This window comes from Thamnophis elegans, chromosome 13 (genome assembly GCF_009769535.1).
Source record: "Thamnophis elegans isolate rThaEle1 chromosome 13, rThaEle1.pri, whole genome shotgun sequence".
NCBI classification, from domain to species: Eukaryota; Metazoa; Chordata; class Lepidosauria; order Squamata; family Colubridae; genus Thamnophis; species Thamnophis elegans.
In genome coordinates, this window is record NC_045553.1 from 41,026,343 (window position 1) to 41,170,521 (window position 144,179).

Below are 144,179 nucleotides of genomic sequence, written 5' to 3' on the forward strand. Positions count from 1 at the left end.
CAGGACAGGAAGGCCTGGAGGGCAGGAAGGCCTGGAGGAACATTGTCCATAGGGTCGTGATGGGTCAGACACAACTTCGCAACTAACAACAAAGAAGTGGTGACCTAGCCAGTATTTCAGCACGTCAGAGAATGGCAGAAATGTTGACCAACAAAGTTAGAGAATGTGAGTCAAGAAAATGGACTTTTCTTGCTCAACATGAACACTGGGTGCTTGAACAAGTGGGGAAGACTTTTTTTCTGCACTAGGAGTGTTACAAAACACCTCTTCGAAAGGATCTTTATTGAGATTAGAACCAGTCAGATCTCGCCAAAATATGATACGCTGTCTCTTTCTGCCACTTGGAGGGCATTGTGGACATATGTTGAGAGATTTCAAGGGATTGTAACCCATTGAAATGGCCTTCCCATGCACGTTGCGGAAGAGAGAAAAGGGTGGATCTCTTCGGTGCTGGGCATCCAGGAACAACTCCCTTGGCTCTTCCCCACTGCTCCAATGCATGACATCCAGATCACACTCCCTTGTCTCCTCCCCACTGGTCCAAGGCTCAGGCGCCTCCTGGTGGCCAACCAGCCTCTCTGTGTCCTGCTTGGAGTTGGAACCCTATCCAGGGTCCTCCACATTCTCCAGAGCCGACTCATAGGGCCCCTCGCTGTCGGAGTCTGGTGGCAGCTCCAACGGCTCCTGCTGGGCCACAACAGAGATCTGTAGGCAGGACTTCTGTTCGTGTAAGAAGTGATGTAATGGTGGAAGCAGCCATACTTACAAGTTTATCTTCATAGTCAAAAGTCTATCTCCTCCCTGCTGAGCAAGCCATTATCTTTAAACCTGAACTTTGGAACGTCATGTGGGAAGTACATTATGTCTTCCTGTTTTTGACAGCCCTTCAGATATTATGAAATGTGCATCTTTTGTTTCCCCTTCTCACATTACCCTTCTCATATTCCTTTGGCCTTCCCACATGGGGCTTGGGTTTTGTACCACAGCTTTTCTTTGTTGCTCTCTTCTAAAGCATTCCTGATTTATTTGTGTCTCTCTTAAAGTGTGTCGTTCAAAGCTCGAGAGATTACTACAGGCTCTCCAAGAGCAGGAAACCTGAAAAGCATCACATTAAGACATTAGGCAACCTGTGGTGAGAGAAAAGTTTTATTCCAAATGGCATCTCCGAATCTAAGTTTTCCATGGAAATTGCATTATCTACAGTTAGGATTGAAGACTAAAACCGTCTGCCTAAATGAATATAATGGAATGGAATGGAATAGTAGATGGAATAGAATAGAATAGAACAAGGAATGGAATAGAATAGAAAAGGGCAAGGAATGGAATGGAATAAAATAGGATGGAATAGAATAGGATGGAATGGAATAGAAAAGGACAAGGAATGGAATAGAATAGGATGGAATAGAACAGAATAGTATAGAACAAAATAGAATAGGATGGAATAGAATAGGATGGAATAGAATGGAATGGAATGGAATGGAGTGGAGTGGAGTGGAGTGGAGTGGAGTGGAGTGGAGTGGAGTAGAGTAGAGTAGAGTAGAACAGAACAGAACAGAACAGAACAGAACAGTGATGGCTTTTCTGGACTGAGTGCCCAAAGCATGTGCACAAATGCATGCACACGTGCCCCAGCCCCCAAAATGCAACAGGCCCACACATGGACCCCACCCCTTGCACATGTGCGCGTCCCCCATGGTTCCCTCATATATGTGCATGCGGGGGTCCATGCCCCCCCACACATATGCACACACACACCCTTCATGTGCAGCAGAGACCCAAAGCTGGCTGGCGAGAGGTGCACACACATGCATGGTGGAGATGAACTGAGGCAACGGCTCGTGTGCCCACAGAGAGGGCACTGCATGCCACCTCTGGCATACGTGCCATAGGTTCGCCATCATGGGAATAGACTAGACTAGACTAGAGTAGAATAAGCAGAGCAGAGCAGAATAGAATAGAGTAGAGCAGAATAGAGCAGAATAGAGCAGAGCAGAGCAGAGCAGAGCAGAGCAGAGCAGAACAGAACAGAACAGAACAGAATAGAATTCTTTATTGGCCAAGTGTAATTGGACACACAAAGAATTTGTCTTTGGTGCAGATGCTCTCAGTGTACGTAAGGAGAATAATACATTCCTCAAGAATAAAAAGATACAACACTTAATGATAGTCAAGGTTACTAAATAAGCTATCAAATCATACTGGGAAACAAACAAAAACAATATGAATTGAAAGATACAAGTAACATGGTTATACTTATAAGTGGGGAGAGATAGAAAGTAGGAGGGAAGAGAAGAATAATAGCAATACATTCTTAGTAAATTATTTGACAGTGTTGTGGGAATTAGTTGTTTAGCAGAGTGATGGCATTTGTGGAAAAACTGTCCTTGTGTCTAGTTGTTCTGGTGTGCAGTGCCCTATAGCATCGTTTTGAGCTTAGAAGTTGAAACAAATTATGTCCAGGATGTGAGGGGTCTGTAGATATTCTCACTGTATATATTAAATGATAATAATATGTCTTATTATTTACTTATCTACATTTGAGCTCTTGGTAGTTTTTAAAAACCCTCTTTATCTCACAAGGAGACCCATCTAAATGCCAGAGAAAATGCTCCAGAGTTGTTGTTTTTTAGAAATATCTGTGGCCAACAGCACATCCCTTATTTCGAACCCTTGTTTATTTCTATTTCTGTCTTTTTGCTAATGTTTGCACTCCGTCCAGCTCACATCATTAAAACCTGATGAGGATTCTAAAGTGATTACGCTGACAATGGAAAGACATTTAACGTTTTCCGAGGACAATTGAAGATGGCTTACTAAGATACATTTGCTGAGTGCTTTGCAACACAATATTTGAAGAGATGCGTTTCACTGTGGTATGGAATTTCCCCTCTCTATCCACCGTGATTCCAAAAACTTTGTCAGCTAACCACACAGTTCAAATGAATCAGAGCTACCGATTTCAACAACATCCTCATGTTATAAAAGAATAAATATTTGTGAAATAAATCAACCAGGACTGTGCTATATATTTTTAATTCACCCTTTTTAGGGTGGATGGTGTACCAATCAATGGAATTATAGTCATCACTTTTCTTCAACTGTTTTTCTATTCCCGGAGTTTTTGCTTTTTCTTTGATTACTTTCTCTTTCTTCTTCCATACTTTATATTGGTTTGAGTTCATTTATGTATTCTTGTTTAAATGTTTTAATAAAAGTTATATACAAAAAAAAAAAAAAAGAGTTGCTTATGGACAAAAATTAGACGGGACTCAGTGGTTCAGCAGCTAAGATGCTGAGATCGTCGATCAGAAAGGTCAGCAGTTCAGTGGTTCGAATCCCTAGTGCTGCATAATGGAGTGAGCTCCCATTACTTGTCCCAGCTTCTGCCAACCTAGCAGTTCGAAAGCACGTAAAAATGCAAGTAGAAAAATAGGGACCACCTTTGGTGGGAAGGTAACAGTGCTCCATGTGCCTTTGAAATGGAGATGAGCAGTGCTCCCTAGAATCGGGAACGACTAGCACATACAGTATATGTGAGGGGAACTTTTACTATTACCTCACTAAGTGAGACCATGGTAGCAGGAGATGATACAGCCTGTAACTGAAGTCATAATGATTAAGCTCATCAATGTAAGTAATGTACTTACAGGCAATAAAACAATCCCCTCGTTAAACTAAAAACTTCAACCATCGTGGCCCATCCACCACCACGAGGAGGCAGCCAGCCAGGCAGAAATCCTGAAACCACCTTTTTCAATCATTTTGGATAGCTGAGATTTGAGCCTGCATTACTTCACTTCTGGTGTGTGGATGGGCGAGGACATATTTATGTTTCCGAAGAAAGAATAACAGAGAAATGTCCAAGCTTGGTGGGTTGCTGGGTTTTTTTTTTTTATAAACTCCCTTACCATGGCTTGGGTTGGTATTTCTGAAACTCCAGCACAGCGGTGTGGGTGATGGCATTGATATTTAATCAGCCATGTATGCAAACTACAGCCAAGCTATGCTTTTGTAAAATGGCCAGGTGTGTATGTGTGTGTGTGATCCCTCTAATTCATCCCTCTGAATTAGATGCAGACTATCTTCTTTATTTATTATTATTATATTATTATTATTATATACTTTATTCATTAAACATGAAACTCGGCCAACTGAACATTCAAAAAGGCATTGCAAATACCAGTGACTGGTGCTAATGGTTGATACGGTTTGCTGCCAGCGTCCTAGGTATCAACCAAGTACCTTCTTAAAATATAAGATGTTCCGAGTAGCGCAGTTTTTTTTTGCAGTTCTACTAGTGTTATTGCAGGAAGCTGCAATTTGTTGATGTATCTTGTAAAATTCTTGGACCAGGTGTCAAGTTCCCTGATGACAATGGGTATCACTGTTACATGCTTCATCCATAGCCGTGTAGTTTCGATGGCCAGGTCGTGATATTTCATTATTTTTTCTAGTTCTTTTTCTTCGACTCTGGAACAATGATATCAATAAACTGTACACTTCATCCCTCTACAACTGTGATATCTGGCATATTGTGCTCCAAATGACGATCTGTTTGTATTCGAAAATCCCACAGGATCTTCACCTTCTCATTTTTGATAACTTTTTCCACTTTATGTTCCCATGACTTTCTGGATACAGGTAAATCATATTTTTTACACAATGACCAGTGGATTAATTTAATTGATCATGTCTAGCTTTGTAATCAGTTTGTGCAATTTTGCTGCATTCACATATTAAATGTGAAACAGTTTCGACTATTGTTATTGCAAAGTCGGCAGTTTGGGTTGTCAGTGGATTTTTGTCTCTTCACTTTCATGGCAGTGTGTGTATGTTGTATGCTTGTATGTTTATTATACTTGTATGCCGCCCTATTCCCGAGGGACTCTGGGCGGCTAACAAACAAGTGGGGAAGGGGGAGATAGAACAAAAAAACAAGACAGAAACAAGATACAAGATACAAAAAACAGATTAAAAGCTACACAACTATCGCAACAATTCAAGTGGGGCTGGGAACTCATCAGCCCCAGGCCTGCCGGATCAGCCAGGTCTTGACGGCTTTGTGGAAAGCCTGAAGGGTGGTGAGGGTCCGAATCTCCACGGGGAGATTGTTCCAGAGGGCCGGAGCAGCCACAGAGAAGGCCCTCCCCCGAGGGGTTGACAGTCGACATTGGCTAGCTGATGGTATTCGGAGGAGGCCTAATCTGTGGGATCTAATTGGTCGTAGGGAGGTAATTGGCAGGAGGTGGTCTCTCAAGTACCCATACCCTTACTGGGATAGGAACCTGTGCTGTATTGCATCTTAGGCAGATGTGTTAACCATTAAGCCACAGAGTTCCTCTCTGTGTGTGTGAGTGCGTGTGTGTGTGTGTGTTTTCCAGCATGACTCTGGAATGCCTGGGCTATTAAGGAGAGTGAGTGTGGCGTCCTAGAGCAACAATTGTTTGTGATGTCATGGGAGGGGGAAGGGAGAGCCTGGGCCATTAAGGAGAGTGAGTGTGGTGTCCTAGAGCGGCAATTGTTTATGATGTCATTTCCTTCGCAGCATCCTCTGGAAAGCCAGCCATGACGTTCACCCTCCAGTGGACCAATGGGGAAAAGCCTGATGGATTTGGGGCAAAGTGCCAGGATTGTAGACAGGGTGAGAAAGAGGAGCGCATGGGAGGGGGAAGGTAGAAGGCAGGGATGATGGGCATGGCAGTAGGGGGAAGAAAGGCCCCTCTCAATGGCTCCCTGTCAGACAAATGCTTTGATGTCTTTAAATACCTGGGCACCGCTGGGTTATCAGCTAGTGGGGGAATAAAAGAACATCTTCTGAATCAGAAACTGGCCACATCCTATGCTGATGACTCCAATTTGTTGCCTAATAAAATATGACTCAGCTCTTTCCCTAATTCAACAAGTTGCTCTTTAGATATTATGTAGGCTTGTGAAATTGTACTTTGATGAGGAACCATAAGCAGAGGACAATCTGTGCTTTGCATGGAGAATTCCAGGAGGAACTTTTGGGTGCTAAGAACAGCTTGATAACTGCATCAGTCAGGAGATGAAAGGTAGGCATGTTTGGCAAAGGCCGGAGAACGAATTTTTAGGAACACTGCGATTTGGAACTTCCTGTGTTGGACAATACAAGGACAATTCTGATGATTTGGGGAATGTGGAGTATTTATTTTATTCATCTATCTTCTTCTTCTATATATATATAAAAATGGCTGTGTGTGTGTGTGTGTGTGTGTGCGCGCGCGCGTGCGTGTCTAGCATAACTCTGGAACACCTTGAGCAATTTCAACCAAACTTGGTACACAAATGACTTACTCTGGAAAAAAAAATACTGTGGGGATAAGAATCGGTATATATGTTCTGTTAAGATACAGCCTGTTGTGCCTTAAAATGACTTCTACCGTACTGCCTTAAAATGGATTCTACTGTACAGTGCAGTGGAATTGCCACAGTAACAGCTTCACAGTACTTCACAAGGGTGCTCATTCTGATAAGGAGGAAAATCCAACATTAGTAATTACATTTGGTCCGGACATTTCCCCCCTATAAATAAATACCTGGGCAACACCGGGTTATCGGCTAATTTATTTATAAAATTTATCTGCTGCCCATCTCATATTTAATGACTTTGGGTGACTTACAGCACAAAAAGCATTCAGAAACATGAAAACCATCCATTATTAAAACCACAGCCAATAAATAGTATTATTGCTGTGAAATACACCATCGGTAGTTCTTCACTTATCACTGTAATTGAGCCCGAAATTAGGAACATAAGTTACGTTGGTTGTTAAGTGGGTCATCATGTCTATGCCCCAAATTTTCCAACCTTTTTTTGTGTGGGCCAGTTGTTAAACGAACACAGCGGTTGTAAAATAAATGCACTGATTGTAAAGCAAACACTGCAGTAATTAAACAAATCCATATAAATCCAACACTGCAGTAATTAAACAAATCCTATAAATACTAATAAAATCAGTAAAAATCAGTAAAATCAGTTTGCAATGGAGGTTTTTTTGTCAGAAACTAGAAGCAAACCCTGGTTTCTCACCCCCCAAAAAAGCATAAATTGCAATTGTGTGACTATGGAATGCTGCAAACATTCATTAATGCAGGCCAGTTGCTGAGTACCCCAGATGCAGTGGTGGGATTCAAATAATTTAACAACTGGTTCTCTGCCCTAATGACCAGCTGGGTAGGCAGGGCTTGGTGGTCATGTGACTGGGTGGGCATGGCCAACTCACATTGATAGGCGCTTCGCCTTAGCTGTTACAATGTCATAAGGGTTAACTGGAGAGGCAGTTTCTGTAAGCAGGGCAATAAAATTTAGGCTAGAAACAACACCAGAATGTTTCCTTCCTTCCTGCCTTCCTTACAGGATTAGCCCTGTAAAGTGGGGAAAAAAAACAAAAGGAGATTTCTTCCAACAACCGGTTCTCCAAGCTGCATAGAAAGTTAACAACCGGTTCTCCTGACTAGGTGCGAACTGGCTGAATCCCACCACTGCCCAGATATGATATGTGACTGAAGGTGGAGCAGCCATGAAAACTCTGAATTGGGGTTGCAAGTAACTTTAGAGAAATCCCTTACAACCTCAAACCGTTGCTAAGCAACCAATTGTAAGTTAAGGATTCCCTGTTCTTGATAACCAAAATACAAGACAAAGGTTTGATGGCGAGGATACAATTCCTCAAAAAATGAAATATAAACGAAAAGAAAGAAGCCAATTTAAGATTGTATCAGAGGAAAACTGAGGGACAGCATGACCTAAACTATGAGGAATATATTTATATATTCAATGCATGCTATCTCTCGTTTCCAATTTGCCTTCCCTAGGGTCCCCTATCAAATAACAGGTAGTATTAAATCACTGTTCCCCAGCAGGAACCATAACTCCCATTTCTACTAATGTGTTGGCTTTCCTAACATCAAGGCCACATCAAACTCACTAGGACTCAGGCTGTCAAATTACAGACTAAAAACAAAATGCAAGGGAAAAAAAAATAAAACAAGGAAGGGAACCATATTTTTTAAAAAATTAAAATCCATAATAAAGCATGTTCTGTAATGTCTTATACTCTGAAAAATACGGTAAGTCCTACTCCCTTGAGTGCCATTGTCTCTTATGTAACTCTAAATAGGTGCTGACCATTAGCTGATAAGAAGTGGTGGGATTCAAATTTTTTTACTACTGATTCTGTGGGAATGGCTTGGTGGGCATGGAGTGGTTTTGTGGGCATGGCAGGGGAAGGATACTGCAAAATCCCCATTCTCTCTTGTAGGAAGTTATCACCCCGCCCTCTCCCAGAAAAATGAAATATCCTAGGAAATATTGAAAAGGCAGAATATTTCTCTGGATGTGAAAAGAAAGAAACATGTTTTAAGAGACAGAATAGCTGCCTGTAGCTTCCTGCCCATCCCCACTTTGTCAATGGGCCATTAAGAAGGCCAAGCTAGTCCACTTTACATAATAAAGACTTCTCCACTGCAGCTCCAGAGGGATGGGATTAAAGCATGATAATATTGGCCCTTTACTCAACTGACCACATGGCATCTGAGAATTCAACCAAACCTGGATTCAAAACGCAGCCTAGAGAGTTGCCCCTGCATGGCCATATGGGAGTCTGACAACCAATCAGAATACATTTCTTACACAGGAACAGGAAAAAGAGAGATGGGACTGAACAGGTTATAAAAAGCCTAGCAAGCCCCTCCCTCAGCCCTTCTCTTCTTCTCCACCAACATTGAAGCATGTGACCACCTTTTCTGTTCAGGACTCAAGCCATGTGGTCCTGTCCACCATTAAAACCATCTTTCCAAGCCGCCTCCATGTCTCCAGTGTCTTTTTCCCCACTTGGAGCCGAACCCAGAAGGACATTTCTTTCATCACTCCCCACCTCAGTAACCTGTTTTCCAGCTCCGTTCTCCTATGCAGAGTAACAAAAGAAGATCAGCTGGGAGGCAGCCGGGACAGGGCCAGTCTATTTGCCGGTTCTAGGAACTACTCAAAATTTCTGCTACCAATTCTCCAGAACCTGTCAGAACTGGCTGAATCTGCTGATAAGATTCCTGTGCGTTTTAGTAATAAAGACTTACTTGAACTTCATTCTTGTGGTATGGCACCTACATCATCTCCATACTGGGGTGTCGCTTGGCTTCAGAAAAGGCCCATCAGCATGCAAACCAAAGGCCATATATTTTTGCAAAAGATGTTTTGTCAAGCAGGGCCAAAATTAGCTCTCATCACTCTAGGAGAAACCATCTATTTCTAAGGCAGGGTGGATGGGAAAACATTTTTTGGAAATGAGAACAGCCACCGGACAAGAACGGACTGTACATAAACAGTTCTTTAAGCTGGTTAGATGGGTAGCAAGGAGGGGGTGGGTGGGTTGGCGAAGGCAATGTTATTGAAGAGATTCAGCGAGCATTAGCAGAGGTGATGTTTATTCTGTGCCAGCTCATGAAAAGTTTGGTCCACAAAGCTGTCCTCAGTCTGCCACATCTGGCGGCTGATGTCACCTTGTGTTTACCCATGCGACCTGAGTTCCTTTGGTGAGTCTCATGATGTCACCTGGGTCCCTCAGCTCCCCTAAACCTCCAGGAGGAATGGACTTCACACCTACACAAACAAGTAGCAGCAGATGCGTAAGTTTTCCTCTGTTTCTTCACATCACAAGTTACAAGAAAGTCAGTGCAGGGCGCAAGTAGCCCATGGGAGGGGAGAGAGACCCCCCCCCACAGTAAAAAAAAGCCTGAAAAGTGTCCAGAAGGTTCACTATTTATAGACTTTCCTGTTCTATTAACGGTTGCTGCATTTTTGTAGAGTTTTAATTTTTTTTTAATCCTGTCCTTATTATTTTTATTTAAAATCTCAAGGCTACGAACATACCTAATAGCTCTTCCTCCTCATTTTTTCCCCACAACAATAAGTCTATGAGGTAGGTTGGGCTTAGAGTGGTGTCTGGGCCAAAGACACCCAGTTAGCTTTCATGCTTAAGGTGGAACTAGAACTCACAGTCTCCTGGTGATTGGCCCAAACTCACCCAAATGGCTTTAATACCTAACAGGGGATTAGGCATTAACATCTAATAGGAAACTAGAACTCACAGTGTCTCCTGATGACTGACACAAAAAAATCACTCATTCAGCTTTCATGCCTAAAGTGGAACTATAATCCACTGTCTCCTGGTGATTGGCCCAATGTCATCCAGCTGGCTTCCATTCATTAACATTTAACTTTGGATAAAGCAATGACAAAATGGTTTGGTTGCCCAGCCAGCATGCCATTCAGAAATCCTCTGTCTGATAGTAGGTATAGGTATAGGTATAGGTATAGGTATAGGTATAGGGATAGGGATAGGGATAGGGATAGGGATAGGGATAGGGATAGGGATAGGGATAGGGATAGGGATAGGGAGATAGATAGATAGATAGATAGATAGATAGATAGATAGATAGATAGATAGATAGATGATAGACAGACAGACAGACAGACAGACAGACAGACAGACGATAGATAGATAGATATCAGAGGTGGTATAAATTTTGAGTAGTTTGGAGAACTGGTAAATACCACCAAATTATAGGTATAGGTACGTAGGTAGGTAGGTAGGTAGGTAGATACATAGATTATAGATAGATAAATGATAGATAGATAGATAGATAGATAGATAGATAGATAGATAGATAGATAGATAGATAGATAGATAGATAGATATCAGAAGTGGTATAAATTTTGAGTAGTTTGGAGAACCGCTAAATACCACCTCTGAGCCACCATCTATTCTCTGACTCCTGAATCCCAGCTGATCGGGAGGAAATGGGGATTTTGCACTAGCCTTCCCCTGGAGTGGGGAGAGAATGGAAATTTTACAGTATCCTTCTCCAGTCATGCCCACCAAGCCATGCCCACCAAGCCATGCCCACAGAACTGGTAGTAAAAAAAATTGAATCCCACCACTGATATATATACATACGTGGTGGCTCAGTGGCTAAGACGCTGAGCTTGTTGATCAGAAAAGCTGACAGTTCAGTAGTTCGAATCCCTAGCGCCGCATAACGGAGTGAGCTCCTGTTACCTGTCCTGGCTTCTGTCAACCTAGCAGTTTGAAAGCATGTAGAAATGCAAGTAGAAAAATAGGAACCACCTTTGGTGGGAAGGTAACAGCATTCCGTGCACCTTCGGCATTTAGTCATGCTGGCTACATGACCACCGAGACATCTTTGGACAGCGCTGGCTCTTCGGCTTTGAAACTGAAATGAGCACCGCCCCCTAGTGTCGGGAATAACTAGCACATATGTGTGAGGGGAACCTTTACCTTATGGTGCTTCAGTTGTATAACTGTGCTAAAACAGTGTCATCCACAGTTTGTTTTCTTTTTCCAAGACATTGCATAGTATAGCATGTACAGGAAAACCTCAACATCACGTGGCATCCAGAATGACTACGTTGCAAATGAAAGGACACAGATAATGCAAACAGATGCCCGTTTTTCGGAACGGTTGACCCACAGAAATGTCACCAACCTATTGTGTATTACAGGAAAACACGCAGGGGACAGAAAATCATCCCAGTCTCGCATTCAGGTTTGGCCTGAATCCACAATTCTTCCAACCAAAGTTGTCAGATGTGGGTTGGTTGAGCACGATCTGGTTTCAATGCTTTGGAGCATTAGAAGAACAAACTTAAGTGGCTTTTCTGAAAACCCATCTGTTGTCAATGGCCTGGAATGTTTTTATTTTGGAAGAATAAGAAGAAGAGGAAGAAGAGGAAGAAGAAAGGATCCTTGACACAACAGTGACTCAGGACTGTCTTCTCTGCCAAGAACAATGAGTCCCAGGACAGAGCTATATTTTATCCCCACCCCCCACAGTCTTGCCGTGATGATGCCGACAATTCTCTTTTTCCTTGAAAGAAAAGAAGGACTAGGAATGACATGGCTGCAATGTCCCAATATCTCAGGGGCTGCCACAAAGAAGAGGGAGCCAAGCTATTCTCCAAAGCACCCGAGAGTAGAACAAGAAGCAGTGACTCAAAACTAATCAAAGAGAGAAGCAACCTAGAACTAAGGAGAAATTTCCTGACAGTTAGAACAATTAATCAGTGGAACAACTTGCCTCCAGAAGTTGTGAATGCTCCATCATTGGAAGTTTTTAAGAAGAGATTGGACAACCATTGGTCTGAAATGCTAGAGGGCTGCCTGCCTAAGCAGGGGGTTGGACTAGAAGACCTCCAAGGTTCCTTCCAACTCTGCTGTTCTGTTCTGTTCTGTTCTGTTCTACTCTACTCTACTCTACTCTACTCTACTCTACTCTACTCTACTCTACTCTACTCTACTCTATTCTATTCTATTCTATTCTATTCCTGTCAGCACCTCTCCATTAAATAGTTAGGAAAGAAATACCACGAGACTCCATGTGTGGAAATCAAGTGTACTTTTACTAATTATAAATGATTAAAGGCATAGCGAAGCGAAATCTGAATATTTAGGCGCGAAAGCGATTGATATATAGAATACCCCATTCCCCACCCCTTGGCATCCCAGTTACAGTCCAATCATAATTCTCCCAAGTGTCAGGTGCAAGATAACTTCAAAAGGCATCACGAAGATGGAATGTCGGTGCCGTTAGTCCTGGCGGGAAACTCCCACGCATGCGTAGTCCGATCAACCGGTGAACGCCAGAACCTTCCTCCAGCACAATGAGTAACCCCTCCCAAATACCATGCCCTCCCTCCCCGTTTCATGGCAGCCGAAGCAACAGCAAAGCAGAGGCTGACAATTCTATTCTATTCTATTCTTCTTAGTTTCTTGATTTCCCGTCTTCCTCTTGGTTTAACTATTTACTATCCCTCTAATAATTATACAAAGTGATTGAATTAAGCAAGCAGAGTTCATACTCTCCTGTGCCACGTCATTCCCCTTTCATCACATACAAAACATCAATGAGCTAAGAACTTTGATGGTTTTGGTGAGCTGCTCCCAAAGCTTCTGGAAGCCAAATGCATCCCTGGGGCTTCAGTTGTGCATCTTTGCCATAGATGCATAAATGGGGGACCAAATGCATTAAGATGTGGTTTAGTGTGAGATTTTAGATTTTTTTTTTTAGATTTTATTTATTATTTATAGTTCATCTCTGAGACCTGAATTTGTCCCATGACTGGATCTAATCAATGATTCTGTGTATGTCTAAGTTGCGGGAGAGAGAGAAAGAGGATGAGTTCCCTCCAAGTTTATTTCCTCCCCTTCCACCTCGTTCTCCCCCCACCCCCACCCCATCTGAGCTCATTTATGGTTTGGAGTCCAAAACAACGTTTCGGTTGCCAAATCCATCCTTCCCACACCTCCCAATCAGTTCACTGTGAGCTGAAGCTCAGAGCGATACAATCAGGATGATAGTTGGTGCAGCTGTTAGGAATCATCACAAGAGCTAACTCTATTAAAATCGGATGGAAGAGGAATGAGGGAAGGCGGTGTGCTCCATTCTTTTGCTTGGTCTACTGTGAATCCATTCCCAGCAATGAGCATGAACTCATTGCAGTCCAAGGCACATTTGGAATTGCAGATCACGCGCCCAGAGACACGTATGTGCATGTAACTTTCAAAGAATCTGGTGGAATGTAGGAAAAGAACTGGCATTCAGACCGATGAAACTCAGCTCCATGGGACATAGAATAGAGTTGGAAGGGGACCTTAGAGGTCTTCTAGTCCAACCCCCTGCTAGAGTGGAAGACCCTATACCATTTCAAAACAGTGCAGTCTCTTTTTAAAAGCCTCCAGTGATGGAGCACCCACCCCTTCTGAAGGCAAGCTGTCCCGTTGGTTGATTGCTCTCCCCTTTAGGAAATCTGTCCTTAGTTCCAGGTTGCTCCTCTCCTTGGTTAGTTTCCAACCATTATTTCTTGTTTTGCCTTTTGGTGGTTTGGAAAATAATGAATATAGGAAAATAGGAAAACAGGGTGAAATGGTACCGGTTCGGTCCTGGTCGGTACCAGTATCAAAGATGCCAGCTGTTGGCCCGAACCAGTAGTAAAAAAAAAATTCTACTGGTTTGAGCGAACCAGCTTTTCCTACGATCAGCTGTGCCGCGTGATTTATATTAGTTAGAAAGCCGGATATTTGTGTGAAACATCTCTGGAAAAAGTAAACTGGTTTACAGAAGTAGCATAGGGAATTAAGGAACACCCGAGAGAGAATTCTTTTTTTCTGTCTTAAATATGTTTTATTTCCATTTCATTTCGTACAGTCACATATATACTGTGCATAACCGGGGCATATAACATTGAACAATAAACACAGCCCTCCCTCTTGTCAACAATACCCCCCAAAATACAAACCCAATGTACCTCTTCGACCCTCCATACACCCTTTCTTTCGCCTCCCTCCAACTTTCGTTCTTCCCTCCAACATTCCCCTCTACCCTACTTCCCCTCCCCCTCTATCACTCCTCTCTCCCAATCCTCTCCCTCCCTCCCTTCCTTCTCACCCTCCCTCCCATCCTCTCTCCCACCCTCTCTACCCCTCTTTCTTCTATCCCTCTACTCCTCCCTTCGGTGTATTTCTACTATCTATCAATATATTCAGCTTGTCCTATTTTTACACTAAAATTAAAGAGCAACAGTATACCAGTGCAAAGAGAGAGAGAATTCTTGAAGGTTTTGCAGAAAACAATTAGGGCAGTGATGGAAAACGTTTTAGACATCGAGTGGCCAAACTGCGTGTGTGCATGCCCAAACTGAAGGTGCATGTATGCATGTAAATGTGCACCTGTGCAAACAGACACATGTGCAGACATGCACATGCATATGCACACATGTGCAGCAGAGATTCAAATACCAACTGGCCGGCAGGAAGCAGGGCATCCCAACACCAGCAGCGCAACGAGAGGTAAGATCTTATTCTTTCGCGAGCTTCTGTTTCATCCTTTGCAAGAAATGCTACGGAAATCGGCACCCGTGCCAGCAGAGAGGACTCTGCATGCCACCCCTGGCACGCATGCCATAGCTTCGCCATCACAGAGTTAGGGTAACCTTAATCTGGATGTGGTGGCTCAGTGGCTAAGACACTGAGCTTGTCGATCAGAAAGCTTGTCGGCACTTCGGCGGTTTGAATCAGAGGTGAATTCCTACCTATTCGGTCCGGTTCGGCCGAATAGGTAGCAACTCCGGCGAACACCTGACCCTACCGGTGCTATGATCGGCGGTGGCATCTTGATTTTCTGTTCTGCACATGCGCGGAACAATCTTCATTTTCAAAATGTACATTTTTTTAATGTTCTGCGCATGCACAGATCGTTTTAAATGAAAATGCACATGCGCGCCGAGCACTTGTCCAGCATGCACAAATTTTTTTTACTACCGAACCGGTAATAATGGCAGCCGGAACCCACCCCTGGTTTGAATCCCTAGTGCCGCGTAATGGAGTGAGATTCCATTACTTGTCCCAGCTTCGGCTAACTGAGCAGTTCGAAAGCACGTAAAAATGCAAGTAGAAAAATAGGAACCACCTTTGGTGGGAAGGTAACAGCATTCCATGAGCCTTCGGTGTTTAGTCATTGCGGCCACATGACCACGGAGACATCTTCGGACAGCGCTGGCTCTTCGGCTTTGAAACGGAGATGAGCACCTCCCCCTAGAGTCGGGAATGACTAGCACATATGTGCGAGGGGAACCTTTATCTAATCTATACTAAGACTGATTTAAGGACCTCATAATGATCTCTGTGGCGTCCTCAGAAATTTTCTCTTGATGGGCCCCCAGAAAAACTAGAAAAAAAATAACTTTTCTTTTTAAAATGCCATGCAACCCATTCCTCTTCTTATGCGGTGCCTGAAAAATCTCCCATTTGGGGCTAGCTGGAACAGGCTCATATTTTTCTTATAAGCACTGATAGGATTGTAATATGTTTGGCATTTTTTTCACCCTGGAAACCAAGTATTTCTGAGCCAGGGATATCCATCTGTTACTAGGAGGATGTGTATAAGTAAGGTGTGGAAAAGGGGGGGGGGTTGATTACTGGAATAATCTAACAGTTATTACAGCTGGAAAGGAAAAAAAAGATTCTTAATTTGTTCCTGAAGCCTGCCCCAACATTAGAAAATGGGACCAAAAAACATGAATTTGCTTAATCCCCCCCCCCATCTTTTTTAGCTGATGATTTAGAATTAAATCAGGACCAGGACAAGTCTGGGATTGATTCTTAATATTTTGATAGAATGTACACACACAATTAGTCTTTTCAATGCCCTAGAAAAGCAAATGAGAAAATTGATTCTAAACTATTCACAGGAAGGGTGATTTATTGGAAGAGTTTATTTCCAAATGGGGATCAAGTGTGTAACTGTTAATAATCAACATCAGCATTGGGTTAGGGGAAAAATTGTAAGGGTACGATAAAGAAAGAGAAGAAAAGGGAGGGAATGAGGATCTTAATCTTGACATTTATGGGGAAGTTGGGAGAATGGAATGGAATGGAATGGAAGGGAAGGGAAGAGAAGAGAATCTTGGAATGAAGAACAGAACAGAATGAAATTAGGAAAGAATAGAATAGAATACAACAGAATAGAATAGAATAGAATGAAGTGGAATAATGGAATGGAATGGAATGGAATGGAAGGGAAGGGAAGGGAAGGGAAGGGAGGGGAAGAGAAGGGAAGGGAAGGGAAGAGAAGAGAATATTGGAATGAAGAACAGAACAAAATGAAATTAGGAAAGAATAGAATAGAATAGAATAGAATAGAATAGAATAGAATAGAATAGAATAGAATGAAGTGGAATAATGGAATGGAATGGAATGGAATGGAAGAGAAGAGAATCTTAGAATGAAGAACAGAACAGAATGAAATTAGGAAATAATAGAATAGAATAGAATAGAATAGAATAGAATAGAATGAAGTGGAATAATGGAACGGAATGGAATGGAATGGAAGGGAAGGGAAGAGAAGAGAGAATGGAGCTGAAAGGGACCTTGGAGGACCCTCATCTTAACCTTATACTATTCCAGATAGGTGATTGTCTACTCTCTTCTTTAACAAATTCTTCTTAATTCTTCTCAGCATGTAGGTAGTCCTCAAATAATAATCATTCATTTATCCACTGTTCAAACTTATAACAGGGCTGAAAAAAGGGAATACTGACCTGTCCCTGCAGTTATGACCATTGCAGCATCCCATGATCATCTGATCAAAATCCAGGCACTTGTTGATGGGTATGTACTGTATTTATGATATTTGCAGTGACCCACACAGGCTGTGTGATAGTCATTTGTGACTTTCCCACCTTGGCTTCCGACAATCAAAGTCCACAGGACGAATCCAGATTCACTTAACGACACACAATTTTACTTTAAAAAAACTGCAGTGATTCGCTTAAGAACCTTGGCAAAAAAAAAGGTAAAAAAAAAAGCAGCAGGGGTGTGGCCTCACTTTGCAACCGCCCCGCTTAACAACCAAAATGCTGATGCCAGTTGTGAGTTGTAAGCCGAAAGACTTTCGGTGTCACCCTTTGGGATCTCTACAGCACTCACGCCCCCCCTCCACTTTCCAAGCTCCATTGTCCATCCAGAAATGCAAAGGCAAACACACACACACACACACACACACACACACACACACACAAACCTGGAGTTGATTTTAATTTCATTGCATCCTTCGGGAATTCTTATTGTGCTCTAAGACTTTCTCTCTCATTTCCTCCTTTTCTTCTCTCTTCTTTTTTTTTTAAAAGAAAAATATTTTGTTTTGTTGTGCTGCTGTCCTGGAGCATAGGAGCTCTGGTACCATAGCAACTCCACATCCCCGCCTCTCGTTTCCTTCTGCTCAGCACCTGATGAAAACCCACTTAAATGTGAATTAAGGAAAAAAGGATTTATCCTCGTACAACAATGATTGCCAGCAATAGCGTTTATCTATTCTAAATAGATTTGTGCAAAAGCCAAATTAAAAAAAAAAAAATCAGAAACATACCCTTAAATGTTCCTGATTAAGCAGCGACTCCCCCCGTCCCATGTGTTGGTGGTGGTGGTGCTGCTGTTGCTAATTAAGTGTCTCTCCAGGAACCTCCAAGTTTTACTTCTGAGTGGAAGTTGCTGGAGACATTTCTTTGTCGGTGATTGTGAATGATTATGATAGAGTGCAGCCTCCTACTTCACTATCGAACTGCAGTGGCCTGTCATCTTGGCTTATCAATTTCTGAGTGTTGATAAGTCAGGCAGTTCATAGAGAATTTAGAGATAGACGAGAATATGTGCAGCATGAGCTCCTTGGTGCTCTATGAGTTTGGTGGTGTTCTTGCAGACAGTTCATTACTCAACTAGATATCATCAGGGGGAGGGGGATTTAAGGAGGAGGAGGAGGAGGAGAAGGAGAAGGAGGAGGAGGAAGAGGAGGAGGAGGAGGAGGAGGAGGAGGAGGAGGAGAAGAAGAAGAATAGCAATAGCAGTTAGACTTATATACCGCTTCATAGGGCTTTCAGCCCTCTCTAAGCGGTTTACAGAGTCAGCATATCGTCCCCAATAATCTGGGTCCTCATTTTACCCACCTCGGACGGATGGAAGGCTGAGTCAACCTTGAGCTGGTGAGATTTGAACAGCCGATCTGCAGAACTGCAGTCAGCTGAAGTAGTCTGCAGTGCTGCATTTAATCACAGCGCCACCTCGGCTCAGAAGAAGGAGAAGGAGGAGGAGGAGGAGGAGGAGGAGGAGGAGGGAGGAGGAAGAGGAGGAGGAGGAAGAAGAAGAAGAAGAAGAAGAAGAAGAAGAAAAAGAAAAAGAAGAGGAGATGGAAACTGAACAAGGAGATTTTTTTGCACACCGAACTGGCAGTAATGCCAGTAGCAACCCACCCCTTGTTGGTGGGCATGGTTTGGTAGGCATGGCAGGGGAAGGTTACTGCCAAATCTCATTCCCTCCCAATCAGCTGGGACTCGGGAGGCAGAGGATAGATGGGGGCAAGGCCAGTCAGAAGTGATATTTACAGGTTCTCAAAATTTCCGCTACCGGTTCTCCAGAACTGGTCCAAACCTGCTGAATCCTACCTCTGCAGTGGTTGGGAAAAAAAGGGGGTGGAGATTAAGAAGATAATCAGCCTTGTTAAGCAAATTAAATACCCAGACAACACAATGTTTACCAAGCACTAAGAAATGTAATTAATAAAAAAATGAATAAAATTTGTGGGAGGGGGGGAGACGTTTCTCCTACTTGTTACAGCTACGGAAATTTAAAGGTAAAGCGTTAAATCCGAGACGCGCATTCATTTCTGGGCTGAGGGTTTTATTCTGTCTGACTCTAACATGCTGTAAAGCTGTAATGGTGGGACTCGGACCAGAACTAAAATAGATTCCATTTTATTTGCTCATAATTCAATAAAGTTAGTTAACATGATTATTCCCCAGTTGTGGGTTTCGTAATTTTCCTCTTTTGTCACATGAAATGTGACAATTCAGGAATAAATTTCTGAGGCTTGGTGGGGTGTCTGCATGCAATCAAAAAAGACTCAAAGGAATCGTGTAATTCAACTCTTGTGCAACATTGGAAAACATTCCTGCTTGTCCCAGAACCATCATCAATCAAATGCTGCTTTTAAACAAGCCATGTTCTTGTTTGGGTTGTGTTCTAAATCCTGCAGTTTAGCGTTTTATAATTTTTGTGTGTGTAAGCCGCTAGAATAGATGTTCGTTTTCAACGGTAAAGATGTAAAACTATTCTGAGTCAGATCTTCATATTTATCCCCCCAGCCCACTCCCCAAATTTGCCCCAACAACTTTTTAGATATTTTCCCTTTTCCTTGTCACGGGAAGTAAGCAAAAGATTTATTTTTATGATAATCCGCCTGCCCTTGGCAGATCAAGCTATGGACCCTGCAATGTTGATCAGCAACCTTTTTATTTTCACTTTTTCCATATACAGTGACATAGAGCTGATTATGTACTGGAGGACTATATTCCCATTGCTTGTCTTTTTTCTTCTCCTCCTTTCTCCTCCTTTCCTCCTCCTCCTCCTCCTCATCTTCTTCTTCCCCCTTCCCTTCCTCTTCTTTTTTCTCTTCCTTCTCTTCTTCTTCCTCCTCCCCCTCCTCTTCCCCTTCTTCTATTTCCTCCTCTTCTTTTCTTCCCCTTCTTTCTCTTCTTCCTGTCCCTCTTCCTCCTTTTCTTCCTGCCGCTCCTCCTCCTCCTCTTTTTCCTCTTCCTCCTCCTCCTCCTCCTCCTCCTCTTTCTCCTCCTCCTCCTCCTCCTCCTCCTCCTCTTCTTCTTCTTCTTCCTCCTCCTCCTCCTCTTTCTCCTCCTCCATCTCCTCCTCCTCCTCCTGTAGTTAATCTTGTTCTAATTGCTAGTTTTTGTTCTTTGGCCCCCTAGATTTCCACAGCCTCCAGGCTCAGAGATTTGGCTTAGCAAGGAGACAATTTCTTCCGCTTCGTTCCTTTATTGTTTCTGGGTGAAATCCAGTGTCAAGTGAGTGGAAGACTGCTTACATGATGGAATGTTTCTCCCTCCTTCTTCTCTATCAGCTAGCTCTACAGGGCCTCCAAATCTCTAGGGTAGTTTGTTGCTGGTGAAAATATTAGCAATGTACACACATTTATTGGTAAAGCACAGCAGAAAGAAAGAAAGAAAGAAAGAAAGAAGAAAGAAAGAGAAAGAAAGAGAGGAAGAAAGGAAGGAAGGAAGAGAAGAAAGAAAGAAAGAAAGAAAGAAAGAAAGAAAGAAAGAAAGAAAGAAAGAAAGAAAGAAAGAAAGAAATCAAAGTACGATTTTATGATTGCTAACTTGGGTTCTTCCTGGACAAACTGGTAAAATATCACAAACATTGTCTCTGTGTGTGTTTGTATGTGTGTGTTTGCTAAATATGTGCGCTTGGCTTTGAGGAGATCCGAATCACCAGATGAAAGTAATTTTATAATGTCTTCTGGCTGGACGAAGATGCGAGGGATTCAAAACCAATGACGGTGCGAAGCTGGAAAGGTAATTATGTAAATCTGGATCCTTGCACAGCCTGGTAAATCCTTCAATTTATCCATGCGTTTGCAAGCGTGCGCTTAATGGATCACAGGGCTGACTGATCCCCTGCCAAAGAGATCTCTTGAGTGATCACGTCCTGATGTGCGCACAAATGGACACAAACATGCTCGTAAACAAGAAAAATACCTCCCCCCCCCATCTTCAAGCATGTTTAAGCATAAATTATCTTTTTCTTCCTCTTCTATTTGTTTTGGCTGTCTACTTTGTCCAAAAGATATCAGGACTGTGCTAACTGGAAGACAGCTGTTGAAAGCCGGCATCTTTTATTGTGAGGAACAGCTGTTCGGATCCGAGGAATAGGGGTACCATGCAGGGGTGAGCTGCTGGGGGTTCGCACGGGTTCGGGCGATCCTCTAGCTAAGGATCTGCCCGGTTTGGCGAACTCACAAATCCCATCCCTGGCTGGCCCCTCCCACCCTTCCCCTCCCAGGAGTCTCCACAAGGCCCGTTTGGGATACCAAGTAAGAACAGGCCTACGCAGAGGCTCGGGAAGGGCAAAAAATGGCCTCCCGGAAGTTCCAGAAGACCAGAAAAAGCTTCTTTCTGGCCTCCCGAGGGCCTCAGGAGCCCAGGGGAGGCTGTTTTTGCCCTCCCGGGGCTCCGGAGGCTTTCCTCCCCCCTCCACGTGGTACAGGAGGCCGACTAGGCCACGCCCACCACAGCCACGCCCATTCAGCAACTGGGCAGAGAACCCATTGCTGAATTTTTTGAAGCCCACCCCTGGTACCGTGTCCATTTCATTCCCTTTCCAAACTCAATGCAAAAGGAGATTTTACTTGGAGAGTTTATTTCTTGGGTGACCCTGGATAGTTATTTGCCAGAAACAAAACAAAAAAAAACCCCTCTTATTCTTCCTTCTTTCCCCCTGAATAAGATAAAGGCAAGAGGTTTCCATTGATTGGGCTTGTAATAGGAGAAATAGGGGATAACTGTCTTGTTTTACTCATCTGCAAATGCTTTAATGTCACTGCAGACATGTCCAAATGCAATCAAAAATGGCCTTGATTCAATCACAGCTGAATAATCCTTTACCTATGGATGTTTCAGCATCAGATCTAATTTTCCCTGCCTTCTAACAACCATTTATTTATTTATTTATTTTCCTTTCTGGAAGTTCATAGTTTTTTTTTTCCTTTTTCTATTATTGTGATTGCACTGCACTCTTCTCTGCATTGGGAGTTTATGCGGCTGTTCTCCTTTGGAAAAAAAAAAACAATAATTGATTGCAGCCACATTCAAGGAGCAGAGGTTCTTAAGAGACAAGACCATCAATGAAAACCCTTCTTCAGCTTGGGTGGGTTCCAGATGTTAGGAGTCAGCTCCTCCGATTCTCAGCGGTGGCTCTGTTGGATGGGGAATCCTTTAATTTGACACTTCACAGTTCACACATTTTGAGCCCATCCAGGTAGGTAAGGCTGATTTTGAAATGCAATCCATTCAGTAAATGTGAAGCTAATAAAGTTGAGTTGCCATCAGAAGTGGGCTTTTCTTCAAAATATCCACCTTTCTGCCTTTAATGCCTTGTGTCAGGGTTCCAAATAACACTCAAAATTAAATCAGAGTCCAAGGCAAAGTATTGCTCAAAGTTCCAATTTATTAAGAGAGCCATGTTGGCACATTTGGGAAAACCCGAATCTGAAAGCTTCTAGGTTTTCCCCACCCAGTTGAAAGTTCAAGATCTTGCCCCCACACCCACAAGCCCATCACATGGTCCAATCTCTCACTGCCCTGCTGGCAGTTCCACCCATCCAGTTCCGGTCAGGTGCAGAGGTGTCGAGACAAAGGATGACCTTGGATTCTAGAAAGGAATTTTATTTTGGCTACATAGCATTTTACTCCGTACAATCCCCCTTCCTATTTCCCCCCATTAGAAACAGCATAGTAAAATAATAGAAAGTGTGGCAGGCCAAAGATCCAGAAAGGAATATGGCTGCAGGCCTGACACCTTGCATGGCAAGGGTTCGGTGCCTGTGATTGGTCAAGTATATACTGGACCGTGAGTTCTAGTCCTGCCTTCGACATGAAAGCCGGCTGGGTGACTTTGGGCCAATCACCAGGTGACTGTGAGTTCTAGTCCCACCTTAAGCATGGAAACTAGCTGGGTGACTTTGGGCCAGTCCCTTTCTCTCAGTCCAATTTGCCTCACAAGGTTGTAGCTGTGAGCAAAATAGGAGGAGGAAGGTGTGTTGAATATCCTCACCATCTTGAGGTATTTGTAAAAATAATACAGGCAGGATATAAATAAATAAAATACAATAAATAGATAGTATGAGGGAAGGAAGGTTCTTCTCGTAGGGTTTCTGTCTTCTATCCTTTTGTAGGCAAGAATTCTGACATGGGACATCCACCCAGAATCTCTAAGGCTGTATTTTGTATTGATGTAATGTAATTAAATGTTACAAAATGTTAAAAAAAAAAAAACCACAACCCTCTTCCTGGAATCCAGATCTTTGTTATTCGTGGATCAGAAGACAATGTGATTTTTTAAGGCGCAACCTGGAGTTTACTTGTAGCTCCAGAAGTACAATGGTTGAGGTTTTGCTTTGTTTTTGTTTTAAATAATTAACTAACTAGAATAGTAGACTAATCCTATTTTTCATGGTTTGGGACCCACCTGATCCTATTATGCCCTATCAGGTCAGATGAAAAACCCAATAAAAATCCAGATGGCATTGAGGTCGGCATTATGTCAATTCATGGCTTCCATTTATCCATTTTATCCTCTATTGTCTTGTTATTAGTTGACTTGATCACGCTGACTAAAGATTTCTGTTGTTGTTGTTAGTTGCAAAGTCATGTCCGACCCCATGGACAACGTTCCTCCAGGCCTTCCTGTCCTCTGCCATCCCCTGGAGTTCACTTAAGCTCACGCCGACTGCTTCAGTTACTCCATCCAGCCACCTCATTCTCTGTCGTCCCCGTCTTCTTTTGCCCTCAATCTTTCCCAGCATGAGGCTCTTCTCCAGGGAGTCCTTCCTTCTCATTAGGTGGCCAAAGTCTTTGAGTTTCCTCTTCAGGATCTGGCCTTCTAAAGAGCAGGCAGGGTTGATCTCCTCTAGGACTGACTGTTGGATTATCTTGCAGTCCAAGACACTCGCAGGAGTCTTCTCCAGCACCAGAGTTCAAAGGCCTCCATTCTTTGGCACTCATCCTTCCTTATGGTCCAACTTTCACAGCCATACATTGCAATTGGGAAAACCATCGCCTTGACTATATGCCCTTTTGTTGGCAGGGTGATGTCTCTGTTTTTTGGTATGCTGTCTAGATTAGCCATAGCCTTCCTCCCCAGGAGCAAGCGTCTTTTAATTCCTTGGCTGCAGTCCCCATCTGCGGTGATCTTGGAGCCCATGAAAATGAAATCTGTCACTACCTCCATTTCTTCCCCATCTATTTGCCAGGAATTGAGAGGGCTTAAAGATTAGCCAGTAACCTATTCCCTGAAAAGAACTGATGCAACAAAAGTGACTCCACAAAATATGTAAACTGGGTTGTGTTGCTCCATTTTACCAGCTGTGTGTCTGTTTTCCATGAAGCTCATCGTGAAACCACAAAAGGGTTCACTAACCCAAAGAAAATTTTTTTCCAGTTTCACAGTTGTGGCAAAATATGGGTGTGTTTATCATACCGATGGGAGCTGTGAGTTGGAATTTTTGTGCATCACGAGCGCTTGCAAATATATTCATGCGCTGTTCGTTTTTACAACCTTTGGCAAGGCTGTTTCTATGGGGTGCCCCCCCAGACAAGCCATGCCCTTGAGATATGGGAATCATTCCTGCTGGGCCGGCTGAATCTGGTCTTTTGATTCCCCCTTTCTCCCTCCCCCACCCCCACGTCTTAGCAGCCCACTCATCCTTCCTGGCAGTGTGCGAGATAAATCGCCCGGGCATGTCACGGTGGGCAGTCTCTGGCATTGCATGGAAGCCCTGGAGAGCATTGGAGGTTGGAATGTAGCCTGTTCACATCAGCCTCCCTACTCAAGGCACACCTTCGAAGCAAATTCTGGACCACCAAGGATTGCAACCTGCTAAGGAGAGGACTGAAGTTGAGCCTTGCCCAGTTCACCTTGCCGCTAGCTGGATGGGTGCCTGCCATCTTCCATCCCCCCGCCCCCGCTACTCCGTGTGAAAGCATATTGGTACTGCGTAATAAAAAAAGGTAAAGGGTTCTCCTTGCACCTATGTGCTAGTCATTTCCGACTTTAGGGGGCTGTGCTCATCTCAAAGCCAAAGAGTCAGCGCTGTCCAAAGATAGCAATAGCAGTTAGCAATAGCAGTTAGACTTATATACCGCTTCATAGGGCTTTCAGCCCTCTCTAAGCGGTTTACAGAGTCAGCATATTGCCCCCAACAACAATCCGGGTCCTTGCCCCCAACAACAATCCGGGTCCTCATTTTACCCACCTCGGAAGGATGGAAGGCTGAGTCAACCTTGAGCCGGTGAGATTTGAACATCCGAACTGCAGAACTGCAGTCAGCTGAAGTAGCCTGCAGTGCTGCATTTAACCACTGCACCATCTCAGCTCCATGGATGTCTCCGTGGTCATGTGGCCAGCATAACTAAATACCAAAAGTGCACAGAACATTGTTACCTTCCCGCTAAAGGTGGTTCCTATTTTTCTACTTGCTTTCGAACCGCTAGGTTGGCAGAAGCTGGAACAAGTAACAGGAACTCACTCCATTGTGCGGCGCTAGGGAGTTTCAAACCACTGAACTGCCGACCTTTCTGATCAACAAGCTCAGTGTCTTAGCCACTGAGCCACCGCATCCCTTGCATAATAGGAGAGGCTAAAGCCATGTTTATTATTTATAAGTTAGTGTCCTGCCTTTATAAGTCACTGAAGGTGGCAAACTTACACAATGCTCCTTCCTCCTCCTATTTTTTTCCACAAGAACAACAACCCCATAAAATGAGTTGGACTGAGAGAAGTGATTGGTCCAAATCACCCAGCTGGCTTTCATTGCTAAGGTGGTACTAGAACTCACAGTTGCCTGGTGACTGACCCAAAGTCATCCAGCCAGATTTCATGCTAAGTCAGTACTAGGACTCAATCTAGTGGGGATCAGGCCAAAGACACCCAAATGACTTTCATGCCTAAGGTGGGACTAGAACTCACAGTCTCCTGGTTTCTAGGACTGCACCTGGACCTCTAGACCAAACTGCTCGGAGCTGAATTAATGGAAAGGAATGAATGGAAACAGTGGTATTATCATAGGTTATATTCCCAGTCCTGAATTTATGACCATTTGTTTAGTGACCATTCCAAGTCATAACAGCACTGAAAAATGGGACTTTTCTCATACTTATGACCGACATAGCAGCCCCATGGTCATATGATCAAAACGCTTGTCAACTGGCATGTGTTTATGGCAGTTGGTCATAGCCATGGCCAACTTGCTACAGCCAACTCACCACAGCCAACTTGCCATAACCTAACTCCCTGTGGGCCAACTCACTGTAGGGCAAGAGTTACACTAACATTAAAGAAATGGTGGAATAGAATCATTTAAAAAAGGATGCAAGAGGAGGGACAGAATGAAATATGAATGATAAAAATTAAAATATTTTTATTTATTTTAAATAATTAAATAGAATTAAATTGTCCCATGGTGAGTTATCCTGTGGCAAGTTGGCTATGGCAAGTTGTCCTACAATGAGTTGGCCGTGGTGAGTTGGTCACAGTGAGTTAGCCATGGCGAATTGTACCACAGTGAGTTGGCCATGGTGAGTTGTCCCACAATGAGTTGGCCATTGTGAGTTGGCCATGACGACTTGGTCAGAGTGAGATGGCCATGGCGAGTTGTCCCGCAGTGAGTTGGCCATTGTGAGTTGGCCATGGTGACTTGGTCACAGTGAGTGGGCCATGGTGAGTTTTCCCACAGTGAGTTGGCCATTGTGAATTGGCCATGAGGACTTGGTCAGAGTGAGATGGCCATAGCGAGTTGTCCCACAGTGAGTTGGCCATTGTGAGTTGGCCATGAGGACTTGGTCAAAGTGAGTGAGCCATGGTGAGTTGTCCCACAGTGAGTTGGCCATTGTGAGTTGGCTATGATGACTTGGTCAGAGTGAGTGGGCCATGGTGAGTTGTCCCACAGTGAGTTGGCCATTGTGAGTTGGCCATGAAAACTTGGTCAAAGTGAGATGGCCATGGCGAGTTGTCCCACAGTGAGTTGGCCATTGTGAGTTGGCCATGAGGACTTGGTCATGGTGAGTTGTCCCACAGTAAGTTGGCCATTGTGAGTTGGCCATGGTGACTTGGTCAGAGTGAGTGGGCCATGGTGAGTTGTCCCACAGTGAGTTGGCCATTGTGAGTTGGCCATGAGGACTTGGTCAAAGTGAGTGGGCCATGGTGAGTTGTCCCACAGTGAGTTGGCCATGGTGAGTTGTCCCACAGTGAGTTGGCCATTGTGAGTTGGCCATGGTGACTTGGTCACAGTGAGTTGGCCATGATGAGTTGTCCCACAGTGAGTTGGCCATGGTGAGTTGTCCCACAGTGAGTTGGCCATGGTGACTTGGTCACAGTGAGTTGGCCATGATGAGTTGTCCCACAGTGAGTTGGCCGTGGTGTGTTGGCCATGATGAGTTGGCCCCAGTGAGTTGGTTGTAGCAAGACGTCCCATTCCTGTGTTTACCATAGTTACAGTGTCCAGCAATCACCATTTGTGACCTTCCCAGCTGGCTTCTGACAAGCAAAGTCAATGGAGGGAAGCTGGATTCTCTTTAACGGCCCTGTGACTCACTTAACAACTGCCATGATTCATAAATTGAATGCTACCCGCATGCATCTTGATTTCAGAAAGAGGCCTGCTCTTTCCCATCCTGACTTCAATAAGAGCAGCCCAATGAAATAAATCAAGTAACACCACTGGAAACAGAGAAACGTGAAGCAGAACAAGGTGAGTGCCAGTGTGCTTGAGATCCCAATCTCAAAAGAGAAACTGGATACTCCGAGTTAAAAGAACGTTTTGGCTGCCCTTAAAGCATCACTGAAAAGAGGAGCCTGGGAAGTGTTTATTAGCGGCCATAATCTTAATCAAGTAACACTCAGAGAAATATAAAGAAACCCTTTTCTCCGCGAGCAGAGCCTTCAAAGCCAAATAAAGAAGGAAATGGAACTTCTTTCAAGATTCTTGAAGGCCAGTGTTTGGGGTTCTAAAAATAATCTTTATCCTTGAGAAGCTGCCAAACATTTCAAGTATGAAGTGGAAAGATTCATCAGATGTTTTCTCTCTGACAACGAACACAACCTGTTGCTGGAGAAGAGAAATTCCCATCATGCACATGGACACTTGCCCAAGGCTATGTGATTTGGAAGCTTTCAGAGACCCTGTTTGAACCTTCCAGAACTGTGCAGAAGGATGAAAAAGTCTTCCCTAATTTTAAGATGGTGGTTCCAGAGGAATCAAAGCTGAATGTAGGATCTTGAGCCTGAAGTACATTCATGCAGGTCTTTTAGCTAAGTCTAAGATGATTGAAGCCCCTTTGGGGTATTTTGAGTAGGTTTCTTTGTCACTTGTCAATTCAACACTTATCGTTGAATTGTTTTATTGATGCTTTTCCTGCGGTTTTACTTTTTGAACTGCCCAGAATCCCTGGGAATTGATTGGTATCTGAATTAAATAACTAAATCTGTTTCATTCCCTTCTCTGTCTCTTACCATCCCTCCTCTGTTTTTTTTATTTATTTATTTTATCAATTTCATATATACATTCACAATTATATGATCTCATAACTGTTATTAATAATATGTATTTATAACAATTTTTCCCTACAGTTGACAATATACTTGAAGATTGCTTTCTTAACATCCCATAGATCCATCTTATCTTACAACGGTCCTACTTCTTCTTCCCTCCCTCCCTCTTTCCTTCCCTCGTTTCTTCTCTCCTACTCCCCTTCCTTCCCTCCTTCCTTCCCTCACTCCTTCCCCTTCCCTCTTTCTCTCCTTCCCTTCTTCCTTCCCACCTTTCTTTTCTCCTTCTCTCCTTCCTTTCCCCCTTCCTTTCCTCCTTCCTTCCCCCCTTCCTTCTCTCCTACATTCCCTCCTTCCTTCCCTCCTTCTCTCCTTCTCTCCTTCCTTCCCTCCTTTCTTCTCTCCTTCTCTCCTTCCTTCCCTCCTTGCTAATACCACTTTACCAAGGCCTTGGTAAAGGCACAGTTGGAATACTGCATTCAGTTTTGGTTGCCATGATGTAAAAAAAGATGTGGAGACTCTGGAAAGAGTGCAGAGAAGAACAACAAAGATGATTAGGGGGATGGAGGCTGAAACATAGGATGAATGGTTGCAGGAACTGGGCATGTCTCGTTTAATGAAAAGAAGGACTAGGGGAGACATGATAGTAGTGTTCCGATATCTCAGGGGCTGCCACAAAGAAGAGGGAGTCAAGCTATTCTCCAAAGCACCTGAGGGCAGGACAAGAAGCAATGGGTGGAAACTAATCAAGGAGAGAAGCAACTTTGAACTGAGGAGAAATTTCCTGAGAGTGAGAACAATTAATCAGTGGAACAATTTGCCTCCAGAGGTTGTGAATGCTCCAATACTGTTAGTTTCCTATCTATCTGCAGGATGTGAGCCCATCCTGATAAAGTGCGACCTCAACAAGCTATTTTGCAAAAGTATTAAGTTTCATATTTAACCTCTGTGGAAATGATTTGTGCTTCCTAGTGAGAAAATTAATACCGGCAATCCATCTGTTTTTACCCAACATTGCCAAGCTAAAACAAAACAAGCCATATGAGGAAGTTCTTTTATTTTCCATCTCCCTCCTCCCCTCCCCATCGATCTTCTAATATAGCAGCCCGTTTTTTGTGTGTGTGTGTATTCTACAAAAGCACAACTGAAAACAGAGAAAAGGAACAGAACTTGATCCGAGGTGTGTGTGCAACTAATCGCCAAGCTAATCTTCTCTGGCATGGAAAGATGGTGAGCCAAAGTACTTTAAAAAAAAAATCAGGCTTGCAATTCTATGAGTAATTTAAGCTTTGAGGAAATGGTCAAAAGAGGAATCAAATTCCTACAGAGATTTTCCGTTTTCAAAACATGGAGTTCCTTCAAGCCAAAATCTCCCAACAGCCTTCCGGACATAACAGCCCAAATTCACCTAGCCCGCAGTGGGAGTAGCTCAACTTAATTTTACCCACCAAACATCCCAGAGAGAAACACGTGAGCCACCGAATGAACAAGTATCCAGAGCCATTTTTAAAAATTAAATACCAGTTGTTCTTGGTTGCAAAGTCATGCCTGACCCATCGTGACCCCATGGACAACGTTCCTCCAGGCCTTCCTGTCCTCTACCATCCTCTGGAGTTCATTTAAGCTAACGCCAACTGCTTCGGTGACTCCATCCAGCCACCTCATTCTCTGTCGTCCCCTTCTTCTCTTGCCCTCCATCGTTCCCAGCATGAGGCTCTTCTCCAGTGAGTCCTTCCTTCTCATTAGGTGGCCAAAGAATTTGAGTTTCCTCTTCAGGATCTGGCCTTCTAAAGAGCAGCCAGGGTTGATCTTCTCTAGGACTGACTAGTTGGATCGCCTTGCAATCCAAGGGACTTGCAGGAATCTTCTCCAGCACCAGAGTTCAAAGGCCTCCATTCTTTGGCACTCAGCTTTTCTTATGGTCCAACTTTCACAGCCATATATTGCAACTGGGAAAACCATAGCTTTGAATAGACACACTTTTTTTTGTTAGCAGGGTGATGTCTCTGCTTTTTAGGATGCTGCCTAGATTTGCCATAGCTTTCCTCCCCAGGACCAAGTACCAGGGAAGTAAATACCAGGGAAGTGCCTATTGCCTCCTTGCTTTCCAAGGAGAAGATCTCAGTGTCCATCTCCATCAGTAGCAAGCGATAGATCACCTCTGCCGAACAGTTGTTACCAATCGGATAAATATGTCTAGTAAAGGAGAATATTTGTAGCTCAGGGTTGAAATGAGGGGCACAGTGGTTAGGGTGCAGTACTGCAGGCCACTTCAGCTGACTGTTATCTGCAGTTCAGCAGTTCAAATCTCACCGGCTCAGGGTTGACTCAGCCTTCCATCCTTCTGAGGTGGTAAAATGAGGACCCAGATTGTAGGGGTGATATGCTGACTCTGTAAACTGCTTAGAGAGGGCTGAAAGCCCTATGAAGTGGTATATAAGTCTAACTGCTATTGCTATTGCTATTGGTTGTTTTCTTGCAGACATTTCATTACCTAAACTAGATAACAACTTCAGTTCATTGATGATGTTACCTAGTTTGGGTAATGAAACATCTGCAGGAAAACAACCAAGCTCAGAGATCACCCAGGGCCCTTCAAACATCACTATTTCGTTCTATTTATGTACAATGACAATAAAGATTATACTTACTTACTAGATTAGTCCTATAGATAGGTTTTTCCATATTTTTTTCCTTTTAAATCTGCAAGGTTCTCTGGGAGTCATAGAGTATTTCTCTGGCACTGCTTTTGGGTCATCAAATGTCAAGGTTGAAGGGAGCAGATTTTAACCATCATGGGGGTACAATGGCTCAGTGGGGAGCTTGTCAGCTGCAAAGCTGACAGCCCGGGTTCGAGACCTTTCGACAGGGTGAGCACCTCTTCCTGCCCCAGCTCCTGCCCACCAAGCAGTTCAAAATCATGCAAATCCAAGTAGATCAGTGGCGGGTTCCTACCAGTTCGGACCGGTTCGGCTGAGTGGCTTGGCGGTCTGGGTCACTGGAACAAAGGCCTGCCACACCCCCGAACTGGTTCTCTGGCCATAGGCATCGCCATCTTTTTTTGCTTCTGCACATGTACAGAACAATTTTGTTGCCCTGCGCATGCATGCATTAAGTGTGCACGTGTGCACGTATGGGCAGTGAACCAGCAGTAGTGACTTCTGGAACCCACCCCTGAAGTAGATCAATAGGTGCCACTTTGGTGGGAAGGTAACGGCCTTCCGTGCACCTTTGGCTTCGGACAATACTGGTTCCTTTGGCTAGGAAAAAGAGATGACAACCGGCCCTAGAATTGGACACGACTGGACAGGGGAAACCTGTACTTTGAATGTCCTCAAATATAGCCTCACATCCCTTGCCACACCAAACTAGGTGAGAAATCAAATGTTCAGAGATCTCACGCAGATGCAGAGATTAAATCTTAATGCATCGCCCACCTTTTCATTTAAGAACTTTGTTGAGTCCCATCCGTCTTCTTCCTTTATATATTTCTTAGATTTACCTGTCTCAGAAATGGCAAAATTAAGTCTGGGTACTGATACTTGGGTGACACGCTGAGCCGCTGAGCTTGTCGATCAGAAAGGTTGGCAGTTCAGCGGTTCAAATCCCTACTGCTGCGTAACGGAGTGAGCTCCTGTTACTTGTCCCAGCTTCTGCCAATCTAGCAGTTCGAAAGCATGTAAAAATGCAAGTAGAAAAAAATAGGAACCATCTTTGGTGGGAAGGTAACAGCGTTCCGTGCTCCTTCGGCATTTAGTCATGCCAGCCACATGTCCACAGTGACGTCTTCGGGCAGCGCTGGCCCTTCGGCTTTAAAATGGAGATGAGCACCGCCCCCTAGAGTCAGGAACAACTAGCACATATGTGCGAGGGGAAGCTTTACCTTTTTACTGATACTTGAAACTGCAAGGAAAAAGCTACTCGTAATGAATGTTCTTTGCATGCAGAATTCCTTGCCTATATAGAACGATAGTGTGCACACTAAAGCATGGACGGGAAGCATGCTTAGCCAAGAATCGATGAGACGGGTGAGATATGAAGTGCAAAAATATCAAGAGCGCTTCAGATTCCCTCTTCCAGTTTTATTACTAATCGTATTTCCTTTTCACCTTACCAGTCCTGGAAGGGAAGACAATTCAGTGTTTTGGGATGCCCCACTGTGCTATCATGTCTCAATCCAAACAACGTGGTAAGCCATAATGTGGTTTTCTTGGTTTGGACCTCATACGCTGTGTGAGCCCAGCCAATGGTGTTAAGACAACAAACAATGGTTAAACAAATAATGGCTTAGCTTGATGTGCGTAGGCTCATCCAAGCTAAAAATTGTGGAGGTCAGAACTGCCGGATCTGAGAAATAGTCATTCCAGGGTAGACAAATATGTGGATAAAATGATTTTTTTAAAAATGCTTGAACTAAAGAGCAAAACAATAATAATAATATAGCACTCTGTTTAAAGTTGGCCCGTTCTCTAACCAGAGAATGGAAAAGCCAAGCTCTTAAATCAGGGATGTTCAACCTTAAGACTTGTGGACTTCATCTCCCAGAATCCCACAGCCAGTATATTTTAAATTGGGTATGTCTAGTTTGATGAAAAAAAGGACTAGGGGTGACATGATAGCAGTGTTACAGTCCAGAGGTGGGTTCCTGCCATTTCGCACCAGTTCGGTAGAACCAGTTCGTCAAATCTACCGAACCGGTTAGAAGAGGTTCCACCAGTGGACCCGGAAAGTAGGCCACACCTACAGAAGAGGTTCCAAAAATTTTTGAAACCCACCACTGACACACATACACACACACACACACAGACTCACCCAGAGAGAGAAAGAGAAAGAGAAAGAAAGGAAGAAAGAAATAAATAAAGAAAAAGTGAGAGATGAAAGAAAAAAAGGAAAAAGGGATAGAGAGACAAAAGGAAGGAGAGAGAGAGAGAGAGAGAAAGAGAGAGAGACCACTTTAAAGCTATTCCTAAATAATTTCAACACTTTGACCATGTTGGATTTATTTGCTTAACCCCTGGAAATGTTTTGTAAATATTTTTCAACTGGAAGAACATTTTAGCAATTTCCCTGGACCAAGACGAGCAAAAAGCAACTAGGAAAAAAAAATCACGTGGAAGGATGAAAGAAAGGGAACCAGTAAATCTAAGATAAAATCCTTTACACATGGCCGGCAAGCCACTCCCACCAGGTCACATGGCCGGCAAGCCACTCCAACAAAGGAGGCCACACCCACAGAGTAGGTTCAAAAATTTTTTGAAACCCACCACTGTTACAGTCATAAGTGAAGAACTACCGACGGTATATCACAGCAACAATACTTTTTGTTGTCTGTGTTTTTAATAATGGATACTTTTCATGTTTTTGAATGCTTTTTGTGTTGCAAGCCACCTAAAGTCATTAAATATAAGATGGGCTGCAGATGAATTTTATGAATAAATAAATGAAATAAAACATATGAAGAACAGTTGCAGGAACTGGGTATGTCTAGTCTGATGAAGAGAAGGACTAGGGGAGACATGATTGCAGTGTTCCAATATCTCAGGGGTTGCCCCAAAGAAGAGGGAGTTCAAGTTATTCTCCAAAGCACTTGAAGGCAGGACAAGATGCAATGGGTGGAAATTAATCAAGGAGAGAAGCAACTTAGAACTGAAGAGAAATTTCCTGACAGTTAGAACAATTAATCAGTGGAACAACTTGCCTCCAGAAGTTGTGAATGCTCCAACACTGGAAGTTTTTAAGAGAAGATTGGATAGCCATTTGTCTGAAGTGGTGTAAGGTTTCCTGTCCAAGCAAGGAGTTGGACTAGAAGACCTCCAAGGTCCCTTCCAACTCTGTTATTCTATATTCTATTCCTCTACTCCCCATAGCTTTTTAAAAAATGAAGCGTTGAACAAACTCCCCAGCAGCATGGAAGAAAAGCAGGACATGTTGGTGGGTCCATCGGTGTCCTTCAACTCTGAAGGTGGGACAATAGCTCCTCTGATGAGTTAGTGGTCAGAAACCCTTGTTTGTTCATAACGTGGATATTTGCCTGATGAGCCAATGTGTGACACACATCTCTCTTTCATTGATAAAAACACAGCGGACGGTTGAGAGGCCCTTCCAGCTCTGTTTATTCCATCTTTTAAAGAAAGATGTCACCATAGTGTGAGTCTCTTTAATTCCTTAACTTTACTCCCGAGCAGAATTAGCCCCAGTCTAACGGAAAGAACAGCCCAAAATGTCCAGCATCAGTCAAACATCTAGATTGGGACGAGCATCTTTTAAAAACAAGGAAGAAGTGTTTGGCTGCTTTGCAAATCCCTCTTCCCATGTACAAAGGATTCAAGAGAATAGATTCTTCCTGGGCGGTCTAACATTGACATCAAAAGTGCACATCCCATCCCTGGAGGCTGGAATTGACAAGAGAAACGAGAAGGAGCAGAGATCAGCAATTACTGCCAACAGCTGAAGGCAGGTGCGACTTCTGCACTTCCAAGACTGTTTTGGAGATGAATAATAATCGGTGCATCATTTTCCAGGAAAAGAAACACAAACTACACAGGCTTGTGGTTGCTGCTAGGCTAAGGAAAAACAAACGCAACACCTCCAATAAGCTTCAAAGCTTTACAAAGCTCTCCATGCAACTACCGTATTTTTCAGAGTATAAGACGCTCCGAAGTATAAGACGCACCTAGAAGGAAAGATAGGAAGGAGAGGAGAAAGGAGAGGAATAGGAGAAAGGGAAAGGCAGAGGAAGAATGGGAGGGAATGTAATAGCAATAGCAATAGCAGTAGACTTATATACCGCTTCATAGGGCTTTCAGCCCTCTCTAAGCAGTTTACAGAGAGTCAGCATATTGCCCCCAACAATCTGGGTCCTCATTTTACCCACCTCGGAAGGATGGAAGGCTGAGTCAACCCTGAGCCAGTGAGATTTGAACCGCTGAACTGCTGATCTAGCAGTAGCCTGCAGTGCTGCATTTAACCACTGCGCCACCTCGGGGTAGGAAGAGTAGGAAAGAGGGGAGGAATGGGAAGAAGAGGGGAAGGGTAAAGGGGAGGAAGGGGAAGGAGAGAAGGGAAAGGAGAGAAGGAAGGAAGGAAGGAAGGAGAGAAGAAAGAGAAGAAAGGGGGGAGGAAGGAGGGAGGGAAGGAGGGAGGGAAGCAAGGAGAGAAGGAAGGAGGAAAGGAAGGGGGAAAGGAAGGAGAGAAGGAGAAAAGAAAGGAGGGAAGGAAGGAGGGAAGGAGAGAAGGAGGGAAGTGGAAGGAGGGAGGGAAGGAAGGGGAGTAGGAGAGAAGAAACGAGGGAAGGAAAGAGGGAGGGAGGGAAGAAGAAGTAGGACCGTTGTAAGATAGGATGGATCTATGGGATGTTAAAAAAGCAATCTTCAAGTATATTGTCAACAGTAGGGAAAAATTGTTATAAATACATATTATTAATAACAGTTATGAGATCGTATAATTGTGAATGTATATATGAAATTGATAAAATAAAATATTTTTTTTTAAAAAAAGACGTATCTAGCTTTTGGGGAGGAAAACAAGGGGAAAATATCTCCTTCTGCCTCCCAGCAATTTGCGTCCTTGCAGCAAACAGCAAACAGTACAGACAATGTACACTGATTGAAGTGTTACATTTCAGACTATACCTGTACAGAGGCTGTTAAAATTGATGTGGCTTTCTGGGAGTGTACGTTATTCTCTGCTATTTAAAAGAAGATGCAATAGCACTGGGCCTTTTCAGATCAGGCATTTATTTTAAAAGGCTTCTTCATTTTGTTAAGCTGTCTAGAACAATAGTAAAGCTGTCTTTCAAAAATAAGTAATAATTTGAACATTCTATGGGCCTTTATAGTTATTGACTTACCTCCTTGCAGCAAACAGTAAACAGCCAGATTAGCACAAGGAAAAAAAAATCTGCCTCTGTCTCCCAGTAATTTGCCTCCTGGAGCAAACAGCAAATTTCACTTTCAATTCCAGCTTGGGCCTCCTGATCGCCAGCTGTTTCAGGCTGCAGGGATTGAAGCCTTTGCAAGCCCCATTTTTCCTGCAAGCCCCATTTTCCCCCATTTAAATTGTTGGGAGGCAGAGACCAAAGGTTGGGGGGCGGTGGGTGGTTGGGGCAACAATCAGTGTTTAAGATGCACCCCCATTAATCCCTTGCGGGGCAACTGAATGCAGCTTAGTGCATTTTCCTCCCCTTTTAGGGGGGGGGGGAAGGTGCGTCTTATACACCAAAAAATATGGAACATTCTCCCATTGGGGAATATGGAACCTTCGGCAATAATATTTATGGAGATATTTGGCTCCTTTAGCTCTAAATATGCTCATCGCAGCTGGAACATGAACCCCAAGCCAAAATGTGGCATAGAACACAATGGCCAGGAAAACCAATTTGTATGACGGTTGTTAAGTCAGTCACGGGGAGTCATGGGAAGTGCAGTGGCCTAGAGGTGGAACTCCCACCTCACAATCAGGAGGCTGTGAGGACGATCCGAGGGAGAGGCAGATATTTCTCTCTCTGGGCACGATGAGAATGTATCTGCTGAACAAAACTCCACATTGGCAACAGGAAGGGCATCTGGCCAGTAAGCACTAAGCTGTATTAAGTTGCCCCGCAAGGGATTATGGGGTCGTTAAAAGAGGATGATTGCTAAGTGAGTCACGGCAGTCGTTCAGTGAATCACGAGGTCCTAAGTCCAGGTTACCTAATGAACATTTTTGGTTGGGGAAAGACAAAGTTATATATTAATGTGTAAAAGCAAAAAACTTGAGGTTGGAGTGTTTTTTATCTTGTACCGTGCTAAGAAGAGTCGGAAGTCATTGCCTTTCTTCCCTCTTTTTTCTTTCTTTTCCCCTTGTATCTCATACCTCCCTTTTCCCCGCTCCTTTTCCTTCAATTAATTTCCTATTTTTATTTTTTTTTCTTTGTATTTTATATAACAAAACAAAGAAAAATTTGAACCGCAAAAAAAAGGCAAAGGGAAAAACACACAACACCCCCCCCCCCTACAAAACACAATCCATGTGACAATGGGATACTTCAAACAATTCTAAATTGGTCGGAAGTTGCGGGAGCTTCATCCCTGGAGGCTTTCAAGAAGAGACTGGACTGCCATTTGTCGGAAATGGTGTAGGGTCTCCTATTTGGGTGGGGTGTGTGTGGACTAGATGACCTAAAAGGTCCCATCCAACTCTGTTAATCTGTTAATTCCAAGGCCTTTGGAGATTAATAAGAAAAATAGAGCCATGGGCCACACTCACTCTGGCATCCTCACCATAGCTGTGCTGGTGTCCTTGTTTAATTGTGTAGGTCCTCATATATTGTTTGATTGCAGATATTGTGGGCATTGGTGTTATATTTTAAACTTGGAGGGCCAGGGGCAGAGGTGGTATTCAGCAGGTTCTGGCCAGTTCTGGAGAACCGATAGTGGAAATTCTGAATGGTTCAGAGATAGCAGTTAGACTTATATACCGCTTCATAGGGCATTCAGCCCTCTCTAAGCGGTTTACAGAGTCAGCATATCGCCCCCACAGTCTGGGTCCTTATTTCACCCACCTCGGAAGGATGGAAGGCTGAGTCAACCTTGAGCCGGTGAGATTTGAACCGCTGAACTGCAGATAACAGTCAGCTGAAGTGGCCTGCAGTACTGCACCCTAACCACTGTGCCACCTTGGAGATCCGGTAAATACCACCTCTGACTGGTCCTGCCCCCATCGATTCTCTGCCTCCCGTGTCCCAGCTGATCGGGAGGGAACGGAGATTTTGCAGTATCCTTCCCCTGCCATGCCCACCAAGCCATGCCATGCTCACAGAACCGGTAGTAAAAGATTTTTTGAATCTTACCACTGGTGTAGGTCTCCTGCTTGGGCTGGGGGCTGGACTAGATGACCCAAAAGCTCCCTTCCAACTCTGTTAATCTGTAACCTGTAAATGAGAGCAGGTTACCAAACGTCAAAATGTGACCCCAGGAGCGGCGCGATGCTGAAACTACGAAAGTTTGTTCAAGTCCGTCATAACTTCGAATGTTGGTTAAGTGGCCAGATGTATGTCAAGGACTTCCTGTAATACGTTAACAGCCCAGTGAGCAGCTGCAAGTTTTTTCTTGGTTGTTTATGACTCTTGAAAGACCTTTAATGTACTGATGCGGAATGTGAATAACAGCAACTGAGAATTGTGTAACATTTGTGTTTGTTTTGGATAAACCAGGGTTCAGACATATTTTGAAGACTATCAACATCAACAGAGCTTGAAGGGTGTGATAGAAAAAAGGTAGACATACATAAAAGCCAGGAAAAGTTGTGGAAGATGCCATCTTGACTGACTGACAATGATGAAGATGATGATGATGACACTTTACTGATGCTAAACGCATGACTGTTCTGATAGATGAGGAAGGATCGCCCCCTTGTGGTTATATCTACTGCCTGGCGCCTTTGCATAAGAAGTCAAAGTGCGCCCTCTAGTGATTCCTATTGGGAAGAGTTGACAATGATTCCCCCCCCCCCCCCGAAATTATTTCTGTCCTACATCTATTTTCATTTAACTCCCTGCAAAGGTCTTGAGGTCCATCCCATAGGAAAGAGAAGGTGCCTTTATGAAGTTAGCTTGATTTAGTTTGGAAAGGATTCACGTTGCCACACTCAAAACACCAACTGATATAGGCCATACTATCACATGTGGCGGACATGTGTAGAAGCCAAAAAAATGGACAAAACTACAAAGATGGTTAGAAAAGATTACAAGGCGGCACATCGACTTAAAATCAGAAATATTTTTTGTTGGGGAATTGCCTGAAACCAGCGGTGGGTTGCAAGCGGCACGCCCCGGTACAGGCGTACCGGAGCCTGCCCGGAGCACCGGATACCATTCCAGTACGGTGCTCCAGAGGGCCCACCCCAGCTCCTTACCGATCTTTTAAGTCTTCGGCGCTTCCACGCACGTGCAAGGTATATACAACGCCTGCGCGACACTACACTGAGCAGCTGGAGGGTTGCGGAGGCTCGCGGAAGTCCTAAGACGCATGCATGCACTACGCATGTCTATGTAGATGCCACCAGGCTGGAATCCGCCACTGCCTGAAACCTATTATAAATGGAAATTGTATTTGCACAAAACTGGAAGAAGTGAAGAGATCCCTACTGGGAGAATGTAATTACCCTGTTTCCCGAAAAATAAGATCTCCCCGGATAATAATCCCAATGGGGCTTTTGAGCACATATGCTAAAATAAGGCCTCCTCTGAAAATAAGCCCTCCCCAAAAATATTGCAACACAGCAGCAACCATGAGGTTAGTTAGTTAGTTTATTAAACTTGTATGCCGCCCTATTCCCAGAGGGACTCAGGGCGGCTAACAAACCAATAGGGAAGGGGGGAAATACAAAGAAAACAAACGAGACAAAAAACAAAATACAAGAAACAGATTAAAAGCTCCTCAACAGTCATAACAATTCGAGTGGGGCTGGGAACTCAACAGCCCCAGGCCTGCCGGAACAGCCAGGTCTTGACGGCTTTGCGGAAAGCCTGAAGGGTGGTGAGGGTACGAATCTCCATGGGGAGATCGTTCCAGAGGGCCGGAGCAGCCACAGAGAAGGCCCTCCCCCGGGGAGGTCGACAGTCGACATTGGCTAGCTGATGGAATCCGGAGGAGGCCTAATCTGTGGGATCTAATTGGTCGTAGGGAGGTAATTGGCAGGAGGCGGTCTCTCAAGTACCCAGGTCCAATACCATATAGGGCTTTAAAAGTAACGACTAGCACGCTCACCACCTCCAACTCAAAAATAACACCTCCGCGAAAATAAGGCCAAGTACTTATTTCAGGGGGGGAGCAAAATAAAATAAGACCCTGTCTTATTTTCGGGAAAACAAGTTAGGAAAATATTAAGACTGTGCAGAAATGAATAGATTAACGTTGGGTATACAGGAGAAAGAACAAACGGAATACTATATGACAGTGATGGTTAGCCTTTTTGGTGTCGAGTGCCAAAGTCCGCAGCTGAACCCCCAAAACTCAATGTGAGCACCCCCTGTGCATGCGTCCCTGCTCCCCGGCAATGCACAGCAGAGACCCGAAGACAAAGATGTAAACAACATGATGGTTTTTACTAATATGTCCGATAAGGCTATTGTGTTTAATATTATCATTATATTCTTATTAGAAGATATGTTAAGAGGGAGAAATGAATAGGTTTATTATGCTTATTACTATTATTGTAAGTTTAGAGAATCAGTATCAATGTAATGAATACCGTGAATTGTGATTGTTATTGTGTGGAGATGTTTGTACCCAGATGACGCACTGTTTAATGGAAGATGGAATGTTTAAATTAACAAATCATATATAATTTTGTGAGCCTGCTTCATTTTTAAAGGCATGGTTCCTATTGCAAGGAATTGCGGAAACAGGAATGTCCTTTGATAACTTGTTTCCCTGAATGAAGAGAGGTTTATTTGTCATTTTAGAGATCATTTACCATAAAAGGAAGGCTTTTTCCTCTCTTTGGTCCACTTCTGGTTAGTTTATTTGGTACCAGGTATTGCTCAAGAGAATAACAGATGGAAAATCAAGTAATCTTTCTCTCTATAGCTGATTACAGCTTTATTTGTCTTGCTTCATTTGCAAGTTTGATTATTTTTCCAAAATATCCCTCCTCCTCCTCCTGCCCGCTTTCAAAATACTTTAGAACAAAATTAGCGGTGCCTTTTTCAAGGTCCAGGAAATACGCTTGACCCTGGTGGAATTATCACATTGTTGACCATAAGTACCATTAGTGGGGATTTGGGCATCATGCTAAGCCAGAAGCATGGTTTATAGCCCACAAGGATTCTGTACAGCATATTAAACCCAAATCACAACACACTCCTGGTGGATTAATATTAGGTATGACACATGATCCCGTAAACCAGGATTTTATCTTAGATTTACTGGTTCCCTTTCTTTCATCCTTCCACGTGATTTTTTTTTTCTAGTTGCTTTTTGCTCGTCTTGGTCCAGGGAAATTGCTAAAATGTTCTTCCAGTTGAAAAATATTTACAAAACATTTCCAGGGATTAAGCAAATAAATCCAACATGATCAAAGTGTTGAAATTATTTAGGAATAGCTTTAAAGTGGTCTCTCTCTCTCTCTCTCTCTCTCTCTCTCTCTCTCTTCCTCTCCCTTCCACTCTCTCTGTCCTCCTCTCACCTCCCCCTCTCTCTGTCTTTCCCTCTGTCTTTCTCTCTCTTCCTCTCCTTCCCTCTCCCTTTGTCCTCCTCTTCCCTCTCCCATTCTTTCCCTCCTTCCCTCTGTCTTTCTCTCTCTTCCACTCACTTCCTCTCCCTCTATCCTCCTCCTCCCTCTCCCCCGCTCTCTTTCCCTCCTTTCCTGTCTTTTTTCTCTCTCTCCTCCTCTCCCTTCTACACCCTCTGTCTTCCCCCTCCCTCCCACTGCTCTCTCTGTCCTCTCTTTCTTTCTTTTCCTCTCCCTCCCTCTCTCTGTCCTCCACCCTCTCCCCCTTTCCCTCCTTCCCCCTCTCTCTTTCTCTCCCACTGACTCCCTCTCTCACTGTCCTCCTCCTCCCTTCCTCTCTTTCCTTCCTTCTTTCTCTCCCTTCTCCTCCCCCTCCCCCTCTTTGTCCTTCCCTCTGTCTTTCTTTTTCTCTCCATCCCTCTCTCTCTGTCCCTCTCCCCGCTTTCCCTCCTTCTGTCTGTCTCTTTCTCTCCCTCTCCCACTGTCCTCCTTCTCCCTTCCTCTCTCTTTCTCTCCCTCCTCCCCATCTCTGTGTCCTTCCCTGTCTTTCTCTCTTTCTTTTCCTCTCCCTCCCTCTGTCCTCCTCCTCGCTCTCTCCTCTCTTTCCCTCCTTCCCTACATCTCTTTATCTCCCTCTGCCTCCTTCTTCCACTGTCCTCCTCCTCTTCCCTTCCTCTCTCTCTCTTTCCCTCTTTCTTTCTTTCTTTCTTTCTCTCTTTCTTTCTCTTTCCTGTCTTTTGGGACTGTGTGTGATTGTGTGTGTGTATCCCTTATAATTAATTGTGTATGTGGGTAAGATCTGACCAGCTGGCACTAGCATTTTGTTCATCTGATGGGTGAGCTATCAAGCATGAAAGTGTATGCCAGAATTAATCAGATCATCTTTAAGATGGCACAAAACTCTCTTGCAATTGAGCAAGATAATTAATCCTCTGGCATCTGATGAAGAAAAAAAGCCCAAATAATAGAGCACAAATTGCTCAGACAGGATTTTAAATCAAAAGGCCCATCTTTTGATATCCCTTTGAGATGAAAACAGTAATGTCATACCATCTGAACGTGTCACTTGTTCCTGTCTCCCCTGCCAGCAAAGGGGAGGGGGGGGAATAAAAGTCCTGAAGAACTCGGCATCTGCAAAAAAAGTAGATGGATAATACTGTTTCCCCGAAAATAAGACCTACTCTGAAAATAAACACTAGCATGTTTCTATGTGCGCAGCAGTGGTGGGATTCAGCCAGTTCGCACCTATCCGGGAGAACCAGTTGTTAACTTTCTAAGCAGTTTGGAGAACCGCTTGTAGGAAGAAATCTCCTTTTGTTTTTTCCCCCACTTTACAGGGATAATCCTGTAAGGAAGGCAGGAAGGAAAAATTCTGGTGTTGTTTCTAGCCTAATCTTGATTGCCCTGCTTACAGAAACTGCCTCTCCGGTTAACCCTTATTACATTGTAACAGCTAAGGCGAAGCGCCCATTGACCTGAGTAACATTGAGTTGGCCAAGGCCACCCAGTCACAAGACCACCAAGCCATGCCTACCCAGCTGGTCATTAGGGCAAAGGACCGGTTGTTAAATTATTTGAATCCCACCACTGGTGTGCACCTAATATAAACTCCCTGTAGTGGAGTGAGCTCCCGTTACTTGTCCTAGCTTCGGCTAACCAAGCAGTTCGGAAGCATGTAAAGGTGCAAGTAGAAAAATAGGCACCACCTTTGGTGGGAAGGTAACAGCATTCTGTGCGCCTTCGGCATTTAGTCCTGCCGGCCACATGACCACGGAGACGTCTTCAGACAGCGCTGGCTCTTCGGCTTTGAAACAGAGATGAGCACTGCCCCCCCTAGAGTCGGGAATGCAAGGGGAACCTTTACCTTTTAATATAAGCCCTACCCCCCAAATAAGTCCTACTTCAGAGCCTGCGCAGCCAACTGACTGCCCATTCCATCTGCTTGCTCATGGTGCCATGGCGGTGAGACGGGGTGGTGGTAGAGCTGCCCCATGTGCCAGCTTACCCGAGGACCCCCACATCCCGACACCTGCCTCATGGTGACAACACCAGCAGCCATGTGCAGCAGGAGCCCATGTGACTGCCAGACTACTTTTTCTACTTGCGCATGGCTGCAATGGAGCAATGGAGTGATGTGCTGGTGCCGTGGCCACGAGGTGAGGGCATGGATGGCCTGATGACTCGAAACTGAAAGTTTCCAGGTTTTCCCCATCCAAGTGAAAGTTCAAGTCCCTGCCCAGCACCCACATGTCCATCACATGGTCCAATCAGGCACCGTCGAAGACTGGAGATGCCTCCCAGTCACACCACTCCAGGGGCAAGGCAAGGTGGCCTTGACTTTCTGAGAAAGGAATGTTATTTTGACTATATCTCGTCCACTTCATAAAATCTCCCCTCCCAATTTCCCACAGCATTAAATGTGGCAGGTCTGAAGGCCCAAGGCAGAAGATGGCTTCTAGACCTGACATAGATCTCCGATCTAATTGGGATGCTAATTTGAGCAGTACTCAAATAACGTGAACACTCTGATTCCTTTCTTTGATTTAAAGCAAAAGTGTCCAACTTTAAGATCTCTGGACTTCAACTCCTAGAATTCCCCAGCTGGCCAAGTTGCCAAGGTTGGATACTCCTGATTCAAAGCTTCCATATTGGAAAGAGGTGATTGTTAACTAATGACGCTATTCTTCTTTTAGCAAACCTTAATTAATTCCCATTCCAGGTGCTTCCTGCCATTGTGAGTCAGCTTCACATTTTGCAGTAAGACACAACAAAGTTTTACTTCTTGAAACGCTGGAGAAGTCCTGGGGTCTTGGTGGAGAAACATCATATTTAGGCTGCTCAGAGATTTGATTCCACAGCAATTTCATCCAAGGCATGACTCAAATCGACTTTTGGAATTGGATCAATACTTGGCATTCATAATTGGAGTAATCGTGTTCACTGGGCTATCCAGAAATCTTTTGCGCCTGTACAAAATCTTTTGTGCCTGTGCCACAAAGAAGAGGGAGTCAAACTATTCTCCAAAGCACCTGAGGGCAGGACAAGAAGCAATGGGTAGAAACTAATCAAGGAGAGAAGCAACTTAGAACTAAGGAGAAATTTCCTGACAGAACAATTAATCAGTGGAAGAACTTGCCTCCAGATGTTGTGACTGCTCCAACACTTGAAGTTTTTAAGAAAACTTTGTCTGAAATGTTGTAGGGTTTCCTGCCTAAGCAGGGGGTTGGACTAGAAGACCTCCAAGGTCCCTTCCAACTCAGTTATTCTAAACTTACTTTCTAAAAGCCATCCTTTTACAGATCCATCTGGATAATCAAACCAATGTCAGGACGCTGAATCTCTTTCACAGATCATTTTGATCCAGATTGAAATCATGAGCCACCTCAAAATGATAATTGGGGTGAAGGGAGAACTCCCTCCCTGCTATGCTAATAAATGAGCACAATTAAATATTGTGGCAGCCTTGGCTGAAGATCTTGAAATTAGGCAGGATTGAGCCTGATTATTTCTTGAACAAGAGATTCCAAAGCTGTAGGCTAGACTGGAAAATTGAACGGTCCCAGAAGAAGGTAAAGAGGACAAACCACTTCCATCTTGCGGCCAAGAAAACTTCATGGACTTCGTCATGAAGTCATCAGGAATCAACCTTGACTTCAAGGAGACTTCCTTTTCTTTCTCAGAAAAGTTGACATTTCCAATCACCCTCTGCTGCTTTCTCTTTTTACACACCATTAAACTAAGGCCTTTCCCCACCAAGTGGGGGTCTCCCCCACCGATCCCTCTAGGCCCTGCTCCCCCCCTCCCGTTCAAGGATTAGAATTAAAGACATAATATTAGGTCTTTTAACCAGAAGAGGGGAACAATGGGAACGGGAACAAGAGAGAGGGGCCCTTGTCCCAAACCAAACTTCTCCCTGTGGAGAATTTGGAGGCCCCTGTACCCCAGCAACCAGAAGATACACACTGGTTATGTGTTTTCTAGGTAGGCCGTAGCGACTTATGGTGACATTTTGCATTTCAGATTAGACAGTGAGCCTCAAAACACATTAAAGACTTAAGTTCGGTGGTTGCTGCGGAGACAGGTACTCCATCCAGCCACAGGGCTGAAGGCAACCTGCTGTATCTATGAAAACAGTCCCTCAGTGGGGCCTTAATAGTTAATTCTTTTTTTTTTCCAGATTAAGGTTATTAAGCCGGACTCCCCTACTCTCTCTATAATATCCCAGTTTTCTCACACAGGACCCCTAGACCTGACAGAGTGAAGTCTACCCCTTCGATTATCTCTCCTGGAGAAAGAACACCTAGCTGGCTTTTGTGCTTGGCTGGTTTTTCATTATAAATATCCCACCCCCTCATAATGTGAACATGTGAATGAGTAGAAGAGAGGGGGGCGCGTGGATGATTGAAGCCCACACAGGGAGGGGGAAAAAAAGGCCTTGGGTATTGTCGAAATCCGTCACGGCAAAATCTTTGTTTCTACAGCCCGAGGTGCAGAAAAGGTGTCCATTCCTTTGGCTGCCTTCTGCTTTATCTTCACCTTGGCCTTCTGGAAATCGAAGGGAGCCTCATGTCATGAATCTTAGGATGGGATTCAGACAAACAGGTCAAGAATAAGTGCAACCCAAAGGCCACTTACAGGGATTGGGAAGGATTTTAAAACTTCTTTGTAGAGTTCCTTGGCAGGGTTTGAATATCACAACAAAGCATCATTCTGAATTATACCATGAACATAATCAGTCCCACTTGATCATCTACTGAATGAATCCACTAATTTTGGAAGTTCCTGTTGTGATGTTATGTTTCCCATCCTGTGGAACCCAATATTCTTTGTCTCGACCAAATAAATCAAGAATTGAAAGCCAAAGCAAGCTACTGTTGTGGCTGCCAGCAGCCAGGGGAGCTGGCAGCAGATTCGGACAGTGAGGAGGTTGGGGAGGAAGATGGGCCGGTCCTAGAGTCTGGGGAAGGCTCTGATGAGGGCTCTGTGTCGGAGGCAGAGAGGAGGACAGAGCCGTATGCCAGTTATCAGCTGCCTTCAGAGGCAGAAATCAGTGAGGCAGATGAACAGCTGGAGCCTGTTCCCAGTGTGCGCATGCACAGAGTTGTGAGACAAAGGGAACAGCTAAAGAACAGGGATCGACTTGGGAATAAGGCCAAAGGGTGGACAATGAATGGCCCCTCCCAGAGGAAATAAAAGAGGAGCAAAAGGGGAGTGGAGTTTGCAGGAGACTATTAGTTCGCTTAATTGGTTCGTGACTCTCCGAGACTCCTTGCCAAGTTTTGCAGATATCAGCTGAAGATAAGGTCTGTGACCGTAAATCCTCCCTTTAAAGACTTTGCTGGATGTGAATGAGCAGAATTCACAGTAAATTAATAAAAGGGTTTTTTTTTGTTGGGACAAGGAGTTTGTTTCATGCTCTTGGGAAACCTGGTTCAGAACAGCTACGACTTATTTCTGTAACATATATTCCTACATATAAAATAATTGCAAATATAGCTAAACTATTTTTTAAAATTCAGATTTGAATAAAGTTTTCACCAGGATGGAGAAATGATTTCTTCCCAGCACGAAGTTTGAAAATGTATTGTGATTTGAACCATTTTTCCCTAAGGACAGTCTAAGGACAAAATATGGTATTTCTTACCAAACTAGATAACTACAATGTGCAGTTCAATGTAGAATAGTCCTTTAGCTTTAACCACTATTCCTGATAGCCATCATCTGGGCACGCAGGCCACAGAGCTGATCACATGGCTCCTTCTTTCTCTTCTTTCTCTTCTGTGCTATGAGTAGCTGGCCTGTGAGTTAATTCTTTCCGTTGTGAACACTTTCAAAGTTTTCCAACTCGATCTAAAATCTGCTTTCATTCTGAGAACGTATCTGCTTTTGTGTTTTGGGAAATATGCTTCAGAGGTCCTGGCTGATGCTGGAGACTCATTTCTGGAAGTGAATATGAAATTCTGCACCATCAGTGTACCAACAAGTCACGTAGGCTTGTAAATATTAAATTTGAAGGCAAGCTCATCGGCCAGAAGTTGTGAATAAAGAAAGAACAAGAGTTGGAATCAATCAACCTTTTCTCCAAATATGATTTTGCTAAGTGATGAGATAGAGAATAGCCAAGAAAAGACACATCTTTAGCACTGACTGCTTGAAGATCCAATACTGTAGTAATAGTTGTTAGTTGCAAAGTCATGTCCGACCCATCGCAACTCCATGGGCAACGTCCCTCCAGGCCTTCCTGTCCTCTACCATCCTCTGGAGTCCATTTAAGCTCACGCCTACTGCTTCAGTGACTCCATCCAACCAACTCGTTCTCTGTCATCCCTTTCTTCTTTTGCCCTCAATCGTTCCCAGCATTAGGCTCTTCTCCAGTGAGTCCTTCCTTCCCATTAGGTGGCCAAAGGATTTGAGCTTCATCTTTAGGATCTGGCCTTCTAAAGAGCAGCCAGGGTTAATCTCCTCTAGGACTAACCAGTTTGTTCGTCTTGCAGTCCAAGGAACTCACAGGAATCTTCTCCAGCACCACAGTTCAACACACTCCGAAAACCAGAAGTTAATTTTCCGCTGCACGCATGCCCCCTGGGCTGCTCCTCTTCCGGGTTGTGTCCCAAACAAGCGTATGCACGCACACCATCACTGGTATAGTTCATTTGTGCATGATTTTTAACAGCTCAAGGCTTAAGAATTGCATAATGAGGGTTTCCAACCATTATTCCGTATTTCTTCCAAGGGGGAGCCCCCCCCCTCATATGGCTGTTAATTAACAACCACAATTAAAAGCAGAAATAGAGATATTAGATGGTTTTGGCTATGAAACTCTAACATAATGTCAGGGCTGCAACAGCTGTAGAAGACCTAAGTGTCAATACAAAAAATTAACAGATTAACAGAGTTGGAAGTGGTCATCTTGTCCAGCCCCCTGCCCAAGCGGGAGACACTATATCATTTCTGACAGATTACTCTTCTTGAAAGCTTCCAGTGATGAAGCTCCCACAACTTCCAAAGTCAACTTCTGTTCCATTGGTTGATTGTTCTCCCTGTCAGAAAGTTCCTCCTTATTTCTAGGTTGAATCTCTCTTCGTCAGTTTCCATCCATTATTCCTTGTCTGGCCTTGAGGTGTTTTGGAAAATACCCCCCCTCCTCTCTGTGGCAGCCCCTCAAATATTGGAATGCTACTATCATGTCTCCCCGGTCCTTCTCTTCACTAGAGTAGCCATGCCAAATTCCTGTAACCATTCATCGTATGTTGTAGCCTCCAGTCCCCTAATCATCTTGGTTGCTCTTCTCTGCACATTCTCCAGAGTCTCATGAAATAAGTTGGATGAAATAAGTCTTTCTCCCAGATTTAAACAAGTACATAAAAGAAGTAAACCAGGGAAAGTGTGAATAGAGAATTTTAAAACGTTCCAAAATAAAGGAATATTGAGTTGTGAGAACTACATGCTAACTTGTATTGACGGTGATGTTGCAGAGGAAAAAAAAATTCGTATTCAGAAAGCGATGTTTCTTTTTCTTTTTACCATACACAAACACACTTCTGTGGTCTTTGTTTAAGACAGATATACTTCCTGATCTCTCTAAAGGTCCAGGAGGTATTTTCAGCACTTGAAAAAAAAAAGTGTATACTTCACTAAGTCTTTTCTTTGCTTTGCAAAGAATCTTAAAGATCTTAAACTTTGAAGGACTTTGAACCCCACTGCTTCCGAATTCTTCAAAATTATTCACCGAGTACACCTCTTGACCATTTGATCCACAAAAACCTTGGGAACAGGAAGGAAAACTTTGTGTTTGGTCAACTGATATTTAACTTTAAAAAAAAATACTCGGCTTTGCAGAGGGGAGAGAAACAAAGGAACTTCTTGGAGGCCAAATTTGCTCTGTTAATTCTCAACTTCAGCAGCATGAAGGTCGAGGCTCAAGGTTGGATATTACGAGAAACCTTAATTTGTTTTTAACCATGATGGATGGGCTCATCTTTTAATGCTAAATCATTATTTGTAGTTTTAAAAATGACAATATTTAGGCTCATCCGTGAACTCAGAAATCAAAGGACCTATGTTTTAGTTTCACAAGATATGTGAACACTCAAGACAACGCAGGGAGTGACTGTTTGGACATTATCCTCTTCTCAACGTTTTAACTAGCAGATATTTTTAATTGTTATTCATTTATGTCCCACCTTTATTATTTTTTATTAACAACTCAAGGCACCAACATATCTAATCCTCCTAATACTTCCACCTCCACTGTGAAGTGGGTTGGGCTGAGAATGAGTGACTGGCCCAATCACCCAGGCAGTTTTCATATCTAAGGCAGAGATGGGTTCCTACCGATTCGAACCAGTAGTGGCCTGGGTCACAGAACCGGCAATGACCCAGGCGGACCACGCCCCCAAACTGCGCAGAATGATTTCCACTAAACTGCGCATCCAGCATGCGTGTGAGCCAGTGGTGGGTTTCAAAACTTTTTTGAACCTACTCCATGGGTGTGGCCTCCTTTGTGGGAGTGGCTTGCCGGCCATGTGACCTGGTGGGAGTGGCTTGCCGGCCATGTTTCTCTCTCTCTCTCTCTCTCTCTCTCTTTCCTTCCTTTTGTCTCTGTCTCTTTTTTCCTTTTAACTCTCACTTTTTCTTTCTTTCTTTCTTTCTCTCTCTCTCTCTCTTCCTTCCTTCCTTTCTCTTACTCTCTCTGTGCGAGTCTGTGTGTGTGTGTGTCAAGGGTGGGTTTCAAAAATTTTTGGAACCTCTTCTGTAGGTGTGGCCTGCTTTCCAGGTTCACTGGTGGAACCTCTTCTAACCGGTTCAGAAGATTTGACGAACCGGTTCTACCGAACTGTTGCGAACTGGTAAGAACCCACCTCTGGTGTGAGCGAGCCGCACGCATGAGTGAACCAGCAGTAACACCGGCTGAAACCCACCCCTGATCTAAGGTAGCACTAGAACTCACCGACTCCTAGTGACTAGCCCAGTCACCACCCAACCAGGTTTGATGGCCAAGGCGGAACTAGAACTCATTGTCTCCTGGTGATTGGCCCAAACACCCACCTGGCTTTCATGCCCGAGGTGGATCTAGAACTGTTTTCTGGTTACAACCTGGTGCCTTCACTACTAGACCCAACTTGTCTAGCTACTAAATATGTCATTCTACTCCGTCATTCCAATTCTAACTTCCACCCAGAGGAGGACAGAGGCCACCTTTGATTCCTTGAAGGCAGGACCAAGAAAATAAAATGTACCACCTCGCCAGGTAGATGGACACAATCTTGTTTACCCAATCCAACCTTTTTTTCTGGAGAGCCACATCACACGTCTCTCATTCTTGTCCACGTTGACTGCAGCTGTACCTGAAGTGTTCCAGGTATGGAGCCCAAGAGCACAAAGGATTGACAATGGGCAATAGAAGCAGGAGACCTACAGTTTATGGAACTATTTCCATCACTGGAGATAATTGAAACACGGGAGAGGAGATCCCGGGAAATCACATTAAAACCGCAGCTCCAGAATGCCCTATAACTAGAGCGATGGCGTCTACTCAACTGTTTCGTGCAAAGTTCCCCATTTGACCCCGATGCTGATTACTCTGCACAGGATTGCTACACAATCCACGGGAGTGCTTAATTGCAGAATTGTTGACTCAGGAAATGGCTCCTTCGAGCCTGTGGTGGGTAGGAGTGAAAGAATTCCCATTTTCTTCCCTTTGTGAGTAATGCAAACATTCTCTTTAAATACACAGTAGGTAATGGATTTTCAATGGCATCTGGAATCATCCCCTGGATTTATATATGACTCAAGCACTTTGTAGGGTACACGTTCCTCTCATTTTACAATAAAGTGAGTTTGGAGAGGGGGAGGGGTTCCCTAAATTGTGCCTAGGACATTTTAGTACACCGCCTAAACTCCTTCTTTGCTTATATAGTATTTGTCTGATTCTGCTTTTTCATTGACTGGAGCCTGGATTCCGTACCCTACAGTTGAGGGACAGAATGAGGTCGATTCCCGGGCAGGGAATTGTCCAAGACCAAGGATGGAAGAGCTTTGATAAGGCTCACCAGAGAAATCCAGGGTAAATTTTCTTCGGCTTTTTCATCTGGTGTCCACTATCACTCACACTCTTCTTCCTCAGCAATGGAGCTTTTAAACGCAGCAGGCACTGAAAAGTCATTTATCAAAGGTTTGCCCTTAAGGCAGGCAGGCGTTTTCCCTTTGTTGTTAGTTGCAAAGTCGTGTTCAACCCATCACGACCCATGGACAACGTCCCTCCAGGCCTTCCTGTCCTCTGTCATCCTCTGGAGCTCATTTAAGCTCACGCCGACTGCTTCGGTGACTCCATCCAGCCACCTCATTCTCTGTCGTCCCCTTCTTCTTTTGCCCTCAATCTTTCCCAGCATGAGGCTCTTCTCCAGGGAGTCTTTCTTCCTTCTCATTAGGTGGCCAAAGGATTTGAGTTTCCTCTTCAGGATCTGGCCTTCTAAAGAGCAGTCAGGGTTGATCTCTCCTCTAGGACTGACCGGTTTGATCGCTTTGCAGTTCAAGAAACTCGCAGGAGTCTTCTCCAGCACCACAGTTCAAAGTCCTCAGTGTTTTCCCTACTCTGGGTAAATCCTGAAGGCACCTTTTTCAAATGGCAACTGGACTTTTGTTTCATTTTCATTTGAAAACATTAAGCTTTTCATCCAAGAAACTTCTAAAGTTCCAATATTTGAAGGGCTGCCACAAAGAGGAGGTGGTCAATTATTTTCCAAGACACCCAAAGGCCAGACAAGGAATAATGGATGGAAACTGATCAAGGAGAGATTCAACTTGGAATTAAGGAGGAATTTTCTGACAGTGAGAACAATCAGCCGATGGAACAGAAGTTGCCTTTGGAAGTTGTGGGAGCTTCATCCCTGGAGGCTTTCAAGAAGAGACTGGACTGCCACCTGTCAGAAATGATCCTTATCCTTCCTTATCCAGTTAAGACTTATATACCGCTTCATAGGGCTTTCAGCCCTCTCTAAGCGGTTTACAGAGTCAGCATATCGCCCCCAACAACAATCCGAGTCCTCATTTTACCCACTTCGGAAGGATGGAAGGCTGAGTGAACCCTGAGCCGGTGAGATTTGAACAGCCGAACTGCAGACAGCTGAAGTAGCCTGCAGTGCTGCATTTAACCACTGCGCCACCTCGGCTCTTGATGTAGGGTCTCCTGCTTGGATTGGACTAGATCAGTGGTCCCCAACCTTTTTATCGCCGCGGACCAGTCAGATGAGCCTCCCTCGGCCTTCCGGACCGGCGGGTGGGAAGGCGGCCATCCTGGGCGCGCGTTCCGCAGGGCGGGGGGGGGCTTCCTTCACGCCAAGGCCGACAGCCCACGAGGCCGCCCCGCCTCCTCCTTGGCCGTCGGGGGAAGGGAGGGGGAACCGACCCCGCGATCCGCTCGCTCGGGCAGCCCTTTTTCCTCACTGCAGTTCGGCGGGGGAAAAAGATGGCCCTGTGTCCTACTTCGGGCGGGCGGGCGGCTGGCGCGGCGGAGGCCGGCTGCTTCCGAGGGGGTGGGCCTCCGCGCCGCGCTCCATGAAGGGAAGAGGGGGAGAAGGCGGGCTGCGGCCGAAGGGCCCCCGAGAGCCCCGCCGGCCTGACACAAAAAGCGCTGCGGCGGAGGGGAGGGGCGGGAGGCAGGTGACACTCCAGGAGGGGGGGCAGAGCTGCGCCGCGAGTCTTACGTAAAGCCCCCCCTCCCCGCCTCGGCGGAGGAAAACATCTCCCACCTGGGTGGGGCTGCGTGCGAAGCGCCTCTCGGAACGGCAAAGCTCCCCAAGTTCCCCCAAAACGGCCGCGCTGCGCCCCTCCCCCCCGCAACCTTAGTTTCTCCTTGGGAGGAAAATGCAGCGCCGCCGCCCCCTCCTGCCCCCCCCTCGTCATTCCACGGGGCAGGCGGGCCGGGTGAGTCCGCGGACAAAGTTTCGTCTCCCAGGCAGCCTCCGCCAGCAGCATCCCAAGTTCGGGCCGAGGCCGCCGCCGCCGCCCCTTCCCTCACGGGGCGAGCAGAGCAAGAGGGCGGGGGGGGGAGATCGGGCCTCCCCTCGCCCCCCCAGCCCCGCACATCTGGGGCGGCGGGGGGGGGGCAGAGAAAGGGCGCGTTCATGAGGACTAAAAAGTTGCAAATATGGCCCCCGGCCGCTGCAGCGATCATGGCCCCCGGCCGCTGCGCGGCCCGGTGCCAGGTACTCCACGGCCCGGCACCGGTCCGCGGACCGGGGGTTGGGGACCACTGGACTAGATGACCTACAAGGTCCCTTCCAACTCTGCTATTCTGTTATCCAATACAACCATGACTTGGATCAGTGGTACCAACCTTTGTGGCTTGATGGGCCCAACTTGGGTGGGTAGGTAGGTGGGAGAGGGGAACTGGGCTGCCCGAGTGGGTGCGGCCGTAACTCAACTTGTGCAAGCGGCGGGGTTCTCAGGCACGTGGCATGGGTGCACAGCTCCACTTGTGCAAGTTGAGCTGCTCATAACACTGTCTTGCCACTCACACAAGTTGAGCTACATGCGCCTACCGGCCCACCATTCATATGGCCCAGTTGCGAAGAGGCCAGTAGTGGGTGTGACCAGGGATTGGGCACCTCTGACCTGGATGACTGAGAATCTCCATAGATATTAATGCTGGGTGGTTTTTGTATCTTTCCGAACACGTCAACAGAAAATTCGCTCAAGATTTAGCCAAACGACAACTTTAATTCTGACACGTATTCAACTCAAGGACTCGAGCTCCCATGCAAACACACTTAAATGTAGGCTGACAAACAAAGGAAGCTCTCCTCCATTCTCCACACTTAAGAATCCGTGAACACCTCCCTTGGTTGGGCGCATCGATATATGGCTGATCTAGACTCATCCAATTTGGTTTGGCCTTGGCAGCAAGTCCATCGTAAAAGGTACGCAAGCCATCCCAATGAGCTAAAGGAGTAACAGCTTCCTAGATGGGGGAACAAATAGCAATAAACTTCTTCAAAGCCGGCTGAGGAGCAGCAAAAGGGTTGAGCTGGGTTCTGTCATCTCTTCAGACACAAGTGACTTGAGCCAATTACATCAATTTTGGAACGCCATCAAACCTTCTAACACTTGGTAGTTCCGAGATTCCAGGAATACTGCTAAGTTTCAAGGACAAAGACATGATGTGCAGAATAAAAAGCAAAAACGGGAATTAATTGCCGCTTGTTTTGCTCATTGGAATGGTTTGGTTGGGAAGGAAAAACCCAGAGAGAGGTCATGTCATGGAATGCTCATATAAGTACTTTTGAGAGCACCAAAACTTCCTGTAAATTAAAACAAGACATGCAGGAAGCAAAATTACATCCATCCGGGGAATGTATCTAAAGTCTCATCCTGTTCTCCAGATTGTTCACATTTAAGAGGTTATTTCGTCTCATTCCTGAAATACTTTGCAATTCCTTCCAGGTTCTGGAACTGATACTATTTTATTGTGCAGAAACAGCTCTGGAACATCCTCTGCAGGAATCGCTGGTCTCTACCAGAATTCTATCTATTGGTCCTTGGTCAACAGATTCTGGATCAGACCAACAGCAAAGTATCATATGAGATCATGTCTAGGGGGTGTGTATGGGTTTCTCTTCGCCTCGCAGTAGGAACTAGCGGGTTGAAGTGTTAGCTCTCTCAGCGGCTCCATAGCCTGAAGTCGTTATCGGCGTTGTTTGGGGCGCCTCCAACGGGGAATCGGGGATCAAAAACTCCATCAGGATATCCACGAGAGAGTAAATTATGTGCCTGAAAAGAAAGACGGAGTTTGAATCAATGGGACAGCAGATTCCAATATCCGAGGAGATGAGCATTCTAGTACAGGGGTCGGCAACCTGGTGCTCTGGAGCCGCATGTGGCTCTTTTATCCCTCTGCTGTGGCCCCCTGTTGCCAGTCGGCACTACAATTTTGAGAGGAGCTTCTGGTTGGGGGGGGGCAGTTGGCTCCACAATTGATAGGGCTTTCGGTTAGGACAGTTAGTAGAAAAAGGACGCCACGCTAGGAGGAGACTCTATGGTGGGGGAACCGGACTTCCGGTTGGCAGAGGAAAAAGGATGCCACACTACGAGGAGACTCTATGGGTGGGAACTGGACTTCCGGTTGGCAGAGGAAAAAGGACGCCGCGCTAGGAGGAGACTCTATGGCGTGGGAACTGAACTTCGGGTTGGCAGAGGAAAAAGGACGCCATGCTAGGAGGAGACTCTATTGTTGGGGGGAACTGGATTTCCAGTTGACTCCAGAATTGAAGGGGGGGGGGGGCTATCAGTTAGGACCTTTGAGGCTTTTTGAGTATTTAAGGTTGCCGACTCCTGCTCTAGTATTAGAAATAGCTTCACGGTGAGATTCATTGAGTAGTAAGGTCAATACACCATGAGAAAAAAACCCATGTAGTTGTCTTAGCAACCATATGGAGGTTGCCTCTGTCTTCTTCCACATTAGTTTCAGTTTCCTATCCGAGGACTAAATCCAAGGAATAAATAGACCTCAACCCGCTTTGCTTTTTTTCAAGATCAGCCAAAACCTGCTAGATACTGCCAACTGTTTATATGAGCCCCCCGCTAGTCTCATGCGCAACGAGATGTTAGGATTTTAACACATTATATTAACAGCCAGCGTCAAACTGGGGAGTGTTATTTTATAGTGTCGCTTTATTTAGACCGAGCAGAATCATTACGGGAAAAGAACTTACTGACGGGAGAAAAAAAATATGGAATGGCCTCAACAGGAAGCCCTCCCTCTGTCAATCTTGCTTACCCTACTAAATCTTGCGTCCCACTTTATCTCTCAAGATCCTGTGCTACAGGTAGTCCTCCCCTTCTGACAATTTCTTTAGCAACTGTTCGAAATTAGGATGACACTGAAAAAAGTGATGGGCCCTTGTAACCATCAAAGCTTCCCAGGGGTAACATGATAAAAAAAAAAATCAGATTCTTGACAGCTGGCATGGATGTACACAGGGCTGGGCTGCTGGGGGTTCGGGAGAACCTCTAGCTAAGATTCTGTGCAGTTCGGAGAACCCCCGAAATAGAATTGTAGAATTCTATTCTATTCTATTCTACTCTGTGTTCTATTCTATTCTACCCTATCATATTCTATATTCTATTCTATCATATTCTCTATTCTACTCTGAGTTCTATTCTATTCTATCATATTCTATTTTCTATTCTTTTCTATTCTATCCTACTCTGCATTCTATTCTATTATCATATTCTATATTCTATTATATTCTATATTCTATTCTATTCTATTTTCTATTCTGTTCTATTCTATTCTACTCTGCATTCTATTCTATCACATTCTAATTTCTATTATTTTCTATTCTATCATATTCTATTTTCTATTCTATTCTACCCTATCATATTCTATATTCTATTCTATTCTATCATATTCTCTATTCTATTCTACTCTATTCTACTCTGCATTCTATTTTATTCTATCATATTCTATTTTCTATTCTTTTCTATTCTATTTTCTATTCTATTCTATTCTATCCTACTCTGCTATTCTATTCTATTATCATACTCTATATTCTATTCTATCATACTCTATTTTCTATTCTGTTTTATTCTTCTCTGCATTCTATTCTATTATCATATTCTATATTCTATTCTATTTTATTCTAGTCTGCGTTCTATTCTATCATATTCTATATTCTATTCTATTCTATTCTATTCTATTCTATTCTACTCTATTCTATGACAGAAGCCAAATTCGTTTAATGACTCTAGTAAACAGGTGGAAAATCACACACTTAGCACTGCCTGGTTTACTGATTAAAATTCTAGTCCTCAATTGTGGTCTTAAGTTGAAGACTACTTGTATTTCATTCAGTGCCTCTGCCCAGGGTAAATACTGGTTCATTTCCCTAACTTGGTATCGTACGGCGAAAGTTACCTGTTGATGCTTGGATGCTGCATGGATTCTAAGACGAGGCTCCAGCTTTGTTGACATTTGGTGACACCTAGGAATTCTTGCAGTGAGTCTGTGGGAATCAGAGACTAGTGTGAACTCACAAGAAAAACACGGTAGTAGTATAGTACAACACAGGGCATCCCAAAGATGCATTTAAAAGACAAAGGCCCCTCTTTTGAAGAAGAGCAAACTCCTGGACAGAGGGGACCGCTGGTTTTGGAAGAAGGGTCAAAGTATTGGACTTGGGTACTTGAGAGACCGCCTGCTGCCAATTACCTCCAATAGACCGATTAGATCCCACAGATTAGGCCTCCTCCGAATTCCATCCGCCGCCCAATGCCGACTGGCGACTACCCGGAGGAGGGCCTTCTCTGTGGCTGCTCCGACCCTCTGGAACGAGCTCCCCGTGGAGATTCGAACCCTCACCACCCTCCAGGCCTTCCGCAAAGCCCTTAAAACCTGGCTGTTCCGACAGGCCTGGGGCTAAAGAGCTGTTGCCCCCCTTCTCGAATGGTATGGTTGTTGTGTGTTTTTTTTAATTTTGCATTGTTATGTTCGTCTTTTTATCCCCCTGTCTGTACCCCCTTCCCTGACTGAATTGTGAGCCGCCCTGAGTCCCCTTCGGGGAAAAGGGCGGCATATAAATGTAATAAATCCAATCCAATCCAAAGAGGCCAGCTATGTCAAAATGAAACAGCCTTCTCTCAATCCCCTTCATGATCACTGCCTTGTCGTGGTGAAGGGGCTGGCGTAACTCAATGAAGCTATGAGGTACGCCATCCAGGGCCACCCAAGACGGGCAGGTCATAGCAGAGAGCTCTGAACAAAACGTGATCCGCTGGAGAAGGAAATGGCAACCCACGCCAGTATCTTTGCCGTGAAAACCCCATGGACAAGTACCAAAAAGGCCAAAAGATATGACGCCGGAAGTTTCATTTCATTTATTAAATTTATAGGCCGCCCAATCCCGGAGGGCTCCGGGTGGCTTACAACAAAAGAAGAAAAAAAGAGAAGCAAAATAAGTAAAAAAATAAAATTCACAACACACATACGTTCTAATCGGGGCTGGACTTTAACATTAAGGTCAACAGCTCCAGGCCTGCCGGAACCGCCAGATTTTAACGGCTTTCCTGAAGGCCATAAGAGTGGGTAAGGTCCGGACCTCTGGGGGTAGCTGATTCCACAGGGTCGGAGCAGCCACCGAGAAGGCTCTCCTCCGGGGGCCCGCCAGCCGACACTGTCCGGCTGACGGTATCTGAAGGAGGCCCACCCTGTGGGATCTTAAGTTGAGCCCCTCAGATCGGAAGGGGTCCAATATGCTCCTGGGGAAGAGCAGAGGATTAGTACTGGTAGCGCCAGAAAGAGTGTAGAAGCTGGGCCAAAGCCGAAAGGACGCTCAGCTGTGGATGTATATGGTGGTGAAAGGAACATCCGATGCTATAAAGATCTATACTATAATGCCTTGCTAAGGCCACACTTGGAATACTGCATTCAATTGTGGTCACCAACGATGTAGAAAAGATGTGGATACTCTAGAAAGAGTGCAGAGAAGAGCAACAAAGAGGATTAGGGGAATGGAGACTAAAACATATGAAGAATGGTTGCCAGAGCTGGGTATGTCTACTTTAATGAAAAGAAGGACTAGGGGTGACATGATAGCAGTGTTCCAATATCTCAGGGGTTGCCACAAAGAAGAGAGTTGAACTATTCTCCAGGGCACCTGAGTGTAGAACAAGAAGCAATGGGTGGAAACTAATCAAGGAGAGAAGCAACTTAGAACTCAGGAGAAATTTCCTGACAGTTAGAACAATTAATCAGTGGAACAGAAGTTGCCTCCAGAAGTTGTGAATGCCCCAACACTGAAAGTCTTTAAGAAGATGTTGGATAGCCATTTGTCTGAAATGGTATAGGGTTTCCTGCCTAGGCAGGGGGTTGGACTAGAAGACCTCCAAGGTCCCTTCCAACTCTGCTATTGTACTCCTTGGGAACCTGGAATGTAAGATCCCGGTAGGTGTGAGCTTAAATGGACTCCAGAGGATGGTAGAGGACAGGAAGGCCTGGAGGAACGTTATCGATTGGGTTGCGATGGGTCAGACACGACTTCGCCACTAACAACAACAACTCTCAACAGAAGTGGAGGGATATGACATCATGTATCTCCAGTCCTTTCAGTGGCTCCAAGAAGGCTTCACACCCATTTGCACCACTGAGAACACAGATAAACCTCCAAGTGGCCTCAACAACTCTCTAAAAAGAATGCAAATGATCAGCTTTCTGCAAGGAGTGCAAATCCTTCCATTCCCACACCATCCAGTCAGAGCTGAAGAAGCTTCTTGGATGAGAAGCAAAACGTCTTCAAAGAAAAACCAGGAAGTCCAGGTGCCTCTTGAAAAAATGCACCTTTGGGACCGTGACCCGACAAATGCGTGCATGACAAAAGCGCGCTGACAAAACCGCGGCGCTAAAACCGCAATGTCATCAACGCACCAACAACAGCGTGCCGACAGAAGCTTGATTTAAGCTAAGGTAAGGGTTAGGTTTAGGTTTAGGTTTGGTTTAGGGTTAGGTTTAGGGTTACAGCGCGCTTTTGTCGGCGCGCTTCAGTGCTCTTTCGCTGGAGCACTTTAGAACTCGCGGTTTTGTCACCGCGGTTTAGTCAGGCGCGCTTTTGTCGTTCGCCCTTTTGTGGTAGAACCCTTTGAGACAACCATGACCTGGATGGCTGAGAATCTCCATAGACAACACAAATTTAGGGAAAATATCCCTGTTTTGACATCGATGATTAATTCTGCTTTCTCCAGAACAGAGTCCGTGTTATGGAACAAGCCGTTCTTTGCTTATTTAGGGTTTTAGGAAGAGATTCAAAACATAATTTTTCACCAGGCCTTTTAATGTTTTGGAACTTTGATGTTTTATGTTTGTTTCTTGTGATTTTTCTTGTGATGTTTTTTTTTTTTAAAGGTGTGCCGTGAACAGTATGTCTTTTCAACATACAAGTAAATAAAATGTGTTTTTTTAAAATAAAAAATGTTTGGAGATGCAGAAATTGACAGGACACCTTCTGTATCAGAGTGTACAGTTTTCAAACCAAGAGCTTCATTTGATGGGCATGATTATGGTTCATTATTATCATTAGCATGCTAATTTTTTTTTTAAAAAAGATAGGGATGAAACAGCCAAGAAAGAGGCCCATTTGGGAGCAAATTTTGCATATGAATGCATGAGTGGTTTTCTATCATTTTGTTCAGCTCCACTTCCCTTCTAAGTTAAGGTGTGTTAGCCCTTGGAGATTGCCTGGATCAGGAACAAGACTCTAGAAGACTAGAATTAAGCTGTATTAAGATACTCTCTGACGGAAGAGAATAGCTGGAGCTCAGGGCTGAAAAGTGGGGTCCTTGGTGCTCTCTGAGCTTGGTGGTTTTCTGCTTCATGACCCAACTAGGTGACATCATCAGTGCTAGCTCTATTATGGTGCCTTTTCAAAAGGCAATTGGACTTTCTAGTTTTTCTTTGAATACATTTTGCTTCTCGTCCAAGAATAATAATAACAGCAACAATAACAATCTTCCTCTTTTAATCAATACTTTTAAAATACATCCAATAGAACTCATCAGAACAAAAGCAGCTTCTTCTTCTCCTCTTCCTCCTCCTCTTTCTCTTCCTCCCCCTCTTCTTCTCATCTTCCTCTTCTCCTCCTCCTCCTCCTCCTCTTCTTCCTTCTGCTTCTCCCACTTCTCCACATCTCAAATCCCACTACTTTCTAGCATTGATGATGTTACCTAGTTGAGTAATGAACTGTCTCCAAGAAAACCACCAAACTCAGACAGCACCAAGGACCCCAAGCTCCACATATTCCTTCCCCCTTCCTCCTCTTCATCTCCTCTCCTCCTCCTCCTCCCTGGATGACTGAGAATCTCCACTGACACATGCAGTAGCTCTATTATCTTTTATTTTATCTTGCAAGCCCGATTATATTTTCCTTCCCTTCCCCAATGACTGAGGGAAAAGCCAGGTTGTGTCCCTTCCTAAAGTTATCACCTTTCCCAGGGACCAGGGAATGGCTTTACGACTGTCCCTCCAGGCCATTCCCATGGCTCTCTACGAGGAGGAAAACATTGAAGAGGTTTTGGGTTAGGATTAGGGTCTGGGCTTCACCCACCAGGCAGTATTGCCACGAGGATCTGCAGGGCCTGTTCCTTGGTCTGAGCCTTCTGCTCTTCTGTCCTGAGTGGTTTGGGCACCCCGGGCAAGACTCCGCCAGGCCAAATGGATTCCTGGAGCAGCCGAAGATATTGCACCCAGTACTGGGTGCAGGTCAAGTTGTCTACTTGGACTTCAAGCCACCTGTAGGGGGGAAAAAAAATATAGCAATATAGCAATAGCAGTAGACTTATATACCGCTTCATAGGCCTTCAGGCCTCTCTAAGCGGTTTACAGAGAGTCAGCATATTGCCCCCAACAATCTGGGTCCTCATTTTACCCACCTCGGAAGGATGGAAGGCTGAGTCAACCCTGAGCCGGTGAGATTTGAACCGCTGACGTGCTGATCTAGCAGTAGCCTGCAGTGCTGCATTTAACCACTGCGCCACCTTGGCTCTTAAGATAAGGGAAGGGAATTGATGTTTCTTTCAGGTACATCAGCCCACACTTATAGAACCGTGATGTTGAACCTATCGCACGCATGGCAGAGGTGGCACACAGAGCCTTCTATGTGGGCACGCATGCCATCGCCAGCTGGTCTTTGGGTTCCCAGAACGCACATGTGCGACAGCCAGCTGGTCTTCATGCACGCATGCTCACCAACCAGCTGGTCTTTGGGTTTCCGGCGCGCGCATGCACACATTCCAGTTTGAGCACTCGGTGCCGAAAACGTTCACCATTCCTGCTATAGAACAATTGCTTTGGTACTACTGCTGCTTGGAACACACAGGGACATAGGGACAGGGACATACACACAGACACACTCACACACACACGAGAGGTGGTATTCAGCCAGTTTGGGTGATCCGGTAGCTCCGCCCACCTGCCCTAATTTTCCTCTTCAGACCCTTGCTGCGTCTTATACTCCGGTGCGTCATACTCCGAAAAATATGGGGAACTTTTATTTTTTTAACTGGGTGAAAACCGCGGGAACTTTCAGAGTTGGTTTTCACCAGTTGTGCCAATATGAAGTATCCAATGAATTGTTCGTTGAGGAATGTAGCTGCCTCGGAGTTCTGCTTTTTTCACTGAGGTATGGTGGCGCAGTGGTTTGAGTGCTGTATTGCAGGCTACTTCTGCTGAGGGCTGTCTGCCTGCAATTTGGCAGTTCAAATCTCACCAGGTTCAAGGTGGACTCAGCCTTCCATCCTTCCGAGGTGGATAAAATGAGGACCTAGATTGTTGGGGGCAAGAGGCTGACTCTGTAAACTGCTTAGAGGGGACTGCAAGCAGTACATAAGTCTAAGTGCTATTTCTATTTCTATGTGTGCATTATTTGGAACGCTGACACAAAATTAATGGGGGGGGGGGAGACAGATTCAATTAAAGACCATATGATTCACTTATTAACCATAAGAAGATCCGGGCCCAATTGTGGTCATAAGTCAAGGACTACCCATATACAAAGCAGCTGTTCTTCCACAGGAAATCCCAAGGACTCTCATTTCTATAAAATCTATTAACTTTATTTCTTTTGTGTTTATTTTATTAAGCAAGATCATCAAAATACGGCATCCCTCTGTGCTAATTTCCTGATATTAATTCCTGCCTTTTTGACTCTGGCTGGAAAAATTGGGAGCTACAGTAGGCCTTGCCCAGAGTAATAAAAACGCAGCCCGAGTTGCTAAGTGTTTTTCAAGGAAGACAAATGCAAGCACTCCCCAAATTAAGTAGCCTATAAATCAGTTTATATGAAGTTGAACTTTTTCAAGAGAGCCAGCCAAGAGGCGCAGAGAACTGCCCAATATTTTTACGTGAATTGTTCCCATCTTTTGCCCTGCAGAAGTTTACAATGGTATATAAACCATGAACATTGTGTCCTCGTACCCTGGCTGGGAGACAGGGCACTGGAGGGTTTGATTAGCAGGTATTCAACCTTTTGCGATCCCAAAAGTGGAGGGAGAAATGCAGAATGATGGCTTTGCCAGCTTAGATCTGGGAGAAAGGACACAAGACTTAACCCTGAATCTACTTTCCCCTTCGGTTAAAGGGAATCCAGAGCCAAAGGCAACTCGTAACGTGATATAAAGTCATTGTCCCAAAGGTGCTTTTTCAAGAGGCAACTGGACTTTCTGGTTTTTCTTTGAAGAAAGACGTTTCACTTCTCATCCAAGAAGCTTCTTCAGCTCTTGAAGAATTGAGCGGAAGAATATTGAGTTGAAGCAGCTGATTGGAATTGATTGGGGTAGATTGCAGGGATGACCCAGAGATATATTATATTTTATCTTTATCCTAAGGGCTCAGTGGCTAAGACCTTGAGCTTATCAATCAGAAGGTTGGCAGTTTAGCGGTTCGAATCCCTAGCACTGCGTAACAGAGTGAGCTCCCGTTACTTGTCCCAGCTTCTGCCAACCTGGCGGTTCAAAAGCATGTAAAAATGCAAGTAGAGAAATAGGGACTATCTTTGGTGGGAAGGTAACAGCGTTCCGTGTACCTTCTGCATTTAGTCATGCCGGCTACATGACCACGGAGACATCTTCAGACAATGCTGGTTCTTCAGCTTTGAAACAGAGATGAGCACCGCCCCCTAGAGCCGGGAACACCTAGCACATATGTGCAAGGGGAACCTTTACCTTCTCGATAGCTTAAATTATTGCATTTTATTTCAAATTCATTTTAGACTGCATTTTATTCCAATCTCACTTTAAATTGTGTTTTATCCAATTGCATTTTAAATTGTTTTTTTTTTAAATCAAATTTTAGTAGTAATTTGTTTCTGGAACTCTGCACTTTGATATGTCCCAAGGGCTAATCAATAAATGAAGAAGAAGAAAAGCAAAAAGTCTTCAAAGAAAAACCAGAAAGTCCAGTTGCCTCTTGAAAAAAAGCACCTTTGGGACAAACCTGACCTGGATGACTGAAAATCTCCCTAGACATCTAGAGTCATTCTTGGAAAGCAGGATGAATGGACAAGTATGAAGTTGTGGAATCCAACTTCAGGCTTTCCATAAAGTTCACGTTTTGTGGGCCACAGAAATGGCAATAAGCTGGTGTGATGGTGTTCTGACCCCCTCCTCCATCCAGTAACAAATGCCGAGACAAACTTAACTGGAATTTCACAGCATTTTAATTAACAGGAAACATAAATTTCGGTGGTTGAAAGCCCAAGCATAAACAAACAGATAAAAATCTTGGCAGCAACTCAGACTTCGACATAGGCAGATAACAGCTTCTCCAGCGTTATGAATGAAGTTGAATCCTGCAAATCAGACTCCTCCCCGAGTCCCTTCTTAAATACAATCTTGAGAGGAGCCTAATTACAACCAGTTGAGTCCAATTATCTTTTGTAACTGCGTAGCTGTTTTCTCCGTCGATCTGCCCAGCGTTGCCTGGCATCCAGGACCACCTCCCTGATCTCCTCGCCACTACTCCAAGGCCTGACGTCATGAGCACACTCCCTGCGGCTCACAGCTGCTCCATGCCTCAGGCGCCTCCTGGTGGCCAACCAGCCTCTATGCACCCTGCTTGGAGTCGGAACCCTGTCCAGGGTCCTCCACCCCTTCCAGAGCCGACTCATAAGGCCCCTCGCTGTCGGAGTCTGTGTGCAGCTCCAACGGCTCCTGCTGGGCCACAACAGATAGGTATTCAATGATAGGAGGATGTTCCTTATCTTAGATCTCCTTTGATTGGATTCATAAGAGGCTCTAATGGAGCAAACCCACCATATCAGAATGGCCACAAAACTCCTGGGACCTAACTTGTCCTCTGCATTAAGAAATATTGATCTCTTGGCTTCCATGGCAACTCTTCCTTTTCTGCACAGCTCCTTCTGATAACCCTGCCCAATTTTGGAAGCATGTCCTCAACTTTCAACATTTCCTTTAGTGACTGTTCAAAGTTACAACAGCACCGGAAAAAAAAGTGGCTTATGACCATTTTCCACACTTATGACCATGTTCACGTGATCAAAATTCAGTGGCTTGACAACTGACTCATATTTACGACTGTAGTGTCCCGGGGTCATGTGATCATCTTTTGCAACCCTCTGACAAGCAAAACCAATAGGGAAGCCGCTACTTCACTTAACAACCGGGTTCGTAATGTCACTATTGCAGTGATTCACTTAACAACTGCGACCAGAAAGGTTGTAAAACGGAGCAAAATTTATCTAACAAAGGTTCTGCTTACCAACCGAAGTTTGGGGGATCCATTGTGCCATAAGTCGAGGGCTACCTGTATAAGGGAAATATCTATTATGGTGTTCTGACACCTTGTCACAGGAGATGTACAGGAACTGGGTTTAAGTCTATGATGACATACCGTATTTTCCGCAGTATAAGACACTCCAAAGTATAAGATGCACCGAACGTTTGGGGAGGAAAACAAGAAAAAAAAAATCTGCCTCACAGCAATTTGCCTCTTTGCAGCAAACAGCAAAACAACCCGTTTCAGTTCCAGCACAGTCTAAGTAGCACAAGCAGCTGATTGTCGGTTGGATTGGCCTCCCAACGATCAGCTGTTTCAGGCTGCTGGGATTGCCATAGCCTATTGCCGCATCTGCATGTCCCATTTTCGGACTCCGCAGTCCATTTTCAGCCTCCGTTCCAGGCGGCAGGGTTACAATTTTCATCCTCTGCACCTTTGAGTCGAATGTGCAGAGATGGACAAAACGACCATGGAGTTAAAAGAAAGAGAAGAATCGGATTATAAAATATGGAATAGAATGTCTAAGTGGCTAGAAAACAAAAGCCAAAGCAGGAAATAGAAGTCTTTATTTTTTGGCTTTTTCTAAAGTAGTATTTAATAAAAATTAACCGAAGTTACTAATTTCTATCAAACTTAAAAGTATTGACCATAATGCAAATATAATGTTGATATGAACAAATTATAATTGTTACAACTGTGAATACAACTTTTATTACAGTATTACAGATGTTAAAACCAATAGGAAGACAACGTAGAATAGAGAACTATAAAAGCTAAATATGTAAGTGGATCAGTGGTGGGCTCCGGATCCTGTTCCAACCGGTATGGTGGGAACGGGTCCGGTGTCGTTCACATGGACGTGAGCATTACGTACTGTCCAGCAATGCCTCCAGCTGCTCAGTGGAGCATCGCGCAGGCGCTGTACACGCTATGGTAAATACCGAAGCCTTAAAAGACAGGTAAGGAGCACGGGTGGGCAGGTGGGCCCTCTGGAGCACCGTACCGGAACGGTACCAGGTGGCTCCGGACAGGCTCCGGTACGCCCGCCTGCAACCCATCACTGAAGCTGATACAGAAGGCTGTAAAACTATTTCATATTGTTATGTCTATCTTGTTTTCTCTGTATTTGTTTTTTTAAAAGGTTAAAATTGTTTAATAAAAACTATTTAAAAAAAAACATTTTTGGGGGTATGTGTATGTGTATGTGTGTCTTATACTCTGAAAAACACGGTAATTCAAAATGCGGAAGAAGAGCCCCCGGTTTTATCATCCCAAATCCAAGTTCTTGGCTGTATTGCAAACTTTTCTGCTTCCCTGTGTGAATCCAGTGACTTTCTCACCCGTCCTCAGCTCTCTCCGAGGTTATGCAACCCAGGCTTTGTTTGCAACCGTTCCACAGAGCCCCGACTTCATAACAACGGATCCAATTTATAATAAGCAAACTTAAAAAAATGAGAGCCCGGGGCAGAGGGATGACTTCCGTTCCTTAAGACTTTCTCGCCATATTTAGCAAACCACGAGGCCGTACGAGGACAAGGGAACAAAACAGCACCTCTTTAGCCATAACCCCATCATCTTACAAAGACTGCTAGGAGTTCACATTGTTTTGATAGCTAGGTAAAAAGCTTTTAGATTCCTTGGCTTATGTCTATCGGTAGAACTTTCCTTAAGCTCCTACTTGACGGATATTGAAACTTGGGTTATATTTTAACGTAACGTACCCGTCAGCCTGTTTTGCTGCTTGCTTTTCGGCTGCCATTGAAACGGGGAGGGGGGGGCATGGTATTTGGGTATGGGAAATATTCTGTACAGGAGGACTGTTAATTGGGAGTTGTTCTCACCATCTACTGCGCAGGTGGAAAGGAGAGGAGTTTCCCGCCAAGGCCAACTGTCCGGCATACCAACCTGATGATGATTTCCCACTTGACAGCTGTGGAGATATTGGGCTATGGGCTGGGGTTACCAAGGGGAGGGGAATGGGTCATGTATTGATATCTAATGCTTGTGCGCGCTTTTGCTCAGATCCAGCTTTGCTTAGCTTCTATTTACTTATAACCAGTAAAAGTACTCTTAATTCTTCAAAATGGAGTTGAGTGGTTTCTTTCTTGGTTATTAAGTGAAGCAGCCCTGACATTAAGCTGGATCTGTTTGAGGGTTGTTGTTTTTTAATGGCATGCATGTGTATGTCTTGAAGACTTTTCTCATGGGTCAAGGAGTATTTCCAATGAATTAAACGACCACTCATTAATTTGGTTCAGGTCAAAATGAAAAGCACAACTTAAGAGGTCAGAACCAACCAGACCTAATAGCCTGTAGAAATTTCTCAGTCATGGTTGTCCCAAAGGTGATTTTTAAAGAGGCACCTCGACTTTCTTGTTTTTTTCTTCCTTTTGAAGACGTTTTGTTTCTCATCCAAGAAGCTTCTTCAGCTCTGACAGAATAATGGGGAACAATGAAATCAGTGGAAGGGTTTCCCTCCCCAAATTATAGGTGCTCCAATACTGGAGGTTTTCAAGAAGAGACTGACCAGCCATTTGTCCAGAAGGTTATAGAATCTCTTGTTTGAGTAAAGGATTTGGACTAAAAGACCTCTTAAGGTCCCTTCCAACTCTGTTTTCTAATTGAAATCCCTGGGTTTTTTAAAACCAAAGTTTTTTTTCTGGATGGAAACTGATCCAGGAGAGATTCAACCTGGAAATAAAGAGAAATTTTTCCCAAAGTGAGAGCAATCAGTCAGTGCAACAGAAATTACCTTCTGAAGTTGTGGGAGCTTCATCACTGGAAGATTTCAGGAAGAGGCTGGACTCTTCCATCTGTTGGAAATGGTGTAGGATCTCCTGCTTAGGCAAGGGGGGGGGGAGGGTTGGACTAGATGATCTACAAAGTCCCTTCCAACTCTGTTAATCTGTAATGCAAAAGCAGTGGCCCTCCTCGTCCCGAAAACATTTTGACATCCCATTGCAGCATTGAACAGTTCCTCTCTGCAGATTTGTAGCAAAGGAATCTGTAAAAGGACCCTCTCTCTTTGGGGTGAATTAGTCTGCAAAGTTAATTGGTGTGGCAGAAAAAACTCACGGTGATCTGTGAAATCTTTTATTTTCACTTGATTTTTTTTTAAAGGACAAAGCCATTGTTCACCTCTCTGGCTAACTAACCAGTCTCTGGTTAGAACCGGTTGTCCCAAGGATGCTTTTTTAGGTGGCAACTGGACTTTGCTGTTTTGCTTCTCATCCAAGAAGCTTCTTCAGTTCCGACTGGATGGTGGGGAATGGAAGGATTTATACTCCTTGCAGACAGCTGGTCCTTTGCATCCTTTTAGAGGGTTCTTGAAGCACTTGAAATCCTTCCATTCTCACGGTCAGGAAATTTCTCCTTATTTCTAGTCCAACCCCCTGCTGATACCATTCCAGACAAGTGGCTTTCCAAGTCTCTTCTTAAAAGCCTCCAGTGATGGAGCATCTACCATTTCTGAAGCAAGTCATTCTATTGTTTAATTGTTCTCGCTGTTAGGAAGTTTTTTTTTCCTTAATTCCAGGTTGGTTCTCTCCTTGATTAGTTTCCATCCATTGCTTCTTGTTCTACCATCAGGTGCTTTGGAGAATAGGTTGGCCCCCATTTCCTTGTGGCAGCCCCTCAAATATTGCAAGACTGCTGTGATGCCATTCCTGGTCCTTCCCATTGTTAGTTTAGACCAGTGGTTCTTAACCTGTGGGTCGCGACCCCTTTGGGGGGGGTCGAACGACCCTTTCACAGGGGTCGTCTAATACCATCGGAAAATTGCAAAATTACAGTTAGGAGGTAGCAACGAAAATAATTTTATGGTTGAGGGTCACAACATGAGCAACTGTATTAAAGGGTCGCGGCATTGGGACGGTTGAGAATTACTGGCTTAGACATACCCAGTTCATCGTGGTTTAGTCTTCTTAAAAATTTAAACAATGCCTTTAAAATAACAATCTAACCAAAGCCTGCAATGAATGTTTTAACGAGCAATGTGGGCGTACTATTCTAGCTGTGTTTATTTTACATTTAACTGATTTATCTGTTAGGAAAGGAACATCACGGCAAATAGCGGTCAGCTGGCTTGAAGGATTTCCCCCCTTCCCCCCCCCCAACCAGGATTGCAGACAACCCACTCATAATCCAGGTCTCTTTGCATCTGGGCTAAACAAAGGAAGAGCCAACAGGCCTGTTTTGGAAACGAGATATCTCTGGTCTTGGAACTCCTTACAGAAATGATTTAAGGGAAGGCGGGCAGATAAACCTCAGCAACTGTTTCCATATGGGGCTACTCATCTGTCTTAAATAAAGCTCTTCCTTTTTACTATGGTTTCACAACCCGCCTTCATCTGTGGCAAGGAGAATCACCTCTGGCTATCGATTGCTGCGCACCTGCCAATGTGACGCGGGCCATCCGTCATACCACGTCAAGCTGAAGAAGGGAGCCAAGGCAGATGTTCCACAGAGAAGACCTCCCTGCCCAGAACATGAGAACTTCTGGAAGGAAGACAGAAAGTTTTGGCCATAACAATGGACAGGTTACATCTGGCACTGCACAGAGGCCAGGCTGACCTGGAGGAACTTCAGCAGTGACGTCCTTGGCTTATGGTCCTGGGGGGGTGTAGCCGGAGATGCCAACAGTGTAGGAATTCGAACACAAGGTGTCCCAAGTTCAGATGCTTCACCTCCATTCCCCTTCCCTTAATCTTCTGATGTCCAGAAGAACAGGCTAACGGCCCTGATCCATGCAATCCTGGTTTGGAAAAAACCTTCTATGAAAACTCCAGTTCCAAAACCAGGATCGGAAACAAGGATCAGTAGACGCAGTTTATGGAGATTCCTCAAACCACAACAACTTGCCAGTATAAGACTTGATAGTAAACAGTCATTTGGTCTAACCATGAAAGAAGCCATTAAACTGAGTGCACGGATGACGAAAGACATGCCTTAAATACAGTGGTGGGATTCAATTTTTTTTTACTACCGGTTCTGTGGGCGTGGCTTGGTGGGCGTGGTGTGGCTTGGTGGGCGTGGCAGGGGAAGGATACTGTAAAATCCCCATTTCCTCCTGATCAGCTGGGACTCAGGAAGGCAGAGAACAGATGGGGGCGCGGCCAGCCAAAGGTAGTATTTACCAGTTCTCCAAACTACTCAAAATTTCCACTACCTGTTCTCCAGAACTGGTCAGAACCTGCTAAATACCACCTCTGCTTAAATGACGGAAAAGTGTTGAATCTCCCAATTTCATTTATGTCCGCGTCAGAAATCTGCACCTCCCCAAGTCTGCTTATTTTTCTACAGGCGTCAGAGCTTCTTTTGTTACTAAATGTACAGGTTAAGCTTTCTGACCAATTTTCAGAGTCGCTTTAATTTCAGCGTTCCGAATAACGCACCCGTTGAAAGCAGAACTCCCAGGCAGGTGATGGGGCACAATTTCTGGAGGCAAGCACTTAATTGTCCTCACCGTTAGGAAGTTTCTCCTTAATTCCAGTTTGCTTCTCTCTTTGATCAATTTCCACCCATTGTTTCTTGTCCTGCCCTCTGGTGCTTTGGAGAATAATTTGACCCCCTCTTCTTTGAGGCAGCCCCTCAAAATACTGGAATACTGCTATCATGTCCCCCCTAGGCCTTCTTTTCTCTAGCCAAACCCAAATCCTGCAGCTTCTTCATATGGTTTAGTCTCCAGGCCTTTCAACATCTTAGTTGCTCTTCTCTGCACTTTTTTTCCAAAAGTCTCAACATCTTTTCTGAAGTATGGTGACCAAAATTGGTCGCGGTATTCCAGGTGTGCTCTTATTAAGGCTTTATAAAACGGCACCAATCATTCACATGAGGATTACCTGTATTTTTTTTTTCTCTTCTGTTTTGCTTGATAGACTGCAAATCCTTAAATGGACGTTAACTTCTCTTGGGGAGTGAGATTTTCAGAGCAAGCCTGCAGAAGGTCAGACCATTCAGCATGGAGACGCCATCCCGTTTCCCCCTCTGCTTTCGGTGCGAAATCTTCCCACTCATATTCTCATTCAACAAGTATCAGCAGGATACCGACCCTGCTTTCCCCAGCAGAGGGTTCCTGGGTTGAGAGCTAATTAAACCGGCCACCCAACTTGGCTTTAACTAGACTCACCAGTCTCCCCCCACCACCCCCCAACGTCCAAGCAATCTGAGACTTGGGGCAAAGAGTTGGGGAGGAGAGGGGGGGTTGCAATTGGACAGGGTGGAGTAGCGGCCATGGCGATGCAGAAGTTGCCGTGGTAACTAACTGGGAGCTCAATTGTCCTCGGTGACTTCGCCTCGGTGGGAAATGACCTCCATTGTGGCAAGGCCAAAGAACGGATTACGGAGGTGCTGGGAATGAACAAAGGAAAAGGATTGAATGGAGTAGCTGGGGAGGGGTGGAACTTGGGAGTGGTGGGGTGTCCAACCCAACATCTAATGACTGATGGAAATGCCAGGATGTCTACGGAGGTTCTTAATCACCCAGGTCATGGTTGTGCCAAAAGGTGCTTTGTGAAAAGGCAACCGGGATTTATTGGTTTTCTTCCTTTTGAAAACATTTCCCTTCTCATCCAAGAAACTTCTTCAGTTCCAACTTAACTGGTGGGGAATGGAAGGCTTTGTATTCCTTGAAGTCACCTGGCTGTCTGCGCTCTGAAAATCATTGAGGCCATTTGGGGGTTTATCTGTATAGAGTCACCTGGATCAGAGTGCAAAAGGGTGTGGGACTCTCTTAAAATACTTTGCAGAAGAAAGCTTGCAAATTGGAAGTTTGCAGATGATGCCACAGTGATTGGTCTCATTCAAGACAACGATGCATCTGCATACAGATGGGAGGCCGAACAAGAGCCGAGGTGGCGCAGTGGTTAAATGCAGCACTGCAGGCTACTTCAGCTGACTGCAGTTCTGCAGTTCAACTCTCACCGGCTCAGGGTTGACTCAGCCTTCCATCCTTCCGAGGTGGGTAAAATGCGGACCCTGATTGTTGTTGGGGGCAATATGCTGACTCTGTAAACCACTTAGAGAGGGCTGAAAGCCCTATGAAGCGGTATATAAGTCTAATTGTTATTGTTATTATTATTAACCAACCATTTTGGTGCAGCCAGGACAATCTTGAACTAAACACGCTCAAAAACGTAGAAATAATGGTGGATTTTAGAACAAACCCACCTATACCACCACCTCTTACAATACTAGACAAGACAGTATCAACAGTAGAGGCCTTCAAGTTTCTAGGTTCTATCATATCTCAAGACTTAAAATGGACACCTAACATCAAAAATCGTCATCAAAAAAGCACAATGAAGAATGTTCTTTCTGCACCAACTCAGGAAGCTCAAACTACCCAAGGAGCCGTTGATTCAGTTCTACAGAGGAATGATTGAGTCTGTCATCTGCAACTCCATAACCGTCTGGTTTGGCTCCGCAACCCAACAAGACATAGACTTCAACGGATAATTAGAACTGCAGGAAAAAACAATGGCTGCCAACCTGCCTTCCATTGAGGACCTGTTTACTGCATGAGTCAAAAAGAGGGCTGTGAAAATATCTACAGACCCCTCGCATCCTGGACACAAATTGTTTCAACTTCTGTCTTCAAAATGACGCTATAGGGCACTGCACACCATTTCATTTCATTTTATTGTCATTTATAGGCCGCCCTTTTCCCTGAGGGGCCTCAGGGCAGAACAACTAGACCAACTAGACACAAGGACAGTTTTTTCCCTGAATGCCATCCCTCTGCTTAACAATTAATTCCCATAACAATGACAAATAATTTACTAAGACTGTATTACTATTATTCTTCTCTTCCTTCCTAGTATCTATCTCTTCCCTCTTATGACCATAACCAAGTTGCTTGTATCTTTCAATTTATATTGTTTTGTTTCCTAGTATGATTTGATACCTTATTGGTAACCTTGACTGTTGTAATATAGTTGCAGAGCCATGTTGAACCACACAGGAGAAAACAAACTCCTAAAACTCCATAACATCCTGATAGTGCATAACATAACATCCTGAGATGTGCCCTACCAATGACGCCCAGGATTTGACCATGTATAGACAGAACTTCCCTGAGCAGTAGATTAGAAATTGTACTTTTACAGGCTGTTTTTAACCACATGCTATTGCTCCTCCTGCTTTTGTCCTATCTCAATAAAAGGGGCTCTCAGACCCCCAATCTGGGTCGCTCCATCCCGAGAAAGGTTTTGTCCTGTCTTTTCTCAACATTGGCCTCATGGGCGAACCACGGGAACGTTACACTTGACTATCACTAACTGTTATTTCTTCTTATACTTGATGAATGTATTTTTATTATTCTTATGTACACTGAGAGCACATACACCAAAGACAAATTCCTTGTGTGTCCAATCACGCTTGGCCAATAAAGAATTCTATTCTATTCCATTTTACTTGCCTGGACAACACAAGCTTGTCTCAAGCATGAGAAGCTGGCCTGAGCATCTTGAGCAGAAGGATAAATGAGATAAGCGTGAATGGCCAATACATTTATGGAGCTAGTTTCACCTGTGCACAGGTGAGATTAGGAGAACGTGACACAAAGCTGAGGTTGTGGCAAGGTTATCTCTGCGAACATTATGTGCGATTTAAACCCTAGGCTTTTGCTCTGGTGCCTTCACAATGTCAACAGTGCAAAACAACAACAACAACAACAACTAGGAGCGACGACTACAATTCTTCTTGATGCCAGATTTGTCCACGGCCAAAAACCAGACAGATGATTTTTGAGAAGGGAAAAAGAACTGGAAGAATATGAATTGGGAATTCACTGTAAAGACTGATTTTGAGTACAGCAGTCTCTGGAATTCTTTCATCATGGCTCCTGAATGTTTCTACAGTAAATTACTGTATATACTCGAGTATAAGCCTAGTTTTTCAGCCCACTTTTTGGGCTGAAAAAAGCCGCCTCGGCTTATACTCGAGTCAGTGAAAAATTTGCCCGAAATGGAGGAGAAAAAGGGGCGGGGCCATGCCGCTGGGTGACACTCGTGAATGGCCCGGCGCCCCTGTGAGTTTCCCCTCCCTCTGTGTCAGTTTGCCGCGCAGCGCGCACCGCACCATCCCCCCTCCTCACGTTCTAATGTAATGCAGAGCTGTCTTACGATTCCCCTTCCTCCCCCTCCTGCCGCTCTGCAACGATGTCCCACCTCCTCCTTGTTATGGCAAGCAGCCACATAGCGATGTCCCACCTCCTCTGGTACAGTGATCCAATGATAGGAATCACTGTGCCGTGTGTCATAGGAGGCGGGACATCGCTCCCGCGGCTGCACGGGACATCATCATCACAGCGGGACGTCAGCATCATGAGGTGAGTGAAGTATTTCATTGAATACGCCGCTAGTTTACTGTTTTTCTTTGAAATAAATATTCAAAAACATTATTGGTATCTATTTTTATTTTTGAAATTTACCGGTAGCTGCTGCATTTCCCACCCTAGGCTTATACTCGAGTCAATAACTTTTCCAGTTTTTTGTGGTAAAATTAGGTGCCTCGGCTTATATTCGGGTCGGCCTATACTCGAGTATATACGGTACATATCAGAAGGTCTAGAAATTTGGCGTGCCTGTTTTACTGGTTTTAACCCAGCCTTTCTGAAAAGAAACATGACAGAGAAAAAGTGGGGATTAAAAACAATAAATAAATGAAAAAGCCAAAGAGACGAAGAAGGCAAGAGTAATTATCCCCATCCCATCTCTTTGCTACTCTTTATATAGCCTTCATTGAATGTTGTAGCTAATGAGTTCTTCATAGGAAAACAAAGTATTGCCAGAACAAAATTCTAATATTAGAATTTCAGAATAAACAGAGTTGGAAGGGAGGCTTGGAAGTCTTCTAGTCCAACCCCCTGCTCAAGCAGGGTTCCACCACAAATCCGCGAAGCCCTTATCCGCGGACACATAAGCGCCAAGACTAATTCGCGCCGTTCTAAGCGCTAAGGAAAAACGCGACCCTACCACGATGACATAATCGCGGAGGGCAAATCCGCGCATTCCCAAGCACTCAGTACCTTAAACCTAACCCTAACCCTAACCCTAACGCTAAACCTAACGCTAAACCTAACCCTAACCCTAAAACAAACCCCTAAACCTAATCCTAACCCTTACCTTAATTGAAATCGGCTTTCTGCCGCGGCGCCATTTTAAAGCGCCCTTCTGTTGCCGCGCTGTTGTCGCGGCGGTGATGACACGTGGTGATGACGTCGCGGCTTTAGCGCCACGATTTTATCACCGCGATTTTGACGAGCACGGTTTTGTCGTGCCACGCTCAAGCAGAAAACCTTATACCATTCCAGACAAGTGGCATTCCAGTCTCTTCTTAAAAGTACAACTTCTGGAGGCAAGTTGTACTTCTGGTTAATTGTTCTCACTGTTAGGAAGTTTCTCCTTAATTCCAGGTTGCTTCTCTCCTTGATTAGTTTCCATCCATTGTTTCTTGTCTTGCCTTCAGGGGCATTGGGAAATAGGTTCATCCTTTCTTCTTTGTGGCAGCCAGCTAAATGCAATTATCATTTGGAGAACATCAACTGGAATCTTGCACAGGGACCATACACTAGGAGGACTACATCCAATAAGGCAGATGTTTGGCTTTTGCTAGCCATCTTGGAAAGCAGGTGTTTCGTCCCCCTTTGCTACGTTTTTGGGATGCAGTTGGAATTATAGAAGAGAGACTACGGCACCACTTACAGATCAAAACCAAAACAGGTAACTAGGCGCAATTTGAGAACTTGGGTTCACATGCATCAGCCAACTAATGTTGCAATGAGCTCTCAATCAAATTCCAGAAATTAAAACATGTAAAAGGAGACCAGGTGGCTAAGAGGCTGAGCTTCTTAATCAGAAAGGTCGGCAGTTCAACGATTCGAATCCCTAGCACCACGTAACGGAGTGAGCCCCCGTTACTTGTCCCAGCTTCTGCCAACCTAGCAGTTCGAAATCATGTAAAAAATGCAAGTAGAAAAATAGGAACCACCTTTGGTGGGAAGGTAACAGCGTTCCGTGCGCCTTTGGCGTTTAGTCATGCCGGCCACATGACCACGGAGACATCTCCGGACAGCGCTGGCTCTTCAGCTTTGAAACGGAGATGAGCACCGCCCCCTAGAGTCGGGAACGACTAGCACATATGTGCGAGGGGAACCATTTTACCTTTACCTTAAAAGGAGTAGATATTACAGACATTACTATTCTGCAACTCTTTTTAAGTTGAGTGAAATCAAGTCTAACTTGGCTATAGACCTGGTCTCTTTTACAACTTCTGGCAGGCTACCCAAGGACCACAAGCGGCCCCCAGCCCAGAAACAGCTGTGCTCCCCTCTCTATCACCCTGCCTAAATCCCCAACCTTCAATTGTTTTCTAACCCTTCTTCTTTCCTTCCTTCCGGAAAGTCCCAGCGCTGTGCTATTGTGTATTAGAATATCTACCTTAGCATCAAGCAATAGCCTCCAAGAAATGGTTCTCCGTTTCCTGCCAATTATCTGCAGAATGTGGGCCTATAATCTAATAAAAATTACCCTATGAAATTACAACGTAACCTGACCCACTTCCCCTTCTAGCAATCCACTTAATTATTAGGAGCAAGCAAATTGGACTGATTTATTAAGTCTACGTTCGATCTGTTGTATGGTTTGGATCAATCGGCCTAACGTTTTCCACCTGCAAGGCGTATTTGAGCCAAGTCCTGGAACTGTACGTTTCTCCTTGAAAGCAGCAAATCTCCTTAGGAATCATCCGTCTTGGCTCACAGACTGGGTTTCTATGTCAGATATAATGTTCCTTTTCACATTTTGCCTTGCAGAGTTCTAATCCTAAAAACTATTTTATTTCCTGCTCCGATGACCGTATCGAAAAACAATCCCTACCCGTCACATCTTATGTTGGTGAGGACACATCTTTTTCCAGCCCAGGGCTCTCTGAAGGTGGCTGAAACACATCTGCCTAGGACAGTTCTATATCTAGTAGAATCTCTGGTCACGACCATAATTAGTTCCATAACTTTGCTCGCAACCTGATTTTGGTTGTGACCCAAACCTAACCAAATGAATGCAAAATTAATGCAGCAGTTAACACGTGGCTCGCTGTTGTTTGTAAACAAACAGGAAATTTGGCACTTACAAAACCAAACCCCACAAATTTGGTCGTGGTCAGAAGTTTTCGTGACCAGAGGTTCTACTGTACCTAGAATCAGATCTAGAACAGTTCCTTAAGCATCATTGTTATAACGGCACAAGATCGGTAATCTGGCATAACTAAGAACCCAATCTGCCTTTGAATTACAAATATATCTTCCTATTTTTTTTGGGGTAAGATGGTGAGAACAATACTCTTTTTGAGATAGGGCTGTCCATGCTTGGCAACTTTTAAGATTTGTGGACTGCAACTCTACAAGCCAAGAATTCTGGGAGTTTAAGTGCTCAGGCCTTAAACTTGCAAAGTTCTTTGCGGCAAGACGGTGAAAGCAACTTTTTAAGACCAGGGTGTCCACGCCTGACAACATTAAGCCTCATGGACTTCAACTGTGCAAGTCTTAAAGTTGTCAAGAATTCTGGGCGTTGAAGTCCATAGGCCTTAAAAATTGCCAAGATTGGATACCCCTGTTCTAAGGTATTATTTTCATGAAGCCAATGTGCAAATCGAATTCTCTGCCCCCGTCCCTAATTTCCCATTTCATTAACCTGCCATGCAACGTAAAAAAAAATCCTACTTTTTATATAGCAATAGCACTTAAACGTATATACCGCTTTACAGCCCTCTCTAAGCGGTTTGCAGAGTCAGCCTCTTGCCCCCAACAATCTGGCTTCTCATTTTACCCACATCGAAAGGATGGGAGGCTGAGTCAAACTTAAGCTGGTCAGGATCGAACTCCTTACAGTCAGCAGATTAGCCTGCAATACTGCATTCTAAGCACTGCGCCACCATGGCTCCATGTTGGAGAGTAAACCATCAAAGCATCATGTTAATCTTATCACGAGCTGAATCCGTTTACTGCGAGGACAATAATTGCTTATCAATATTTTAGCTTCTTCTCTTTTTCTCCTCCGAAAAATTATTTACTCAGAGGCTTTTAAAATGGCGCCGAGCAGGCTGGTTTCTCCGGTAATAACGAACACTTTTTGCTAATTCTCACAAGACTTCAAAAGAATTCAAAACAAAAGAGATAGCTTATCATATGTTTTGGTTTCACAATAGAAGAATTTTACTCCTTCATTAACTTTGCTTATTTGGAAGTTAAATGGTGATGAATCTGTTGAACGGTTTTGTTACAATGTTTACTCACTGAAACTTTTGCCAAGCCTTAAACTTCAAAATAAAAGCCTCTTTACTTAAAGCTACATATTTAGGCAATAGAGTTTTATTAACTGCAGGCAGACAAATTTTGAAATGGCCTCAAAACCAAATATTAACTTGAAGTCGTCACCCTCTACTTCCAGGGGCACATCCTCAGTGCCTGGTACAAAGCTGCAGCCTCCGCTTCCTACGCCCCCTGCTGGGGATGTGTTAACGAAAGAATTTTTTCTGAGTAATCTAAGCGAGGCTCTTAATGCACAGACAATTAAAATGGAAGATAAATTTAGAGATAATAGAGAGGAGAGAAAAGAGGAAATAAAAGAAATGAAAGAAGAAATTAAAAGTGAAATTAAAAGTGAAATAAAAGGACTTAAACAGGAGTTGTATGAGAAATTTGAGGCTAAGGTTGATAAAATTAGAGACGACATGCTGAGTCTTGTAACTGTATTAACAGAACATATTTCTGGAGTGGAAGATACTCTAGAGGTTCTTAATGATGCCAATGCTAACTTGACATTGAAAACAGAGGTGGTGGAACAAAAAGTGGAAAATGCTGAAAAAGAAATTATTATGATACAGTACCGACAAATGGAGTTCGCATTAAGAGTAAGGGGGCTGCGTGAGGAGAAACAGGAGAACCTGAAACAGATCCTATCGGAAGCTTTTGACCGCCTGATGGGAAGACCAGGGACCAACCAAGGCTGGCAAATTGACAAAGCTTACCGCGTTAACTCCTGGCTGGCAAAGCAGAAGCAGCTTCCTCGAGACATCGTTATATATTTTACTACAAGAGAGTTCAGAAATATGGTACTGCAAGCGTCTTATAACACTAAGCTTCAAATTGGCGGTCAAGACCTGGCTGTTTTGAAAGAGATACCACCTCAAATGTTAAGAGCCAGAAGAGACTACGCTTTTTTGGTCGAAGAACTCAGAAATCGTCAGATACAGTATAGATGGGATGCACCATTTGGCATCATATTTACATTTGATAAGCAAAGGTACCGCCTCAACTCTGTATGGAAAGCCCGAGATTTTTATTATAATATATTGAAGGCCGGACACCCTGCACCATCTGGACCTAGAGAAAGACCACAAGAAGGACAGGATAGACAGCAAACTACACAACCACCAGACAAGATGGAGCATCTCTCTTCTCTAGAAGTGCAAGGTGCTATGGAACCAAGACCTAGCCGCATGACTACTAGACGTATGGAGAAACAAGCTAAGAGGCAACAGCATCAACAATCATCGGCCATCGATCAAGGAACTACAACAACAAATCTGGAAGCAGTGGGAGGAGCTAGACCTAAGGTTAAACAGGCCGTGCAGGAAGCTCTAAAAATGCTTCAACCAACCAAAGATGACAACTAAGATTTTAACATGGAATGTCAACGGACTGAACTCTCCACAGAAGAGGAAGAAAATATTTCATTATCTTAAACAGTTTAAGAACGATGTAATTTGTTTGCAAGAAACTCATATCAAGTCAACTGATCAAAAATATTTGATCAACTCAAAATTTGGTCAACATTTTGCAGCTTCTGCTATGGAAAAGAAGAATGGTATAGTTGTATACTTAAGAAAAGATATGAAAGCTGAATTAATAGAAGCAGATCCCTTCGGAAGATATATTGCTTTAGACTTAATCTTAGAAGGGAAAAAGACATTACTTTTGGGAATTTATGCTCCCAATCAACAGCAAGATAGATTCTATAGAAATCTTCATGCTAAATTAGTACAGTGGGACTATAGTTCCTGTATACTATTGGGTGACTGGAATGGAGTGATAGATACTAAGAGAGATAAGAAGATTTCCCGCCTAAATACCAAGATGCGAGCAAAGTTACCCAAATCTTTCTTTGACATTATGGATGATTTTGAATTGAGAGATATCTGGCGAGAAAGAAATGCAGAGGAATATGACTTCACTTTCTTCTCGGACAGGCATCAATCCCTTTCAAGGATCGATTTTATTCTAACCACTAATGATTTGCTTCCTAGGGTCAAGAAAACAAAGATTGCAGCTAGAGTCCTTTCGGACCATAACCCAGTTTGGATGGAGTTGGGAAGGGTAGTGCAGGCAAGAAGGTCTTGGAGACTGAATGAAAATTTATTTAGATATGAAAACTATATTAATGATTGTAAAAAATTACTATCTGAATATTTTGTTTTGAATATGAGTAAGGGTACATCTATGGAATTTGTATGGGATGCAAGCAAAGCGTATATGAGAGGAGTTTTGATGAATATAAATAAAACACATAGAAATAAGCAAGGGCTAAAACGAACAGAACTGGAAGAGGAAATTAAGAGAAAAGAGCTGGAGTTAACAAGGAAACCAGACGATACAAAGGTTAAGGAAGCTATTAACATATTAAAATCTCAATTTGACATGTTGATCTCTGACCAGGTAGCTACTAATTTATTATATGCAAAACACAATACTTTTTGTAATGCAAACAAACCTGGCAGATGGTTAGCTTATCAGATTAGGAAAAAAAGGAAAACTCGAAATATATCTAAACTGATTTACAGAGGGAAGGAGGTGTTCCAACAGGAAGAGATTCAAAAGGCTTTCTGGGAATTTTTTACAGAACTGTATAAAGGGGAAAAAATTAATGGTTTAGACATAGACAAATATTTAGACAAGGAGAAAATACCTTCAGTTAGAGAAGAACACAGGCAAAAATTGAATCAACCAATAACCTCGGGGGAAATCCTGCAGGTAATTAAGCAATTAAAGCCAGGGAAAGCACCAGGTACAGATGGCTTGACAGCGGTTTACTACAAAAATTTACAGTTAGAAATGGTAGAACCTCTTAGAGAATTATTTAATATGATTCAAACGGAAGGTAAAGTCCCTCCATCTTGGAAGACAGCGTTTATATCTTTGATACCCAAAGAAGATCAAGATACTACTCAACCCAAAAATTATAGACCCATTTCATTACTGAATGTAGATTATAAAATTTTTACTAAAATATTAGCAAATAGGTTAATGTTGGTCATTCAACAATTGATACATACGGACCAAACAGGTTTTATACAAGGGAGACAGATGAAAAGTAATGTCAGATTAATTATTAATGCATTAGAATATTTGGGAAAGAACAACCAGATCCCTGCTGCGTTTATATTTTTGGATGCTGAGAAGGCCTTTGATCGAGTTAACTGGCAATTTCTGCTGAAGATATTGCAAAAAATGCAGATAGGAGATAATTTTTTACAGTCAATTAAAGCAATATACCAACAGCAAACAGCACAAATCATAGTCAATGGAAGTTTAACAGACTCTTTTCAAATTGGAAAAGGTACAAGACAGGGTTGTCCTTTGTCCCCATTATTGTTTATTATAACTTTGGAAGTATTGTTGAATAAAATACGGGGCTTGGATGGTTTAAAAGGGATCAAGATTAGGCAGCAAGAATATAGAGTCCGCGCTTTTGCGGATGATTTGGTCATAATATTGGAACAACCGCAGGAATCCAGTATGGTTTTAATGAATACGATTAATCAATATGGTCAAGTGTCTGGCTTTAAAATAAACTTAGGAAAAACCAAAATATTAGCTATAAATATGAATATTAAACAAAAGGAAGAATTAGGAGTGATGCTAGGATGTGAGGTAGTTAAAAAAGTCAAATATCTTGGAGTTAACATTTTAACTTCAAATGGGAAATTATATAAGCATAATTATGAACCACTTTGGCATAGCATACAGACAGAGATGAAAAAATGGGAGAAATTGCACTTATCTTTGCTGGGCAGGATAGCGGCAGTGAAAATGAACATTTTACCAAAATTTTTATTTCTTTTCCAAATGTTACCTATACTTAAAAAAGATGCGAACCTTTTAGAATGGCAGAAGGGTATCAACAAATTTGTGTGGGCAGGAAAGAAGCCGAGGGTAAAGATGAAAATAATGCAAGATGTACGTGAGAGAGGAGGATTGAAACTACCTAATTTAAAACTATATTATGATGCAGTGGCATTATCTGTAATTAGTGATTGGATTCATTTAACCAATGATAGAATATTGAACATTGAGGGACACGATCTGGTATTTGGTTGGCATGCTTACCTGTTATTCAACAAAAAATTGGATAAGAACTTTAAAAGTCATATTTTGAGAAATGCTTTATTGCGGGTTTGGAAGAAATACCAATATAAATTAAATGACAAGATACCCATGTGGGCAATTCCTAGACATGCAATTGAAAATATGAATACAGCACAAAAACAGGATAGATTTACTTACAGACAGCTTCTTACCTCGGAAAGGGGGGTATTACAATTAAAATCTTTAGAGGTATTAAAAGAGGAGAAGGTAGTTCAAACATGGTTCCAGTATGGGCAATTACAGGCTAGGTGGAAAATAGATCAAAAAATTGGCTTTATTCAAGTTGAGGATAATCTGTTTAAACAAATAAGAGATCAAAGCTTAATGCATATAAAGAGGATATATAATGTATTAATACAGATGGATTCGGAAACAGAATTAGTTAAAGATTGTATGATAAAATGGGCTCAAAATATTGAGGAACCAATAATGTTGGATACATGGGAAAGAATTTGGGTAAGAAATGTGAAATTTACACAAGCTCAAAATCTGAGAGAAAATTTTTACAAGATGTTTTATAGATGGCATTTAGATCCTAAAAAGTTGGCTTCTATGTATCCGAATGTACAGCCTAAATGTTGGAGGTGTGGTTCTCTCGATGCTACATATTATCATATATGGTGGACCTGTCAAAAGGTTAAGGCATTTTGGATAAAAATATGGTGGGTCATGCAAAATGTTTTTAAAAAAAGGATAAAGTTTATTCCTCAGTTATTTTTACTAGGTATATGTACTGATTTTACAGTGGTAGAGACCAATTTGATTCTGCACCTGATAACTGCAGCAAGACTGTTGGTGGCGCAATATTGGAAGAAGGAAGACTTGCCTACAATCCAAGAATGGACATTGAAAGTAACAAACTTAGCTGAAATGGCTAAAATATCGGCATATCTTAAAGATCATTCAAATGAGAGATATAAACGAGACTGGAAAAAATGGATTGACTATATACAAAATAAATACGGGACTAAGAAATTCCAGTTAGCCTATGCTTAAGATCAGAAATGATTTAAACTGTTAAAAGTTAGTTCAGTAAGAAGAAGCTAAGTTTAATCTAGAATGTCATTAATTTCTTTATTTCTTTTTTCTGAATAGATTTTAGACTGTGTTAGTTAAAAATCCATACCGTGTACGGGTTCTGGGAAGTCGGGGGGGGAAGGAGGAGGGGGGATGGGGGGGTGGAGGGAGGGAGGGGTACACACAACAAAAAAAAATTGTATTTCAATGTCTTAATGATTGACAAATGATGATATATTTGTGTTTGTTTTTTTTTAAAGAAAAATAAAAAAGTTCTCTTAAAAAAAAAAAAAAAAAAAAAAAAAAAGCATCATGTCACACTGTTAGTAAAACAATAGCAGAAGCACTTAGACGTATATACCGCTTCGTAGTGCTTTACAACCCTCTCTAAGCGGTTTACAGAGTCAGCCTCTTGCCCCCAACAATCTGGGTCCTCATTTTACGCACCTCGGAAGGATGGAAGGATGAGTCAACCTTGAGCCTGGTGAGATGCGAACTGCCAAACTGCAGTCAGCGGCAGTGAACAGAAGTAGTTTGCAGTATTGCATTCGAGCAACTGCGCCACCCTGGCTCATATAACCTGTAGGACAATATTTTCCCAACCTTGGCTATTTTAACTTGTGTGAACTTCCAGAACTCAGCATGAAAATCCACACATCTTAAAATGAGCAAGGTTGGGAAACCCAACCGTAGGCTACCAAGAAACTTCAGTATTTGTTCCGTGGGTCAAACCTCTCTTAAATACGAGAAATTATAGTCCAACTGCAAATTCCTGTGCTGAAAACAAATTTGGGCAGAGCTAGGAAAGAGAGAAGTATTTTTTTTTCTTCTTTTTTTCCTGGAAGAAATATAGCTGATGGAGAAGACCAGATGCAGCTCATTCCAGGGCTGCATCTGTGCTTAAATTCTGTCTTGAATTGCAGTCTTACACCTGCCAGCTTATTCTGATTTACAGCAGGACAAGTGGTGCCCCCTGGTGTCTGCAAGCACAAATTTCTACACCGCTGGAAAAACCACAGGCTGCTAAACCCAGTTTTACGTCTTTTCCCCTAAGCCTGGGCAATTTTCTTAATTTCGTTTACGAACCGCGGAGATCTAAAACGTCAACTTCCCCCTCCTGAAGCGTGAAGAGTTTACAGTGGCAAATACCATCTACCGACTTGGAAATAACAGTTCCCCAATTCCCCTAAAACTGCAAGAGAAGTTAAGTTTCAGGAATGATACTCGGCAGCCTTAATTCTGTTTGGGAAGGCGTTCACATTTTCTCAGTGGCCTACGGGCACCACATGATGGACCCCCAGCTCAGATGCTGCTCTTTATGAAAAGATGTCAGGGACAAGATACGGCTACATAAAATGAAAGGTTGGGTAACAATTGCTAAAATTGCTCTCCCTGATACATTAGTCCTGCGCCCTGAGAGAGAGGGGGGGGAAGAGGGAGAGGGAGAGAGAGAGGGAGAAAGAGGGAGAGGGAGAGAGAGAGGGGGAGGGAGAAAGAGAGGGAGGGAGAGAGGGAGAGAGGGAGGGAGGGAGAGAGGGGGAGAGAGGGAGGGAGAGGGAGGGAGGGAGAGAGTGAGTGAGAGAGAGAGTAACAGAGAGAGGGAGAGAGGGAGGGAGAGAGAGAGGGAGGGAGAAAGAGAGAGAGAGGGAGAGTGACAGAGAGAGTGACAGAGTGACAGAGAGGGAGAGACAGAGAGAGAGGGAGGGTGGGGGAGAGAGAGGGAGGGGGAGAGAGGGAGAGCTTCGGAATGGGCAATCTGAAGTAGAATTTTTGGGGTCGGAGGGTTATGAATGTTCTTTCTGCGCCAACTCAGGAAGCTCGAACTGCCCAAGAAGCTGCTGATTCAGTTCTCCAGAGGGAATTATTGTGTCTGTCATCTGCACCTCCATAACTATCTGGTTTGGCTCTGCAATCCAACAAGACCGACACAGACTTCAATAGATAATTAGAACTGCAGAAGAAACAATTACTACCAACCTGTCTTCCATTGAGGACCTGTACACTGCACGAGTCAAAAAGAGGGCTGTCAAAATATCTACAGACCGCTCACATCCTGGATATAAATTGTTTCAACTCTCCTACCCTCAAACTGACGCTATAGAGCACTGCACACCAGAACAACTGGACACAAGGAGAGTTTTTTCCCCGAACGACATCACTCTGCTAAACAAATAATTCCCTCACCACTGTCAAACTATTCACGAAGTCTGCATTACTATTACTATTAATCTTCTCATCGTTCCTATCACCCACCTCCTCCCACTTACGACTGTACGACTGTAACTTTGCTGCTTGTATCCTTAAGGATTTGTATTGATGCTGACGGTTTCCCGATTGCTTATTTGTACCTTGTGACTATCATTAAGTGTTGTACCTTATGTTTCGTGACAAATGTATATTTTCTTTTATGTACACTGAGAGCACATGAGACAAAAACAATTTCCTTGTGTGTCCAATATACTTGGTCAATAAAGAATTCTATTCTATTCTACTCTATTCTATTTTACTCTACCCTATTCTATATCCCATATTCTATTCTATTCTACTCTATTCTATATCCCATATTCTATTCTATTCTATTCTACCCTATTTTATATCCCATATTCTATTCTATTCTACTCTACCCTATTCTATATCCCATATTCTATTCTATTCTATTCTATTCTATTCTATTCTATTCTACCCTATTCTATATCCCATATTCTATTCTATTCTACTCTACCCTATTTTATATCCCATATTCTGTTCTATTCTATTCTACCCTATTCTATAGCTCATATTCTATTCTATTCTATTCTATTCTATGTTCTAATCTTACGTATTTTGGGGAATGAACCAGCTCCATTGTAAATTATTATTTTTCCCCCCACTGATTGGTATCATAAAGGTGAAAATGATAATTTTTACAAGCGGGTCTATAAAGAGATGATGTGATCATGGATGACGGGAGGGAGGGAGCAGGCTATGTAATACCCAGAGCTGTTTTACTGCTGTTGGTGGTGGGGGGGGGGGGAGGAGGAGGGAGCTATCCACTACTGTGTGGCAGCCAAAAATGACAACTTTTGTCTGCAAAGCCATGCGTCCACGTTACATCAAATGGTTTGGGAGAAAAGCAAGCAAGACCCCATTCGGCCCCTGGATTAAACGGGGCTCAGTTTCCTATCTCAAGTTAAGGGTGTTTCTGGTTTTATTTTAAATCCTGTTTTTGAAATGGGAGAGACCCCTTTAAAAAACACACCCATCCAAAGCACCCATTCCTGCCCCCACTCCCTCCCTGTTGAAGAGGCTTCTCTGCTTGAACCCTGCTCAGATTTCGAAGTGCAGACAGCTAGGATGTGTCCAGACATATTCTCTTTATCCCTGGATTAACAGTTTGCATAGTTCCACGATCTCCGATGTCGCTCGGGAAGCCCAGGGAAGGGGACAGGCGCAACGGGCGTCGCGCATTAAAAAGCGGAGCCCAAACTGGAATAGCTCAGAACTAGATCCAAGTCTCTTCCTGACCACGCTGGCACCACCCAGATATGCCGGACTACGGTCCCCATCATTCTTAGCCTTGTTGACGAAGAACAGCAGCGGGATTCACTTATCTAACCTACCGGCTTGCAAATGTGTGCCGCCTTTTGCGCATGCGCAGTGCTCGCGCATTACGTCGAGGCGGATGGGTGGAGCCTCCCGGAACCGCCCCTACTGGTTCGCTCGAACCGGACAGCGCCGGCTGAATACCACCTCTGACTAAGAATGATGGGGAGTGTAGTGCAGCTTATAGAACTCTAGGCTGGGAAAGACTGATGTAGCCTGGTTAAGAAATACAAGGGTGTGTTTTCCCCCTTTATTTTGTTTTATTAACTTATTTATCTGGCTTGGTTTCAGAGAGCTACAAGTATCAATATTAATGCAAAGGTAGGCCAATTTCTTTTCGTTTGCAAGCATAAACCAAAGCCAAAAGAAATTGGCAAAACGAGGAGGAACTGGACGTGGCTAGTCTAGTGAAGAGAAGGACCAGGGGAGACATGATAGCAGTCTTCCCATATTTGAGGGGCTGCCACAGAGGGGAGGGGGGGGTCAAGCTGTTTGCCAAAGCACCCAAAGGCCAGGCAAGGAATCATGGATGGAAACTGACCAAGGATAGATTCAACCTGGAAATAAGGAGGGATTTTTCTGACACTGAGAACAATCAACCAACGGAACAGAAGTTGCCTTCGGAAGTCGTGGGAGCTTCATCACTTGAGACTTTCAAGAAGAGATTGGACTGCAATCTCTCAGAAATGGCATAAGGTCTCCCGCTTGAGCGGGCGGCTGGACTAGATGACCTATAAGGTCCCTTCCGTTAATGTGTTAAAAGTATGAGACTGAGACATTTACGAAGAGGAAGAAAGAGCTGTCTACTTTTAATTCTGGAAGCCATTGAAGCGTCTCTGGGATTGTGTTGATCGAGAAAGAAGAAGAAAGAGGATTTCTCTCCAAGTTCTCTCCCTAAACCAACATCTTTTGTGTATTCCGAAAAGTCTACACGTTGAAGGCAGCGCCTCCTGGCAAAGGATGATAACCTCTCTAGATCTTTGTGGCCCTAGCTACATCTACCTGTTCTTCTCCGAATTGGAAGTGGCAATGGAGACAATCTTGTCTGTTGTTCTCAGGGATACACAGAGAAGGTTAAGGTGAAAAATTGGGGGGGGGGGGGGGAGGGAAGGAAGACCATTGCCCTACATCAATGGTTTTCAAGCCATTATTTTCATATAACTAAGGTCACCTCCTCGCCCTTTCCTGCCTAATTCTCGATCATCGATGAGACTCTGAGCAAAGTCTTCAAAAATGGGATTAATTCTAGCTGGTCTAGAATTTTTCTTTGCTTCCAGGAAGTCTATTTTAAGGCAGGGGTCTCCAACCTTGGCAACTTTCAAGCCTGGCGAACTTCAACTCCCGGAATTTCCCGTACTCCCAATTCTGGGCGTTAAAAGTCCACCAGGCTTAAAGTTGCCAAGGTTGGAGACCCATGCTTTAAGGGATGAGATCTCAGCCGCAGTTGCTCCCTAAGACTGAGAAGTTCCTGGCCAAGCAAGGCAGATGTCTTTCCTCTTGTAGAAGAAATCAAAGGCTCCGATTCTCAGCTCCCAACCCTATTTCCTGCCAACAAATGTTTGGTGTTAGAATTGGAAACTGCCTTGCTGGGTCAAGGACCAAAATACTAGAATATTGTTTTCTCCTTGTGCAGGCATCAACAGACACATGCCAAAAAAGCCAACACAGTTCTAGGCTGCATAAACAGAAGGATAGAATTAAGATCAGGTGAAGTGTTAATACCACTTTATAAGGCCTTGGTAAGGCCACACTTAGAATACTGCTTCCAGTTTTGGTCACCACGATGTAAAAAAGATGTTGAGACTCTAGAAAGGATGCAGAGAAGAGCAATAAAGAGGATTAGGGGACTCAAGGATAAAACATATGAAGAACGGTTGCAGGAACTGGGTAGGTCTAGTTTAATGAAAAGAAGGACCAGGGGAGACACAATAGCAGTGTTCCAATATCTCAGGGGTTGCCACAAAGAAAAGGGAGTCAAGCTACTCTCCAAAGCACCTGAGGGCAGAACAAGAAGCAATGGGTGGAAACTAATCAAGGAGAGAAGCAACTTAGAACTGAGGAAAAATTTCCTGACAGTGAGAACAATTAATCAGTGGAACAACTTGCCTCCAGAAGTTGTGAATGCCCCAACACTGGAAGTTTTAAAGAAGAGATTGGATAAACATTTGTCTGAAGTGGTGTAGGGTTTCCTGCTTAAGCAGTGGGTTGGACTAGAAGGCCTCCCAGGTCCCTTCCAACTCTGTTATTCTAAATAAGGATTGGGCATCAATATTCTTCCTTTTTCGGTGCTGCCGCATTTCCTAGAATAAAGGGGTTGGAAGGCCCACGAGGGTCATCTCTCCAAGCCCTCGTAGAAATACCAATTAAGCTTTCTTAGAAAGGTCGACGGGCCAGCGCCCTCTTCTCAAAAACCTCCAAGAAATGAAACCCCATCTTCTCTGCCAAAGGGGAGGATTTTAGGGAAGAACTCCGTGAAGAATGGCAGACACCTCGTGTTTCGGGGCTGCTGGGATCTATATTTTTATCTCCCAGCTGACTCAGAGGGCTTACAGAGAGCGGCTGAGATGGTTGGGATGCTTACGGCTTGCTCACCTGATGGGCTACGAATGCCTTTAATAGCCAGGAAATGCTTTGGCTTGTCTTTAGCAAACAAGTATCAAAAGACCCCCCAAAGGGCCTAGATATTTCACCAATGACAGCAAAGATCTTAATCTGTCGCCCAGACAGACATGCGTTCCTCGCATTCCATCAAACTTCAGCGTGACCCAGAAACAGAAGCCAGGACCAAGCCGTGTTAGATGTAAGAGATGAAATTACTCCCAAGTTTGGTTTATTTTTTTAATAGCGGACATCTCCCACGGATTTAGCGCATATCTCCCCAGCGTGCCCCTACCAATAGCTCCCCCTCGTCATGCCAGAAAAGTATAAGAGGTACAGTAAAAAATTTCAGGAGGGGGTTGAGGGGAAGGGCTGGGGACCCTCTCTGTCCACTGCTCCTCTCCTGAAGGCAGGCCTTTTGCTAGCAAGAATGTTCCGGATTGGACCAAAAAGGGTTTGTTTACAACAGACGGAGAGCGGAGAGCCCACCCAGGATGACAGATCTTTTCTTAGCTGCCGATGATCTCATTTCTTGGCTGGCTTGTCCCAACCATCTCTTTACCATCATTAGCCACCAAAAAAAGGATCGTTCTTGTGTTACGTAAGGGGACAGGAGAAGGGGATACACGCCTTCCTTTCCCTAGCGAGGCCTTTTTCGGTCATCTGCTTTTTCCCTCCTCTGGACGTTGCCACAGTATCAGATCATTGGGAGCGATTTAGAACAGACTTCAATCAGCCAGTTGGTCTTCCCGGCCACGGAAAGGAGGCGTTAAGGCCGCCATGTCATCGGCGGGGCAGCTTTAAGGTGAAGGGCATCCTTGTTTAGTGAAGAGAAGGACCAGGGGAGACATGATGGCAGCGTTCTAACATCTCAGGGGCTGCCACAAAGGAGAGGGAGTCAAACTATTCTCCAAAGCACCTGAGGGCAGGACAAGAAGCAATGGGTGGAAATTAATCAAGGAGAGAAGCAACTTAGAACTAAGGAGAAATTTCCTGACAGTTAGAACGATTAACCAGTGGAACAAGTTGCCTCCAGAAGTTGTGAATGCTCCAACACTGGAAGTTTTTAAGAACAGATAGGATATCCATTTGTCTGAAGTGATGTAGGGTTTCCTGCCTAGGTAGGGGGTTGGACGAGAAGACCTCCGAGGTCCCTTCCAACTCTGTTATTCTATTCTATTCTATTCTATTCTATTCTATTCTATTCTATTCAAGTCAAGTCAAGTCAAGTCAAGTCAAGTCAAGTCTTGTTTGATAGATGTTGAAGGACCAAGGGCTAACTTCTAGGGCGGACTTCCTCTAGGCCCTTGGAGGTTTTAATACTCAAGATGTAAAGAACTTGCTCTTTACAATTCCTTTCTGGCTAGGAGTTCTTACAAGAAGCTATTCCAACTCTCTCATCCTGTCTGGCTCACAAGCCGATTGCCACTTAGCTATAAATCTGCTTCTTCCTACCGTGTTTCCTTGAAAATAAGACAGGGCCTTATTTTCTTTTGACCCCCCAAGTAAGCACTTGGCCTTATTTTTGGGGAGGTCTCGATTTTTGAGGTGCAAGAGGAGGGGAGCGTGGTCACCTCATGGCTGCTGCTGTGTTGCAACATTTTGGGGAAGGCTTATTTTCAGGGGAGGGTTTATTTTAGCGCATGTGCTCAAAAGCACCATTGGGCTTATTATTCAGGGAGGCCTTATTTTCGGGGAAACCGAGTATTTTTTGGCAGTCTTTTGAGTGGGAAGATCCAGGACAGCACTTGCTCTCTCAAAATCTGACATTATTGCCTGAATTCAAGACATTTTTTTTTAACAAACAACAGCCTTAAAGGAGAACAGCAGCAATATTGACAGCCATTAGAACGTGGAGTTTGGAGTTTATTCAATTTGTAGGCCACCCTATTCCCCGAAGGGACTTGAGAGACCGCCTTCTGCCAATTACCTCCACTAGACCGATTAGATCCCACAGATTAGGCCTCCTCCGAATTCCATCCGCCGGCCAGTGTCGACTGGCGACTACCCGGAGGAGAGCCTTCTCTGTGGCTGCTCCGACCCTTTGGAACGAACTCCCCGTGGAGATTCGAACCCTCACCACCCTCCAGGCCTTCCGCAAAGCCCTTAAAACCTGGCCGTTCTGACAGGCCTGGGGCTAAAGAGCTCTTGCCCCCGTCTCGAATGGTATGACTGTTGTGTGTTTTTAAATTATGTATTGTCATGTTTGTTTTTTTATTTTTTGTCTGTACCCCCGCCTTCCCAGATTTGATTTGTCAGCCGCCCTGAGTCCCCTTCGGGGGAAAAGGGCAGCATATAAATATAATAAATGAAATGAAATGAATGACTCAGGGTGGCTGAACAAAAGCCAAGGGAGGGGAAATTACAAAAAGTAAGACAAAAACAATCAGACAATACAAACAACTTAAAAGCACAACAGACACAGCAAATTCGAGTGGGGGGGGGGGGAACTCAACCCCAGGCTTGCTGGGACAGCCAGGTCTTCACGGCTGTCCGGAAGGCCCGAAGGATGGAGAGGGTCCGAATCTCCACGGGGAGCTCGTTCCAAAGGGCCGGAGCAGCCACAGAGAAGGCCCTCCTCCGAGTAGTCGCCAGCCGACATTGACCGGCAGATGGAATACGGAGGAGGGCCAAAGAACCCAAGCCAAGATGCTTGGTGCTTGTTGGGTTACGATCCTTTCCAAGGAAAAGAAAGATGTTGCTTCAGTTAAGATCTAGGCATGCTCTACAGAACCCACGGTGCCAAAAGGAAAACTGAGTTCAAGTCCTGGTGAATTCACTGCCGGAGTGTTCTCCTGGAAGAAGCACAGAAGTGCCTTAACTTTTTCCACAAAGTTGTTTTGCCTTACCAATCTTTAGTCTTTAAAATAGAGCTGAAAGGGACCTTGGAGGTCTTCTAGTCCAGCCCCCCTGCTCAAGCAGAAGAACCTATACAATCTCGGAAAAAGTGACTGTCCAGTCTCTTCTTAAAAACCTCCAGTAATGGAGCACCCACGATTTATCAAGGCAACTTCGGTTCCACTGGTTAATTGTCCTCACTCTTAGGAAGTTTTTCCTTACTTCCAAGTTGCTTCTCCCTCTGATTAGTTTCCACCCATTGCTTCTTGTCCTGCCCTCAGGTGCTTTGGAGAATAATTTGGCCCCCCTTTTCTTTGTGGCAGTCCCTCAAATACTGGAAAACTGCTATCATGTCCCTCCTAGTCCTTCTTTTCTGTAGATTAGCCAAACCCAAATCAGGCAGCTTCTTCATATGTTTTAGTCTCCAGGCCTTTGATCATCTCAGTTGCTCTTCTCTGAAGTTTTCCCAAAGTCTCAACTTTTTTTTTTTTAATAGTATGGGGACAAAACTTGGTTGCAGTATTGCAGGGTCGATCTTACTAGGGCAGTGATGGGGAACCTATGAGATGCCTGTGGAGCCATTTGTTAGGGCACACAAGGCGTTGCCCTGTCAGCCACCTTTTGAGGCCATTTTTCGCACTCCGGAGGCTTCAGGGAAGCTCCTGAAGCCTCCAGGCGGGCAAGGGAGGCTGTTTTCACCTTCTCCCGGCTCCTAGAAAGCCTCTAGAGTCTGGGGAGGGCGAAAAAAGTGTGCCAAAAATAGAGGGCGGGTGGAAAGCACTGGTCGTGCACACATTCGCGCTGTAGTCGTGCGCATAGCATTATGGGTGTAGCACACCCACGCACGACCCCCCTGTGCGCCGCCGGCTTTTGGCACGGGAGCCAAAAAAGCTTCGCCATCACAGTACTAGGGTTTTATAAAGTGGTACAATTACTTCATGTGATCTTGATTCTATGCCTCTGTTTATACAACCCAAGATTGTGTTTTTTTGGCGGCTCATATTCAAGTGATCATCCACTAGGACTCCAAGGCCCCTCCCTCTTCACCACTTGATCTCTTGACCATAGCCAGGATCTCTTAAATTGGATAGGGAGGGGAATACTGGTAATCCTCGACTTACGACCATTATGGAGCCCCATGTTTCTGTTGCTAAGTGAGGCAGTTGAGTGAAGTTTCCCTCCCCCCACCCACATTTTGCAACCTCTCTTGCCGCAATCGTTCAATGGACTGCTGCAGTCAGTCAGCTAGTAACTCGGTCGTTAAGTGAATCCAGATTCCCCATTGACTTTGGTCACAAGAAACGATCACAGGCGTCATAAATATGAGCCGGTTGCCAAATGCCTGAAATTTGGATCACGTGACCGCGGGAATGCTTCGACGGTCGTTAAGTGTGAAAAATGGTCATAAGTAACTTTTTTTTCAGTGCCCTTGTTGCTTGCCTAGTGGCTTCCCCACTGAGGTCCTCTATGACCATTTCTTCGCCTATATCCATGATGGCAAACCTATGGCACATTTGCTGTCACGCCAGCTGTGAGCTCTGGCGTGCGCACTGATTTTTCGCCCTTCCGGAGGTTCAGGGGGAGGCCATTTTCGCCCTCCCCAGGCTTCAGGAAAGCTTTTGGAGCATGGAGAGGGGCATGCGCAGCACATGTACCTGGGTACTTGAGAGACCGCCTGCTGCCAATTACCTCCAATAGACCGATCAGATCCCACAGATTAGGCCTCCTCCGTATTCCATCTGCCGGCCAATGCCGACTGGCGACTACCCGGAGGAGGGCCTTCTCTGTGGCTGCTCCGACCCTCTGGAACGAGCTCCCCGTGGAGATTCGAACCCTCACCACCCTCCAGGCCTTCCACAAAGCCCTTAAAACCTGGCTGTTCCGACAGGCCTGGGGCTAAAGAGCTGTTGCCCCCCGCCTCGAATGGTATGGTTGTTGTGTGTTTTAAATTGTGTATTGTTTGTTTGTCTTTTTATCCCCCGTTTGTACCTCCTTTCCCTGATTGAGTTGTGAGCCACCCTGAGTCCCCTTCGGGGAAAAGGGCGGCATATAAATGAAATAAATCCTAAATCCTAATCCTAATGTACACGGGGGTGGTGATGGTGTGTCACATGCACATGTGCAGGTGGGCAGGAAGGATTGAATTAGTGTGGGCATGTGTGCAATTTTGGCATGCACATCCTACACTATATCGCCAAAAGTATTCACTCACTTGCCTTTCCTCGCCTATGAACTTACTGTAAGTGACCTCCCATTCCTAATCCATAGCGTTCAATAGGACGTCGGTCCACCCTTTGCAGCTATAACAGTTTCAACTGTTGAAGAGCCGAGGTGGCGCAGTGGTTAGGGTGCAGTACTGCAGGCCACTTCAGCTGACTGCTATCTGCAGTTCAGCGGTTCAAATCTCACCGGCTCAGGGTTGACTCAGCCTTCCATCCTTCCGAGGTGGGTGAAATGAGGACCCAGACTGTGGGGGCGATATGCTGACTCTGTAAACCGCTTAGAGAGGGCTGAAAGCCCTATGAAGTGGTATATAAGTCTAACTGCTATTGCTAACTGCTATTGCTACCACGTATGCAAAGTTCTGTGTGGCTGCAATGTCCATAAGAAAAAAAATTGGCTACAGAAGTATAGTTGTCATCTGATACCAATTATCTGGACATATCTCTAACAATCTTTGGACCATTGAATTTACTCCTATACTTAACAGCGTTGCACCCAGGTAAACCAGGGAGTGACCCGAACAATCTGAGAACGTGTATGTTACTTTCCACTTTTAACGTCAATGCTTTTTAATTATATCTTAATGTCAGTACTTTTTAACATATTGTAAAAACTAATGTGTATTGCTGGTCTTTGCCCGTAACAAAGATTTACTTACTTACTTACTTACTTACTTACTTACTTACTTACTTACCTTACTTACTTGCTTAATTAATTACTTAATTACTTACAGGGTGTTTCAGGCTGTTTTTGTGCCTAAAATCAACCAAAAAACAAGCAAAAAACACCCTGAAAACAGCCTGGAAAAGGCCCGGAAATGCCCCCAAAACGGTTTGAAAACGGTGTGAAAACGGGCCAAAAACATCTTGGCAGTTTTTGGGTCGTTTTCAGGCACCCGCTATTTTATATGGTAGGATACTAAGCCCTTCCATTTTGCACTCTACTTCTCCTGGTCTTGTGATCTGCAACAGCTGAACCCGGACCAAAGTGGGATCGCAAAACTATCATTATTTTTTTTTTGTCTTAAGCTGCCACGTTGTACGGGGAAATGTTTGCAAGACATCTCAGTTGGGCCTGGCTTCCACCGTCATCCACCTCTCTTCAAAGAAACATACATCTTTATCAGCGCTGCCCCAGGCTGGTGACAGTCCAGCATTTGAGGGAGGCATGACATTCCCCTGAAATGTCCTCGTGCCTCTAAGCATCTTCTCTCCAAAGGGTATCGGCTTCCCGCTTGTTCGCTCCATTTTTAAAAGCCTCATTTTCGGAAGCGCGCTCATTCTCCCTGACCTGGTGAGCTTTAAAAAGAAAAATCAGCAGGCTTGTACCTATTAGCATTCCCCTTGACCTCAAGATTTTTTGGCAACCTTTGCTTCAAATAGCTCCAATAGGCTAGACTGTGAGTATGATGTCCTTCGTACCCCAGACAGCTGTCCTTCGGGGCTGCCGGTTGTAGGGAAAGGAAGGCGGCGGCGGGGGGGGGGGGATGAACAGACCATCAGCAAAAATCCAACATTCACATCTCCACTGAGCCGGTCAATTCATAAACACAAACTTCTGTTGAGATATTTAAGCACATTTCAATGGTGTTCTGATCTAGGTTTCCCCAGCAGCGCAAAGCTGGAGTCCTCATCCCGATAAACTCCTTTTATTTAATTTACAGTGAGTTCCTCTCCAGGAAAGTCTTTCCTCTCCCACAGTCTTTCAAGATAGTTCAGAGTTACCGACCTTTATCAGGCTTGGAGAGTGTCCAGGGCCGATATCTTTCAGATGCCGCAATACTTGGCGAGAATGCGGGAATGAACTAATTGTCTCCTGCAAACTCCATTCCCCTTTTGCTCCTCTTTTACTCCTTATGGGAGGGGCCATTCACAATCCACCTGTGGCCTTACTCCCAAGTCGACCCTTGTTCCTTAGCGGTTCCCTTCGTCTGGCAACTCTGCGCATGCGCACACTGGGAACAGGCTCCAGCTGTTCATCTGCCTCACTGAAGTCTGACTCTGAAGGAAGCTGATAACTGGCATACGGCTCTGGCCCCATCTCTGCCTTCGACACAGAGCCCTCATCAGAGCCTTCCCCAGATTCTGGGACTGGCCCATGTTCCTCCCCAACCTCCTCACTGTCCAAATTTGCTGCCATCTGGCGGGCCACAACAAGTGGGTGAAGTTCATTTTGGATGTGTTGTGGCCCGCCAGCAAAGCTGGCGGCAGAGTCAGACAGTGAGGAGGTTGGGGAGGAACATGGCCAGTCCTGGAGTCTAGGGAAGGTTCTGACGAGGGCTCTGCATCGGAGGCAGACAGGGGGCCAGGGCTGCCCAACATTTATCACCTACCTTCGGAGTTGGAGGTAAAGCAGGGCAGAAGAACAGCTGGAGCCTGTTTCCGATGTGGGCATGTGCAGAGCTGCCAGGAGAAGGGAACAATTAAGGAACAAGGGTCGACTCGGGAGGAAGGGCAAAAGTGGACGCTGAATAGCTCCTCCAGTAGGGAATAAATAGGAGCAAAAGGGGAGTGGTGCTTGCAGGAGACAATTAGTTCACTTATTATTGTGAAGATTTGGGTATCTGTGTTTGTGCCTTTGCCAGATATTTCATTGTTCAGTATTGTGAATAGAAGTTCTCAGCCTGGCAACTATCTTAAGGACTGATAAGGTCTGTGGTTGCAATTAAACCTTGTAAGACTTATTCCCGGGACTTTTCTGGATGTGAATGCTAGGAATTCACATTAACCAAACGAAAAGGGGTTTTTGCAGGACAATGAGTCCGTTTTGTGATTCTGTTCAGAACAGAACAGTGTTTTTGGGCCCTCGTTTGCAACACTGAGCCAAGGTGGCGCAGTGGTTAAATGCAGCACTGCAGGCTACTGCTAGATCAGCAGGTCAGCGGTTCAAATCTCACCGGCTCAGGGTTGACTCAGCCTTCCATCCTTCCGAGGTGGGTAAAATGAGGACCCAGATTGTTGGGGGCAATATGCTGACTCTCTGTAAACCGCTTAGAGAGGCCTGAAAGGCCTATGAAGCGGTATATAAGTCTACTGCTATTGCTATTGCTATTCTTTGAGGCGCAAGAAAGAATCCAAAGATCATGGAAAGACCATCTCTGGAAAGCCTCCAAGCACTTATTACCTGCGAAGGGCAGGTGATCATTTAAGAAAACCACCTTTCTGGTTGAGTCCTCCAATTCCTGGAATCAACTCCAAACCACGACTTGCTTGAAACTCACACCAAGAACAAGGCACCCCTCCAGAGCCAAGTTCCAATTGTGTAATTCTGGTTGCACACTACAACCTTACCTTTGGATTAACGTCCCAAAGAGCAGGTGTAGGAACTTCTGCATGTTCTCGGACCACAGCCAACTCCACTGGTCCACCATGATCAGACAAAGGAGGTCCAGAACGACGTCTGCCAGCGAAGTTTCTGGTCCTGCAAACATAAAGAAGATTTTACACCAGGCTACTGTCCATTCACGTAAGAGGACCGTCATGTTTTTCCTAACTCTAGTTGAGATACTAGAGATCGCATCAACATGAAAAGTATATACGCTTAACCATTAAGTTTGGTGTACTAAGGAAGGTATTAGGCTTAAAAACCAGGAGACTGTGAGTTCTAGTCCTGCTTTGGGCACGAAAGCCGCCTGGGTGACTTTGGGCCAATCACCAGGAGACTGTGAATTCTAGTCCCATCTTAGGCACTAAAATAGGCTAGATGATCCAGGGCCAATCACAGGAAACTCGTGAGTTCTAGTTTAAGGTATAGAAGCCGCCTGGGTGACTTTGGCCCGATCACCAGGAGACCGTGAATTCTAGTCCCACCTTGGGCACAAAAGCAGGCTGGGTGACTTTGAGCCCGTCCCTCCTTTTCACCCCGCACTGTCTCACAAGGTCGTTCCTTGTGGGGAAGGTAGAAAAAGGGAGTGTTCACCACCTGGAGTTATTTATCACCATCGTTTTAAAAGTCTAAAAATAGCTTTTATCCCTCCTTAAAGCAAAAAGGACATGCCAACTCTTCTTGTCTTATTCCAGATTAGGCCACGGGATTACCGTAGGATTACTGCTCCTTCTTAAAGGCAATAAAAACAAATCAACCAGCAAGGGAGAAACGGATAATCGAGCAGTTATTTGCAGAAGAAACACAAAACAGTAAGGCAAATCCAGACAGTAGGCCTCATTCAGCCTACAAACATTGCTGCCCCCCCCCCCCACACTTTCTGATTGTGCTAGTATTGTAGCCGCTACGGACATTGCTTAATGACCGTATCAGGAAAAGCTGGGATAGAGGTCATTAAGCAAGGCGATTACATGAGCAACATACATAACTATCATCGGAATTTGTGACTGCAATGGCCAGGCTCCATTACAGTTGTTAAACTTGAGGATTACCTACAGCCAACCCTTGGCTCATCTCCGAACGGAGCAGCTCCGGCTTTAATCGTTACTTCGATGTGGGAAGCATCTAAGAACTGCGGCGCGCTGCAATGTGAGAAGCCACAGGCATCCAGAGGATCAGGAAGTGCTCACGTTGATTTCCAGGCCTTGCTATAAAGAGACTCTTTTCTCATCTTTTAGAGATGACGTCCCAAGCTAAATCCTTACACAACCTGTCCAACCCACTCCGGCTTTCGTGCGAATAGAATAGAATAACAGAGTTGGAAGGGACCCTCGGAGGTCTTCTAGTCCAACCCCACTACTTAGGCAGGAAACCCTACACCCCCCTCTTCAGACAAATGGTTATCCAGCACCTTCATTTCATGCCTCTTTTACTTTTTCCCCAGCCCATATTTGCACTGTGCATCGCATGCCATCGTAGAACCGACTCCGAAGAAGAATTTGGTAGGTAGAGAAAAGAGTTTTAATAGATTTATTTCAAGCCGGCCCTTAATTCAGCATTGCTTTAAATCAGAGGTGTCCAAACTTGGGAAGTTTTAAGACTTGTGGAATTCAACTCCCAGAATTCCCCAGCTGAGGAATTCTGGGAGTTGAAGTCCACAAGTCTTAAAACTTCCCAAGTTTGGACACCTCTGATTTAAATCCTCCCCTACTTTCATGAGGAATTATTTCAAATTCATGCTATTCTGCTGCCACCTTGTGGTCGATCTCCAGATTTGACAAATAAGAGACCATTTCGATTTCAAAAGCTCCCTTATTGCCTTTGTAACTAAGGACGTTTTGTAACAAAATATTAATATGTAATATCTACTCCTTTTAAGGTAAAGGTAATGGTTCCCCTCGCACCTATGTGCTAGTCGTTTCCGCCTCTAGGGGGCGGTGCTCATCTCCGTTTCAAAGGCGAAGAGCCAGCGCTGTCCGAAGACGTCTCCATAGTCATGTGGCCGGCATGATTAAACACCAAAGGCGCACGGAACTCTGTTACCTTCCCACCAAAGGTGGTTCCTATTTTTCTACTTGCATTTTTTACATGATTTCGAACTGCTAGGTTGGCAGAAGTTGGGACAAGTAACGGGAGCTCACTCTGTTATGCAGCACTAGGGATTCGAACTGCTGAACTGCTGACCTTTCTGATCAAGAAGCTCAGCCTCTTAGCCACCTGGTCTCCTTTTACATGTTTTAATTTCTGGAATTGATTGAGAGCTCATTGCAACATTAGTTGGCTGATGCATATGAATCCAAGTTCTCAAATTGCACCTAGTTATCTGTTTTGGTTTTGACCTACCTACTGTAAGTGGTGCCACAAAAGGTGGTTCCTATTTTTCTACTTGCATTTTTACGTGCTTTTGAACTGCTAGGTTGGCAGAAGCTGGGACAAGTAACGGGAGCTGACTCCGTTATGCGGCGCTAGGGATTCGAACCGCCGAATTGTCAACCTTTCTACAGCGTCTTAGCCACTGAGCCACTGAGTCCCATAACAACATGTAGCAGGATGTTAATGATGGAGCTGAAGTTTGCAATTTCTAACCTGGGTTGAGCAAGCTTGGAGAACATCTACACACCGTACGGAAAAGCAGTATATGAAGCAGTATATGGAGAAGAAGGAAGCAAATTTTGGAGCTGCAGAGAACGTACCAGAATTTGTGTCTTCCTCCGCTGTTTGCTGCAGCACCTCCGCGGGCTTTGGGTTCAAATCTGAGGGAGGTTCTTCATCACCCTCTCTCTCTGGACCTTCACTGGTCATGGCCTCCAGCAACTTCTCCTGGTTTTGAATAAAGGACTCCATCCTTGCCAGGGAGAGGACTTCGGAGGCCTGGAAGAAGAAGAAGAGGGTTGTGTTGTGGCTCGCCAGTGGCCAGTGGATCTGGCAGCAGATTCGGACAGTGAGGAAGTTGGGGAGGAACATGGGCCAGTCCTGGAGTCTGGGGAAGGCTCTGATGAGGGCTCTGTGTCAGAGGCAGAGATGGGGCCAGGGCCATCTGACAGTTATCAGCTGCCTCACTGAGGCAGACAAACAGCTGGAGCCTGTTCCCAGTGTGTGCATGCACAGAGTTGCCAGATGAAGGGAACAGCTAAAGAACAGCAGTCGACTTGGGAGTAAGGCCACAGGTGGTCGGTGAATGGCCCCTCCCAGAGGAAATAAGAGGAGCGAAAGGGGAGGGGAGTTTGCAGGAGACAATTAGTTCATTCCTGCCAAGTATTGCGGATTCTGAAAGATATCGGCCCTGGACACTCTCCAAGCCTGCTGAAGGTCGGGAATTGGGAACTATCTTGAAAGACTATGGGAGAAGAAAGACTTTGCTGGAGAGGAACTCACTGTAAATTAAATAAAAGGGATTTATCGGGATGACAACTCGGCTTCGTGCTGCTGGGGAAGCCTCGGTCAGAACAGATTGGAACCAAATGGGGAAAGGTTTCTTTCTGCCAACTATTTGGAAGTTTTCCTTTAACATTTCTCAGATTGAAGACAGACTTACGTTCACGCCGTCCCTGAAAGAATATAAAATCTTCTCTGGTGTCCCGGCCACGTTTAGCATTTTGCCAGATGTAAACTTCAGCTTCGACCTGTCAAAAGAGAGGCAGGAAAAACACAATATTCATTCATTTAATCTGGCATTTCTTGGAGGAGCTACAACACCCTCATGGATGTGTTGCTTCCAACGGCTGGCCGCTCGACAATCAACAATTCTGTGATTATCAGCAGCCGCAGAAAAGAAATGGCAATAATTATGACATTGTCAACAAGTGAGAGAAAACACACAACGTGGTGGCTTCTCCAATTCTTTCCCACCAGAAGTTGCTATAGGAGGCATCTGTGTATATTGTTTTACCGACAAAGAAATAATGGGAGACTACTATAGATCTATTTCAAGCTATTTAGCTCTCATCAGCTAGCCATACCCTTCTGGGATTCAAACCTGGGCTACTTACCCTACATATTAGTTAAGATGTATTGACCTCTAAGCCACGAGGTCTCCTCCCCTTGTCAGCTACACCAGGGGAAATATTAAGTGTTTTTTGTCAGGGTAATTATGGATGGAGCACAGTACTTCTGCTTTCGCCTTTCAGCCCCAATCCAGGAGCCTTCGTAGACAAGTCGCTTTCCCGACAAACTATTTTTGTGTTGAATTTATGTTTTACAAACAAAGAAATAGAGGGAGACTAGTATAGATCTATTTCAAGCTATTTAGCTCTCATCCGCTAGCTTATACCCTTCTGGGATTCGAGCCCGGCCTACTTACCGTACATATTAGGTAGATGTATTAACCTCTAACCTACGGGCTCTCCCCCCCTTTATCAGGTACAACAGGGCGACCTGGTCTACCCAATTGTGGACGAAGCATACCGCTCTGCCTTTCAGCCCCAATCCAGGAACCTGCACACACAGTTGCGTTCATGACAAACTATAATGGAATAGGGTAGGGTAGATTGGGTTGGGTAGAGTAGAGTAGAATAGGAATAAGAATAAAAATAGAATGGGAATAGGATAATAATGGGAATGGGAAGAGAATGGGAAGAGAAATAATGGAATAGGAATAGGGTAGGGTAGGGTAGGGTAGGGTAGGGTAGAGTAGAATAGAGAAAGGATATTAGGAATAGGAACAGAATAGGATAGGATAGAATAGAATATGGAATAGAATAGAGTAAAGTATCTTAGAATAGAATAGAATAGAGTAGGAATAGGATAGAATACAGAATAGAATAGAGTAGCTTAGAATAGAATAGAATAGAATAGTAGGACAATACACCTAGCAGGAAGCAAATTGAAATAAAATAGAATGGGAATAGGATAATAAGGGGAATGGGAAGAGAATGGGAAGAGAAATAATGGAATAGGAATAGGGTAGGGTAGGGTAGGGTAGGGTAGAATAGAGAAAGGATATTAGGAATAGGAATAGAATAGGATAGGATAGAATAGAATATGGAATAGAATAGAGTAAAGTATCTTAGAATAGAATAGAATAGAGTAGGAATAGGATAGGATAGAATAGAATACAGAATAGAATAGAGTAAAGTAGCTTAGAATAGAATAGAATAGAATAGAATAGAATAGAATAGAATAGAATAGTAGGACAATATACCTAGCAGGAAGCAAATTGAAATGAATTCCCTGGGACTCCAATCCATCTTCACAGACTCAAACACGAAACCCGATTTGCAAACATCCCCTCTCTTAATATTCTAAGGGATTTTTCTTAGACAAAGCAAAACGCCTGATCACCGCTTAGGAATGTCACGTCCAGCCAAGATTTTGAAAACACAACCATCTTCTTTCCCCCATTTGATCAGTTTTACTGAAATCAGATCTCCTCCCAGGAAGGGGATGGGGGTGGGAGTGGGGAATACAGATAAGAATCCAAGCATTACGATTCTCTCAGGTGCAGGAAAGATTTAGCAGTCAAAGCAATGATTCCAATTCAAATCATTCCGAGGGCTTAGCAATATCCACCGCTAAACCACCGCTAAAAACCCAGAATAATTAAACAGCTATTCCTGAAGGACGTCGTGAAATTCTTCGGCACTTTTCGTGGACCTGATAATTTCTGAAAGGATACCAGCAAAATTAGGCCTTCGTTCCAGGCTGCAAGCAGTGTTGCGGTGGCCTAGAGGTGAGGAGCTCTCACCTCAAAATCAGGAGCCTTTGAGTTCGATCCTAGCTAGAGGCAGATATTTCTCTCCTTTGGCATACTGAGAATATATCTGCCGAACAAAACTCCGCTTTGGCAATAGGGACGGCATCTGGCCAGTAAAAACACTCTGCTGGCTCCATTCAGTTGCTCAGACTCCTCCACCCCGCAAGAGATTATGGGGTCGTTAAAAGATGACGATGACTTCAGGCTGCAGAAAGGAGTTGCTACTATGCATGTTTGAGCTTACTTATTGGATTTCTTTCCATCCATCGACTGCCTCCCATCCACTTCGGTCTCACTTAGCTCTTCTGTAGGACTCTGTGGCTCAGGTCGGGGAAACGCCGTTTTTAAGGTATCCACAATGGCATTCATTACAATCTGCAGTGAAAGGAAACACCCACTGAGATAAAAGACAATGTAGAAGTGGTGCGGTGGCCCAGAGGTAGAACTCTCGCCTCACACTCAGGAGGCTGTGGGTTCGATCCTAGGCAGAGGCAGGTATTTCTCTCTCTGGGCACATTGAGAATTTATCTGCCTAACAAAACTCCGCAATGGCAACGGGGAAAGGCATCCGGCCATTAAAACCCTCTGCTAGCTCCATTCAGTTGCCCAGACTCCACCCCCCGCAAGGGATTATGGGGTCGTTAAATGATGATCATAAAAGACAACATAGGACAGTAATCCTCAACTTACAACTGCAATTGACCCCCAAATTTCTGTTCTTCACCAGTTGTTAAAATCCACCTTAACATTTTACGACTTTTATTGCCGGTGGCTAAGTGAGTCACTGCAGCGGTTAGGTTACTAACATGGTTAACCTGGCTCCCTTGTTGACTTTGCTGGTCAGGAGGTCACCAAAGGGGATCGACTCTACGACCGTCATAACTATGCAACCGTCGGTTGCCAAGTATCCGAATTTTCATCCCGTGCAATGCTGCAATGGTTGTATCGAAACTCGGAACAATCACATAACAGCACTAGAAATGGCACATATACCGCTTCAAAGCGCTTTGCAGCCTTCTCTAAGCGGTTTACAGAGTCAGCCTATTGCCCACAACAATCTGGCTCCTCATCTTACTGAGCTTGGAAGAAGGGAAGCTCCGTTTTCACCTGCAATGGCCTCCTGCAGCCCTCTGCCAGTGAAAACAAGAGCTCCCCGAGCTCCATTTTTGTTTGGCAGAGGGCTGCCGGAGGCAGTCAAGGCTGAAAACGGAGCCTGGGGGAAAGGGATGATGCGTGCGGCCCCCCCAAGCTCTGTTTTTGCTGGCAGAGGCACCATGGGCTGGTCCTTCGTTTTTTCCACGGCAGCCCGGTGGGCCAGACCTAAGCAATAGCAATAGCAATAGCAGTTAGACTTATATACCGCTTCATAGGGCTCTCTAAGCGGTTTACAGAGTCAGCATATCGCCCCCAACAATCCGGGTCCTCATTTTACCCACCTCGGAAGGATGGAAGGCTGAGTCAACCCTGAGTCGGTGAGATTTGAACAGCCAAACTGCTGAACTGCAGTCAGCTGAAGTAGCCTGCAGTGCTGCATTTAACCACTGCGCCACCTCGGCTCTTGGCACCCGTGGGCCACCTCCGTCCCATGGGCCGTGAGTTTGACACCCCTGATCAGTGGTGGGATTCAAATAATTTACCAACCGGTTCTCTGTCCTAAGGACCAGGTGGGGAGGCGGGGCTTAGTGGTCATGTGACCGTGTGGCCGTGGCCAACTCAACATCACTCACATCAATGGGCGCTTTGCCTTAGCTGTTACAATGTACTAAGGGTTAACCGGAGAGGCAGTTTCTGTAAGCAGGTCAACAAAGAGTAGGCTAGAAACAACACCAGAATGTTTCCTTCCTGCCTCCCTTACAGGATTAGCCCTGTAAAGTGGGGAAAAAACAAAAGGAGATTTCTTCCAACAACCGGTTCTCTGAACCTCTTAGAAAGTTAAGAACCGTTTCTCCCGAATAGGTGCGAACTGGCTGAATCCCACCACTGCCCCTGATGTATAGCAATGTTGCTGGCAACATCGAACGCGTTACCTTATCGATCCTGGAGACCACGAACGGTTTTTTGACGAAGGCAATCCTTGCGTCCGTGTTCAAGGCGAGGAATTCTTGCATTTCTTCGCTGTTGGCGATCTCGGGAATTGCGCACAAATGCTGCAACGGGCAAGCAGACAAGCAGTGAAGCCGAGAAACATCCTCCCCCCCCACCGAAAAGCTTACGACAGGGGTGGGCCACCGTGTAGAGCAGAGAGCTGCATCCCACATTTTGAGGCGAGGGAAGTGCTAAAGCAGGCAAGATTAAGTAACAGAGGCTCCCACCTGCATTGGCGGCTATTCCTTTTATTTTTATTTTTTGCTACTAGCTGATAACTTGGCATTGCTTATTTATTTATCCTAATCCTGTATTAGGCAGGAAAAGGAATGAATTATATCTATAGGGTTGCGCGAAACCCCCATGTGCCCCCCCCACACATGCGCGTATCACCTCCCCCCACGCCCCATTTTGGGCCTAGACCTCCCTACAGCCTCCTGGGAGCAAAGACGGGCCACGAGGAGGCTTCTACCACACCCCCCTTGCACATGCGTGTGTGACCCCTGCACCCAGCGCATGCACAGTGGAGCTGAGCTGGCATGACAGCTTGCAGAGGGATCTGCGTGCCACCTGTGTGCCAGGACACACACACACACATATCGAGAGGTATTAGGGGTGTCTTACACCCCCCCCCCCAGTATTTGTTTCCAGAGAGAAAGTCATCTGTGTACCGTTTGATTGAAATTGCTTGAGGCATTCCAGAATTACATACACTCACCCACAGCCATTTTTAGATAGATAGATGATAGATAGATAGATAGATAGATAGAGTAGAAGAGGAGGAGGAAGAGGAAGAAAAGAAGAAAAAGAACAAGAGGAAGAGGAGGAGAAGGAGGAGGAGGAGAAGAAGAAAGAGGAGGAGGAGGAAAAGAACAGGAGGAGGAGGAGGAAGAGGAGAAGAACAGGAGGAGGAAGAGGAGGAGGAGGAAGAGGAGAAGGAGGAGAAAGAGAAGAGGAGGGAGAAAAGTAGGAGGAGAAGGAAGAGAAGGAGAAGAAGAGAAGAGGAGAAAAGGAGGAGGAAGAGAAGAGAAGGAGGAAGAGGAAGAGAAGAGGAGAAGTAGGAGAAGAAGAGGAGGAGGAGGAAAAGGAAGAGAAGAGGAGGAGAAGAGGAGGAAGAGGAGAAGGGGGAGAAGAAAAGGAGGAGGAGGAAGAGAAGGAAGAGAAGGAGGAGGAGATGATAGGAGGACTAGATACATAGATTAGTTATTTTTATGCCTTTTTTTAAAATGACAATAAAACTGGCCCAGATTTAAATGTGTAGCAGGAAGAAATCCTGACCTTCAAGAACGATTCTAGGAGACTTTTTCTGGCTTCAACTTTCTCTGTGTCCATGTTACCAAACGGAAGATCCGGAAACATCTTTTTGGGGCCTTTTATGTCTGCCGTGGTTTAAAAAACAAAACAAAACACTAAGAGTAATTTTATTGCAACGTTAATCATACTAGCTCATGACTCGTGATTAAAATATTGATAAGATTTTCAAATGGCTTGCAATAAAACCCAGCATCTTTCCGTCGGTTTTTACATCACCCTAAGCCAGGGGATTTCTCAACTTTGCTGACTTCAAAACGGGTGGACTTCAAGTCCCAGAATTCCCCAGCCAGCCAGGGAATTCTGGGCTTTGAAGTCCACATGTCTTCAGGGGGCTAAGGTTGAGAAATCTTGCATTAGGCCGTAATATGATTTGTCGTTTGATTGGTGGCTTCTGCTTTGTTCTATTAATTGTCTTTGTTCTATTAATTTGACCCATGTGGGTTGTAAATCATGTCCAGAGGGTTGTGAGAACCTGGCCAATTAGGCCTAATGTCAGAAACAGGGACAATGTTGTGGGCTGCCAGCAGTCAGCACAGCTGGCAGTAGATTCGTACAGTGAGGCGGTTGGGGAGGAACATGGGCCAGTCCTGGAGTCTGGGAAAGGCTCTGATGAGGGCTCTGTGTCGGAGGAAGAGAGAGGGCCAGAGCCGTATGCCAGTTATCAGCTGCCTTCGGAGTCAGACATCAGTGAGGCAGAACAGCTGGAGCCTCTTCCTTGTGTGCGCATGCGCAGAGTTGCCAAACGAAGGGAAGAGCTAAAGAACAGGGGTCGACTTGGGAGTAAGGCCACAGGTGGACGATGAATGGCCTCTCCTAGAGGAAATAAAAGAGGAGCGAAAGGGGAGTGGAGTTTGCAGGAGATAATTTGTTCGCTTAATTGGTTTGTGACTCTCCGAGACTCCTTGTCAAATTCTGCAGATATCGGCCTGGCAGCTCTCCAAGCCAGATAAGGTCTGTGACTGTAAATCCTCCCTTGAAAGACTTTGCTGGACGTGAATGAGCAGAAGCGGTTTTTGTTGGGACAAGGAGTTTGTTTCATGCTCTTGGGAAGCCTCGGTCAGAACATACAAGGTCTATGAACACACTATGAGAGAAAAGTCAACATTACAGATAGTCCTCAACTTACAACTTTGTTTAGTGACCATTCAAAGCAGTGGTGGGTTTCAAAAATTTTTGGAACCTCTTCTGTAGGTGTGGCCTGCTTTCCGGGTCCACTGGTGGAACCTCTTCTAACCGATTCGGTAGATTTGACGAACCGGTTCTACCGAATAGGTGCGAACTGGTAGGAACCCCCCTCTGATTCAAAGTTACGACATCACTGGGGAAAAAAGGGACTTAGGACTGATTTTCATACTTGCAAGATCACGGGATCAAAATCCAGACGCTTTGCAACTGGCTCATATTTATGACGGACGCAGTGTCCCGGTGTCACGCGAGCCCATTTTGAGACCTTCTGACAAGTTCAAGTCAATGAGGAAGCCAGGTTCACTTAACGACGATGTGATTAACTTAACAACTGCAATGGTTCCACTCAACAAATACGGGCAACAAATGTTGTAAAATGGGGGACAAGACTCCCTTAACAACTGTCTCGCTTAGTGACATAAAATTTGGGGCTTAGTTGTGGCCGTAAGCTGAGGACTACCTGTATTGGGTTAAGTGCCACAGAGAACTGTGCTTCGAACTAAAACGGAGCTTGTGAAAAGAGATTACGGGTTAGATGCAGAGCTACGCTAATTATGCCTTTTATCTGCTTTTATTCCACTTTTTCTGGCAATAAATTTGTTCTCGAAGCCGCCTCTGCCATGGACAATATATCCAGAGATTTTGCAGATGGTTCATTTAATCTGTTGTCCCCTACTTAACCATAATGTGTTATTACAACATAAACCATGTGTGTTTTAATACACATTTTTATATGTTGTTTTATGCACCCCGTTGCATTTGCTATGCCATATGGAATAAATAAATAATGAACCATAATTGCCAGTGGAGAGAAAAGGGGAAGAGAAAGGAAGGGGAAAAAAAAAAAAGAATGTAGACCAGTGTTTCTCAACCTTGGCGACTTTAAGTCCTGTGGACTTCAACTCCCAGAATCCCCCAGCCAGCTATGCAGCTATGCTGGCTGGGGGATTCTGGGAGTTGAAGTCCACAGGACTTAAAGTCGCCAAGGTTGAGAAACACTGATGTAGACAGTCTGCATTAAACTTAATTAACTCCCACTTTGCCTGCAACAAAATTCCACAGAAAAAAGAGAATTTAGGACGAACTTTTTATGAACTTTCGTAGATCTGGTTTCTCTTCCAGCCTGGTTTGCAGGTTCAAGAACTCGCGGTATCTTCGGTTCACTGTATGATAAGCCACTTGCTGGAGGCTGTTAGTGCTGTCACTGTCTAACGTTGTGTCATACTATGGGAAGAAGAAGACAAATACCACCATCAGTGAGGAGGAGGAGGCTGACTGTTTGCCAAACTAAAATGTGTATAATGGCTTAAAGCTGGACTTGACTTCAAGAGATGGTCTGATTTGGCGATTTGGAACGGTCAATGAAAAATAATGATGAAAAGTAACATGGTTGGTTGGTAGGAAGGAAGGAAGGAAATGGGAATGAGAAGGATGGAGGCAGGGAAGGAGGGGGAGAGGAAGGAAGGAAGTGGGAATGACAAGGACGGAGGCAGGAAGGAGGGAGGGAGGAAGAAAGGAAGGAAGGAAAGAAGGAGATGGGAATGAGAAGGAAGGAGGCAGGGAAAGAAGGAAGGAGGCAGGGAAAGAAGGAAGGAAGGAGATGGGAATGAGAAGGGAGGCAGAGAAGGATGGAAGCCAGGATTACCTTCACAGTGTACAAGGTGTAAGGATGGAATCCTGTCCCACTGTGTTCTCGAGCAGTGATGGTTCCTGTAATACGCAGATTCTGGATGATGACGGGACCATCAGGACTGAGGGGCTCAAAGCTGAACGTGCCCATCGGGGCAGTAGGGGAGGAAGAAAGTAGGCTTGGGGGCTGGGCCAGGTATTGAGGGCTGTGTGCCAAGCTCCCAGGTGGCTCCAGTTCTTTCCCCAAGTAGGATGGCCTTCTCAAGAAGGTCTTCTCTGGGTCCGCCAAAAGCTCAGTCAAAGAAACTAAGGGGTCTTCAGCCACCGTCTCTATGTGGATGTCAGGACACAGCCCGAGGGAGGCGGCCTGGAGGTTGGCCTCAGAGGGAAAGCCCTCCACCACATCCTCCGCACACCTGTCTTTCTCTCCCAAACTGTCTTCTGGGTCCACCTCAAGAGGGCCTTCCAAATCAAGAAGGGAGCTAGCGAAGAGTTCTTCGGCAGACACGACGATCAAGGAGCTGGAGTCTTTCCCTGCGTCGGACATGGGGGAATCGACTTCCAAGTCTCCACTGGGGAAGAAGGACCCAAGGGTGCCAGGGTGAAGCAGGGGCGCGGCCACGCTCCCATCCTCTTTCTCGTTCACGGGAGTGCTCAGTGCTCTGTCCACGGGCTCCTTCCCCTCCATCAGGAAGTCTTCCAAGCTATCGACCACGTTCCTGTTGAAAGGTTCGGAATCCCCCCGTAGGGCTTTATCGCCCTCAGTAGCCATTTCTTGCTGAAGGTCTGGGGGCAACACAGCACCGGGCACCACGGGTTGGCTCGAGGAAGCGGGCAATACTTCCGGGGAAGCCATCTCGACGGTGGCGGCGGCTTTCCTGGAGAAAAGGTTCACCAGCAGCTGGTTGAGCCAGTCGGGGTCCGCCATTTTGTTCATCACGGGCATCAACACGTTACAGGTCACCATCTCCACCACCACAAAGCGCCCCGTCCTGCTTTCCAGATGGGGCTCGGGCACCAAGACCCGCAGCAGCGAGTCCACCACACGCCTGGTATACTCCACCTGATGCGTAGGGCTCTGGACAGCCAAGTGAGGTTCTGAGAATTCGCAGTAGGCTTGCCAGAGTCTGCCGGCCTCTTCAGGAGGTCCTCCGAGGCTTTCCGCCTCCTCTTTCCATTTCTCCTGGACCTTCTTGTAGGCCTGAAGGTGGCACCCGGCCAGGAGGAGCACCTTCTGGGTCAAGGCCTTCTTGTCCACCAAGTGCATCCTCTTCCTCAGCTCCAAAGCCAACCCCACCATCGCTTTCTCCACCTCCTTCTCAAAGTTCTGCTCCCGGCTTACTGCCCGGTACCAAGATGAGACGAAATCACGAAGGATCTTTTGAATAATATTGAGGATCTCTTTCTCCAACTCCCTCTCCGCCTTGGGATCCGGAGGGCAGCCTTCCAGGGTGAGAAACCTCTCCAGGTGAATCCTGTGGCTGGTGCCGACCACCACTTGGGACCCCAGCCAGCCCCCCAGTAAGGCCAATAACCCCGATAAGAGGCAGAGCAGCCAGACGTTGACCAATAAGTGGACCACCAGCAACCAGCCCACCAGAGCCCCTAAGGCCATCAGCTTCCTGCTGCCGGCCAGGTCGCCCAGCCCCACACCTTGTTCTGGCATCCTCAGCATCTTTGGTCCCTAACCTTAAATTACTGCTCTAGTGCTTTAAAAAAAATATCACAGGGCTGCTGGAGTTTGCACCCACGGTTAGGGGTGCACTCCTAAAGCCATCCACCCACCTCTCTGGTTCTATGGGGCTCTTTGTGCAATTTGCACACTGGGTTTGGCTCTTCCACGGTACAATTTGCACTGGCCAGGTTACGCTCTTTCACGGTGAAATTTGCACAGGGTGTGAAATTTGCACAGGGCGGGTTTGGCTCTTCCACTGTTCAATTTGCACACCGTGTTTGACTCTTCCACCGTGCAATGCACACTGGCCAGGTTACGCTCTTCTACCGTGGAATTTGCACAGGCCGGGTTTGGCTCGTCCCCTCCCCCCACCCGTGCAATTTGCACGAGCCGAGTCACACACACCCCTCCCCCAGCTAGCTCTTCTCACACTAGGCTCCCCCGCCAATTGCAAAGCCAATGCACCGGAAAAGTAAGGCCAGGCGCTCCAGCCCACTCTTAAAACGCCTGCAAATCCACTCGGGTTTGCTTCCCCACCCGACCTCCAAGAGAGGCCAACACGGACCCCCGCCCGCCCCTCCAACGGCAGCGATGCAAAAATGCAATCCTATTTTTCTTTTTTGCATCGAACAGCAATGCGAAAATACAATATTTCTTTTTTTGCATTCAATAGGAATGCAAACAATAATAATGCTAAATGAAAGCGGGAGGGGGGAGGAAATTCAGCAATAATAATAATGATAATAATAATAATAAATTCGACTCGCCAAGCGGCTCAGATCGGCCACCGGCGTCCCGGCGTGTGGCGAAACCAGGAGAGGGAGGAAGGGGGGAGGCTTTTCTGACGTTCGCGGCCGCTCCTCCCAGGCGTGCGGGGCTGCCACCACCACCAACCCTCGCGCCGCGTCATCGCATCCCCGGGTCTCTCGCGCGCGGCTCACCCCGCTCGCGCGCGGCCGCAGCGCGGAGGGTCGTGCAAAAAAAAAACCACAACCCTTTGCAAATCTCCGCCCAGCTCTTTTGCTGGAGTTCTGCAGTTTGCAGCCACCCCCGGCCTCGCCTGCCCGGCCCTCTCCCCCGTTTGCTAAAGAGCTACCAAGAGGGAAGCGAAGCCGGGCGCGTCGGGGAATCGCAGTGCCACCTGGCGATCGAGGCTCCTCCGCGCCGCCGAAGGATTCGCACGGGCGCGGCGTTGGGCTTAGGATTCCACACACCCCCCCCCGTGGCTCTCCAGGGCTTCTTCTGCCTCCCCAGCTTCTAAAATGAGATGTCCCGTTGAAACCCAAAAGTGGGTCGTCCCCCCCCTCCCTTTTCAAGAAGCAAGCGGACTTTCTTGGTTTTTAACAGATTGACAGAGTTGGGAGGGGGGAACTTGTAGGTCATCTAGTCCAACCCCTTGCCCAAGCAATAGCAATAGCAGTTAGACTTATATACCGCTTCATAGGGCATTCAGCCCTCGGTTTACAGAGTCAGCATATTGCCCCCAACAACAATCCGGGTCCTCATTTTACCCACCTCGGAAGGATGGAAGGCTGAGTCAACCCTGAGCCGGTGAGATTAGAACCGCTGAACTGCAGATAACAGTCAGCTGAAGTGGCCTGCAGTACTGCACCCTAACCACTGCGCCACCTCGGCTCCTTGAGAAGCAGAGGACCCAACACCATTGTTGCAGGAAATGACAGGCTTTAGACTTCTCAGGATACAGAAAAAGTTGATTTGGCAGCCAGGTTCAGAAAGCTAGCCCATGGCTAGCATTGCAAGTTCTGAACAACCTTAATTATCGAAGCACACGTTCTTATACATTCTCAAAAGCATTGCAACACAGAAATACTTAACACATTTCTTAGTGGTTACCTTGAGGAGAAATCCTTATAAGGAGATAGGGTCTTACTTCTCCTTTTGTTTATGGGGTACTGTCATTAACAAACTTTAATTGAACCTTGGACTTTTGACATAGGCTTTTGACATAGGCACATCTTGTGGTTAGGCACTGGCTTCCTGTTTCTTTTGCAAGCTCCAACTCTGTCTATGTGGTTTTTAATATAGAAGTAAAGGGGCTCTAAGAGGCTGTCCAGCCTGACCCAGTAGGTTTCACACTTAATGTTCAAATCTCACTTTACGTCTGCTTTACCATTGGTGACAGATGGATGTCCAGTCTTTTCTTGAAAGCCTCCAGAGATGAAGCTCGCACAACCTCTGAAGGCAACTCCTGTTCCATTGGTTGATTGTTCTCACTGTCGGGAAATTTCTCCTTATTTTTAGATTGAATCTCTCCTTGATAACAAAATAACAGAGTTGGACAGGACCTTGTAGGTCATCTAGTCCAACCCCTTGCCCAAGCAGAGGACCCAACACCATTGCTGACGGATGGATGTCCAGTCTCTTCTTGAAAGACTCCAGGGATGAAGCTCCCACAACTTCCAAAGGCAACTCCTGTTCTATGGGTTGATTGCTCTCACTGCTTGGCACAACTGCCATGTATTTTTGATGGTCAGGTGATGGCCCTCTGTGACCTTCCCAACCGGCTCCCTTAACGACCGTGCAATTCACTTAATGTCCGCAGCAAACGATTGCAAAAACCAGGTGCCAATTCACTTCACAACTGCCTCAATTAGCGATGATGGTCCCAATTGTCGTAAGGCGGGGATTACCTTAAGAACCCTTTTTCTCTCCTTTTAAAAGGTTTTGCTTTCTCCTGCAGGAGGCTTCTTCGGTTCTGAGAAGCGTCTTGGATGAGAAGCAAAAGGTTTTCAAAGGGGGGGGGGAACGAGAAAGCCCAGTGGCCTTTTTTGTGGGGGGGGAAGCATCTCTGGGCAGCCCCCCCCCTTAGATGAATGAAATATTTTGGAAAATATTAAAAAGGCAGAATATAATATCTTCTTCAGCTCTTGGATGAGAAGCAAAACATCTTCAAAAGAAAAAAAAAGGAAGTCCAGTTGCCTTCTGAAAAAAGCCCCTTTGGGACAACCATGACCTGGATGACTGAGAATCTCTACAGACTTTTAGCTGTACAATTTGGGATGAAGACCCTTTGAATGGTGCAGGAATGCATTTCCAGAGGAAAAAATGGCAGACTACAGGAACCATTAGCACCACTCAGGTGACCCTGAGGACACAGATCAACCTCCAAGTGGCCTCAACGACCCTCTAAAAGGCTGGTTATAAAGGTATAATCTCCTTTGGGCCTGAACAGAGGAGAGGTGAGATAAATAGTAAACAATTTTTAGTTAACCACAATAATAATAAGGAGATGTTGATGGATAATATTGAAGGAGATGTTGATGGATAATATTGAATGCGTTTAAGTAACTGTAATTAAATATAGTGATAGTACAATACATAAATTTTAAAATGTATAACTTAATTTGAGTGAAGTATAGGTAATGATTGTGGAAGAAACGCACGATACACAGCTATGTTGTACTACTAAAAGAAATTCGGACAGAAGTGCTAATTTGTGAGTTGGGGAAAAGGGGAGGGAATGTTAGATATCCTACTAATTAACCCTTTTTTAGAATATGTTATAAAGATTTAAAGTTATGGTAGATTCATTGAGACTCTGAAAGTATGCCAGTAGGTGGTTGTGTCTTTAAATATAAATGATTTTAGAAAAAAAAACAAGTTTAAGTAACTGTAATTAAATATAGTGATAGTAAAATACATAAATTTTAGAATGTATAACTGAATTTGAGTGAAGTATAGGTAATGATTGTGGAAGAAACGCACGAAATGTATCTGTACCAATGGACATGCTTTCTACAAGATGTAACGAAAGATGATTCATTTTTTTTCTCCTTTTTTGTGTGTGTAATAAAAACAATAAACAATTGTTATAAATAAAAAAACCCGACCCTCTAAAAGGATGCAAATGACCAGCTGTCTGCAAGGAATATAAATCCTTCCATTCCCCCACTATCCGGTCAGAGCTGAAGAAGCTTCTTGGACAAGAAGGAAATGTCTTCAAAGAAAAAACAAGAAAGTCCAGTTGCCTCCTGAAAAAAGCACCGTGACCTGGATGACTGAGAATCTCTCTAGGTTCTGGTCCAGTTTGATCCCTGGTGGCTCCTCTATTTGCCTTCATCCTCAGCTTAATATTTCCACTAAAGGATCTCCATCACTTTTCATCTAAGGCAGGCCCTTCTACTGCTGAACAGTTGCTAACATTCAAAGTTTCTGCTCATGTGCTGAAATTGATTTCTCAGCAATTCTGCTCTAGCAAATGTCCCAGTTGTGAGCGAGACTTTTAGGGGAATCCCTAGTTTTGTAGAAATTCAGAAAAAAAAACATTGAAATCTATCCAAATTTGATCATCAATTTGAAATACCTTCAAAAATGGACTGAGATATCATCAAAAGATAAACGTTTGGGAAGGTGGCACCTAGAACTCTTGAGCATGAATAGTCTTTGTTTCTCCCAGGATTCAACTTTAATCTACCTGGTCAAGTTTAACATGTTTATTGGGTTATAAGATAAAATAAGATACAAAATAGAAAAGTAAATAGGAAAGCAGTGAGGAGGAAGAGGAGAAAGAGAAGTAAGGAAGGATAAGGGGAAAAAAAACATTGACTTCCAACTCACTCTGTTGCAGTAAAATAAGGCATTTGCCGCAGTGGCGCAGTGGGTAGAGTGCAGTACTGCAGGCTACTTCCGCTGACTGTCAGCTGCCTGCAAGTTGGCAGTTCGAATCACGTCAGGCTCAAAGTTGACTCGGCCTTCCATCCTGAGGTGAGGACCCAGATTGTTAGGGGCAAAGATGCTGATTCTTTAAACCGCTTAGAGAGGGCTGTAAAGTGGTATATAAGTCTAAGTGCTATTAACACCAAATCACCACTTTTTTTTCATAGTTATATGAACAAGCCATTTCTATAAAGATCTATCTATCTAATCGGTAAAACCCCAAATCAAAGTCTCATTCATTTCCACTTCAAGCACAAAATTCAGAAGTGGTCACCATGTGGAAATAAAAGAATGCATATTCTTTTCTTTAATCAAAATAATATGGTTAGTCCTCAGTGGGGTAACTAGATGACCCCGCTCCCTCCTAGCACTGATGATGGTATCTAGTTGGGTAGTGAAATGTCTGCAAGAAAGCAACGAAGCTCAGAGAGCACCAAAGACCCCAGAGTCATCATCGTTGCCTTCCTCCTCCCCAGTGGTGGGTTTCAAAAATTGTTCGAACCTACTCTGTGGGTGTGGCCTCCTTTGTGGGAGTGGCTTGTCACCCATGTGACCGGATGGGAGTGGCTTGCCACCCATGTGACTGGATATGAAGATGCCGACGACATTTGTCAGAACCACCTTAAATTACCTCACATACAGCACTGGTATGCATAAGAATATGATGTAAACTTGTTTTTTAAAAAGCATCTTTGGTTTGCGTTAAAACAACTTCAACACACACAATGTTCTGATTGCACCACAAACGCAGTAGTCATCCTTACCTTTCACATTTATAAATATGAGCATGATAGTGTAGAATAATCATCTCCAAGGACCAGTGGTGGGTTTCAAAAATTTTTGGAACCTCTTCTGTAGGTGTGGCCTGCTTTCCGGGTCCACTGGTGGAACCTCTTCTAACTGGTTTGGTAGATTTGATGAATTGGGATTAACACAGATGTGCTAAAATGTCTGCTTTATTAAATTGGAACTTTAAGGATCGTTTTGCCTTGGACTCTGATTTAATTCTACATGATACTTGGAACGCTGACACGTTCATTGCATGCATCCATCCCAGGGGGCATAGTTTGAGGACCCCTGGTTTTGTGCAATATAAAAAATGCAAATAATTTTTCTGTGGACCACCAAAATTTTCTCACGGACCACCAGTTGGTGACCGATGCTTTAATGATCTAACTGACCAGTAAAATCCTCAAGCAGGGACTTCTACAGCTCTCCTAGAGCCTTCCTTTCTTCCTTCTTTTATTTTATTTTACAGTTATTAACAGCAGTAGAACTCATTATACATTCTTATATGGAAATTCCCTTGCGTTCTTTTTTTTTTAATTTCCCAGCAGGTGAAGGTTAAATAGAGCATAATTCTCCCAAAAAGAAAAAGAAAAAAGAAATTACCATTTACATAAGAGAGGATACCTTTTAACAAGCCCAATGATAAGCACACTTCTGAAAGTGAGCTGTATTTTCGGGAGTGAAAATTGAGATGCTGCTGGAAAAGAAAGGAAGGGACTTTCCTTTGCTGGTCGATAAAAGATTCTCCAGGTGTTTTCTTTTTCATTTCATTTTTTTAAAGGCTTATATTAAGACTACAAGTTTTCTGGCAATGCAGGAGGAGAGAAACATGGCTGAAAACCCAGGGAAAAGAAGACTCAACATCTGGTAACTGAAGGTCAGAGGTTTGTCTTGTTTTGCCTTCCCTTCCAAGGAAGGACTTGCTGTTTTTATATTACATGAAGTCATTGTGCAGTTTGATTTTGACCTAGCAAAGCTGTGCGAAGCCTAAACCAAAAGCCACAGATTGGGTTATAAACCCAGCCTATAATGTTTTAAGCAAATCATAGCATAATCCAGGGCAGATTTGCAGTTTTGAGCATTCAGTGAGTTTAACTGGTTGCATCTGGACTTAATAGACATTTACAAATGTTCTCTCTCTCTCTCTCTCTCTCTCTCTCTCTCTCTCTCTCTCTCTCTCTCTCTCTCTCTCTCTCTCTCTCTCTCATTCTCCCCCTCCCTCCCTCCCTTGATTATCTAACATCTATCTATGTATCTTTATCATCTATCTGTCTGTCTATATCTACCTACTGTCTGTCTTTCTGCCTGCCTGCCTACCTTGATTATCTAACATCTATCTGTGTATTTGTCTGTCTTTATCGTCTGTCTGTCTGCCTTATATCAACCTACCTACCTACCTACCTACCTATCTACCTATCTACCTATCTATCTATCATCTATATCAATATCTGTCTGTCTGTCTGTCTGTCTGTCTGTCTGTCTGTCTACCTACCTACCTACCTACCTACCTACCTACCTACCTACCTACCTACCTACCTACCTACATACATACATACATACATACATACATACATATATATATATATATATATATATATATATATATATATATCTACATACTTGCCTGCCTGCCTGCCTGCCTGCCTGCCTGCCTGCCTGCCTGCCTGCCTGCCTGCCTGCCTGCCTGCCTGCCTGCCTGCCTGCCTGCCTACCTACCTACCTACCTACCTACCTACCTACCTACCTACCTACCTACCTACCTACCTATCTATCTATCTATCTATCTATCTATCTATCTATCTATCTATCTATCTTCTATATCAATCTATCAACAATCAATCTACATCTATCTATCTATCTATCTTCTATATCAATCTATCAATAATCAATCTATATCTATCTATCTTCTATATCAGTCTCTATCTATCTATCTATCTATCTATCTATCTATCTATCTATCTATCTTCTATATCAATCTATTAACATTCAATCAATCAATCAATCTATATCTATCTATCTATCTTCTATATCAATCTATCAATAATCAATCTATATCTATCTATCTTCTATATCAGTCTCTATCTATCTATCTATCTATCTATCTATCTATCTATCTATCTATCTTCTATATCAATCTATTAACATTCAATCAATCAATCAATCAATCAATCTATATCTATCTATCTATCTTCTATATCAATCTATCAACAATCTATCTATCTATCTATCTATCTATCTATCTATCTATCTATCTATCTATCTATCTATCTATCTATCCATCTTCTATATCAATCTATCAACAATCAATCAATCTATCTATATCCATCTATTTATTTATCTATCTATCTATCATCTACTCTCCATCCATCCATCCATCCATCCATCCATCCATCCATCCATCTCCTGCCTTTATTATTTTTTATAAATAACTGAAGGTGGTGAACATTCCCAATTCTCCTTCCTCCACCTACTTTCTCCTCAGCAATAATTTTGTGAGTGGGTTGGACAGAGAGAGACAGGCCCCCAAATCCCACAGCTGGCTTTTACTCCTAAAGAGGGACTCGGACTCAAAGTCTCCGGGTGACTGGTCCAAAGTCACCCAGTCAGCCTAAGGTGCAACTGGAACTCACCATCTCCTGGCTTCTATCCTGAGATGAGATGGCATGGCTACAAACTGCCTCCATGAGTATTCGCCACCAGCAGATCATCTCTTCCCCCCCCCCCCAACCTCTGTCTTAGAGTAAAAAATTAGACCCGTTTCATTTCCTTCCTCTGATCGGTAGAAGAGCAAATCAATTGTAATTAAGGAGATGGCCTACCTAGAACTAAGAAGAATTTCCCTGACAGAACAATTAATCAGCAGAATGACTTTCCTTCAGAAGTTGTGGGTGCTCCAACACTGGAGATTTTTAAGAAGAAATTGGACAGCTACTTGTCTGAAATGGTGTAGGACAGGGGTCGGCAACCTTAAACACTCAAAGAGACACAAAGGTCCTAACTGGAAGCCCCCTGTTCAATGCTGGAGCCAATCAGAAGTCCTGTTCCCTCACCATAGGGTCCCCTCCTAGTGTGGCAGCCTTTTTTCTCTACCTGTCCTAACCGAAAGCCCTATCAATTGTGGAGCTGACTGGAAAACCTGCCATAGAGTTTCCTCCTGGCGTGCCATGCCCCCCCCAAACCAAAAGCGCCTCTCAAAATTGTGACAGGGAGCCGCATCAGAGGGATGAAAAAGCCACATGCGGCTCCAGAGCCGCAGATTGCCAACCCCTGATGTAGGATCTCCTGCTTGAGCAGGGATCTGGACTAGAAGACCTCCAAGGTCCCTTCCAATTCTGTTGTTCTGTTAAATATCTTGTAATGTTCTCTTTCATTCCTTCAGTTGCCAACTTTTGTTGGGTTTTAACAGCAGCATCCTAAGAAGCCTCTCAAAGTCTGTTTTTCTTTCCGGACAGGGTTAATGCTACTCGCGTTGGGAGTGTGAAAACACCACTCACTCCTCTCCCAGTAGCATTTACTCTTACTGAAACTAGCCACTACAATACCCAGCACTCTGAGCAGGGATCGTTTGGAGAAGCCGCATTCAGTAAGTATAAAATGCAGGTAGTCCTTGACTTCCGACAGTACATTTAGTGCAGTGGTGGGTTTCAAAAATTGTTGGAACCTACTTTGTGGGTGTGGCCGCCTTTGTGGGAGTGGCTTGCCGCCCATGTGACCGGATATGAAATTATGAATTAGTACTTAGGTCGGTCCAAGTAGCTATTCAGAAACTCTGGCATTGAAGCATGCAAGTCTTAAAGCTGTCAAGTTACAAGATCCTTATGCACTTGTATACTGTTGCCTTTTATTTTTTATTTTTAGTATAAACTAAGAAGCTGAATATATCGATGAATAGTAGAAATACACCGAAGCGAGGAGTAGAGGGAAAGAAGAGAGAGGGGTGGAGAGGGAGCGAGAGGGGAATGGAAGGAGGGTGAGATGGAAGGGAGGGGGAGAAAGGAGCGTTAGAGGGGGAGGGGAAGTAGAAGAGGGGAATGTTGGAGGGGAGAAAGGAAAGTTGGAGGGGGGAGAAAGAAAGGGTGTATGGAGGGTTGAAGCGCTATGTTGGTTTTGTATTTTGGGGAATACAAGGAGAGTTGTGTTTATTGCTCAATGTTATATGGCCTCAATCATGCACAGTATATATGTGACTGTATGAAATGAAAAATGAAAATGAAATAAAACATTTAATACAAGTTACAAGATCCTTGCCAGTGGTGGGTTTCAAAAATTTTTGGAACCTCTTCTGTAGGTGTGGCCTGCTTTCCAACTCCACTGGTGGAACCTCTTCTAACTGGTTTGGTAGATTTGACGAACCGGTTCTACCGAATATGTGCGAACTGGTAGGAGCCCACCTCACATACATACATACATACATACATACATACATACATACAACAAATGGTGGTTGTTGCTTTAAATGAGTGGATGTACTTAACAACTGTAATTAACTTTACTATAAGAAGGAGTCAAGAGAGCTCACTCTCTCTCTGCTTGTCCTTGATGACTGGAATGTGAACCGACTGTAAGCTATTGTTTGTTCTTTGAATTGTGTTTGGACTAATATCTACTATCTACTATGGCTGCTTGTGAAGCAATTATCAGTAGTAAAGCTACTTGTTTTTACTAGCAGTATCTGAAAGTCTATTCGTGTGTTTCTACTAGCAACATTCTTTCTCTCTAGCTGTACATTCCACTGCACTACTTTCTGTCTCCCAACGGAGATACCCCTAACAGGCTTCATGTTCAAGACTCAATCCTGAAATCAGGAGCATGTTTTTTAAATGTTTTTCAGAGCTCTGCAGTTCTGTAATTACTCCGGTGATTACAAAACGGAGGAAAACATATCTGGGCGATATGTGTGATAGAGCACAGGGACGGCTAACCTTTTTGTCATTGTGTGCCAAAAGCGCACGTGTGCATGCCCACACCCATAATGCAATGCGTGTGCAACACCCTGCGCATGTGCGCACGTGACCCCTCCCGACACCCCATTTTGGGCTTAGCACCCTCCCTACGTCCTCCTAGGGAAACAGGGTGCATGGAGGGTGCACTGCTCCAGTCATTGCTCCCCTCCACGCATGTGCATACGTCCCTCATTGCCCCGGACGTGCATGTGTGTCTCCCACATGTGCCCCTCCCTCCACACATGTGTGGCAGAGACCTAAAAAATCAACAAGCTGGTGGGAGGCACGTGCGCATGTGTCGTGATGCTGAGCTGGGGCGATGGCTTGAATGCCCACAGAGAGAGGTCTGCGTGCCACCAGTGGCACATGTGCCATGGGTTGGCCATCACAGATATATCATATCTTGGAGAAAGTTGATACCGCTAGAAGCCCTCAGCATGGATTTGAGCCTCACCAAGAATGCTGGATGAGTAAATTTCCTTAGTTATCATTCCTTTGAGTGTGGTTTTTTTTTTTGGGGGGGGGGGAAGAGGTAAACTGTTATCTCTCTGTCTCTCTGTGTGTGTCTCTCTCTCTTTAATACAATGTCTGAGCAACCATTTCTTATGCTAAAAGTGATTTTCAGCCTGAGATTCCGGCAAGATGTGGAAAGAAATGACAAGGTATCTGAAATGTCATTTTGTGGCTGACACCTGAAGTGACAAATGACTTCATTTTGCGGCTGAGGAGGACGGCTGGGTGTTTTAAATTGCACAGCACATGGGAAGACAAAAATTGTTGGAGAAGATGGTGGTTTAGGTAATGGAATGGGGTGGGAGTGGGGGTGGGGGAGGATTTTTCTACCAGGATGAATTGGGGATCCTGCTGTGAGCTATTGATTGTACACTGCCTGGAAAGGAGACCAATTAAAAAGAGATTAATTTGAAACCGTTACAAGCTGTGAATTTGGCAGCCCTTTATGAATGTAGCAATGGGCAGTGGTGGGTTTTTTTTTTTTTTTTTGGTACGGACGGCATGAAGTGGAAATGACAGGTGAGCGGGTGACACTGAGAAAGGATGAACAGAGTTAGGCTTTGTTCTTGATTAGAATCCAGATACCCATCGACCAGAGTCACTCGTAATGGAGAGAGTCAGTTTAATCTAGTGCAGGGGTCAGCCATTTGTGGCTCCGGACCCGCATGTGGCTCTTTCATCCCTCTGCTGCAGCTCCCTGTCACCGTCAGCTCCACAATTGATAGGGCTTTCAGTTAGGACAGGTAGAGGAAAAAGGACGCTGTGCTAGGAGGAGACTCTATGGTGGGGAAACCGGCCTTCTGGTCAGCTCCAGAATTGAATGGGGAGGGGAGCCTTCCGGTTAGGACCTTTGTGGCTCTTTGAGTGTTTAAGGTTGCTGACCCCTGGTCTAGTGGTTAAGGCACCAGGCTAGAGATTGGGAGATCGTGAGTTCAAATCCCACCTTAGCTATGAAAGCCAGTTGAGTGACTTTGAGCCAGCCACTTCCTCTTAGTCCAGCTCACCTCACAGGATTGTCGCTGTGGGGAAAATAGGAGGAGGAAAATGCTTGGATATGCTCACCGTCTTGAGTTATTTGTACACAAAAAATAATAATTAAGGTGGGAGACAAAGCAATCAATAAATAGTGTAGTTCAGAAAGGCTAAAAGGAACATTCAGAATAGGTTTCAGTAGCAGGAGGGGAGCTGACATAAAGATCAGCCACTGCTCCCTTGCATATTTAAGAAATGGAGAATTGGACTTGCTGCAAAGCATTGCAAGGGTTTAAAGATTTTTGAGGGGGCTGATGGCTCAATGGTTAAAAATGCTGAATTTTGAAACTTTGAACTTTGAAAGAGCTGGGTTTGAGACCTGAGCAGCGTGCAATGGGGTGAGCTCCTGTTCTGTGCTCCAGCTCCTGCCCACCTAGCAGTTTGAAAGCATGCAAATGTGAGTAGGTAAATAAGTACCACTTTGGTGGGAATATAGCCATGCTAGCCAAATAACCATGGAAAATGTTTTTGGATAACACTGAGTCCCTTGGCCTAGAACAGAGGTCAGCAACCTTAAACACTCAAAGAGCCACAAAGGTCCTAACCGGAAGCCCCCCGTTCAATTCTGGAGCCGGTTGGAAGTCCTGTTCCTTCACCATAGAGTCTCCTTCTAGCGTGGCATCCTTTTTCCTGTGCCAATCAGAAGTCTGGTTCCCCCACCATAGAGTTTTATCCTAGCATGGCATCCTTTTTCCTCTTCCTGTCCTAACTGAAATCCCTATCAATTGTGGTCGGCGACAGGGAGCTGCAGCAGAGGAATGAAAGAGCCACATGTGGCTCCAGAGCCACAGGTTGCCAACCCTTGGCCTAGAAACAGAGATGAACTCTGGGCCTAGAGTCAGACATGGCTGGACAGGGAAACCTTTGCCTTTTACCTTTTTATTTAAAGGTTTACTAGTAGATTGGACAGACATTATTCCCAGTGATAGAACAGAATATATCTAGTTCTGGGTTGAACTATGGGGTCCTTGGAGCTCTCTGAGCTGGGTTTCTTGCAAACGTTTCATGACCCAACTGGGTAACTTCTTCAGAAAACAGCCTAGCTCAGGGAGCAGCACTAAGGACCCCCAAATTCCTCCCTGCTTTTGAAACAATATTTAGGGGCAAAACTTCAGCTGCATAAGATCAGCGAAGGAGTAACCGAGGGAAGGAAGCCTGCTTATTTATGTTACTACTAGCCAATAACCCGGCATTGCCCCAGTATTTATTTATCCTAATTCTGTATTAGGTTGGAGCCCCCTTGTGGAGTACTGTGAAGCTGTTACCATGGTAACTCCACTGTGCTGTACAATAGATGCCACCTTAAGGCACAACAGGCTGTATCCTAACACTATCATACTAATGCACACTATCATTGTCAAAAGTACTGTGATTTGACATTATAGATATAATTCTTTCCTTTTCAATTCAGCGGCCCAAGTGTTCCAGAGTTATGGTGGAAACCTCCCCTCCCACACACACACCACGAGGGATGTTAGGGGTGTCTTACCCCACAGTGTTTGTTTCCAGAGGGTAAGTCATCTGTGTACCAAGTTTGGTTGAAATTGCTCGAGGCATTCCAGAATTATGCTGGAATACACACACACACACACACACAGCCATTTTTATATACTGTACGTATATAAGAAGATAAGATAAGATATGACAAAGTTTGAAGGAGATCAGAGATAGTCAACTTGTGAACTTAGACTAATATTGGTTTCAAATAGTGTGACCTATGATGAAACATGTTGGGAGTTGAATCCCAATCTATTTGAAGGGCACTAGATTAACTTTTTTGACTGAAAGACTTAAATGTAATTAATCAAATGCCATGAATATACTTTTCCTCTTATGCATTTATTATTTCTCATCTTGGGTAACATTAACAATTTCAATTCAGAAGCAACTTTTGAAGGGCCCAAGCAGCCTCGCCTAAAGCTTTCTGGGTCTATACATGGTTCTGGATCTCTAATAATACAGTTCTAATTCTGTACAGGTAGTCCTCGACTTATGACCACAATTGATCCCCAAATTTATGTTGCTAAGCGAGACATTTGGTAAGTGAATCACCGCAGTTGTTCAATTAGTAACACGGTTGTTAAATGAATCAGGCTTCCCCATTGACTTTACTTGTCAGAAAGACACAAAAGGGGATCACGTGACTCCGGGGCACTGCAGCCGTCATAAATGTGAGTCAGCCATCAAGCATCTGAATGTAAGTCACGTTGTTCTGAGCCAGACTTCCTTAGAAAGCAAGAAGCAAAGTCTTGGTCCCTGCAACACCTCTTTTTTTTACACAACTGTGAATTCCTTTCATTCACAGTCAGCAAGTCTTAGCAAACAGTCTTTCAGAGGAATGTTTATCCACACGCACCTTATCTCGTTTGGAGCACTGCCAGATAACTAGTTTCCAAACGCAGAACAAGGTAAACTTGGCACAGAGTCTTTTAAAGTCACACACAGAACTTTCCACACGTGAACCAACCGAATGAACAAATTGTTTCCTGCAAAAGCCTCCTCCCTGTTTGCTTTTGTTTCCTATGGGAGGGGCCAATCACCTCCAAGGTGTGGCTTTACTCTTAAGTCGACCTTGCTTTCTTAGTTGTTCTTGTCTTCTGGCAGCTCTGAGCATGAGCACACTGGGAACAGGCTGCAGCTGTTCCTCTGCATCACTGGTATCTAGCTCCCTCTCTGCCTCCGACACAGAGCCCTCATTTGAGCTTTCCTCAACCCCCAGACTGGCCCATATTCCTCCCCAACCTCCTCACTGTCTGACTCTGCTGCCAGCTCCCCTGGCTGCCAGTGGGCCACAACTCACATGATTGTGGGGATGCTCCAATGGTTGTAACTGTGACACATGGTCATATGTCCCTTTTTTCAGTGCCGTTATACTGTATTTTTTAGAGTATAAGATGCACCTTTTTCCCTCAAAAAAGAGGCTGAAAATTTGGGTGGGTCTTATACACTGAATACAACATTTTTGGCCTCCTGAAACCCCACCCGCTTCATCAAAATGGCTGTGCCTAGCCTTCAGGATGCTTTCAGAGTGCCCTGGGGCTGGGGAGGGCAAAAATGAGCAAAAGACGGGCCATTTTTTGCTCATTTTTTCCCACCAGCCCCCTGGAGCACTCTATAAGGCTCCTAAAGGCTATGCATGACCTTTTTTTTGACAAAAAACAGACCTCTGTTCATGAAAAATGAGGTTTTGCTCATTTTTGGGCCCTTAGCCCCCAGGAGCACTCTATAAGCCTCCTAAAGGTTATGCATGCCCTCTTTTTTTGACAAAAAACGGGCCCATTTTCATGAAAAACAGGCCATTTTTGGGAGGTCTGCAGAGTGCAAAAACTTTTTTTTTAATTTGCCTCTTCAAAACCTTGGTGCATCTAATACTCAGGTGAGTCTTATACTCTGAAAAATATGGTAACTCCAGTCACTAAGTGACTGTTGTAAGTCGAGGACTACCTGTACACTGCCCAGAGTCACTCTGAGAGTGAGATGGGAAGTATCTAAATTTATCAAACAAACAAAGAAACAAACAAACAAACAAACAAACACGTATTTGCTGAGCAAAAGACCCTTCAAGGCCCTTGAACTTCTACCTAAAGTCTGAGAAGTTCAGCAGGCAAGAGAAGTTGATTCCGTAACAGAGATTAAATCTCGGATCATCCTAAATTCTCCTAGGTAGAGTGGCTTGTTGCAACCTGTCCTGATCTCAAAGAGTCTTCTTCACAGGAGTCCTGATTGATTCTCCAAAGTTGGCTCATCACGCCACGGTGACAGGCTGACACCAAAGCCTCAGGCTCCAGGCTTGGCAAATCGCTATCGGCCGAGTGATTGGGTGGTGATTAAAAATAATAATGAGGAAGTGGTGAATTTGGGTATTCATGAAAAGAGAGAGTCTTCTCACGGAACGCTAAGGGAAACTCTGAAAGGGGATCAAGTGGGAACGGAGGGGCTGAAATAACCGCAACTTGCTTCAAGATGAAAAGCAAATCCACAAATCCCAGGCATGGTTAATAGTAAATGGGAATGGAAACTGGCAATCAATTTTGGATGCAGAATTAATGGCTGTTTAAATATTTATGCTCTTAGTTAAGTGTAACTAAAACTGTCAGGCCATCGAGCAGAATTGGGCAAACAAAACAAAAGAAGAACTTTCTGGGAAGTTTTCTAGGCTGCAGAGGGACACAAAACTTGAATAACTATGCTTGTTTTCAGGAAAGAATTTACAACGAAGACAACTCAGAAGGTCCATTAAGTTGGTGCTCCAAGTCCTGGACTGGTTTCCTAATAGCTTTCTGGGTAATATTTAACCTAAAAAGCCCAATATGAACCCCTGGCTGTAGGACAGGGGTTAGCAACCCGTGGCTCTGGAGCCACATGCGGCTCTTTCATCTCTCTGCTGCGGCTCCCTGACACTCAAAATATATGAATGAATGAACAAGGAATGTTACAACTTATCTAAAGTTAGCTTAATAAAAGGGGAGTTAAAGTACAAGAGGAGGTAGGATGCTATAGTTAGTTAGCTTATCTTTGTGTATGATTGTTAAATGTTTATACCCTGTATTTTTCTCTGGGAAGGGAGGGTTGGAGGGGGAGGGAGGGAAAATATTTGTAAAATCTAATAAAACTCTTCAATAAAATATATATATATATATATATATATATATATATATATATATATATATATATATATATATATATATATATATATATATATATATATATATATACACACACACACACACATACATACATACACTTTAAAGTCACAACCCCTGGTATGCCCAAGTGTGGGAGGAAGGTCACACTTCCACTCTCTGTCATTAGGCTCGTCACAAGAGACCATCCAGACAGAAACCCAATATTTTTTACTGTTGCCTTTTTTGTTACATTTGTTATATTTATGCTGATAAATAAATATATGTATGTATGTGTGTGTGTGTGTGTGTGTGTCATTTGTGCTGATAAATAAATAAATAAAGGGAGACTAGTATAGATCTATTTCAAGCTATTTAGCTCTCATCAGCTAGCCATACCCTTACTGGGATTTGAACTTGTGCTGTATTACATATTAAGCAGTTGTGTTAACCACTAAGCCACAAGGTTCTCCTCCTTATCAGCTGAGCCAGGGAAGTAGGTATGTATTTAGTGTCACAACCTCTGGTATGCCCAAATATGGGAGGAAGCAGACTATACATATATATATATTCAAAACCACCAATGTGTGACACCCACCGACATGTGATTGATTGAGCTTTTTGACCTCTGGAAGCCAACCACGGATAAATCCAAGAAAAGTTTCAGAAGAAAACAGAATGTTTAATTCAACTACAGATGCTAGTTTTGTGGCCACTCAGGAAATAGTCAGGCACTGGAAGGGTTTTGTGGCTCCCAGGTTTTTCTTTTCTGTGGGAAACAGGTCCAAATGGCTCTTTGAGTGTTTAAGGTTGCTCAAGTCTGCTCTAGGACCTGAATAACTCCAGCCAAGATTGACTTATTTGGTCTTCATATTACAGGAGGAACTACTGAGTTGTGGCACTTGTGAAATTGAAGGGGAGCAGTCACGGGTTGATATGCAGTGGCTCAGTGGCTAAGACGATGAGCTTGTCAATCAGAAAGGTTGGCAGCTTGGCAGTTCGAATCCCTAGCGCTGCGTAACGGAATGAGCTCCCGTTACTTGTCCCAGCTTCTGCCAATCTAGCAGTTCGAAAGCAGGTAAAAATGCAAGTAGAAAAATAGGAACCATCTTTGGTGGGAAGGTTAACAGCGTTCCATGCGCCGAAGGCATTTAGTCATGGCGGTCACATGACCACGGAGACATCTCACTGGCTCAAGGTTGACTCAGCCTTCCATCCTTCCGAGGTGGGTGAAATGAGGACCCAGACTGGGGGGGCAATTTGTTGACTCAATTTGCTAAAAATCTGTAAACAGCTTAGAGAGGGCTGAAAGCTCTATGAAGCGGTATATAAGTCTAATAAATAAATCTCCGGACAGCGCTGGCTCTTGACAGCTTTGAAATGGAGATGAGGACCGCCACCTAGAGTCGGTAACGACTAGCAGATATGTGCGAGGGGAACCTTTACCTTAGAGCAGTGGTCTCCAACCTTGGCAACTTTAAGACTTGTGGACTTCAACTCCCAGAGTTCCTCAGACAGCTTTGCTGCCTTAGAGCATAGAGGGGAGACATGAAACAGACTCTTTCCATAACAAACCCAGAAAGACATTTCTTCCAACAGGACCAACTCCCGTGGTCACCTACTGTGTCTTTTGAAGCCTAGAAACTTGAATATGAGTTGCACGTCCCAAGTTTTAGCCTCACTTCTGTTCTCAAGCTGACTTTCCTCATGATTGCATCGACTTATTTATTTATTTGCAAAGGATTACTGGTAATCCTTGCCAGAAAGGGGGAAAGTTGTTGTTTGCAAACAAATGATTTTACACATTGGACCACTGGGTGAGTATACTGTTATTTTATTTTAAAGAGCTCTATTAATCCAGAAAATTATCTCTGGCTATTTTTTTGCCTCTCTCTCTCTCTTTTAAAACTTCCACTTTTTTTGCCTTTAAAAATGTTTGTTTCTTTTCCCACAAAATCTATAACTAAAGCTAGGCACGACAACAGCAGCTTTGTCGCCGCCATCTTGGCTTCCGGAGTGTTTCTCCCAGCTCCGATTTTGCCAGTAACGAGGGTGTTTGTTATTCATTAGCCAAGTGAATGGAGAATTATGCAGATCATAATAGCAGCAGGGACCTAACCGCATTTTGTCAATTAGATCCTCCTTGACTAATCCCCTCTCATAGAGGGTTTATGGTTTAATAAACTGCATCCCAGCTTTTGGAAAGTGGAGCCTTGCTGGGTTTAAAAGCAGTGGAGACACAACAACGTGGCAATGTGGAAAATGCAATTCTCATTAGATTTGGGGGTTCGATTTATTTATAGTTTTAAAATGAAGACGCCTGCTGATTGTTTTGTTTTTATTGCAATTTTATCTTCTCATGATGAGGGAGAGTTGCATGTTGAGAGTTTGGAGTCTCTCTGTCTCTCTCTGTGTGTGTGTGTGTGTGTGTGTGTGTGTGCACTAGGGATCAACAGTTCTCCGACTTGCTTTTGGAAATGATGATATACAATGGTGGGATTCAATTTTTTTTACTACCGGTTCTGTGGGCATGACTTGGTGGGCATGGCTTGGTGTGTGTGTGTCATGTGACTGAGTGATCGTGGACAACTCAACGTGATGTCGAGCCACAATTGGGCCAGTAGCCGATCACTTTTGCAACTGCTGTTCTTAAAGTGACGCAGCCTGAGTGGATAAAAACTTCTTAACGCTGCAATTTTATTGCAATCAAGGAATGGTTTGGAGATGTTCTGTTCTGGGTGTCCAGATAACTTGTCCCGCCATGTAAAATTGCAGCCTGATAAGGAAGGAATGGGAAGTCCTTTATGGTCTTATTTATCCGCCCCCCCTTCTCTCTCAAATTTATTCACCCTCCATTTTACATCAAGGTAATTCTGGGTGGCTTATAACCATAAAAAATAAAAACTATATAAACTAAAAAACATAAGTTAGTGCAAAAAAATAAAATAAAATACTGCGCTGCAATGAAAAGATGACGAGGGCTAATCTAAGTTCAGACGGTAACATGTACAGTATGACCTCACCCCATTCCTAAGAGGTGCGTAAAGGGAGCATGCATAAGTGCACCAGCATGCCTACCGTCCCTAGCCTATATCCCCATTTATTTGTATTCATTTCTTTAGTTCCTGGATCGGGAGGCCCTTCAGACAGTCACTCACGCCCTTGTGACCTCAAGACTGGATTACTGTAACACGCTCTACATGGGGCTGCCCTTGAAGAGTGTTCGAAGACTTCAACTAGTCCAGAATGCAGCCGCGCGAGCAATCGTGAGTGCACCCACCAAGACACGCCCACAGAATCGGTAGTAAAAAGAAAATTGAATCCCACTACCAGTCCATTCAGAGTCTCTTTTACAATGGGACCCTCAAAGAAAGTATTTCTCACTTCTCCTGTTTTTGCATTGTGTCACATCTCTGCAGATTTCCATTCTTCGAATATTGCTAATGCCTCATTAGTAAATAAATTTGCTGCATGCGGAGTAATGACGCGTGCGAATTGAAAGCGTTCATACCGCAGCGGCTCCCTAAACATCCAATGTGCAAAAACTGGAATAGCCACCGTGATGGATGTGGCATGCAAAAATATCCAGGCACTAATTGAAGGTGGTTTCAACAGAATATTCAATTAATGCTCTCTCTCTCTCTTTTTTTTTATTTGCAGATGCTCCAGAGAGCCGCTGCATTGTCTCCGGAGAATCTTATGTTCCCATGCATCAAACCGACAAAAATGAGCAGCTTTATGGCCTTCTAATTGAAAATGGATGCGCTAATAGTATAAAGATCTTCGTGGGGTGGCAGAAGTGGTGGTATGCGGTGAAAGAGGGATGGAAGATTGCTATCACTACTACCAGAGGTGGGTTCCTACCAGTTCGCACCAGTTCGGTAGAACCGGTTCGTCAAATCTACCGAACCGGTTAGAAGAGGTTCCACCAGAAAGCAGGCCACACCTACAGAAGAGGTTCCAAAAATTTTTGAAACCCACCACACACACACACACACACACACACACACACATTCACACAGAGAGAGAAAGAGAAAGAGAAAGAAAGGAAGAAAGAAAGAAAAAAGAAAAAAGAAAGAAAAAGTGAGAGAGAGATGAAAGAAAAAAAGGAAAAAGGGACAGAGAGACAAAAGGAAGGAAAGAGAGAGAGAGAGGGAGAGAAAGAAAAAGAAAGAAAGAAAGAAAGAAAGAAAGAAAGAAAGAAAGAAAGAAAGAAAGAAAGAAAGAAAGAAAGAAAGAAAGAAAACACATGGCCGGCAAGCCATCCCACCAGGTCACATGGCCAGCAAGCCACTCCCACAAAGGAGGCCACACCCACAGAGTAGGTTCGAAAATTTTTTGAAACCCACCACTGACTACTACCTATCGTTTCACTGGAAGGAAATGTTCTTGTGCAAGTTCGTTTGGAAGCTGGCGTGTTCTTAGTCTGAATGAACTTGGATGAATATTGAGGAGGAGAGAAGAAGGGAGGGAGGGAGGGAAGAAGGAAGAAAGAGAAGAAGGAAGGAAAGTGTTGTGGCCCTCCAGCAGCCAGCAGATCTGGCAGCATGTTCGGACAGTGAGGAGGTTGGGGAGGAACAAGGGCCAGTCTTGGAGTCTGGGGAAGGCTCTGATGAGGGCGCTGCATCGGAGGCAGAGATGAGGCCAGAGCCGTATACCAGTTACCAGCTGCCTTTGGAGTCAGACATCAGTGAGGCAGAAGAACAGCTGGAGCCTCTTTCCCATGTGCACATGCTCAGAGTTGCCAGACGAAGGGAACTGCTAAAGAACAGAGGTTGACTTGGGAGCTCTGTGTCAGAGGCAGAGAGGGGGCTGTATGCTAGTTATCAGCTGCCTTTGGATTCAGGTATCAGTGAGGCAGACGAACAGCTGGAGCCTGTTCCCAGTGTGCGCATACGCAGAGTTGCCAGACGAAGGGAATAGCTAAGGAACAAGGGTCGACTCGGGAATAAGGAAACAGGTGGACGGTGAATGGCCCCTCCCATAGTATGTTAGTTACCCTATTATGTATTAGGGTTCACACATGGTCGTGGTTTATTGAATCATGGGTGAGTTTACAGAACATGCTAAACCATAAATCCACGTTTGTAAACCTGCCTTTACAAGACATTCTTAGCAAACAGCAATAAGAATGCCAAATCGTAGCCTTTTTCATCTCTGGAGAGAAAAATAATCCTTTAAATAAGAACCTTACTGGCTGAAAAGCAGTTATAAATCTAACCAATAAACAGCTAAATCCCTTCCTTCTCTTGATGGTTTAAAAGATGCCAAGAGGAAGGTTTATAATAATGACTATAAGTTATTTGTTTTATATAAGCTAATTCCATAAAGGAAAATAAGTTCTAAATGATATTAGGGTGTATTATTTTTTTTTAAAAAAAATCAGAATTGATTTATAGCATATAGAAATAAAGCCCTTTTATTAAAATTACCTCTGGGGAACAAATTAACATTTTGAATAGCGTGAGAAATTATCTGGGTTGATTGAACGGAGGGATTAGTTGTGGTTCTATATTACCTTGATACCGGAAAGAAGAAATTGAATATATTTGGGGTGTTTTCAGAGAGGAACCTTCCAGCGAGAATAATCAAAAAGCAGAGTGTAGCTCTTTCATCTTTGTTTAAAAAGATTGTCACTGGCAAGAAAAAAGGCAGAAAAAAGGACACTGGAAATGTGCGTGCCCTCCGTTGCTCTATTATTCCCTCGGAAAATACTGCAACTAAAAAGCAAACACTTTTGCCACAGCTTTAAAACGAGCATGTCTATTATGGTATAAATTCCAGAGATAAAACTGTACAGTTAGCACGACTCCGTAAGAAGAACGCAGTGGCAATAAAGGAGTGGAATTGAGGACGATCCAGGGATAATTGCATTATTAAAACAAGGGCCATTCAGAAAACCTGGGTTGTGTCACTGACGGTCTCCATGCTGGCCTCCACCTGCTCAAGATCGAAGCAATGGTTTGGATTGTTGTTCCTTATTTATTTATTAATTAATTAGACTTATATACCGCTTCATAGGGCTTTCAGCCCTCTCTAAGCGGTTTACAGAGTCAGCATATCTCCCCCACAGTCTGGGTCCTCATTTCACCCACCTCGGAAGGATGGAAGGCTGAGTCGATCTTGAGCCGGTGAGATTTGAACTGCTGAACTGCAGATCACAGTCAGCTGAAGTGGTCTGCAGTACTGCACCCTAACCACTGCGCCACCTTGGCTCTTATATATGATCTACTTTGGTTCTTGGCTTTGGGGTGGCTGGATTTTTTTTATTGAACATGTTTTCAAGGAGGTGTGGACTTTTGCCTGCACAGATGCCTGTAGTTTACCTGGCAAGATTTCAGAAGTGGTTTGCCCTTGCTTCCTTCTTAGGACAGAGGAAGAGGGAGGAAGGGAGAGAGAGAGTGGGAGTGGAAGAGGGAGAAGGAAAGAGGGATGGAGGGATGGAAGGAGGGAGACAGTGGGTGAAATAGAGGGAGACAGAGGGACAGAGAGGGAGGAGGAAGAAGGAGAAGGAAAGAGGAGGGAAGGAGGGGGAGAGTAGGTGAAGTAGAGGGAGGGGGGAGGGAGAGAGGGAGGGAGTGGGAGAGGGAGGAGAAGGAAAGAGGGAGGGGAGGAGGGAGAGAGTGGGTGATGTAGAGGGAGGGAGAGAGGGGACAGGGGAGAGGAAGAAGGAGGGATGGAGAGAGGGAGGGAGGGAGAGAGGGAGGAGGGAGGGGTAGAGGGAGAGGGAAAGGGAAAGAGGAGGGAGGGAGAGAGTGGGTCAAGTGGTGGGAGAGGGAGAAGGGGAAGGGATGGAAGGAAGAAAGGAGGGAGAGAGTGGGTGAAGTAGGAGAGGGAGGGAGGGAGAGTGGGGAGGGAGGGGGAGATGGAGGGAGGGGAAGAGGGGGAGAGTGGAGAGTGGGAGATGGAGGGAGGGGAAATGGGCCTGTTTTTTGTTGAAAAAAATGCATGCATAGCCTTATGGAGGCTTATAGAGTGCTGGAGGGGGTAACGCATAGCCTTATGGAGGCTTATAGGGCGCTGGAGGGGCTAACGGCCTGGTTTTTTGCACATTTCTGCCCTCCCCAGCCCCCAGGAGATCTCTGAAAGACTCCATAAGGGTGTGCACGGCCATTTTGGTGAAGAGGGCAGGGCTTCGGGAGGCAAAAAATGCTGTATTCGATGTATAAGATGCATCTAGATTTTCTGCCTCTTTTTTGAGGAAAAAAGGTGCGTCTTATACTCTGGAAAATACGGTAAATGAAGCCAACTCCTCCAGCCCATCTTTTGATAATGGTATTTCCAAGGTGCCTCCTTCCATTGGGCAGGTGATCTTCCTGAGAAGCCTCTTGTCAGTCTTGATTTGCATGGTGACATCTCAGCCCCTTGCTTGCAGGAGCAGCTTGGAGAACAGATGCTGACTACACCGCTCGGTCTGCAGAAATGCACTTGGGGGTGGGGGGTGCTGAGTCACACAGATTTTCCATCACTTGGGGGGGGGGACCAGCTGCCAGGGAAACTAGGAAGAGGTGCGTTAGGGGGAGGAAATTTCCAAACTCTATGGCTGGTGACTACATAGAGGAATAATGGATGGAAACTGACCAAAGAGAGATTCAGCCTTGAAATAAGAAGGAACTTTCTGGCAGGGAGAAAACAATCAACCAATGGAACAGAAGTTGCCTTTGGAAGTTGTGGGAGCTTCATCACTGGAGGCTTTCAAGAAGAGACTGGGCTGCCATCTGTCAGAAATGGTGTAGGTGTCATGCCTGCAGCCATCTTTTCTTTTGGATCTTTGGCCTGCCACAGTTTCTATTATTCTACTATGCATTTTGTATAGTGGGAAAATGGGAGGGGGGGGGGGTTGTGCACAGTTAGATGCTATGTAGCCAAAACAAAATTCCTTTCTAGAAAGCCAAAGTCATCCTTTGTTTCTGCACCTCTGCAACTGACCAGAACTGGATGGGTGGAACTGCCAGCATGGCAGTGGGAGATTGGACCATAGGGTGGACTTGTGGGCGTGGGGGCAAGATTTTGAACTTTCAACTGGATGGTGAAAACTGGGAAGCTTTCGGATTCGGGTTTCCCCAGATGTGCCAACATGGCTCTCTTAATAAATTGGAACTTTGAGGAATGCTTTGCCTTGGACTCTGATTTACTTTTGGATGCTATTTGGAAGCCTGACAGTAAAGTCTCCTGGTTGAAATACATAACCTACAAGGTCCCTTCCAACTCTGTTAATTTGTTAATCTGTCAAATGCTTTTGATCTAGCTTTCTGCAAACAAATTATACATTTTTCCATAATTCTCATTCAATTTTTCTACAGCTCTCTTTGGATTAAAGAATTGATTGGAATCTGTGGGGGGTCCTTGGTACTCTCTGAGCTTGGTGGTTTTCTTGAAGACCTTTCATTACCAAACTGTTCTGATCCCCTCCTCCGTCCAGTAATGAATGCCGAGACAAGCTTAACTGAAATGTACTTTACTAGCAAGAAACCAAAACCTTGGTGGCTGAAAGCCAAGCATAACAAACAGATAAGGACCTTGGCAGCAACTCAGACACACCTTGGCAGCAATCCAGCCTGCCAAGTTAGTTACAAAAGTTCTCTTTAGTTGATGTGTTGACTTCTGTAAGAGGGGCATGTGCACAACAGTCTTTTTATAGTCTGGAGAGGAGCCTAATGACCACCAGCTGAGTGCAATTACCTCCTGTACTTGCGTAACTGTTCCTGACGCCTATTAGCTCTTTGATTCCGGGCATCTAGGAACAACTCACTGCTGGCTTCTGGATAGTGATCTCTTGTCTCCTCCCCACTGGTCCAAGGCTCAGGCGCCTCCTGGTGGCCAACCAGCCTCTCTGCGCCCTGCTCGGAGTTGGAACCCTGTCCAGGGTCCTCCACATCCTCCAGAGCTGACTCATAGGGTCCCTCGCTGTCGGAGTTCTGGTGGCAGCTCCGATGGCTCCTGCTGGGCCACAACACCAAACTAGGTAGTGTTATTATGTGTTGACAGCACCAAGTGCCCCACAGTTCAACCCAGAGCTACAACTATTCTGTTGAACTGAATCTGATTGGATTCAAACAGTGGTCCCTGATCTTTACTTGGGATGTGTCCTGTGAATGGCCTGCTCTTTACTAGCTTGTGTTTTTATGTGCTTTATAAAACATTAAATAAAAAGGGTGGGGCGGTGGCCTAGAGGTGGAGCTCTTGCCTCACAATCAGGAGGCTGTGAGTTCGATCCTCGGTAGAGGTAAATATTTCTCTCTCTGGGCACGATGAGAATATATCTGTTGAACAAAACTCTGCATTGGTGACAGGAAGGGCATCCAGCTAGTAAAGAATCAGCTCTGTTCAGGTGCCCAGGCTCCACCCTGCAAGGAATTATGCGTTCGTTAAAAGACGACAATGATAAAACATTGAATTTAAAAAATATATTTTTTAAAAAAATGGTAACGCAGATTTTAGAAGAGCATTAAATCAGGCAATGGGACACTGCCAACAAACAAAATTGCCCAGGCCCTGCATTAAAGTCACTATGTGCTGGAAAGGAGAGAAGTTCGCAGAATTGCATACTAATGCCTCTTCTGCTGCATATTTATGGTGCAGAAGCTGTCAGCTCAATGAAAGCATCAAATCCAGATATATTCCTTATTTATTTATATTTCACAGGAGTGAAACCAGCCTTCCGGCATTGTACAAGATGCCAAAATTGACCTTGATTTTTTGTTTTTGTTGAATATTTGACAGTCCCTGGATTCTGCCATTCAAGAAAGTCCCATTCACATAATATTGCTTGGCTCCGTTCCTGATTTGTGTCAAGTCCTCCGGTGTACTTCAAAAGGCACCAACAGTCTGCATTGCCCGTGGTGTTAAGTAAAAACTAATTTCACTTCTGTAGAAATGAGACGGAATTGGATTTGGCAAGGGTTAAGGAGGACAGGCTGGAGAGAGATTGGTGCTAATACTTGACATTTGAAGCAAATGAAATGGGACGTGACGAATGCAGGTAGGCCAGGGAACACCTGGTGAGCAGGCAAAACTCTTAGCAAAGGTTGGATGAGATGAAGATGAATTTCAGCTGAAGTGAAATGCTTTATCCTTTCACTCTTTTTCCAAGGAAAAGGAAGCATGTATCAAGGAAGGGTCTGGGACGGAGGTGTCAAACTCAAGGCCCGGAGGCCAGAGTGCTTAGATCTGGCCCACAGAGCTACCCTGGAAACAGCAAAGAACCAGCCCGCAGTGCCTCTGCCAGCAAAAATGGAGCGGCTCTCCCGAGCTCCGTTTCCGCTGGAAGGGGGTTGCAGGAGGCCGTCGTAGCCAAAAACGGAGCTCGGGAGCCCACAGGTGCCCCTGGTATGAGTGATGTTGAGCTGGCCATGTCCATGCCCACCCTGGCCTCCTGAGGTCAAACACAACCCTGATGTGGCCCTCAATGAAATCACGTTTGACACCCCTGGTCTAGGGCCAGTGAACGCGGCCACCTTATCATGCCCACTTCACCCTGGGCCTCCCCCCACCCCACAGAATCGCCAGGGATGAGGCGGGCTGGAGAAGTGGCAGCAGATCAGTAGTGGGAGAGGAGTGCTGGCAGAGGGTGAGCCATGAATGCCCATAGTGGGTCAGCTGTAGTGGAGGTGCTGGGGTGAAGTCGGCGTGGTAAGGCCGCTGCGTTCAATTGTCTCATTCTGCCAAGGAAAAGAAAGCACATATGAAGCTTTCACTCTGACAATCAAACCAGCCACTTAGCCAAACTCTTTCTGCTTTGATTCCCATCAGAGCCACGTTATTCCCAAAATTGGCTACACTATGTGGACCAGATGGAAGCCATTCCCTCTTTCTTTCTTTCTTTCTTTCTTTCTTTCTTTCTTTCTTTCTTTCTTTCTTTCTTTCTTTCTTTCTTTCTTTCTTTCTTTCTTTCTTTCTTTCTTCTTTCTTTCTTTCTTTCTCTCTCTCTCTCTCTCTCTCTCTCCCTCCCTCCCTCCCTCTCTCTCTCTCTCTCTCACACACACACACACATGGGAATTTTATGGTCTAAGCAACATGTCTTGCCTTTTTGGACAAGTTGGGCTTGTCCAGTAGTGATGTGCTAAACAAGAGTCTGGAGTAACCTGAATTGGTGTGTACAAGCTGAAAGTTATGGTGTTATACTGGAAGTTGTGAATGGTGCCATAATTGCCCCTATTTCAACCCATTAACTCAATGTTTCTCAACCTCGGAGACTTTAAGCTGTGTAGACTTCAACTCCCAGAATTCCTCAAGGCCGGTGGCGGAATTCTGGGAGTTGAAATCCACACAGCTTAAAGTTGCTGAGGTTGAAAAACGCTACATTAAAAGATTTTTGAGACATACAAAGTCTTACTTTTAACAAACAAAGCAAAATGTAGCATGCAAAGACACGTAATAATACCTGGACCATCTCTTTTTTTTCTTACCCAATGAAATACACCCAATAACCCTGATACTTTTCCGTGTGGTAGTTGCTTTTCCTATTTGCTTGCCTAAGAAAATCACAGTCAACAGAGGATGGAAAAGTTGCCACTCAAAGGACAAAGAGTTCAAGAGTGATGTCAGGTCCAAAAAGCCAAGTATGACACATGGAGTTACTTCTTTTTTTAAAAAAAGTTTTATTGCATTTTTTTCTTTTTTCCAACATGCATACTTTATGGACAGGGTGTTTACCAGGTCACATCTGATACGTCACATTTATAATCATAGTTTCATTGCATTCCAATCTTCCCAAATCTTCCTTTGTCTTGTCCCATCCAATCATTTAGTCTTACATATCATTGCTAAACACCTTTTTTTGTCTTCAATTAATTACTATTAATTCATCTTAACAAATTAATCATTTATCGCAATATCTTTGCTATTCCCACTTCAACAATGTTATTCTCCTTACATAATTATTTATCATTTCTTATTCAATTTTTACACATTGTACGCACTGTATTTCTTCTTCTTTTTTACAGTTGTTTTCTGTTGTTTACCCTATTTCTTCTTCCCCAAAATTATCATGGAGTTACTTCTTATTGTTATTTGCTTACGGAATCTTGCCAGACTAAAGCAACTATCTGCATAACTATAGATACAATCTGTTAACTGCTAGGGAGGGGCCATCCTTGCCCTCTTCCTGCCTACCAGACACTCACTGCTTCTTTGTCATCTGGGAGACAGCCCTCCTTCCTGGGAATTCAGACTACATTCCACCACACTGAATGCTGTTCAGTGCGGCTAATCATCGCCCTCCACATATGTCTTCCTATGCTTATTATTTAGACAAGTAAAGTTGCATCATTTATGGGTTCTGAAAGCCCTTCCACTAATAGATTAAGTTAGTCGATCTTTCATTAAAATAAAAATAACAATTACAAGCAGGGTTCAGTGACGAAACCCACGGGAGAGCAAGCAAGGAAGAAGGAATGCAGATCCACTTGAGATCTTCAAGAAAATGGTCTGGTGGAGTTGCATGCTTTTTGGTCATTATAATTACAACTCTCCTTGTTCCCACACTGCATTATTTAACATTAAAAGGAAGAAAAAATCCTCCCTAATGTCCGGTCATCATGATTTTAATAGTTTAGCAAATTGCGGACATAAACCCTGCCCCAAAAAGGTCCTTAAAGTCAACTCAGGTCTTCCTTTATGATGGTCCAAAGAAATTGCCGAGTTGGAATGGATTCTAGGGGAGCAGAGAAAGACCTTTTATATGCAGAAATTATCATTATGGCATCACTGGGTTTTTAATTACAGCAGCTTCTAACAGCACTTCACATAAAGCAGTCGAAATAATAATGGAGGAAGTAATGCAATAAAATAATGGCCAAGAGTGGGATCTAAAAGCATCAGGATTGCATGGGTACCTTCCCCAACCTGATTCCCTCCTGATGGGTTGGATTAAACATTAGAATGACTGTTAAAGTTAATGAATCGATTGTTCTGACCTAGGCTTCCCCCCAAAAGCACGAAGCAGATTCCTGGTCCTGACAAACCCTCTTTTATTAAACGAATGTGAATTCTCTCATTCACATTCCGCAAAGGGCTGGTAAACAGTCTTCCAAAGGTGAAGTTATGACCACAGACCTTATCTAGCTTGGAAAGCTGCCATGTAAATATTTTCCAAACACAGTGCTGTGCAAGGAAAGACTGGGCACAGAGTCTCTGAGATTCACGGACAGATCTTCACACTCCTGAAATGAACTAACGACCAACTGAATGAATTGTTTCTTGCAAAAGCCCACTCCCCTTTCACTCCTCTTTTATTTCCTATGGGAGGGGCCAATTAGGTTCTGTGGCTTTACTCCCAAGTTGATCCTGATTTCTGAGTTGTTCTTTTCTTCTGGCAGCTCTGAGCATGCGCACACTGGGGAAAGGCTCCAGCTGTTCCTCTGCCTCACTGCTGTCTAGCTCCGAAGGCAACTGAGAACTGCCAGATGGCCTTGGCCCCATCTCTGCCTCCAACACAGCACATCCATCCGAGTCTTCCACAGACTCCAGGACTGGCCCATGTTCTTCCCCAACCTCCTCACTGTCCGACTCTGCTGCCAGCTCTGCTGGCGGGCCACAACATCTATACCAGGTACACAAACTGAGGGTCAACAAAACCACAGTCCACTCTTCCCTAGTCTGCTGCACTCCATTGGATTCAGCTTCATTGTTGCTCAATTGCTAAGTTGTATCCAACTCTTCAAAACCACATGGACCACAGCATGCCAGCCTCCCCCATGTCCTCCACTGTCTCCTGCAGTTTGACCAAATTCCTGTCCGTTGCATTGATCATCATCTCCATTTAATGACCCCATAATCCCTTGAGCGGTGGAGTCTGGGCAACCGAATGGAGCTAACAGTTTAATGGCCGAATACCTTTCCTGTTGCTGTTTTGTTCAGCAGATATAGACTCAGTGTGCCCAGAGAGAGAAATATCTGCCTCTATCTAGGATTGAACTCACAGCTTCATTCATTGCATTGGTGACACTAGATAATCATCTCATCCTTCGTCATCCACCATGACCCGACAAAACCGCATCGCTAAAACCGCGATGTCATCAATGCGCTGACAACAGCGCGTCAACAACAGCGTGTCAACAACAGCACATCGACAGAAGGGCAATTTACAACAGCGCGTCGACAGAAGGACGATTTAAGTTAAGGTAAGGGTTAGGTTTAGGGTTAGGTTTAGGGTTAGGTTTAGGTTTAGGGTTAGGGTTAGGGTTAGGGTTAGGGTTAGGCTTAGGCTTAGGCTTAGGGTTAGGGTTAGGGTTAGGGTTAGGGTTAGCATTACGTTTACGGTTAGTATTAGTGTTACGTTTAGGGTTAGGGTTAGCGTTAGGTTTAGGGTTAGCGTTACATTTAGGGTTAGGTTTAGGTTTACAGCGCCCTGTTGGTGCGCTGTTGTTGGCACGATTCAGCGCTCATTCATCGGCATGGTTCAGAATTCGCGGTTTTGTCACTGCGGTTTAGTCGGGTGCACTTTTGTCGGTCGCCCTTTTGTCGGTGAACCGTCATCCACTTCTCTTTTGCCTTTCATTTTTATCAACATATTCCAAGGAGTCCTCTCTTCTCCTTTGGTGGCCAAAAGTATTTAAGCAGTCAGCTTCAGTAGCTGTCCCTCCAAAGGACAGTCATGGGTTGCTTTGCTTTAGGATTGACTGATCTGATCTCCTTGCAGTCCAAGGGACTCCCAAGGGTCTTCTCCAACACCACAATTCAAAAGCATCAATTCTTTGGTGCTCAGCCTTCCTTATGGTCCAACTCTCACAGCCATACATTACAACTGGGAAAACCATAGCTTTGACCATATAGACTCAACTACCACCACTCAATTTAATTTCAAATTGCATGATAACAACTTACT

At 44.5% G+C, this 144,179-nt stretch overlaps 1 protein-coding gene across 3 annotated transcripts; it reads right to left on the bottom strand.

The window, feature by feature from the left end:
* Window positions 1-54,612: 54,612 nt before the first annotated feature.
* SNX19 (sorting nexin 19) lies at window positions 54,613-113,839 on the bottom strand. Of its 3 annotated transcripts, none has more exons than XM_032229516.1 (11): window positions 113,544-113,839; window positions 110,558-110,696; window positions 108,252-108,352; window positions 106,916-107,035; window positions 105,133-105,263; window positions 102,732-102,819; window positions 101,890-102,067; window positions 99,163-99,292; window positions 62,006-62,190; window positions 57,829-57,916; window positions 54,613-55,682 (listed from the first exon to the last, which is right to left on the bottom strand). In XM_032229516.1, the coding sequence occupies exons 3-11, from the start codon at window positions 108,330-108,332 to the stop codon at window positions 55,547-55,549; spliced, it is 1,137 nt and encodes a 378-aa protein (XP_032085407.1). In that variant the 5' UTR covers window positions 108,333-108,352; window positions 110,558-110,696; window positions 113,544-113,839; the 3' UTR covers window positions 54,613-55,546. The 3 variants fall into 3 exon arrangements, with proteins under 3 accessions (XP_032085407.1, XP_032085405.1, XP_032085406.1); XM_032229514.1 differs by having other exon boundaries at window positions 111,118-113,634; XM_032229515.1 differs by lacking the exons at window positions 54,613-55,682; window positions 57,829-57,916; window positions 62,006-62,190 and adding an exon at window positions 72,019-72,127 and having other exon boundaries at window positions 111,118-113,634.
* Between the last annotated feature and the right edge of the window lie 30,340 nt (window positions 113,840-144,179).

Coding starts and splice junctions, on each gene's coding strand:
- SNX19 (XM_032229514.1), bottom strand. CDS start 112,776: ATGCTGAGGATGCCAGAACAAGGTGTGGGGCTGGGCGACCTGGCCGGC. Junction 108,353..110,557: donor TCTACGAAAGTTCATAAAAA/GTTCGTCCTAAA, acceptor AAACCACGGCAG/ACATAAAAGGCCCCAAAAAG. Junction 55,683..57,828: donor CAGCATCCAAGCATCAACAG/GTAACTTTCGCC, acceptor CTTTCTTTTCAG/GCACATAATTTACTCTCTCG.